Source organism: Diceros bicornis, chromosome 13 (genome assembly GCF_020826845.1).
Source record: "Diceros bicornis minor isolate mBicDic1 chromosome 13, mDicBic1.mat.cur, whole genome shotgun sequence".
Lineage (NCBI taxonomy): Eukaryota > Metazoa > Chordata > Mammalia > Perissodactyla > Rhinocerotidae > Diceros > Diceros bicornis.
In genome coordinates, this window is record NC_080752.1 from 9,601,179 (window position 1) to 9,706,904 (window position 105,726).

General features: G+C 40.9%; 2 pseudogenes; one reads left to right on the forward strand and one right to left on the reverse strand.

Moving 5' to 3' along the window:
* Positions 1–6,015: 6,015 nt before the first annotated feature.
* Positions 6,016–27,176, reverse strand: LOC131413237 (cytochrome P450 4A6-like; annotated as a pseudogene).
* A 6,866-nt stretch (positions 27,177–34,042) lies between these two features.
* Positions 34,043–94,570, forward strand: LOC131413238 (cytochrome P450 4X1-like; annotated as a pseudogene).
* Positions 94,571–105,726: the final 11,156 nt, after the last annotated feature.

Genomic DNA, 105,726 nt, shown 5'->3' on the forward strand with positions numbered 1-105,726 from the left:
TCTCAGAAACTTTTATTTTATAATTAATCTTGATCACTCATAATAATCTGAACTAGTTTTGAATTTTAGGAATTAGTTACAATGAGAACCACCTTTTGGCAGACCAGAAAACAGCATTTCTCAGGGGACAGAGGGGGAATCTTTTGTGTTCTGAGAGCTGAGCTAGACCTGAGGGACAGGTGAAGTCCAACTTTAGGGAGCAAATGTGTCAAGGCAAGAAAAAGCCAAAGGGGAAAGTACTGGGACTCCTAAGGAAGGGACATCAGGGACTTCAATTCCTTTCTTTCCTCAAATGTTAGCTGAGCACAGTTGGTGAGAAATCACAGTCCTGATGGGAGGTGATGTGATGGCAGGACCTGGCTCTGAGATTGTTGACCTGGTCTCCATTTTTTCCTGTAGAGTGGCTCAAATCTATGTAAAAGCCCTGGGCCCCAGGCCAGAGCCCACCTGAGTGACATCCTGGCATGTCCACTCTGGTGCTGAGACTGTCAACTCCCAGGCCAGCCAGGGTCAGTTTGTTCTGCTGTCTAGTGGAAATGACCCTTGTTCTAGTCCACTGTGCTGAAGATGTGGAGGTGGGAGGAGAGCGGACCCTGTACCCACCATGACCCTCCTTTCCCTTGGCAATAACCAAAGTGTGGATTCAAGCTGGCGTGTGGGTACTCTCCTGTCCCATCCACTTTTGGGGAGCTCTGTCTCATAATGTTATTTTGGGTGCCTGTGTCTGATGGATGTCTGAGGGACACATGTGTCTGGAGTGGACTCTGTGAGTTGTGATGTGTGTGAGTGTGTGCAGGTGAGAGGGATGGACTTACCAGCATCACTCGGATAGAGTCGGCCATGAGCCCAACGTAGGGCTTCAGGATGTCATAGTGGAAGGCTGAGGTCAGCATCCGCCGGTGTTGAAAGCATGTCTGCCCATTCAACAGGAGCAAACCATACCCCAGGCCAGAGATGGAGGTGTGTGTAGGATCAAGAGAGGGGATCAGAGGGACGATTGGGGACAACTTGGGGAGAACCAAGGGTGTCAGAGGAAGGCCTATCATGGGCAAAGACAGGAAAGGCCACTACACCTCAGGACTGAGAATTTCCCCAAATGGCTCGTACATAGAAAGTGATTATGATAGCTGTGAGAGAAATGTTGCAAAGGAATAGAGGGTATGTCATAGAAGGATTTCAATAAAAGTCAGGCTGAGATCATGGCAAGGACTGAGAAGTGATGTGCAAGAAGCTGAGCTTTGGCAGGGCTACACACTTACCAATCCAGGGAGCCAGGAATCTGTAAGATCCGTGAGACTTTGGGTCTGAAAGGTAAGGAAGGGCATTACAGGAAGCTGGAGGGGACCAAACAACACCTGTGGCCCCCAGGAGGCAGCTGTGGTCCAGACCATGGGCTGCCATCTCTTCCTGATGATTGTCAGCTAGCTGCCAGTTGGTCTTAAGCCACCTCCCACTTGCCTCGTATCCTGACTGTGTCTGTCCTGATGGTCGCTGTGGACTCAGGAAGGCACACTGAGTGTTCCATCAGCAGGACACCCAGAGGGCTAGGATGGTGAATCTGTAAGAAACACAGGCTCTGTCCTCAGTGCCAAAGAAAAGACAGAAGCTGTGATTTTCCTACAATATGTGGATTAGCCATTCCATGGCTCAGGACAGGCAACAATTAGAGGTGCCAGGAATCTGTAAGATCCGTGAGACTTTGGGTCTGAAAGGTAAGGAAGGGCATTACAGGAAGCTGGAGGGGACCAAACAACACCTGTGGCCCCCAGGAGGCAGCTGTGGTCCAGACCATGGGCTGCCATCTCTTCCTGATGATTGTCAGCTAGCTGCCAGTTGGTCTTAAGCCACCTCCCACTTGCCTCGTATCCTGACTGTGTCTGTCCTGATGGTCGCTGTGGACTCAGGAAGGCACACTGAGTGTTCCATCAGCAGGACACCCAGAGGGCTAGGATGGTGAATCTGTAAGAAACACAGGCTCTGTCCTCAGTGCCAAAGAAAAGACAGAAGCTGTGATTTTCCTACAATATGTGGATTAGCCATTCCATGGCTCAGGACAGGCAACAATTAGAGGTGCCAAACCCAAGTCAGCGTGCAAAGGAAATTGTCTTTCAGATCTGGGGCAATTTATGTAACAGATCATGCTCATTTGCTTAAAAAGGAATGAAAGAGACAAAAGAAAAAAGAAATTCAGCCCCACAGAGTTCTTTAAGCCTTCAGTTTAAGTAAACAGTGTTGGCCTTAGGCAGGCTTGTGTGCTGGGAGGATGGTTGTAAGACTGTCAGGTATTGATGGCTGAACTGCCAGTCCGTTCTGGAATTTCACAGACCCAGGGGCATGTACACAAGAGGGAAGAGCTGTTCCAGCCAGGATGTGGGTTTTGCTCTCACCTGATCTCCCCTGGATCACCTTCATGTAGTCAGGGTCATAGACCAGGAAGAGAATCTCGCTTCCCCATAACCAGTGAGGAGAGGCACACGGGAATTTCTCTACCCATTTCATCATCTGTTGAAGCTCCTCATCCTTTTGGAACTGTCACCAAGGGAAAGATAAATCAATAAAGCCCTTCTAGTTCCAGGGCTGGAGTGGAGGTGAAGGGCAGGATGGGCACAGGGAGAGAGTTCTAGATCTATCAGCAGAACTAAGAGTTTAGAACTGTTTCACATGACCTGGGCTCTGTTCTGGACTTTGCTGGCTGTCCAAGGTTTGTCCTCAGGCCGGATTCCATCTCATTGTTGGTGAAGCTATGGGCCCTCACTCTGAACTGCCCAGAGAAAGTGGGTCAGGGATTGACTCCACGGTGTAAACCTTTTGAAAGTCATTACAACATTTGTGTCAACAATTTGTGTGACAACTTGTATCACTTGGCAATCAGTTTTGCCATACACTTTTGTTTATTTATAGAATAAAATTGATTACATTTTAAAATTTAAATTTGTATATTCATTTCATTTTGCCATATTGGTTGTTATGTATTTTCAACGTTATCCCAGCATACATGTAAATGTTTGTTAATATGAAATAGTGCTGGGATGTATACGGCTAAGTGAAAAAAAATTAAATACAAAATTCTGTGTATAAAATTATTTTATATATTGAATATGCACACAGTGGTAGAACAAAATCTGGATGTAGCCATATGAAAGTGATATTGAATGATGATTTTGATTTTTTTTTATCATTTCGTTTTATTTTTTTCACACAAAAAGAATTTTAACGTGACCCATGTGCCATCATTATTGTTAACCTCTGGACATTTTAACAACATTTTGATGGATCTTAATCAATTAACACTATAAAGGAAAACATCTGTGGCCCTAATACTTTTTGGATTGGCTCTTAATATTGTTGATTTATGTTTTTTGATTTTTGGTTTTTTTAATCTCCTTTACACTTACCAGTAAAAAGAAACTTTTGTGAGCTTCCCACTTTTGTGAGTAGTCTTTTGAAACTCCTCAATGTGGATCACAGAGGCATTTGCTTTCTGGCTTACCTTCTCTGTTCTTGCCTCCTGCCATGCTGGCCACTCCACCAGAACCCATTGCTCCATCCCCAAGGTGCTGCTGCTCCTTACACCACCTAACCCTGCTCGCCCTTCTAGGCCTGGGTACATGCTCTTGTCTCTACCTGGAGTGCCCTCCTCTTTGCCACAGAGCAAGTGTCTCTCCTCAAATTTTAAGACTCGGCTTTGTTTTATAACCTCTGGAATTCTCGTAGACATTTGGTCCTCTAAGTGTTCCATTTAGTCAGCTCTTCTTTATTTCAACTGCTTTGGCGTAACTCTCTGCTACATTGGTATCTAATCATTGCCGGCATCCTTCTGACAACCAAGATTCATGAGCTCTGAGGCAACTTTCCCTACTATGGGACAGGTTCCTTCATTCAGCACGTATTCATGGAGCATTTACTATGTGCCAGGCACTGGTTTTGAGACAGGAACATTGCAGAGGTTCCTGCAAGGCCCCTGGCCTAACAGGGTAAGGCCCCTAACCAATGGGCAAGGTAAGAGAATCAGGATAGAGACTACCAAGATCCACATTCCACAGCCTCTGGAGTTTCTCCGGCTTACACACATGCCTTAGCACCCAGGAGTTGTCTGAAGGTGACCTTAGCCCCATTACCATAGTAAAAATCACACCCAGGGGTGCAGAGCTAGCATGCTAATGATACATGCAACACATGTGGTGGCACGTAGAACAAAAGTGCAAGCGCCAAAAAACCCCGCCCCTACATGCCTTGACAAGGCACTCCTCCTGGGGCTTTGCCTAATAAAAGCCCCACAGTCCAGCTCCCTGACGAGCCAGTTACCTGCCCCTTTCCTTTCTGCACCACACCAGCTCCCTTGTGCCTCCCTTGTGCACAAGCTAATAAACTTTTACTTTTTTACTCCTGTTTGTTCTCTCTCTTGATTTCTATCCTGGGGGACAACAAGAACCCAACACACCAGTAACATTTAAAACACTGAATTAGGGTACAGCCATAGATCCTTACCTATTTGGAGCTGCTGGTCTAGTTGGGGAGACAGAAAGTTTAAGAGGCCATGACATAGAGGATAATTAATGTTGTGATGGAAGGAAGCCCAAGCTTCTGGGGAAGCTTGGGGAAGAACTGGATATTAGAAAGGTCTTCCTCGTGTACTTGCGCATTCATCAAGTTGTCATTTATTGAGATGCTACTGGGTTACAAAGATGAATCAGAGGCAGTCTCTCCCAGAAGGAGCTCACAGCTATGACACTGCAAACAAAAATAGCTGAATCTCGTTAGCACTGTTTTTTGAGGAGGAGAGTCCAGGGGAAAAAGAGTTGTCCTCTCTGCTCCTGGGACACCCAGAAAGACATCTTGGAGGAGGTAGCTTGGGCTGGGCCTTGGTAGATGGACATGTGAGGGGCAAGATCATTCCAGGTAGAGGGCACAATGTGAGCATAGATCCAGGCTGGAATGCACAGGCAGGGAGGGAGGACAATGAGTAACTTAGGGTGAAGCAAGAGATTAGGAAGGGAATGGAGAGAGGTATTGCGGCCAGCCCATGTGGGGCTTTGGCTATTTCTGGTCCCCATCTTTGGCTCCACTCTACTGTGATCATGTTGCCTCTTTCTCTGAATAAAGAGAGGCCTCAGCTCTCTGAAACCTCCCATTTCCTCCCAACACTTGATCACCTCTGTGCCAGGCTCTCTGCAGGGTACTGGGGGAGAGGGGGATTATATGCTCAGTTCCAAGAGTTCACAGCCCAGGCTGTGAGGGAGGAGAGCAGGCAGGCCACCTCATCCTGTTAATGGTGCAACTCAAATGCCAGAACTCCTTACATGACACCATCCTGGAAACCTTCCCGCTCATGGGTGCCAGTGACTGGTCAGAGTTTAAGCACTGAAATCACCAGTCTGGAAAATCCCTCAGTCTCGGGCAAACTGAGCCAGTTTGCCGCCTACACTTGACATCACTTCCCACCCCAGGAAGCCTCTTTTACTATGACCTGTCACTTTCTTAGATTCCCTTTCTATCATCTCCAGACTGAACCCCACAGGGCAGGGATCCACAGACTTCTGTCTGTGTTCCCAGGCAAGCTCAGGGCCAAGCAGAGAGGAGGAGGTTGAGTGACCGGGGAAGGAAGCATCTAGAAGCCTGTTCTGTGACAACAGCTGAGGCTGCTCAGCCTGGAGGGGGGAGACTCAGGAAAGAACAGTCATTGGCCTAAAGTGCAGGGCTTCCAGGACGGCCTGCAGGTCTACCTAAGGAGGGAGTGTCTGACAGACCTGAGAACACCAGCACAGGCTTCCTGTGAGGGAATGAGCTCCCCGGACTGGGATGAGGAGCAGAGACATGAGAGGTAACTGGCTTTTCCCAGGGGCCACATGCTCGTCATACAATAAGGCTTTGTCAGACGTGCTTGTTGACCACACTTTCAGAGCCTTGACCCTCCTCACCCTCCCACTCCTCCATCCCGCTCCTTCCTACCTCCTGACTGTGCCCATAGAACCAGTGGGATGAGGGGCACGGGAACTCCTGGACGGCTTTGAGCAGCTACTGCCTGCACAGGTAGAGCTGGGCTGCCTTGAGCAGCAGCAGAACCAGGCCCAGCAGGCAGGCCACTTGTAGGAGCCCAGAGATACCGCCGGGGGGTCTGATGGGGTTCAGCACAGAGACACTCATAGTGCAGAGGCTTCTGGAGCGCTGACTTCCCTGACTGTTGTGGACCTCCCTTGAGCACCCAGCCCAAGTCAGTCAGGAGAGAATTGTCCCGCCCACCTGTGGGGAGGGCAAAGGTGAGGGCAGAGGTTAGACTTGGGCCACCAGAGTTGATTAACTGTGGAGGATCCACCTTGGCAAACAGTGGGAGAAAAGCTTTCTCAGCTGACAGTGATAATGGCCATGTACATATTAACTTTCCACTCACCAGTTTTCTCAAAAACATTTAATGAGCACCTACGGTGTGCCAGGCAGGATGCTAGGTGCTGGGACACAGCTGCAAGCAAGACAGACATGAATGCCAACTTCGAGGAATCCACATTCTAGCTTACTACATTCCAATAATGTTCATTCAGGAGTAGTTTTTTGTTAAAACATGATCAAACGGAATTCGCAATTTGATATGTACCTTCAGACTTTAATAGCCAAATTTTTCAATATTTACTTTCACATCTTATTATGATACTAATTTTAATTGCCACTAACAACCTCTTTCAAGTACTGGGTGAGAAAGAGAGGAAATTACATCATTTCTGTTAAATGGATGACTGTGTGGATGAACTGATGCTAATCCAGCAGCCCTTCAAGCACTTTTTTATAATCACATTGGAGAGGTTGGCTTTGCAATAGCAATAGCAATAGCATGACTCCTTCTCCATTCAAATGCATGAGAATTTCAACACATTTTTATAACTAATCTTAATTATGATGTTTTCTCATTAATAAGTCTACTTTTAAATGCAACTAGAAAACCTGCTCAATTGGCACTACACTTTCACTTCCATGTAGATAGAAGGTCCAACACCAGTTTAAGTCCTACTTCACTGAAGTAGTATAGTTGTAGCAGGAGTAATTTTACTAATTCCCTTTATCCTAAAATAGAATATAATTATACAATTAAAGCTTTTACACTCTGCTTGGGAGCTGGTATACGTTGTCACCGCAGCCTGTTCTTAAACACAAAATGATGTTTTAAATATTGTTGCTTTCTCTTGAGAAAACTTTATCCAACTCACTAAGAAAAAAAGAGAGGACTCAAATGAACAAAATCAGAAATGAAAAAGGAGATGTCATAACTGATACCACAAAAATACAAAGGATCACAAGAGACTACTATGAACAATTACACACCAACGAATTAGACAACCTAGAAGAAATGGATAAATTCCTAGAAACATCCAATCTACCAACACTGCATCATGAAGAAATAAGAAATCCGAACAGACCAATTACTAGGAAGGAAATTGAATCAGTAATCAAAGACCTCCCAACAAACAAAAGTCCAAGAACAGACGACTTCACTGGTGAATTATACCAAACATTTAAGGAAAAATTATTACCAATCACTCTCAAACTCTTCCACAACATATAGGAGGAAGGAACACTTCCAAACTCATTTTATGAGGCCAGTGTCACCTCGATACCAAAATCAGACAAGGACATCACAAGAAAAGGGTATTATAGGCCAATATACCTGATGAACACAGATGCAAAAATTTCCAATGAAAATATTAGCAAACTGAATTTAACAATACATTATAAAGATCATTCATCATGATCAAGCAGGATTTATTCCAGGGATGCAAGGATGGTTCAACTTCAAATCAACCAATATGATACACCACACTAATAAAATGACAGATAGAAATCATATGATCATCTCAATAGATGCAGAAAAAGCATTTGACAAAATTCAAGATCCATTTACGGAAAAAACTCAACAAGGCTGGTATAGAGGGAACATGCCTCAACATAATAAAGGCCATACGTGACAAGCCGGCAGCTAACATCATACTCAATAGTGAAAAGCTTAAAGCTTTTCTGCCCAGATCAGGAACAAGAAAAAGATGTCCACTCTCACCACTTTTATTCAACATAGTATTGGAAGTCCCAGCTAGAACAATTAGGCAAGAAAAAAAAAGTCATCCAAACTAGAAAGGAAGAAATAAAACTGTCACTATTTGCAGATAACATGATATTATTTATAGACAACCCTAAAGACTCCACCAAACAACTGTTAGAACTAATACACAAATTCAATAAAGTTACAGGATACAAAATCAATATACAAAAATGAGTTGCATTCTATACGCTAATAATGAACTAGTGGAAAGAGAAATGAAGCAAACAATCTCATTTACAATCTCATCAGAAAGAATAAAATACTCAGGAATAAATTTAACCAAGAAAATGAAAGTCTTATACACTGAAAAATATAAGACATGGATGAAAGAAATTGAGAAGACACAAACAAATGAAAAGTTACTCTTTGATCATGGATTGGAAGAATTAATATTGTTAAATGGTCATGTTATCCAAGTAATCTAAAGATTCAATTCAATTTTGATAGGTATTATCAAAATTCCAATGGCATTTTTCACAGAAATAGAGCAAAGAATCCTAGAATTTATATGGAACCACAAAAGACCTCAAAGAGCCAAACCAATCTTGAGTAAGAAGAACAAAGCTGGAAGCATCATGCTCCTTGATTTCAAACTATATCACAAAGCTATAATAATCAAACAATATGTTATTGGCATAAAACAGACCTATAGATCAAGGGAACAGAATAGAGAGCCCAGATATAAAACCAGACATATGTGCCAATTAACTACCACAAAGGAGCCAAGAACATTCAACGGGGAAAGGACAGTTTCTTCAATAATGGTGTTGGGAAAACTGGACAGCCACATGCAAAAAGAATGAAACTGGACCACTATCTTACACCATACAGAAAAATTAACTCAAAATAGATTAAAGACTTGAGCAAAAGACCTGAAACCATAAAACTCCTAGAAGAAAACATGGAGAGTAAGCTCCTTGACATCAGTCGGTGATGATATTTTTGATCTGACATCAATAACAAAGGCAACAGAAGCAAAAATAAACAAGTGGGACTACATAAAACTAAAAAGCATCAACGAAATGAAAAGACAACCTACCAACTTGGAGAAAATATTTGCAAATCATAGATTTGATATGGGGTTAATATTCAAAATATATAAAGAACTCACACAACTCAATAGCAACACAACACAACAAAACAAAACAATCTGATTAAAAAGTGGGCAGAGGATCTGAATTGACATTTTTTCCAAAGAAGACTCAAAATCACTAATTATCAGGGAAAAGCAAATCAAAACCACAATGAGGTATCATCTTGCAACTGTTAGAATGACTATTACCAAAAAGACAAGAAGTAAGTGTTGGCAAGAATGTGGAGAAAAGGGGACTCTTGTGCACTGTTGGTGGGAATGTAAATTGGCGCAACCACTATGGGAAACAGTATGGAGATGCATCAAAAGGTTAAATATAGAACTACAATATGATCCAGCAATTCCACTTATGGGTAATTATCCGAAGAAAATGAAAACACTAACTTGAAAAGATATGTGCAATCTCATGTTCATTGCAGCATTATTTACAATAGCCAAGACATGGAAACAACCTAAGTGTCCATCGACAGATGAATGGATTAAAAAAATGTGGCATATAGGGAGTGACGTCAGCATCATGGTGGAGTGAGCTTCCCCCATTGAACACTCCCCCTCTAAGACACAACTAAAAGGACATTCATATTACAACAGAAGCTATTCACACAACACAGGGGACATCTGAGGCACTCAGGCAGCCGTACATCTGAGGACTGAGGTGCTGGAATCCTCAGAGTAAGTGGAAGGAGTTAAGAGGAGCTCCCTTCCTTCCCCAAGGACTGTGACCCAGAGACTGAGACCACGTGGCTCTCAGAGGAGGGGGAGAGGAAGCTCACCACGTGAAAAACAGCACTCTCCAAGATGCCTCACAGCTGAGGGGATCCCCCTATAGAGGGAGAAGAACTGTTTTGAGGGTAGTTTAAACAAGCTAGCCCCTCAGGAGAACAGAGAGTGACAGAGAGGTGAGAAACTTCTGAGATTGGGGAGATGAAAGTAAGCACCCCTCCCCCACCCTTCCCGCCGGACTGGTGCTTCAGCACAGCCACGCTTCAGCTCAGCCCAGTCCCCAGAGGCAGCAGCCCCTGGGCACCCAGGCCCCACCAGCAGGGGCAGCGTGACCATGCCCCACTCCCACAGGCAGTGGCCCCCAGGTGTCTGGGCCTGACCAGCAGCGGGGTGAGCCTGTGCCCCTGCACCAGAGGCAGCAGCATCTCAGGCCCCACCATGCGACAGTCCCAGCTGCTACAGCTGGATCAAGCCATGGCCCCAGCTTCCCCAGCTCCACTGTGCCACAGCCCCAGCTCCTTTGGCTGGACCGTGCCCCACCCTCAGCTCCTTCAGCTTGACCATCCCCCTGGCTCCAGCTGCTTCCACTTGGCCTGTGCCCAGGCTCCAGCTGACTGGGCACCAGCAACTTGGGCCCACCGCACTCCAGTTCCAGCTTCTTTGGCCCAGTGGAACTCCAGCTCCTCCTTCTTCGGTCCAGCACACTCCAGTTCCAGCTTCTTTGGCCCAGCACACTCCAGTTCCAGCTTCTTTGGCCCAGCACACTCCAATTCCAGCTTCCTTGGCCCAGCACACTCCAGTTCCAGCTTCTTTGGCCCAGCACTCCAGTTCCAGCTTCTTCAGCCCAGCGGTGTTCCAGCTCCTGCTTCTTTGGCCCAGAGGCACTTCAGCTGCAGCTGCTTCAACCCACCTGCACCTGAGCCCCAGCTGCTTCAGCCTAGCAGTGCTCCAGTCCCAGCTGTTTCCATGCTCCAGCTCCACCTGTTCCCATGCTTTCCCCCAGCAGCCTCCACTCAGCCACGCCTCAGATAAGCCAGGGGCTGACGAGAGTGCCTGCGGATTGAGGCAGGCCAGAATACACAGCCCTTGACCCCCACGCAGTGGCAGCAAGAGGAAACTGCAACCACATATTTTCACTATGAGGAAAAGTAAGCCAACACTGACAGGCACCATGCAAAAATACATTAAATCCCTAGACCAAAAGGATAATGACAAGCACCCAGAAGTCAACCCGGAAAGCACAGAAATGTATAACCTTAACAACAGAGAATTCAAAATAGCCATCATAAAAAATCTTAATGAAATACAAGAAAACAAAGACAGACAATTCAACGAAATCAGGAGTTTTTCACAAAAGAGATGGAAACTATAAAAAAAAAAAACCAATCAGAAATCTTAGAGATGAAAAACACAATAGACGAGATAAAGACAAATCTGGAAGACTTAAGCATCAGAGCTGATAATATTGAGGAAAGAATTAGCAATATTGAGGACAGCAATGCATAAATGCTCCAGATGGAGGAGGAACGAGAACTAAGACAAAAAAGAAATGAAGAAACTCTCTGAGAAATATCCGACTCAATTAGGAAATCCAACATAAGGATTATAGGTATTCCAGAGGGAGAAGAGAGGGAAAAAGGAGCAGAGAACTTGTTCAAAGAAATAATAGCAGAGAACTTCCCAAACCTGGGGAAGGAGCTGGAAATACCAGTGAACGAAATAAATAGATCTCCTAAATATATCAACACAAATGGCCCTCTCCAAGGCATATAGTAGTAAAGCTGGCAAAAGTCAATGACAAAGAAAATATATCAAGCGCAGCTAGACAAAAAAACAATAACATACAAAGGATTTCCTGTGAGGCTCTCAGCCGATTTCTTGACAGAATCTTTACAGGCTAGGAGAGAGTGGAACAATATATTCAAAATTCTGAAGGACAAAATCTTTCAGCCAAGAACACTCTATCCAGCAAAAATATCCTTCAGATATGATGGAGAAATAATAACTAACCCAGAAAAACAAAAGCTAAGGGAGTTCATTGCCACAAGACCCCCACTACAAGAAGTGCTCAAGAAGGCCCTCATCCCTGAGGATAAAAAGAGAAAGGAGGTTCAAAGTTTTGAACAAGGAGGAAAACAGGTCAGCAAAACCAGAAAAATCGCAGTCCTCTATCAAAATACATTAGCAAACACTTAATTATAAAACCAAAGATCAAGGGAAGGTAAGCACCAAGCATAAATATAACCTCATCACGTTAAACACGAACTCACAACACAAGAAGGAATAGATGCGACAACAATAACTTAGAAGGGGAAGAGGAAAGGGATCAAATTGACTCAGTTTAAGGGAATAAGAGGCCACCAAAAAATGGACTATCAGATCCATGAGATTTTTTATACAAACCTCATGGTAACCACAACCAAACAATCAGAACAGAATTACACACAATAAAGAAAGAGAAAACTAAGAAAACCCCCATACAGAACTACCAAACTAAGTTGGTAGTCCGAAACACATGGGATGAAGAAACAAAAGAAATGCAAAAGAACCGGAAAAAGAGTGATAAAATAACAACAACAAGCCCCCATATATCAATAATTACCCTAAATGTAAATGGACTGAGCTCTCCAATCAAAAGACACAGAGTGTTGGGATGGATTAAAAAACAAGACCCAGCAATATGCTGCCTCCAGGAAACGCATCTCAGCTCTAAAGACAAACACAGGCTCAGAGTGAAAGGATGGAAGACAATACTCCAAGTTAATGGCAAACAAAAGAAAGCTGGTGTTGCCATACTTATATCAGACAAAGTTGACTTCAAGATAAAACAGGTAATGAGAGACAAAGGGGGCAATATATAATGATAAAAGGGACACTCCACTAAGAAGACGTATCACTTTTAAATATATATGGACCCAATACAGGAGCCCCATATTAACAACAACACAATAATAGTAGAGGATCTTAACACCCCACTCACATCAATGGACAGATCATCCAGACAGAAAATCAATAAGGAAATAATGGACATAAATGAAAAACTAGATGAGATGGACTTAAGAGACATATACAGAGCACTCCATCCAAACACAGCAGATTATACATTCTTCTCAAGCATGCATGGGACATTCTCAAGAATAGACCATATGTTGGGAAACAAGGCATGCTTATGTAAATTTAAGAAGATTGAAATCATAAACAGCATCTTTTCTGACCATAATGCCATGAAGTTAGAAATCAACTACAAGGAAAAAACTGGGAAAGTGACAAAGCTGTGGAGACTCAACAACCTGCTACTAAAAACCAATGGGTCATTGATGAAATTAAAGGAGAAATCAAAGCATATCTGGAGACAAATGAAAATGAAAATATACTGTACCAACTCATATGGGATGCAGCAAAAGCGGTCCTGAGAGGGAAACTCATACCAATACAGGCCCACCATAGCAAACAAGAAAGATCCCAAATGAGAAACCTCAAACTACACCAAACAGAATTAGAAAAAGAAGAACAAACAAAGCCTAAAGTCAGCAGAAGGAGAGAAATAGTGAAAATCAGAGCAAAAATAAATGAAATTGAAATAAAGAAAAACAGTAGAATGGATTATTGAAACAAAGGGCTAGTTCTTTGAGAAGATAAAGAAAATTGACAAACCCTTAGCCAGACTCACCAAGAAAAAAGAAAGAAGGCTCAAATAAATAAAATTAGAAATGAAAAAGGAGAAATTACAACAGATACCACAGAAATACAAAAGATTATAAGAGAATACTATGAAAAACTATATGCCAACAAATTGGACAATCTAGAAGAAATGGATAAATTCCTAGACTCATACAACCTCCCAAAACTGAATCAAGAAGAAATAGAGAACCTGAATAGACCACTCACAAGTAAAGAGATTGAAACAGTGATTAAAAACCTTCCAAAAAAATAGAAGTCCAGGACCAGATGGCTTCTCGTAGGATTTTACCAAACATTCAAGGAAGAATTAATACCTAGCTGTCTCAAACTATTCCAAAAAATAGAGGAAGATGGAACACTTTCCAACACATTCTACGAGGCCAACATCACCCTGACACCAAAGACAGGCAAAGACAATACTAAGAAGGAAAACTACAGCCCAATATCCCTGATGAACAGAGATGCAAAAATCCTCAACAAAATATTGGCAAACTGAATACAGCAATACATTAAAAAGGTCATACACCATGATCAAGGGATTTATATCAGGGACACAGGGATTGTTCAACATCTGCAAATCAATCAATGTGATATATCACATTAACAAAACGAGGGATAAAAACCATGTGATCATCTCAATAGATGCAGAGAAGGCTTTCAACAAGATCCAACATCCATTTATGATAAAAACTCTCAACAAAATGGTGTAGAAGGAACGTGCCTTTACATTATAAAGGCCATATATGACAAACCCACAGCCAACATCCTACTCAATGGGGAAAAACTGAAAGCCATCCCTCTGAAAGCAGGGATAAGACAAGCGTGCCCACTCTCGCCACTCTTACTCAACACAGTACTGGAGGTTCTGGCCCAGCAATTAGCCAAGAAAAAGGAATAAAAGGAATCCAAATAGGCAACGAAGAAGTGAAACTCTCATTGTTTGCAGATGACATGATCTTATATATAGAAAACCCTAAAGAATCCATTGGAAAACTATTAGAAATAATCAACAACTACAGCTAAGTGGCAGGGTACAAAATCAATTTACAGAAATCACTTGCATTTCTATATACCAACAATGAACTAACAGACAGAGAACTCAAGAAGACAATCCCATTTACAATTGCAACAAAAAGAATAAAATATCTAGGAGTAAATTTAACCAAGAAAGTGAAAGACCTATACGATGAAAATGGTAAGATATTATTGAGTGAAATCAATGATGACATAAAGAAATGGAAAAATATTCCACACACTTGGATTGGAAGAATAAACATAGTTAAAATGTCATACTACCTAAAGCAATCCACAGATTCCATGCAATCCCAATCAGAATCCCAAGGACATTCTTCACAGAAATAGAACAAAGAATACTAACACTCCTATGGGGCACAAAAGACCCCATATAGCTAAGCAATCCTGAAAAAGAAGAACAAGGCTGGAGGCATCACAATCTCTGACTTCAAAACATAGTACAAAGCGATAGTAATTAAAACAGCATGGTACTGGTACAAAAACAGGCACACAGATCAATGGAACAGAATTGAAAGCCCAGAAATAAAACCTCATATCTATGGGCAGCTAATCTTTGACAAAGGTGCTAAGGACATACAGTGGAGAAAGGAAAGTCTCTTCGATAAATGGTGCTAGGAAAACTGGGCAGCAACTTGCAAAAGAATGAAGGGAGACCATTTTCTTTCGCCATACACAAAAATTAACTCAAAATGGATCAAAGACCTGAAGGTGAGACCTGAAACTATAAAACTCCCAGAGGAAAATATAGGCAGTACGCTATGTGTCATCAGCCATAAAGAGATCTTTTTGAATTCCGTGTCTACTCAGACAAGGCAAACAAAAGAAAAAATAAACAAGTGGGACTTCATCAGATAAAGAACTTCTACAAGGCAGGTGAAACCAGGATCAAAATGAATAGGGAACCCACCAGGTGGGAAAAAATATTTGCAAACCATATATCTGACAAGGGATTAATCTCCATAATATATAAAGAACTCACACAACTGAATAACAAAATCAAACAACCCAATCAAAAAATGGGCAGAGGAAATGAACAGACACTTCTCCAAAGAACATATACAGATGGCCAACAGGCCCATGCAAAGATGCTCAACATTACTAATCATCAGGGAAATGCAAATCAAAATCACACTAAGATATCACCTTACACTTGTTAGATGGCTATAATCACCAAGACAAAAAGCAACAAATGCTAGAGATGCTGTGGAGAAATAGGAACCCTAATCCACTAGTGGTGGGAATGCAAACTGGTGCAGCCTCCACAGAAAACATTATGGAGAGTCCTCAAAAAATTGAAAATAGAAATACCTTATTATCCAGCTATCCCACTACTGGGTATCTACCCAACGAATCTGAATTCAACAATCCAAAGAGTCTTATGCGCCCCTATGTTCATCGCACTATTATTCACTATAGCCAAGACATGGAAGCAACCCAAGTGTCCCTGGACTGATGATTGGATAAAGAAGATGTGGTATATACATACCATGGAATACTACTTTAGCCATAAAAAATACAAAATCTTCCCATTTGCAACAACATGGATGGACCTGGAGGGTATTATGTTAAGTGAAATAAGTCAGAAAGAGAAAGACAAACAGTCCATGATTTCACTCATATGTGGAAGATAAACCAATACACGGACAGATAGAACTGTTTCGTGGTTACCAGGGGCTAAGGGGGTGGGGGGTGGGCACAAGGGGTGGAGGGATGCACTTATATGGTCACTGACAAACAATAATGTACAACAAAAATTTCACAATAAAAAAAAGCTGCCAATATTACCTCAAAAAAAGTGGTATTTATATATATATACATGTATATATGAATATTATTCAGCCATAAAAGGAAAGAGATCTTGCCATTTGTGACAACATGGATGGACCTTGAAAGCATTATGCTAAGTGAAATAAGTCAGATAGAGGAAGACAAATACCATATAACCTCACTTATATGTAGAATCTAGAATAAACAAAAAGCAACCGAGCTCAGAGATACAGAGAACAAATTCGTGGTTGCCAGAGGCAGGGGGTGGTGGGTGTATGAAATGGGTGAAGGGAGTCAAAATGTACAAACTTCCAGTTATAAAATAAATAAGTCATGAGGATGTAATGTACAGCATGATATCTATAGTTTTTAATACTGTATTGCATACTTGAAAGTTTCAAAGAAAGTAGATCTTAAAAGTACTCATCCTAGGAAAAGAAAATTTTGTAACTATGTGGATGGATGTTAACTAGACTTATGGTGATCATTTTGCAATATATACAAACATTGAGTTATTATGTTGTACATCTGAAAACTATATAATGTTATATATAAATTATACTTCAATAAAAAAGAAAAAAAATTGTTGCTTTCTCAGCCTCACATCAACTAGGCTTAATAAATGGAAATATTGGCATAAATCAACCATACCTAGCATTTACAAATATCTGTACACGAGCATTCTTTAAAGCTATGTTATTCTTATGCTCCAGATCCATTATTCATGATTTAAATGATGAGCAAGATTTTCAAAAAATAAGAGGATTATTTAAAGCTCTGTCTTTTACTACATCTTCACTAAATATTGGAAGCCTAGCACTGACAGGTATACCATTCCTGACAGGCTTCTGTTCTAAAGAAAGGATAGCAGAAGTAAGGTCAACCTTTCAAAAGCACTTTATATTAAATTGATGAAGTAACCTCAATCTAAATAATGAACACCAGCCCTCCCCCAAAACAGGGCTTGTTAAGTTGGCAGAACCTGGTAATTGTGTAAAACTTAAAACTTTATAATCAGAAGTGCAACACTTCTTCTTAACAATATGTTCATTATTAATCACTTATTATTAGTTATTCCTATTTAATTAGCCATAGCATTCTTACTAATAATTGTACAAAAAGTTTTAGGGTATACACAACTTCGAAAAGGAACTAATATTATTGTCCCCTATGGACTACGATAACAAACTGCCAAAGCTGTAAAATTATTTATGAAAGAATCATTATAACCATGAACTTCCTCTATATTAATGTTTATCATTCCATGAATTCTATTGCTTACCTTAATATTAACACTATGAATTCCCTTACCTATACCATATCCACTATTTAAGATAAACCTAGGGATATTATTTATTCTACCAATATCAAGCCTGGTTGTATATTCCATCTTAAGATCAGGATGAGCTTCAAATTCAAAATATGCCTTAAATTGGTACATTAGGAGCAGCTGCGCGAGTTCATATGAAGTAATTTCAACAATTATTTTATTATCAGTTATATTAATAAGTGGGTCATTTACACTATATTTAGCCTTGCAATTACTCAAGAATACTTATGATTAATTATCTCATCATGGCCATTTACCATAATAAGATTTATTTCAACTTTAAAGAAACTAATTGATCTCCCTCTGACTTAACTGAAGAAGAATTGGAACTTGTGTCTGGCTTTCACGTTAAATATGCAGCTGGACCATTTGCCTATTCTCCATGGCTGAGTATGCTAATATTATCATGATAAATACTCCTAGAAAAATTTAGTTTTTAGGAGCATTTCATAACCTCTATATTCCAGATGTTTACATAATTGATTTTATTTTTAAGACTCTACTGCTAACAATTTTATTTCTGTGGGTACAAGTATCATTCCCACTATTTCATTATGGCCAACTCATACATTTCCTATGAAAGAATTTCCTGCCCCTAACCTTAGCCCTATGAATGTGACATGTTCCAATCTCCATTATATTATCACCATCCCACCACAAACATAAAAAAAGAGTTACACTAGTTATAAGCCAATGACATTTAGACGAGATTTTGGACTTGAGTTAATGTAATGGATTGAAGCTTTCGGAATGTTGAAATGGGGTGAATGTATTTCGCATGGGGGATGAACATGAATCTTTGAGGGCCAGAGGGCAGACTGTAGTAGGCTGAATAATGACCTCCAGAGACATCAGGCTCTAAACCTGAGAACCTGTAAATTAACACTATTTGGGAAAAGGGTCTTGGCAGATGTGATAACTTAAGGATATTGAAATGGAGAAATTATCCTGGGTTATCAAGACGGGCCCTAAATGCAGAGAGACATTTGACACACACAGGGGAGAAGACAGTGTGAAGATGGAGCAGAGAGAGATTTGAAGATGCTGGCCTTGAAGATTGGGGAGATGCAGCCATAAGCCAAGGAATGATGGCAGCGGCAGGGAATGGATTCTCCACTAGAGCCTCTGGAGGGAGCACAGCCCTGCTGACACTTTGGTTTTGTTCCAGGATACTGATTTTGGACTTTAGGTTTCCAGAACTGTGAAAGAACTAATTTCTGTTACTTTAAGTGACCATGTTTGTGGTGATTTGTTACAGCAGCCCTAGGATTTTGGTACCAGAGGTGGGAGTGTTGCTGTAACAAATACCTAAAAATGTGGAAGTGGCTTTAGAATTGAATAACAGATAGACGCTGGAAGAATTTTGAAGCACATGATAGAAAAAGTGTAGACTGCCTTAAACAGATTATTGTAGAAAGACAGGCATTAAAGGTGCTTTGGTGAGGAATCAGAAGGAAGTGAGAGGCATAGAAGGAAATGCTTATATTGTCTTAGAGAACATACATGTCATCATAACAGAGTGTTGGTAGAGATAAACATCAAAGGGACCTCTGACGTTGGCTCAGAAGGAAATGAGGAATGTGTTTCTCAGGAAACTGGAGAAAAGGAAACGTTGTTATATAGTGTCAGGAAAGTTAGCTGAATTACGTCCTACAGCTGTGCAGAAAGCAGGACTTGTAAGCACGGATATTTAGCTCATGAGATTTCCAAGCAAAGTTGCCTGGTTTCTTCTTGCTGCTTATAGCGAGAAGTGAAAGTAAAGATAAAAATTGAGAGAAGAACTGTTCAACAAGAAGAAACTAGTTCTTGATGATCTGGGAAATTGTCAGCCTATCCAGATTGCAACAAAAAAATGTTAAAATTAAGAGAATCACTGTTATGAAAGCATGCTGTGCAGAGAAGGCCAAGTGTGTAGTTGGACAACCTTTGCTGGTGCTGAAGAGATTAGATGTGTGACACATAGATTCTCTCAAGGAACTCAGAGGCCAGGAATAGAGATGGGATTATTCGGGAAAGATCTTTGGAGGACCTTCTTGTCTGATGGTGTGAATCCCTGTGATGTACATGGGAGATTCACAAGGTTTATAAGAATGTTATATCAGCAGAGCTAGCTTGTACTGAAAGGGACAGAGAAAGGACAAAATGAAGGAAGGCTGTTGGACTCCAAATTCTCCAGGAAAGAAACAAACTGACAAAACTGTTCAGCTGGAAACATATGCTATCCTTCAAGATCAAGGAAGAATGACTCCAAGGGCAAAACCTCAGTCTCAGAGGGTAGAGTTGTGGGCACAGAGGGTGGAGCCTCAACTACAAGAGATTATTCCCAGGACTTGAAACCTAATGGAGTTTGCCGTACTTGATTTTGAAATTGCTACAGACCAGAGACTCCTTTCTCCCTTCACTTTTCTTCCTTTTGGAATAGGAATGTCTATAACTTTTATACTATGCTTGTCCCCAGTTTATTTGGGGAATGGATAACTTTTTTATTTTCACAGGTCCAGAGATTTAGAGGAATTTTGTTCAAGAATGGTTTATACCCAGAGTCACACCCATACCAAAGTTAGATGTTTTAGGTGATAAGATGGAGACTTTTGAGCGGATGATATTTAGATGAGATTTTGGACTTGAGTTCGTGTTATAATGGATTCAGGTTTGGGGGATTAAAGGATGAAGTGAATGTATTTTGCATGTGGGATGGACATGAATCTTTGGGAGACAGAAGGCAGACTTTGGTAGGCTGAATCACGACCCCCAATGATATCAGATTCTCACTTTAGGACCCTGTAATTGTTACCTTATTAGAAAAAATTGTCTGGGAAGATGTGATCACAATCAGAATTTTGAGATCAGGAGATTATTCTGGATTATCAAAGTGGATCCCAAATGAGATCATTTGTATCCTGATAAGAGAGAGACAGAGGAAGATTTGACACACACATGAGAGAAGGCCACGTGAAGACAGAGTGGAGAGAGATTTGAAGATGTTGACTTTGAAGAATGGAGATATATGCTATAAGCAAGGAATTCCAGGACCCACCAGAAGCTGGAAGGAGCAGGCAATGCATTCACCCTAGATTCCAGAGAGAGTATGGTCCTGCCAATACCTTGATTTTGGCCTAGGGATACTCCTAAGGCCACCAAATTTCTGGTAAGTTGTTAACAGTTGCCCCAGGAAAGTAATATAGGTGGGATAATAATCCTTTCTCTGAACACCTCATAGAATTATTCATTCATTCCGTCAGGGCATTCAGGGCTCTCCTGCATGTGGCCCAGCCCCGATCCCATCCTTAAAGGTCATGCACCTCACCCCAACCCTTGGTTCACACCCTCCCCCTGACCTCTGACAAAGCCTGATTCCCTCTAGGACTAGCTCCTAACTCCTACTTCCACTCTCAGCCGGCCTGGAATCCTGTTAGGTGAGGGTCAGTGCTCTAAGCCACAAGTCATGTCAAGTGAATCACTAAAATGTTATTATTTGCTCACTCTCTCCACAAGCAGTTTCTGGTTTCACAATGTGGAGGCCAGGTCAGGGCACAGTAGGGGGCAGAGTGGGCCACACTCTCAGGCCCTCACCTTCTAGGGTGACAAACAGGGACCCTGATCCTCAGAGAGAGGACAAGATGGAGTTGTGTAAGGAAGTCAGAATGGCAACAGGGAAACTTCCTGGAGGGGCCACAGGTTAGTGACCTTCAGCTTGTTGTACCATCTGCCTCCCAATTAATGGTCCATACTCCTGCCTCTCCCTCATCCTCTCAGTCCACCAGCTTCTGTAGCCTTCCAGTCTAGCCCAGAAATGTCCCTCCTTGCCATCCCTCAGTCACCTCACCTGGACTTTTCTTTTTTTTTTTTAAAGTTACTTAATCTTTTTTTTTAATTTTATTTATTTTCCCCCCAAAGCCCCAGTAGATAGTTGTACGTCATAGTTGCATGTCCTTCTAGTTACTGTATGTGGGACGCGGCCTCTGCATGGCCAGAGAAGTGGCGCGTCGGTGTGCGCCCGGGATCCGAACCCGGGCCGCCAGTAGCGGAGCACGTGCACTTAACTGCTAAGCCACGGGACTGGCCCATGGACTTTTCTGTCTCCCTGCCTCCCCTCCATCTACATTGAAGCCACGGCTCAGCTCAGACGCTCCTATGCCCTCCATCACAGGAAGGACATGTCCAAATGCCTCAGCTGGCACCAAAGCCCTCTATGGGTAGTTACCTCACTCACCTGTTACCTGATCAGCTCCACTTCCTAGCTCAGCGCGTGTTGAGATTGCCAAGAATGCTGCCCTCTGCCTCTACCTGCCACAAGCTCAAGGCTAAGTCCAACGACAGCCCACCTTCACGCTGTCTGCTGACTCTATCTCTTCCTCCACAGATCCCCAAGGCATCATTAATGTTTTACTCAAGGACAGATCCCTGTCCAGTGCCCAGGACAGTTCCAGGAACATAGAATATCCAACAATCTGCTCAATGAGTGAATGAGCAAGTGAAAGAATGAATGAATGAATGACGTGTGTGATGGGTGTGCGGCCAGAACTTAGAGGATCCAGGAGATGCCCCTGGCTGTGGTGTCACGGCCCTTGAACATGTACATGTCCACCTCTGCACTGAGGCCCTTGTCAGACAAGCTGCTCCTATTCTCCATCTGGGGAAGGCATGGCAAGGGTGCAGCGTTTGCTTCTTCCTCTGAGCTTCTGGGCTAAGCCTCCGGCCTCTCCTACACACACTCACTTTGGCAAAGAGGAGGATGTCCAGGAAATCCAAGTGCCTCTTCTTCCTGACTTTCTCCAGCTCTCCCTCCTTCTGCAGGTGAGCCTTTCTCAGCTTTTCCACTCAGTCTGTCCCAGAACGGTGGTTCCCAGGCAGAGCTGAGAGCTCTGGTTGCCCACATACAGCAACCCACGGTAGCCCCACCTGCCCTCCTGCCCCAATCTGGGTACCAGGTGGATTAGGATGAGTGTGGGAGTATAGATGTCTGTCAGGGGTGAGAGCTCTCACACCATCTGATTGCAGGTCAGGCCTCCTCTCAATAGCACAGCTCCTAGAGGCTCTGCTTGAATATTGCTGGGTGGGGGTCTCATTCAACCATCACCAATTGGTGACACTTGTTAATCCTTGCACAACATCTGGCCCCCTCACATATTGTTTCCCACCCCTTGCACCAGGGATGTACCCAGTGTGGGTGTGTCCCAGCTCCTGAAGGGGCAGCAGGGGGCTGCTTGAGGGCTCAAGGGTAGTCCATTTGGGATGTACCTGATGAAGGAAGGGAGGAGCCCTGGAGGTGGAGTTCAACCTGTGTGTTGAGGGGCAAGCTGGCAGGCCTGGTGGCTCAAGTGTCTATCAGGGGTCAGCCTGTAGATGATGTTATTCTGGTATAAGGCATTTGTCTTCCAAGAAAAAAACAGATTGTTTAAGTCCCCAGTGGCCTGGATGTAGGATTGGGAGTTCCTGAAGGGAGAGGATGCAGAAGAAACTGGAGTAAAGGGAGGCTTCTGACCTGGAGGTGGAGTGGGGTTCCTGGTAGAGGTTTCCTCAGTCAGTGAGGACAGGACACTGAGGCATTGATCACTTCTGTCTTACAGCCCTCGAGACCCTCAGCCCTTTTTAAGTGGCTTGGGCATCCAGGATTCTGTCTGTGCCGGGGATCAGGGATCTGTGACTGAGTCAAGTTTTCGTCTAGACTAGAACTGGACCATGGTCCAGGGCTCTCGTGAGAATGTTGCATTTTGTGCTGGTAAGCATCCAAGCTGCCCTAACTGTCTCTCAGTAAGTCCACGCCAGTTGGTAAAAACAAGAATTCTGCAGCTAAGGATTATCACTGACCTGTCTATCTGGACGCTGCCCTGGTGGCTGAAGGCGCACTTCATGTTGGTGTCCAGGGTCATCAAGGAGATGTGTCCAAAGGTCTCCAGATGTGAGTCCTGTCTAGTGAGCTCCTCCCATTTGTCCTGTGGTGCAAGGAGGACATTGACTCTCCTCTGCTCCCCCAGACGTCCCCTGATTACAAGGCCGGAGAACAGATGCATTATAGCAAATTAAGACTGTAAAGCAAATGTTTATAAAGTGAGGCCTATTTTCTCAGAAACTTTTGTTACATAATTAAACATGTTGTCTCGTAAGAGTCTGAATTAGGTTGAATTTTAGGAACCAGTTACAATGAGAACCACCTTTTGGCAGACCAGAAAACATTGTTTTTCAGGAGACAAAGGGGGAAGCTTCTCTGTCCTGGGACTGAGCTAGACCTGAGGGACAGGTGAAGTCTAACTTTAGGGAGCATACGTGTCAAAGCAAGAAAAAGCCTAAGGGGTCAGCACCAGAGCTCCTAAGGAAGGGACATCAGGGACTTCAATTCCCATCATTCATCAAATGTAAGCTGAGCACAGTTGGTGAGGTATCACAGTCCTGATGGGATGTGATGTGATGGCAGGACACGGTTCTGAGAGTATAGACCTGGTCTCCATTTCCCTCCGTGGAGTGGCTCAATTCCATGTGGAAGCCCTGGTCCCCAGGCCAGAGCCCACCTGAGTGACCTCCTGGCTTGTCCACTCTGTCACTGATGCTTCCGTTGCTCAGGTTAGCCAGGGTCAGCTTGTCCTGCTGTCTAGGAGAATGACCCTTGCTCTTGTCCACCATGCTGAAGTCGTGAAGGTGGGAGGAGAGCAGACCCTGTATTCACCATGGCCCTCCTTTCCTTTGGCAATGAGCAGAGTGTTGGTAGAAGCTGGTGTGTAGGTACTCTCCTGTCTCATCCACTTTTGAGGAGCTCTGTCTCACAGTAAGTTCTGAGTACATTATTCTGTGTCTGATGGATGTCTGAGGGATACACGTGTCTGGAGTGGACTCTGTGAGTTTTGCTGTGTGTGAGCATGTGCAAGTGAAAGGGGGATGGACTTACCAGCATCACTTGGACAGAGTCGGCCATGAGCCCCACATAGGGTTTCAGAACGTCATAGGGGAATGGTGGGGTCAGCATCTGCCAGTGCTGGAACCACATATGCCCATTCAACAGGAGCAGACCATACCCTAGACCAGAGATGTGGGTGTGTGGATGTGGGAGATGAGATCAGAGCGATGACTGGAGACAACTTGGGAGGAACTAAGGGTGTCAGAAGAAGGCCCATCATGTGCAAAGGCAGGGAAGGCCAGTACATTTCAGGAATGAGGATTTCCCCAAATGGCTGGTACATAGAAAGTGATTATGATAGCTGTGAGATAAAGGTTGAAAAAGAGTAGGAGGCAGGTCATAGAAGGACTTCAATAAAAGTTAGGGCTATCAGGACAGACACAGTCAGGGATAGAAGGCAAGTGGGAGGTGGCTTAAGACCAACTGGCAGCTAGCTGAGATCATGGCAAGGACTGAGAAGTGATGTGCAAGAAGCTGAGCTTCAGGAGGGCTCTCACTACCATTAGGAAGGGAGACAGTCTTGTTACAAGAAGAGAAATGAGGCTTGATCCAGAGATGAGGGTGACGACTTGGTGGCCAGCCACCTGTTGTTCTCTATGAGCCGAAGAGATAGCTCTTGGCAAACCAAACTAGCAGGGGGACCACAGTCCTAGTTAGACATACTTACCAATCCAAGGAGCCAGGAATCTGTAAGATCCATGAGACTTTGGGTCTGAAAGGTAAGGAAGGGCATTACAGGAAGCTGGAGGGGACAAAACAACGCCTGTGGCCCCCAGGAGGCAGCAGCGGTCCAGACCACGGGCTGCCATCTCTTCCTGATGATTGTCAGCTAGCTGCCAGTTGGTCTTAAGCCACCTCCCACTTGCCTTCTATCCCTGACTGTGTCTGTCCTGATAGCCACTGTGGACTTAGGAAGGCACATTGAGTGTTCCATCAGCAGGACACCCAGAGGGCTAGGATGGTGAATCTGCAAGAAATACAGGCTCTGCCTTCAGTGCCAAAGAAAAGACAGAAGTCTATGATTTTCCTACAATTGGTGGTGGCTTAGCCATCCCATGAGCCAGGACAGGCAACAATTAGAGGTGCCAAACCCAAGTCAGTGTGCAAAGGAAATTGTCTTTCAGATCTGGGGCTATTTACATAACAGATCATCTCAATTTGCTTAAAAGGAGAAGAAGGAAAAGAAATAGAAATTGAGCCCTGCACAGCTCTTTGAGCCTTCAGCTTAAGTAAATAGTGTTGGCCTTAGGCTGGCTTGTGGGCTGGGAAAATGGTTGGAAGAGGGGAGGTATTGATGGCTGAACTGCCAGTCTGTTCTGGAATTTCACAGACCCAGGGGCATGTACCCAAGAGGCAAGAGCTGCTCCAGCCAGGATGTGGGTTTTGCTCTCACCTGATCTCCCCAGGATTACCTCCCTGTAGTCATGGTCATAGCCCAGGAGGGCATCCTTGTTTCCCCATAGCCAGGTGGGAGAGTCATAAGGGAATTTCTCTACCCCTTTAACAAGCTCTTGTAGGTCCTGGCCCTTTTGCAACTGTTACCAAGGGAAAGACAAATCAATAAAACCTTTGTCTTTAGGTCCAGTATTTGGAGTGGTGGTGAAAGACAGGACGGGCACAGGGAGATAGCTCTGGATATATCAGCAGCCATTAGGAGTTTGGAACTGTTTCTGATGAGCTGGACTCTGATCTGGACTCTTGATCTCTTGCCAAGACTTGGGCTAAGGCCCGACTCTGCCTTTTGGTTTGGCCGTATCTGGGCCCTCACTCAGAATACTCCCTTCAGAATCTTACCCATACTAGGTGCTTGATAAATGTGCAGTGAAGGACTCTGTGGTTTACAAAACTTTTTCATAGACTTAATATATCAGAGTTATTGGTTCAATTGTGTCCCCCTCAAATTCATATGTTGAAGTCCAAACCCCCAGTACCTCAGAATGTGATTTTATTTGGAGATATGGTCTTTATAGGGTAATTAAGTTTAAGTGAGGTCATTAGAGGTGGCCCTAATCCAACATGACTGTGTCTTCATAAAAAGGGAGAAATTTGGACATGGAGACAGACACTCATCAAGAGAAGATGATGTGAAGGGATGTATGGAGAAGAGAGTGATTTACTAGCCGAAGAGACAGCCTGCAGCAGATGCTCCCCTCACAGACTGCAGAGGGAACCAACCCCAGTAATTCCTTGATTTTGGACGTCTAGTCTCTAGGACTGTAAGACACTAAATTTCTGCTGTTTTAGCCACCGAGTTTGTGGTACTTTGTTATGGCAACCCTAGGAAACTAGAACAATATGTAATGCTCGAGGCAAACCTGGGTGAGGGATGGATTATTACTCGATCCTGTAGATCACTGAAGAATGAGGAGACCCGTGTTGAAGGATATGCCCAGGTGAGCTGCATTTCAACCCAAGCCTGCTGACCCCGAGGTATCCTTCCCCGAGGTTCCCAGGCTCCCTGGGTGTCTCTATTATCATATTTCAACTCACTGTTCTCATTGCTGGGCATCATGTTGGCAAACTTACCTTCAGTATCTGTGATCTCTGTGTTCTTAGAGCCAGCATAGAGCATGGTTCACAGGAATTATGCCTTATTTTTTAAGGAAGGGATTAGTGCATGAAGGAATGAATGACACGTAGAACAGTGAATGAGTGATTCTTGATTAAAATCAAGTCAATCCCCAAGGCGGCAGCTTGAAGCGAGTACTCCTGTGGGTAGGTCACCCAGGCACTTCCTGTTTTCTGGGTTTGGAAAAGTTGGGTTTGATGCTGATGCAATTTATCACATTGTGTTTACTTTTACTCCTGTACGGGACTGCATCTTCCAGGCAGAAGCCTTTTTTTTTTAAAACAAAACAAATCAAAACAGCCTTATCGGGATATAAATTTTACACCATACAATTCACCCATTTACCATCAATGGTTTTTGGTATATTACATTCTTATTTTGTTTTAATCAGTATAATGTATATAACATAAAATTTACCACTTTAACCATTTTTAAGTATACAATCCAGTGGCGTTAATTACATTCACTTTTGGACAGCCATCAGCACTACTAATTTCCAAAATTTTTGCATCACTACAAACAGAAACTCTATAACCATTAAGCATTGACTTCCCATTCTGCCTTCCCACAGCCCCTGGTAATTTCTAATCTACATTGCGTGTCTATGAATTTGCCTCTTTTAAGTTCCACACAGAAGTGGAATTATGCTATAGTTTTCCTTTTGTGTCTGGCTTCTTTCACTTAGCACAATATTTTCAAGGTTCATCCATGTTGTAGCGTGTATCAGAACTTCATTCCTTTTTAAGACTGAATAATATGTCATTGTACCTATATACCACATTTTGTGTATCCATTCATCTATGGACGGTCACTTGGGTTCTTTCTAACTTTTGTCTATTGTGAGTATGTTGCAATGAACATTGCCTTACAAGTATCTGTTTGAGTCCTTGCTTCAATCCCTTTGAGTATATACCTAGGAGTAGAATTACTGGATCACGTGATAAATCTATATTTTTAAAGAAACTTGGCTTTTTAAGAAACTGCCAAACTATTTTCCATAGTGGCCGCACCATTTCATATTCACTAGAAATGCACAAGAGTCCCAGTTTCTCTACATTCTGTCCAACATTTGTTTTCCATTTGCTTTTTAAAAAGTAATTATAGCCATTCTAAAGGGTGTGAAGTGGTATTTCATTGTGGTTTTAATTTACATTTCCCTAATGAGTAATGACATTGAGCATCTTTTTGGCCATTTGCATATCTTCGTTAGAGAAGTGTCTATTGAAGTCCCTTGCCCATTTCTGAATGGGTTGTTGATTTTTTGTTGTTGAGTTGTAGGAGTTCTTTTTCATTCTGATATGATTTGCGAATATTTTATCCCATTCTGTGGGTTGTCTTTTAACTCTTTGATCCATTTTGTGTTACTTTTTTGTATATGGTGTAAGGTAAGAGTCCAACTTTATTCTTCTGCATGTGAATATCCAGTTTTCCCAGCATCGTTTGTTGAAAAGACTGTCTTTTCTTCATTGAATTGTCTTGGCAGCCTTGTTGAATATCAATTGAGCATGTACGTGAGGGTTTATTTCTGGGTTCTTTTGTCTATATGTCTATCCTTATGGCAGTACCACAGTAGTTTGATTACTATAGCTTTGTAGTAAGTTTTGAAATCAGGAAGCTTTCAGAAAATTGGAAAAAACCCCAACTTTGTTCTTCTGTTTTGAGTTAGTTTTGACTCTTTGGAGTCCCTTGAGATTCCATTTAAATTTGGGAATGGGTTATTTTTATTTCTGTAAAAAGCGTCATTGAAGTTTTGATAGGGATTGTATTGAATCCGTAAGATTGCTTTCAGTAGTATTGTCATCTTAACAATATTAAGTGTTTCAATCTAACATAGAATGTGTTTCCATTTACTTTCATCTTCTTTAATTTCTTTCAGCAGTGTTTTATAGTTTTCAGTGTACAAGTCTTTCACCTCTTTGATTACATTTATTCCTAAGTATTTTCTTGATGCTATTGTAGCTGGATTTTTAAAAACTTTCTTTTCAGATTGGTCATGGTAAGTATACAGAAATAAAACTGATTTTGTGTGTGTTGGTTTTATATCATGCAATTTTGCTGAATTTGTTTACTAGTGAGCTCTTGTTGATTCTTTAGGATTTTCTTCATATAAGATCAGATCATCTGCAAACATGGATAATTTTACTTCTTCCTTTCCAATTTGGAACTTTTAAACTTTTTTTCTCTTGCCTAATTGCTCTGGCTACAACTTCCAGTACTCTCTTGAATAGGAATGGTGAAAGTGACCACCCTTGTTTTTCCTGGTCTTAGTAGAAAAATTTTCAGTCTTTCACCATTGAGTATGTGTTTAGCTGTGGGTTTTTCATAAAAAGCCTTTAGCATTTTGAGGAAGTTCCCTTCTCTTTCTAGTTGATTGAGTATTTTTATCATGAAAGGGTGTTGAATTTTGTAAAATACTTTTTCTGCATCAATTGAGATGATCTTGTGGTTTTTTCCATTTATTCTATTATTGTGGTGTATTACATTTATTGAATTTTGTATCTTGAAAAACACTTGCATTCCAGGAATAAATCCCACTTGGTCAAGATGTATAATCCACTTAATATGCTGCTGAATTTGCTTTGCTAGTATTTTGTTAAGGATTTTTGCGTCTATATTCATAAGGAATATTGACCTGTAGCTGCCTTTCCTTGTGATGTCTTCATCTGGTTTTGGTATCAGGATAATGTTGGCTTCATAGAAAGAGTAAGGAAGTGTTCTTTCCTCTTCCTCTTTTTGGAAGAGTTTAAGAAGAATTGGTGTTAATTCTTCTTTAAACATTTGATACAATTCACCAGTGGAGCCATCTTATCTGGGCTTTTCTTACATGGAAGGGTTTTGGTTGCTGATTCAATCTCCTTACTAGTTACAGCTCTATTCAGATTTTCTATTATTTCTTAAGTCAGTTTGGTAGATTGAGTTTCTAGGAATTTTCCATTTCATCTAGGTTATGTAATTTGTTAGTATACAACTCTTCATAGTATTCTCTTATAATCCCGTTTATTTCCATAAAATCAGTAGTAATGTCCCCACTTTCCTTTCTGATTTTGTAACTTGAGTCATCTCTCTTTTTCAGTCAATCTAGCTAAAGGTTTGTCATCTTTTTGATCTTTTCAAAGAGCCAATTTTCGGTTTTGTTGATTTTTCTCTACTGCCTTTTATTCTCTATTTTATTTATCTCCACTCTAACCTTCATTATTTCTTTCCCTCTGTTTTCTTTGGGTTTGGTTTGCTCTTCTTTTTCTAATTCCTTAAAGTGTCCAGTTAGGTTATTGATTTGAGGTTTTTCTTCTTTTTTAATGTATCTGATTACAGTTATAAATTTCTCTCCTATCACTGCTTTCCCTGCATCCCTAAGTTTTGACATATTGTGTTTTTGTTTTCATTTGTCTCAATGTATTTTCTTATTTCTCTTGTGATTCCTTTTTTGACCCATCAGTTGTTTAACAGTGTGCTGTGTAATTTCCATATATTTTTGAATTTCTTAGTTTTCCTTTGTTATTGATTTCTAGTTTCATTCCATGTGGTCAGAAAGTACACTTTGTGTTATTTCAATCTTTTAAATTAACTAAGACTTGTTTTGTGGCCTAACAAATGGTCTGTCTTTAAGAATGTTCCATGTGAACTTGAAAATAATGTGTTATTGGGTAGAGTGTTCTGTATATGACCCTTAGTTCCAATTGGTTTATAGTTGTTCAAGTCCTCTATTTTCTCCTTAGCCTTCTCTCTGGTTGTTCTATCCATTACTGAAAGTGGGTTATTGAAGTCACCAACTATTATTGTAGAACTGTCTATTTCTCCCTTTAATTATGTCAGCTTTTGATTCATATATTCTGGGGCTCCTTTGTTAGGTGTGTATATGTTTATAATTGTTATATCTTCATGCTGTATTGAACCTTTTATCAATATACAATGTCCTTCTTTGTCTCTTGTAAACTTTTTGTATTCAAAATCCATTTTGTCTGACAATAATGCAGCCACTTAAGCTCTCTTATGGTTTGTTACTATTTTCATTGAATATATTTTTCATTCTTTTACTTTCAACAGTTTTGTGTTCTTATATCTAAGGTGTGTCTCTTCTAGACAGCATATAGTTGGATCAAGTTTTTTTTAATTATTTAATTTCCCAACCTCTGTCTTTTAATAGGAGAGTCTAATTCATTTATATTTAACGTGATTACTTATAAAGAATGATTTACGTCTGCCATTTAGCTCTTGTTTTGTGTGTGTCTTACATGTTTTGTGTTCCCCAGTTCTCCATTCCTGCCCTTTTTTGTATTTAGTTTATTTTTTGTAGTGTGCCTCTTCAAGTCCCTTCATCTTTCCTCTCACGTATATTTTAAATTAAATTTTATCGAGGTTTTCTTGGGGGTTACAATTAACATTTTACACTTATACCAATCTTATTTGAATAATACGAACTTATTTTTAATAGTATATAAATACTGTGCTCCTATCCATCTCTGTTCCATCTCCCTATGTGGATGCCATACAATATATTTATACATTGTATGCCCATTAACATAGATATATAATTTTAATGAACTTTCCTCTTAAATTAAATATGAAAGAGAAGGAAATTACAAACCAACAGACAAGTACAATAATACTGGCTTTTATATTTACCTATGAAGTTACCTTTACCAGCATTCTTTGACATATGTTTTATGTCTTAAAGTTACTGTCTAGTGTCCATTTATTTGAGGCAGAGTGACTTTTTTTGGTATTTCTTGTAGGGCAGGTGAACTGCTAATAAATTCCCTCAGCTTTTGTTTATCTTGGAATGTCTTAATTTCTCATTCATTCTTGAAGGATAATTTTGCCAGAAACAGAATTCTTGGTTGACATTTTCTTTCAAGATTTTAAAATGTCATCCCACTGCCTTCTGGCCTTCATGTTTCTGAAGAGAAATCAACTGTTATTCTCATTGAGGATCCTTTGTATGTGATGAGTCACCTCTTTCTTGCTGCTTTCAAAATTTCTCTCTGTCTTTGGGTTTTTATAATTGACTATAATGTATCTTGGTGTGGATTTCTTTAAGTTTATGCTACCTGGAGTTCATTGAGATTCTTGGATGTGTATATTCCTATCTTTCCTCAGATTTGGGAAGTGTTGGGCCATTATTTCTTCAAATATTGTTTTTCTGCCTTTTTCTCTTTCTCTTCTCCTTCTGCAATTCCTACAATTCATGTGTTGGTAAGCTTGATGGTTTCCCACAGATCTCAGGCTCTGTTTATTTTTTTCATTCTTTTTTTTCTGCTTCTCAGACTGAATAATTTCAAATGTCTTATCTTCAAGTCTTTATTCTTACTTATACCTGCTTAAATCTTCTCTTGAATCCCTTTAGTGAATTTTTCTTTTCAGTTATTGTCATTTTCAGCTCTAGAATTTCTGTTTGGTTCCTTTTTATAATTTCTTTTTATTCTCATTTTGTTCAGACACCATTTTCCTGATTTTCTTAAGTTCTTAGTCCTTGGTTTTCTTTAGCTCTTTGAATATATTTAAGACAGTTGATTAACACCTTTGACTAATAATTCCAATGTCTGTGCTTCCTCATGAATGGTGTCTGTCATATTCTTTGCTGCCTGTGAGTGGGCCATATTTTCCTGTTTCTTTGTATGTTTTGTAATTTTTGGTTGAGAACTGGACATTCTGACTATTATTGTAGTAACTTGGGAGTCTAATTCTCTCACTTCTCAGTGATTACACGCATTTTCCTTTGGAGAGCTGGAGCCATTCTTTTGTCTCTCCCAAAGTATTTTTGCAATGTGTGATTCCTTGTTGTGTGCAGTCAACCAGTTGTTTTCCATTGTCTCTGTGTTCATCCAGGGACCTGACAAAAATTTCTTTAAAGTCTGGCTCACAAGATGTGGGGGAAATGGATCCTGTCACTTTAAATCCTCTCCTAGGTAGGAAGCCACTTCAGCCTGTGGGGGCCAAAACAACTTGTGCTGGTCCCTTAGCATCCAATAGCAGCAATCAGTAACCCAAACACACAACTCCAAATCTGGGAGGACAAGGCCTTATTGCCCACCCTGGCTCCAGCAAGCTGCCATGGGAACATGAGCCACTGTCCCCACAGCTACCTGCCCTGGGGTTGGGGAATGGGTGATGGTAGCTACTCTTGTGGAAAGCTGAAACTGACTGAAATTTACCAGTCTCTTCATCAAGCTCTCCCCTGGATGCTGCACGTGTTCTGCTGGACTCAGAGTTCCAAAACAGTTGCTTCAGACACCTCCTGCCAGTTCAAGTGTTGTTTCAGTGGAGATATGGATTCCTGGAGCTTCCTTTGTTGTCACCTTCCCTAATGTCACTCTGGCAGAGGGTCTTCTAAACCCAAATATTTGGCTGCTTTTCCATCCGGGGGAAAGCACAGAACTGTCAAGTTTCCCTCCAGTTGGGAACCTTGTGTATCACCACTTCCTATCTGAATGAGAGTCAGGGGAAGTTCTGAGAAGGTGAGGTTTCCTCTCCTCAGTGCCTAACACAGTGCTGACACATAGTAGAGCTGCAAAAATAAATGTCTATGCTACATTTGCCCAGTGCTTCACCTTTCCGAAGCACAATCACAGCTACTTCTCAATTTATCAGGTGTATTTAGCCTCATTTTACAGACAAGAAAACTAAGGCTCAGAGACATTAGTTGACTTTCTCAAGGTCACAAAGCAAGTGAGTGTCAGAGGCAGGCCTAACAACTCAGATTTCTAGCTCCAGTTTTGCTACTACCTGCCTATACTTTATTTATCATAATACTATATTCTCAGCATTGTACTAAATTAGCTTCCTTGATGCTTATACTACCCTGTCAGGTGGATACTGGGAACAACACCTGTGGGGAAGCAAGGGCAGCAGGGATTGGGCAGGGGGAGAACATGGACTATGAGGCACTTGAAACAGTTTCCTCAGGCAATGTCATGGTGAGCACGGAAACTGGGCTGTCCTTTAGAGTTGTCCTGAAAGGAGGTGAGGGGAATTCACCATTGTACCTCCACACTGACCAGTCATTGCTTGCAGGCGACCCCTAAAGGAGGAGTGTAAACTTGGGGAAGGCTGGTTCATGTGGCCTAAGGAATTTCCCAGAGAGGAACTCAGATGTGAGCCATCAGCAGCTAATACTCTTGGCAGTGGGGGAATAAGTGCCTCAGTCCTGAAGGGGGAACTCAGTGATGTGCCAGAATATTCTCTATAATCCACCCTGTTCACTGCTGGGATCCACTTGCTTCATACAGTAAATTCCTTGGGAAACTTAGAAGAGGAAGGCTTATGAGATGACCATTTGTGGTTTCAAGGCCACAGGTCAATAAGTAGGTTGTATATTGCCTCCTTGAGGTTGGGGTCCCATTCTCAGAAGGTATTGTCTCCAAGTTGGAGCCTCAGCTGTGCCTTCAAAAGGCCATTACATTACCTTTGCAGGACAGAAATTTTTTGGTGTGCAGTATGTGATGGGCCAGTAGATCCCATGGTTATGTTTTCACTGCCACACCTCCTTTCCTCTAAAGCAGGTCCCGTGGTCCAAGGTGACGTTATGTGAGACTTTGTTTTAGTAGGTCAAACACTATGTAACCCCTTAGACAGTGGTGTTAGCTGAAGCTCTACAGGCAAAAATGGTAAACCCATAAGTGGACCTTGGGCAAATCCACTTAAGATCAGTTCTGGAGATGTTCATGGGGAATCTGGGGACCCAAGATTTTCAAGTGCATTGACTGCGATGTCCCTATCTCATGTATTATGGTCTCATTCTGCCCAACTGGTACCCTGACCTTGGTGTGGCAGTCTTTTTTTTTTTTTTAAAGATTTTATTTATTTATTTTTCCCCCAAAGCCCCAGTAGATAGTTGTATGTCGTAGTTGCACATCCTTCTAGTTGCTGTATGTGGGTCGGGGCCCCAGCATGGCTGGAGAAGCGGTGCGTCGGTGCTCGCCCGGGGTTCCGAACCCGGGCCGCCAGCGGCGGAGCGCGCGCACCTAACCGCTAAGCCACGGGGCCGGCCCCGTGGTGTGGCAGTCTTGATGAGATTGAAAATTCAACCTCCTCTGGAGCTCTGCTCTTCCTGGAATTAAGTCCTGGAGCTGATCTTCAGTCCTTTCTGCTCTCTGGCTACAGCAGGTCAGACCCTGCAGAGAGATGCTGCTTTGAGCCATTAGCAGTCAACACAGAGGGAGCCTGTGGAATGAGAGTCTTGGTCCTGCAGGGGGATCTCAAAGGTGAACCAGGGTTTCTCTTGCAAGCCCTATGAATACGTACTATAAAAATGCCCATTTTATAAGAGAGGAAACTGAGTCTGCAAAGAGGTAAAGCAACTTGCTTAAGGCTACACAGACAGTAAATTGTGCCCATTATTTGAAACCTGTTTGTTATGAATACTGAGCCAGGAATCTTACCTAATATGCTACATTATCTTGGATGTGTTTGCCAAATATGTCAGCTTCAAACACCCACTTAGTTACCTGGACAAAGCCCTCAGTTAACTTTTGGATTCCTTTCTGTGATAGGCAGAATAACTGCCCTCCAAATATGTCCATGTCCTTATCCTCAGAACCTGTGAATATGTAGCCTTAGAGGACAAAAGGCCTTTGCAGATGTAAGTCAAAGACTTTGAGATGAGGAGTCTATTCTGTACTATTTGCGTGGGTCCAATCTAATCACATGGGGTCCTTAAAAGCAGAGAACCTTTGCTGGCTGTGGTCAGAGGGAGATGTGACTACAGAGGAAGGGTCAGAGAGATGCAATATTGCTGGTTTTGGAGATGGAGGAAGGCATCCATGAACCAAAGAATATGGGTGGTCTCTAGAAGCTGGAAAAAGGAAAGATATGGATTCTCCCCTAGATCGCCCAGAAGAATGCAGCCCTGCTGACACCTCGATTCTAGCCAGCGAGACCCATGTCGGACTTCTGGTTTACAGAGCTGTTAGATAATAAACTAGTGTTATTTTAAGCCACTAAGTTTGCAGTAATTTGTTACAGCAGTAATAGAAAACTAACACCTTCCTCTGAGATTATTCCTGCCTCCTCCATTCACGTAGCTATAAGAGCTGCACAGTCTTAACTGAGAAATCTTCAGCTGCTGTCCACAGAATAAGAACAAGATGCCCACCTTGAAGCTGACTCTCTTTGTCCTATGAGAGTCCCTTGAGTTGTGGGAGAACAGATGTCCATTTATCTGGGACACCTCAGGGTGTAATAGGACCGTTTGTTTGTGAGATTTGGCAGAATCTGTCCCTCTTTGAGTCACGGCTCTCTACACAGACAGGTAAGGAAGGGACGAGTACTCCATCCTCAGCTGCATAGTTGGAAGGGAGGGATATTTGGAGGATCAATAACGTGGTCCTGACAGTCTCGGTGGAGGGAAGGGCAGTGATTCTGTTGAAATAAAATTACCGCATGCAAAGGGAAGTTCTAGACTGGGCACTACACTCAACGTGAGGACTTAGGAGTTTTTAGGGGAAGGAATGATTTTTGCCTCTGTTTCTGGCTGGTTCTGGTAGCTTTTTCTGGTGCAGTGCTTTGAGGAACAGTGGCTGAAATGGGGAGAGGGTGTCGACTAAAAAGAACTGTGACCTTGGCAACCCCATAGGTGGGACCGCTGACTGAAGCTTGGGCAGGCTCAGTGGTCCCTCAGCAGCACTCCCAGGTGGCCTGACAGGGAGCAAAACCAGTTTCCAACAGTGCCACCTTGTGGCAGTGAGAACAATGACAGCGGCTGGGGCTGAGTCAGCTGTAGACCTGGAATCCACTACCTCCTTTGGGACTGAGTAAGGCTCTGGGGGCAGGAGTGTGTGGGAGGAGAGGCCTCAAGAGGGGCCTGGCTGAAACTATGCCCAGGGGTATTCCTGGTATGAAAGGAATCCCTGGCATTTTCCTCCACAATCCTCTCCTGGCTGTGAATTTTCTGCTGGGATCTTCAGAGGCCATGCAATTGAGGAGGAGATGAATTCAGAAGGAATCAGATATGCGCAACCCACAGGCAGGATTCTAAAGGAATTCTGCAGCAGAGATCACTATTGGGCCTTTAAGAGACAGTGGAGAAAGTGTGGGGAGGTTTCCCACCAATCCTGAAGGGGGTCCCATGTTCCCCAGCCCCCCGTCTAGTTCAGGCTCTCATGGGCCCTTTTAGGTCAGTGTATCTTAGAGCCCAGGTGACACCACCAGTTCACCAGGGGCTTCCTTGGCCTCTCTATCTTTTGTGTGTTCTGTGTCAGCAACACTCCCCACCCCCAGCCCTTTCTTGAGCAGAAATCGTCAGGGGATTCAGAATTGGCTCTGCCTCTGCAGTTCAGTACCTGAACCTGAGTTCCAGGTCATTAATTTACCAGTCTACCCTCTTGATTGTGGTCCAGATTTTGTTTTGTTTTCTTCCTATTTCTCATCTGTGTTACCTCTTGGGGCACAGGTCATCTGACTCCCCCATCCAACCCTTTTCCAAGGCTTCCATGGTGGATTATCTCATAGCACAAAATTAAAATGTCCAGTTTTCGCTCCATGAACTCTGTAAAACTAAGGTCTGATGTTCTCATCTTTCTTCCCTGTGCCCTTGTCTCCATTCCTCTTAGTAAAACCTAATAAAAGAACAGCCTTTCCTGAAAGTCTCCACGTTTCCCCATCCCCCAGCTGATTCGTCTCAAGCTCAGCTCTTAAAGGCAAAGAGCTGTAAAGCACGTCCAGTGAGAGTTCCCGAGAACCCCAGGAGGCATCAGTACCTCACTCTCTGGTGTCTGCCGCCCCTGCTCTAAGAGTTCATTTGCTTTCCAGAAAGGATATGATATGTTGTCCCAACTCCTTTTCTGGAAACTTGTGCCTCCTGGGCAATCTCTGTGTCTGTTGGAGGACGTGTAAACAAGGGAAGAATCTGGGTTTGTGTACCTGTCTGTCTCATGGGCTTGCTATTCTCTGGTTCCTGAACCAAAACTTGGGGTTTCCCTGGGCCTGCCAACGGCTGCAGGAAGTGAGCCCTGGGCTCCCTTTTGCTCACTGTTTGTGGTTGGTGCAGGCAAATGAAGAGAACCTTCACCAGCCGTGACTGGTAACTTTCCTCTAATGCTGTCTCCTGTTTCCTCTGCTTCACTCTGCAGATCCCAAGTCCAAGAACCTGTACAAGTTCTTGATTCCGTGTCTTGGTATGTATGTGCAGACGAGAGGGGTGCCCCACTCTCTCACTTGAAGTCCCCTTTCCATGGGAGAGCGTTCCAAAGAAACTGAAACCAGAATTCATAAGCGTCAGGAGTATGGTGGGTCTACGCTGCAAGTTATCCAGGGGAAGGTCAAGAGGGACCACTAAGGTCAGCACAGCACAGCTTCCTAGGAGCCCTCCTCGTTCACTTCTCTCCCCAAAGTCTCATTCTCAGGGCAGCTTATGTGAGAATGTGTCCCACCTCTGTCTTTCAAACTGCAGCCTCAGTATCCATATTCTTCATTTAGTCTTCACTCTTGTTTTCTTGGATCTTTTTCTTTCTTTTGGAGTTCCTTGGTTTCCATATGCAAATCAGTAAAATTTTGCTCTGAAGTACAGTTTGGTAGTATTCCGTGAGCAGATGAATTAGGCCTTTTCGTCCTATAATTGGTATTTGTGTTAGACAAGGAATGAATTAAATGAAAGAACATAGGTGCTGGATTCAGAGCTACTTGGATTTGAACTGGCCATCCATTGACCAGTGAGTGTGGTCTTGGGGAAGTCATCTCATCTCTCTAAGCCTCTTTCTCCTCTTCTTTGAAAATGAGAATGAGTTACATCTCTAGGATGTTGTGAGGATTAAATGAAACACAAATTTCAGCACTTAGTGTAATGGCTGCATTGTACCAGCGCTGGACCATGCATCGCAACCCTGGTATGTTGGAAGCACTCAGTGAATGATGGCAATTATATATTAATAAACGTGAAGGTCCTTTTAAAGCCTAATCTTTCATGACTACCCTGGTAACAGAGGATTGTGAGGCATCAGCCTTGATGAGTGTTTCCACTTTGTATCATTCCAGGTGTGAAGCACAGACTACGGCTCAAGGAAGAGATATCTGGGGACAGAGTGGACCCTCTTGTCCAGTTCCTTGTGAATTTTGTGTTCCCAGTGTAGTGCATGGATTGGTTTGGAGTGGAGAGGAGATGAATATTTGTTGTGTTTCTACTTTGAGCTAGAGACCAGGTTGGTGCCTTATGTATACACCTTCATTTAATGTGCACAGCAACACAGTGAAGTAGATATTTATTATCACACTTTCTCATTGAGAAAACCAAGCCTCAGGAAGGTTAAGTGACCTACTCAATTGCAGTCATGTGCCGCATAATGACATTTAAGTCAATGATGGACCACATATACGACAGTGGTCCCATAAGATTAGTACCATATAGCCTAGGTGTGTAGTAGACTGTACCATCTAGGTTTGTGCAAGTACACTCTATGATGTTTGCACAACTACAAAATCACCTAACAACGCATTTTTCAGAACGTATCCCCATCATTAAGTGACACATGACTATACTACAAAGGCAGTAACTGGGCATTTTACGATTAGCACTTTCATCAGGCTTTGAAACTTGGGATCTTTCTCACAATGCTAAATACATCCATCCCAGATGTAAGCATCAAAAGTCACCTCAATCTTAATAGGTGAGCACTACTTTGATATTCCACCATGTCATGACTACCTGTGCATCACGGTCACTCCATGATGTCTGTGTGCCTCACCTCTTCTTCCTCATCTCCTCTAATAAAGAGGCATGAGGTTTTGTGCCTTTTGTTTCTCAAGGGAAAGGACTATTGAGTCTCGATGGACCCAAGTGTTTCCAGCACTGTAGCCTACTAACTCCTGGATTCACTTTAACATCTTGAAATCATATCTTGAGGTGATGATCCATTCTGTGAGCACAATGCTGATAAATGAAGGCACACAAGAGCCCTGGTGTGTTGAAAACTGCGTCCAACAGGGAATAAATTGGACATATGTTTAGTGAGTAGTGAGAGTCAAAGGGGGATGATTTCTAGAAATTAACCAATGTGCAATTACCCACTGAGCAATAAGTGTCTATGTAAAACTTTGCGATGGTTCTTTGTGTGATAAAAAAAGATGAAGATCTGGCAGTCTGTCTTAGATATATTTTGAGATCCTATGGCAGTAAACCAAGGACCAAGTAATAAGATTCAGACAGTAAGTGCTGTAGGTGACAGGTAGGGAAACCGGGAGCAGCTATAACAGCTTCAGATTCAGAGGAGACTCAAATTTACCATGAAATCTGAGCTGGACTTGAATATGTGGATAATATGGACGAAGGAATTCTAGGCAGAATTAGTCAGCATGAACAAAGGTTTGGAGTTTGAAATGGACTCGCCTGAAGGCGGTAAGGGACCTAGCAAAGGATAAGTGTCTACGTTCAAGTCACAGATGAGAGTTTCCCCTTGTAGACAGAGGATGATCATGAGGAGCTGACCTGAGCCCTTCCCAAGGGGCAGGAAGGCGTTTCAGAGGAACATTCCTATGGGCGGGCCCTGATGTACAAATGAGTTCTATTCCAAAACTCCACTGTACGTGATATATTTTTATTTTTTTATTTATTTTTAAAATTTTTTGTTTATTGCAGTAACATTGGTTTATAACATTGTATAAATTTCAGGTGTACATCATTATACTTCTATTTCTGCATAGATTACGTCATGTTCACCACCCAAATACTAATTACAACCCATCACCACACACATGTGCCGAATTATCCCTATCGCCCTCCTCCCTCCCCCCTTCCCCTCTGGTAACCACCAATACAATCTCTGTCTCTATGTGTTTGTTTATTGTTGTTATTATCTACTACTTAATGAGAGAAATCATACGGTATTTGACCTTCTCCCTCTGACTTATTTCACTTTGCATAGTACTCTCAATGTCCATCCATGTTGTCACAAGTGGCTGGATTTCATCGTTTCTTATGGCTGAGTAGTTTTCCATTGTGTATATATACCACATCTTCTTTATCCATTCATCCCTTCATGGGCACTTAGGTTGCTTCCAAGTCTTGGCTATTGTGAATAACGCTGCAATGAACACAGGGGTGCATGTATCTTGACGCATTGGTGTTTTCAAGTTCTTTGGATAAATATCCAGCAGTGGAATAGCTGGATCATATCTATCCTTAATTTTTTGAGGAATCGCCAAACTGTTTTCCATAGTGGCTGCACCAGTTTGCACTCCCACCAGAAGTGTATGCGAGTTCCCTTCTCTTCACATCCTCTCCAACACGTGTTGTTTCCTTTCTTGCTAATTATAGCCATTCTGACGGGCGTGAGGTGATATTTCCTTGTAGTTTTGATTTGCATTTCCCTGATAGTTAATGATGTTGAACATCTTTTCATGTGTCTGTTGGCCATCTGTATATCTTCTTTGGAGAAATGTCTGTTTGGGTCTTTTGCCCATTTTTAAATTGGGTTCTTAGTTTTTTTGTTGTTGATATGCATGAGTTCTTTATATATTTTGGAGATTAATCCCTTATCAGATGTATGGTTTGCAAATATCTTCTTCCAATTGTTAGGTTGTCTTTTCGTTTTGTTGATGGTTTCCTTTGCTGTGCAGAAGCTTTTTAGTTGGATGTAGTCCCATTTGTTTATTTTTTTCTATTGTTTCTTTTGCCTGGTCAGACATGGTTCTTGAAAATATGTTGCTAAGATCGATCTTGAAGAGCGTACTGCCTATGTTTTCTTCTAGAAGTTTCATGGTTTCAGGTCTTACATTCAAGTCTTGAATCCACTTTGAGTTAATTTTTGTGTATGGTGTAAAGTAAGGGTCTACTTTCATTTTTTTGCATGTGGCTGTCCCGTTTTCCCAACACCATTTGTTGAAGAGACTTTCTTTTCTCCATTGTATGTTCTTGGCTCCTTTGTCGAAGATTAGCTGTCCATAGATGTGTGGGTTATTTCTGGGCTTTCGATTCTATTTCATTGATCTGTGTGTCTGTTTTTGTGCCAGTAGCATGCTGTTTTGGTTACTATAGCTTTGTTTTATATTTTGAAATCAGGGAGTGTGATACCTCCAGCTTTGTTCTTTTTTCTCAGGATTCCTTTAGCTATTCGGGGTCTTTTGTTGTTCCATATAAATTTTAGGATTCTTTGTTCTATTTCTGTGAAAAATGTTGTTGGAACTTTGATAGGGATTGCATTGAATCTATAGATTACTTTAGGAAGTATAGACATCTTAACTATGTTAATTCTTACAATCCAAGGGCACAGAATATCTTTCCATTTCTTTGTGTCTTCTTCAATTTCTTTCAGCAATATTTTATAGTTTTCGGTGTACAGATCTTTCACCTCTTTGGTTAAGTTTATTCCTAAGTATTTTATTCTTTTTGTTGCAATTGTAAATGGGATTGTACTCTTAATTTCTCTTTCTGCTACTTCGTTGTTAGTGTATAGAAATGCAACTGATTTTTGTATGTTGATTTTGTATCCTGCAATGTTACTGTATTCGTTTATTACTTCTAAAAGTTTTTTGGTGGATTCTTTAGGGTTTTCTATATATAAAATCATGTCATCTGCAAATAATGAGAGTTTCACTTCTTCCTTTACAATTTGGATCTCTTTTATTTCGTTTTCCTGCCTGATGCTCTGGCTAGGACTTCCAGTACTATGTTAAATAGGAGTGGTGAGAGTGGGCATTCTTGTCTGGTTCCTGTTCTTAGAGGAATAGCTTTCAATTTTTCACCATTGAGGATGATATTAGCTGTGAGTGTCATATATGGCCTTTATTATGTTGAGATACTTTCCTTCTATGCCCATTTTATTCAGAGTTTTTATCATAAATGGATGCTGTATCTTGTCAAATGCTTTCTCTGCATCTATTGAGATGATCATGTGATTTTTATTCTTCATTTTATTAATGCGGTGTATTACATTGATTGATTTGTGAATGTTGAACCATCCCTGCATACCTGGAATAAATCCCACTTAATCATGGTGTATAATCTTTTTAATGTATTGTTGTATGCGATTTGCTAGTATTTTGTTGAGGATTTTTGCGTCGATGTTCATCAGTGATATTGGCCTGTAATTTTCTTTTTTTGTGTTGTCCTTGTCTGGTTTTGGTATCAGGGTAACGTCGGCTTTGTAGAATGAGTTAGGGAGCTTACCACCCTCCTCAATTTTTTGGAAGAGTTTGAGAAGGATAGGCATTACGTCTTCTTTGAATGTTTGGTAGAATTCACCAGGGAAGCCATCTGGTCCTGGACTTTTATTTTTGGGGAGGTTTTTGATTACTGTTTCGATCTCCTTACTGGTGATTGGTCTATTCAAATTCTCTATTTCTTCTTGATCCAGTTTTGGAAGGTTGTATGATTCTAAGAATTTATCCATTTCTTCCAGATTGTCGAATTTGTTGGCATATAGCTTTTCATAGTATTCTCTTATAATCTTTTGTATTTCTGAGGTGTCTGTTGTAATTTCTCCTCTTTCATTTCTGATTTTACTTATTTGTGCCTTCTCTCTTTTTTTCTTGGTGAGTCTAGCTAAAGGTTTGTCAATTTTGTTGATCTTTTCAAAGAACCAGCTCTTGGTTTTATTAATTTTTTCTATCGTTTTCGTCTCTATTTCATTTATTTCTGCTCTGATTTTTATTATTTCCCTTCTTCTACTGATTTTGGGGTTTGTTTGTTCTTCTTTTTCCAGTTCCTTTAGGTGCATTGTTAGATTGTTTATTTGAGATTTTTCTTGTTTGGTGAGATAGGTCTGTATTGCTCTAAACTTCCCTCTTAGAACTACTTTTGCTGTATCCCATAAATTCTGGCATGTTGTTATTTTCATTTTCATTTGTCTCCAGGTATTTTTTGATTTCTCCTTTGATTTCTTCATTGACCCAATCGTTGTTCAGTAGCATTTTGTTTAATCTCCACGTATTTGTGGGTTTTCTTCCTATAGTTGATTTCTAGTTTCATACCATTGTTGTCAGAAAGGATGCTTGGTATTATTTCAATCTTCTTAAATTTATGGAGACTTGTTTTGTGGCCTAATATGTGATCAATCCTGGAGAATGTTCCATGTGCATTTGAAAAGAACGTGTATTCTTTGGTTTTTGGATGAAATGCTCTCCGTATATCTACTAGGCCCATCTGTTCTAGTGTGTCATTTAAGGCCAATGTTTCCTTATTGATCTTCTGTTTGGATGATCTATCCGTTGGTGCAAATGGAGTGTTAAAGTCCCCTACTATTATTGTGTTACTGTCTATTTCTGTTTTTATCTCTGTTAATAATTGCTTTATATATTTAGGTGCTCTTACATTGAGTGTGTAGGTATTTAGAAGTGTTATATCCTCTCATTGGACTGTTCCCTTGATCATTATGTAATGCCCGTCTTCATCTCTCATTACAGTTTTGTTTTAAAGTCTATTTTGTCTGATGTGTGTATTGCTACCCCAGCTTTCTTTTCATTGCCATTTGCGTGGAGTCTCTTTTTCCATCCCTTCACTTTCAGTTTGTGACTGTCTTTAGGTCTGAAGTGTGTCTCTTGTATGCAGCATATATATGGGTCTTGGTGTTTTATCCAATCTGCCACCCTATGCCTTTTAATTGGGACATTTAGTCCATTGACATTTAAAGTAGCTATTGATAAGTATGTACTTACTGCCATTTTTAAACTTTTTTTTCTCAGTGTTTTAGTAGTCCTTCTCTGTTCCTTTCTCCTTCTATACAGAATTTATGGTTTCTTTAGTTTGACCTCTGTCTGAAAGCTCTACTCTTTAACTTCTCTCCTCCCTCATTTTATGTTTTTGATATCATATCTACCCTCTTTTTTGCGCATTTGTATGCATTACCCTCTTATCATGGAAATAGATAATTTTTCCTATTTGTGGTCTTCTTTTTTCCCCTTAAATCAGTCCCTTTAACATTTCTTGTAGCACTGGTTTCTTGGTGACAAACTCCTTTAATTTTTGCTTGTCTGGGAAATTTTTGATCTCTCCTCCCATTTTGAATGATAACCTTGCTGGATAGAGTATTCTTGGCTGTAAGTTTTTTCCTTTTAGCACTTTAAATATATCATGCCACTCTCTTCTAGCCTGTAAGGTTTCTGCTGAGAAGTCAGCTGATAGCCTTATGGGGTTTCCTTTGTATATAACTTGTCTTTCTCTTGCAGCTTTTAGGATTCTCTCTTTATCTGTAATTCTTGACATTTTGATTATTATGTGTGTTGGTGTGGGCCTCTTTGGGTTTATCTTGTTTGGGGCTCTCTGTGCTTCCTGTACCTGGATGTCTGTTTCCTTCCTTAGGTTAGGGAAGTTTTCATCTATTATTTCTTGACATAGATTCTCTGCCCCTTTGTCTCGCTCTTCTCCTTCCGGGACACCTATAATACGGATGTTAGTGTGCTTGATGTTGTCCCAGAGGTGCCTTAGACTGTCCTAACTCTTTTTAATTCTTTTTTCTTTTACCTGTTCAGCTTGGTTGATTTCTTCTAGTCTTTCATCCAGCTCGCAGATCCATTCTTCCGTATCCTCTACTCTGCTTTTGAGTCCCTCTAGTGAATTTTTCATTGCCAGTATTGTATTCTTCATTTCTGATTGGTTCTTTTTTATATCTTCCATTTCTTTGTTGACATTCTCACTGAGCTCATCTATTCTTCTCCCCAGATCAGTGAGCATCCTTAACACTCTTTGTTTGAACTCTCTGTCAGGTAGGTTGCTCATTTCTGTTTCACTTAGTTCCTTTTCTGGGATTTTGTCCTGTTCCCTTACTTGGAATGTATTCCTTTGCCTCCTCATTTTGCCTCTTTCCCTGTGCTTGTGTCTATGTATTAGGTAGGTCAGCTACGTCTCCTGCTCTTGGATAGGTGACCTTATATAAGTGATGCCTCAGGAGGCCTTCAGTGTGCTTCCCTCAGTTCTCAATGTTCCAGGGGTGACCCCTATGTGGGCTACGTGTGTCCTTCTGCTGTGGCCTGTTTGCTCTCCCTATAGGCACCCAGGGAGGCTGAGTTATGCTCCTGGCAAGCTGTTGTAATGCTCAGCTGCTTGTAGTTGTTGTTGGTCCCTTCAGTCTCTTTATCAGGTGTGAGAGCCCCAGCACAGTTGGCTGCAAGTTCTAATATCACATTTGTGTTTCAGTATTTCCTTTAAGTGAGTAGGCCCCCAGCGTGGCAGGTTGTTAGGCTCAGGGGCTTACAATTGCTATAAGCCTCCAACCTTTAGGTATCTTGTCAGCTCTCTGAGGATTGCAGCTGTGTGGGGCTGGCCTCAGGCACAGGAGCACCCAATTGTTTCAGGCTTTTGAAGGTGGGGCAAACCCCCTATGTGGGTCTTTGAGAAGCACAAGTCTTCTGCAGTTGATCAGCCCTGCTGCCCACAGGTCCACACACACAGTCAACACAGTCCTGCCCCGTGTGCATGCCCCGACCTCCTGAAGTGGACCCAGTCTCTCCACGGCAGGAGCCCCACACACTCCACCACTGCCCCACACTCTCCATCGCTCCTTGTGCATGCCTTGCTCCACTGAAGTGGGTTCAGTTGCCAGGCTGCAGAGAATCCAGTCACCAATCTATGCAGGCCCACAAGTTGCCTGAGGGCTTGTTGTTGGGTGGGGCCAGTCTCTAGGGTGGGCTGCCTGCCCTGGCTGAGCTGGATTAAATTGGTGCTCTAGTGTGTGGGGCAGAGTTGGGCTAGCAGGCCCCAGGGAGAACTCCTATGGTGTCTGTGTCAGCACGCCCACACCAGGCCACAACAATGGCTGCCGCCAATGTCCCAGTCCCTGGAGAAGTCTCACCTCTCACTGCCATGCACTCAGAGACTATCAGGTGAGCCTCTTTTCACCAAAGGGCTGTGCACCTTTCTTTGTGGTGATTTTAGTTGCTTTCTGAAGCGGGTGAGTTTGTGCTTGGGCCCTTTAAGAACCAGTTTTAATTTCTTTGTGAACCAGCTTTTCTGGAGGTATTCCCCAATGTTTTAGTAGCAGGCAAAATCGGATTTTATCCCACTCATCTCAGTTGTGCTGGGTCCACAAAATGCCTACAGCAGGGACGCTCCCTGGCTCAGGGCCCCGCTCCTCCAGGGAGGCCTGTGTACCTGTGGGCTGCTCCTGGGCGGCCATGAGGCGCTGTGGCTTGTGAAGGCGGCATTTTTCCTCTCCAGAAGGGTGTTTCTGCCTCTTCCACCTCAATTAGGATTGTCCTTTGTTGCAGAAGCTCCTCTTATCCAGTTTTCAGTTCTGTCTCAGGGGTAATTTTTCCACGAGTAGTTGTAAATTGGCTGTGTCCCCGGCAAGAGGTGAGTTCAGAGTCTGCTTATGCCACCATCTTGACTTCTCTCTCCCATGATATATTTTTAAATTGTACTTATTTAAAAATCAGACAAGTGATTCATTAATGCAGTTTCATCATGCACACTTCAAACACCACAGACAAAGCCAAAGGTTCCCTCCGCCTTCTGCAAACCCATCCCTTTTGCATAGCACCACTGTTACCAGCTGGTTGGCTGGGTTCTCAGCCAACCTCACAAAGCAGGTTTAACCTGATCTTTGCTGGATTGTGGTGAAAACACCCGTGTGAGTTCCTGAGGGAGAGAGCTAGAGGTGCAGGCTAGAGGGGGCATGCTCTTCTGATTCGGGTGCTGTGCAGCTTTATGCACAGTTGCACATCAGCCGGTGGTGGTATTTGGGTTTATCTCCATTTCGATAAACCACTGCCATCTTCCTGGCTTCTCAGTCCCACGTTTCCCTGAGAGTCCTCTCACAGCTCCTCCCTCTGCTGAGTTATTCCAAAGTGCCTCCAGCTTGGAGCCTCCTCTTTGCTCTCATTTCTTCTAAACTCACTTCTTGTGAGTTTAGTAGAAACTTCTGTAATTCAGGATGAAAGCAATTGGCTAAACACTGATGCTCAGGTTAAAGCTTTAAAATAAAATCCTTTTGCCTTTTTTCTGTGTCCTCCAAATACTTAGCACTCAGCCATAGACATAGGTGTTCAACAAATGTAGATTGATCTGAACTTAAACATTTAGATTTTATTTGTATTTTTACACAGTGAATCCTTATTATGACAAATACACGTTTGTCAGGGAACTTTGTGGCACTTTAAGCCACAAAGCATTTCGGGGGGTGTGACTAGGTCATTTTCGGGGGAAGTAAAGTGGACACAGGCAGCACTTGGCTGGGAGCCACCTCCCCACAGCTGCCCTTATTCCCGGCTTCTCTCTGTCTCCTACTTTCGAATTGAGAATGCTTTTTTTTTTTTTAAAGATTTATTTATTTATTTATTTATTTATTTATTTATTTCCCCCCAAAGCCCCAGTAGGTAGTGGTATGTCATAGATCCGAACCCCGGCTGCCAGCAGTGGAGCGCACGCACTTAACCGCTAAGCCACGGAGCCGGCCTGAGAATGCTTTTTTTGTTTTGTTTTCTTTTTTTTTTTTTTGTGAGGAAGATCAGCCCTGAGCTAACAACCATGCCAATCCTCCTCTTTTTTTTCCCACTTTTTCTCCCCAAAGCCCCAGTAGATAGTTGTATGTCATAGTTGCACATCCTGCTAGTTGCTGTATGTGTGACGCCGCCTCAGCATGGCCGGACAAGCGGTGCGTCGGTGTGCACCCGGGATCCGAACCCGGGCCGCCAGTAGCGGATTGCGTGCACTTAACCGCTAAGCCATGGGGCCAGCCCCTTTGTTTTCTTTTTTGATATTCCAAGTTTATTTTAAGTTTGGTTATGGTGGTTGAGAGTAGTGACGGAGTAGGGTGCCTATCAATTGGGAGCTGATGATGGAGGAAACTCTGTAATTATGGGTCTTGTATCAGAGACTGCCTTTTTATTGGGACTCTGATCTGTTTCAAAGCAGAGTTATGGTAATAATAGAAAGGCCAAAGATATTTAACTCAGCCATTTACCAGATACCTGGTTTGCTCCAGGGTCTTTCTCACCCAGCTGGGTGCATTTCCCCTTCCTCATGCCAAGGAAGCACTTGGCTTATTTACTCACATGCCCTTTGGCTCCTGCTTGGTCAGGGTCATCTCCCCTACATCATAAGGGCAGGATTAGGCAGGAGCCTTCAGATACAGGCAGTCTGATGATGGTGATGTTGTTGATTTGACCTCCTGTGCCAGGGAAAGTGGGAGAAGATTCGTGACACTCAGGACACAATTGTGGAGGTCTTTGAGCACATCAACTTGATGACCCTGGACATACTCATGAAATGTGCTTTCAGCCGGGAGACCAACTGCCAGATAAACAGGTCAGTGACAGGAGGGCCAAAAGACACTTTGTCAGTATCTAAGTCATTTATTGACATTACCCCACTTTCTCTTCTAGCACCCGTGATCTTTATGTAAAAGGGACATGCGAGGCCAGCAAAATCATCTTTTACCACTTGTACGGTTTCTTATATCACCACGCCACACTTTTCGAATTCAGCCCTGAGGGCCACCACTTAAGATAAGCAGATAAGCAAAACGCTGCATCAGCACACAGGTAGTTCTTGGGTTTGGGCTGCCCGAGGCCATAGACTGTCATCACTGTACCGTGTCTGTCTAGAGGAATAGGCCTCAGTGTGAAAGGAGAAAGAATTCTTGTCCTAATGTAGCTCTTATGTGCACACTGCTCCAATGAAATACACGTCCTTTAGAGGAGTTTGCTACATCCAGAGTGGTGGTCTTATCAGAAGTTTTCTCTATATTATACAGTTTTTATTAGTACAAATACAACTCTACAATTTCTATTAGTACAAATACAACATAACAAGTGGGCATTTAATATTTCAAAGCACACATGGCCTATGGCTTTTTGCCCAGTGATTGCAGTAATGATGACAAGCTGAAAGCATTCATGCAACATAGGAATGAAGAGGAGAACAGAGTAAACATGGACACACATTCAAAAGAAGAGGGAAATGGGGAGTCATTCAATGGGTGTGAAGTTTCGGTTATGCCAGATGAGTAAGTTCTGGAGCTCTGCTGTACAACACAGTGCCGTTAGTGTTCACAGTGTAGGTCACTACACTGTGTTGTCCACTTACAAATCTATTGAGTGGGTAGATCTCAGGGTAAGTGCTCTTAGTAGAATAAAAAAATAAAAGAAAAGAAGCTCAGTCCAAAAAACAAATAGTTTTAGCTGAACAAACATAAAAGTTGAAATAGATTAAGCTTTTTAAGCAATTCAACATGACTTCTCGTGAACACCATATGGAGAATATTTATCAAGCAGTTAACTAATCCTTCCTCAGCTCCACCACTTAGTAGCAGTGTGATTTTGAGCAAGTTACTTACTGCTTTGTCTCAGTGTCATCTGTAAAATTAGGATAAAAAAGAACCTATGTCATAGGTTTGTGGTGATGATTAAATATGTTAGTATATGTAAAGCACTTAAGACAGTGTCTGGCATGGAATAGATGTGAAATATCAAATATATTTGCCCCCGGAAATTTGCAAGACACACCTACATGTGCGCTCACATGCATATGTGCCCACATGAACATAGATATTGTAAGGGGGACACTCAGATAAGCAGGTTAGAAACAATTAAGACACAAATGGGCATTATTTATAGCAGGAGTTCTCAATCTGTTCTCATCATGGTCCACACAGAAAATGTTAATGCTTGTGTGGCTCATTGGAGGAAACAGGAGTAGATTTGGGGCATCTACATGGGACTTGGTGAAAAAAATCTTTATGTTTTCTTTGTATTACATAATTATGATAAAAAAAGCAAAGTATTAGGGAAAAGATTAAATGTTACATTTCTTCAAAATAAAGCCTTTTCAAAAAATTTTATTTTTCTTTAGTTAGATTTCTCAATATTTTCTTTTATTGCATCTGGATATTGAGTAATAGTCAAAAGCCTTCCCCTAGTCCAGGGTATCTCACCCGTGGCACCAATCACGTTAGCCTGGATATGTCTCTGCTGTGGGGAGCTGTCCTGTGCATTGTAGGGTGTAGCTGCATCCCTGACATCCACCCACTCGATGCCAGTAGGACTCTGACAGTTGTGGCAACTGAGAATGTCTGCAGACATTACCCAATGTCCCCTGGGGTCAAAGTTGTCCCTGGTTGAGAATCACGGCCCTATGCCCAGATTGTAGAGAAATTCATCCATGCTTTCTTCTAGTGGTTGAAGGGTTTTGTTTTTTTTGCATTTAGATCTCTGATCCATTTAGAACATCTTCTTATGTATGATGTGAGGTGTTGATCTAATTTTCCCAAATGGTTGTCCAGCTGTCTCACGACCACTTATTAAAAAGTTCCATATTTTCCAGTGATTTGAGATAACCACCTTTAACATATTTTAAATTGACATATATACTTGGACCTATTTCTGGGCTTTCTTTTCTATTCCATTTGTCTGTCTATCAATTCATGTGCTAGAAGCACACATTTATTTAAAGAGAACCTGTAGTTTTTTTTTTTAAATTGAGAAACTATTTTTTAGAGAGTTATAGGTTTACAGAAAAATTGAGCAGAAAGCACAGAGAGTCCCCATACACTTCCCCCTCCCCCACACAGTTTCCCCTATTATTAACATCTTGCTTTAGTTTGGTACATTTGTTATAATTGATGAGCCAATATTGATACATTATTATTAACTATAGTCCTTAGTTTACTTTAGGGTTCACTCTTTTTGTTGCACACTCTATGGGTTTTGATAAATGTATAATGATATGTATCCACATTACAGTATTGTCGGGGGAAGAGGGAGAATCTCCCTCTGCCCTTTTCCTTAAGGTTCTTATGGCTGGCCAAATAATTAACAAGACAGGTTAGCAGGAGAAAATAATACAAGTTTAATAACATGTATACATGGGAGAAAGCAGGGACACTGCGTTTCTCAACACAATAGCAGAAATTCTCGTCTTAAATACCATGCTCAGCCAACGACAAAGGAAGATGTTGGGAGTGGGGGGAGTCAGTTACAGGGGATTACCACTAAAGCACAGTAAACAATAGTAAGGTTATTATGCAGATTTAAGGCCTCACCTTCCACATTGATAAGCCTCTAGAAATGAAGCCATCCCCCCGTTCCCAAAACAGAGAGGGAGATACCTTTACAAATGGAGATTTCCCTTATAAATGTAAATGTTTGTCTGGGAACTCCTTGCAGGGCCATCCAGAGAATGTGACCAGAGAGACAGAACTTCCAATAATATGGGCTTGTTGGTGCCTTTCCTATTGTAACATTTATCCTACATTATCTTTACAGCCATCATGATAGAAGATCTGTTCCAGGAAGGAGCCACCAGGTCAAATTCTTTAGGCAGTTAGTGGGGGAGGTCAAATGTCCCTCAGAGAAAACAATCAAGGTAAAGAGATATATTTTAAGATGGCCAAATCTTGATCTCCCACAGTCCTACCTTTGAAACTAGAAGTTTCACAGTCCTTTTGAAACTTAAAGAAGTTTCATAGTCCAGAAGCTGAGTTGGTAGGCTGTTTCATCTCACCGAACACATTTTTTAGTCCTGATAATAGATCAGTTTAATTAAGTTTATTTTAGAAGGTGGTGATGCAGGTGGGGGCTCTAAAGGTTATGCCTATATTGTGGAAGCAAGCAATCAAGTATTTTATAGAAGCACTTTTATGTAAACAAAAGAAAAACAAGGTTAATGGTTGGAGCAAACTGGAAATGAGTTTGAGTTAAGAGGACAGCCAGTTAAGAAGATTTTTAGATGTCAGTGTCAAAGTATCTTTTGCAGTTTAAAATGTCTCTGATGGTGTCGTCAGGTCATCTCTTAAGTTTATATCAAGTCCATCAGCTTCAGTTTGCAAGGCTTCAGGAAAAAGGGCAGGTTCAATTTTCAGTGATTCTAAATGAAAATGATGGAAAAAATCAAAAACGTTAGTTTGGACATCTGTAGCCAGATATTTCAGGAGACTAGAAGAAATCAGGATCCAGTCCAGTCAACAGATATAAAACAAAAACCTCAAAAGACAATTAACAAAACTAGGATCTAATATCTGCAAATGTATACTATAGTTTTTATTGAAATATAATTTTTTTCTCTAAAATCACCCTCATTTTTATTAAGATAGCCAAATTAAAACTAACTAGTTTGCAAAATAAGTCTAGTTCCAATAGAGTTGGCCCAATTATTTACATAAGTATAGCAAGAATAGCAATTGATCACATAGGCTCTTTTAAATCTGCTTTGCTGGAACTCTTTATAAGGAATCTCACATTGAACTTTAAAGGCCTCTTGAGGCCAGGAAAGCCAAGCCAAGGATTTTGTCATCAGACTTTGCCTGCAATACCTACAGATTTGGGTGAATTTCTCTCTTCCGTGGTTCCCCCAAAATATTTCGAGGTTCTTTGTACTTGCCAGATAAGTGACATTTTTTACTTATCCTGGTAAGTGTTGTTTGGAACATAAGGTACCAGGCCAATATTTCTATGTGGCTTTATTCCATAAAGTCCAATCTTCATTCCTCAAAAGCTGTATGGTTATATTGCAAATATGATGTTCTAGTCACAACCTTGGTAATATAACCAGTGTTTCTAATTGTGTCCTGTTATAAGGAGAACAGATTTTTATTGAACTTATGTAAATAACTATATTGCCATGAAAACAACAATACTCACTTACTAAGAGTTTCTAAATTCGAGGAATCAGATAGAGAGAAAAAGATAAATATTTTAATTTTACTTATAAAAGTATCATTTACCAAATTGTTATGTCATAGCTAGCTCAGGAGAAAAGAGAAGTTTTTTTTAAATCTGAAAAAACAAAACATTAAAAATTTAACAATACTTTAAATGAAGTCATAAAAATTATAATAATCTTTATCAGTTCATTTAGTCCTGTGTAATCTATTCTCGATCCCAATCTTTTTGTTAGCAGCTTCATGAAGTTATCAGTCTCTTTATCAGATTTCTGTAATTTCTTACCAAGTTTAGTTTTATGATCAGAAAGTTTGTCAGAAACCTGTATTCTAGTGTAAATGTCAGAGTATTTTCTATGAATTTTTCTGAAGTTGAAACATTTCGCAAAAGCATTAGAGCAAAGAAATGTCTGTAAACAACAAGACCTCAAAATGGCAATTGACAGAGAAATTTGGTTAATTTTGTGACATACAACACTTTAAAATAATAATTACCAGAATTATGACTGATAACCAGGACAGATCAGAATTTCGGTAATGTTATACAATTTTAAAACACCTATGTCAATAACATTTGCCCACATAATAACACCTAAGCAGACTTATCATCATTTGTCTGACAATGTTTTCTATGTAATTTAACATACTGAATAAGCCTAATAAGTTAAGTATCTTTCTCCTTATAGGAAGATAGCAAATTTTTTTTGAGAAATTCCAGGGACCTTTGAAAATTTTGAAAGAAGAAAAGTAAAAAAAAAAAGACTTTATTTAAGATATGAATTTTGGGGAGCTTGTCAAAAATATAAAAAGTCAAAGCAAACAGAGCATTAATAGTCTAAAAAGCCTTAATAGAGAGACCTCAGTCTTTTGAACACAGGAAATTATTTTAACAGCTTTTTTTTTTCTGTCTTTTAAGTAAACTTACCCAAAGGTAAAGAAAAATCTTTTATAACCTCTTTATCAAGTTTAAGAGAATTATCTTTTTAAGAGAAATAAGACCAAATTATAATTTTGTATGAGCTTACTTCTGATATTAAAACTCATTTACTTAATTAAATTCATTTCAATCTTAGCCAACTTGACCATGCAAAAACTCTTTTTCCAGAATTCTTCTTCCACAAACCTATAACTTTTTTTTTTACATTTAGAATTTGTCCCATGTCTTTCTTTTCCCGCCTAGTACTTGAGGACAAATTTATCTTTCTTAATCAATCAAACAAAATATTTTCATTCTTTGTATCTTTTTTATATATTTTATTTTCTCTGTACACAGATATATTTTTTAAATTTTTAGTAGCTTCAATCACATATATTAATTAGAAATTTTAACCTCTAGAAACCTTAATTTGTAAGTAAAAACTAAGTAAACAATTATAAACTTTCTTTTACATTAGTATCTTGTGGCTTGGAAAATTTATGAACGTTTCATAACTTCTAGAAATATGTTACTTTATAGTACAATCTTTTAATAAAACACATGTTTACCAATAGACCCAAAACACCTTTTAGTTTTCCTGTAATGAAAAGCTAAAAGTAGACACACGTACATTTAGCAATCAATGTCTAATATCTTATCTTATTTGGAAATGATCTAGATACTCAATTGAATTTTTATCATAAAATTTAGCAAAACTCTAAAGTTTTAAGTCACCAAAAAGAGTTTGGAAGCTCTAACCACCATAACACATAATTATTGTTTAAATTTCATCCAACATTCATCTTTTTCACAACTATTTAGTTATTTATTCCCAATAATTATTTAGATTGCCTATAAGACTTCATAAGACATTAGATAAAATTAGCTATCATTTAAATTATTATTTTTGTTAACCAGTTCTGTAATAGAAATAACATCAGTTTTTTCCTACAAAATTTCATGTAAATTTCATCATCTCTTATACCTTTAAACATAGTTATCATTAAGATTTTTATCAATAGGTCTTGGTCTTATAATTTTGGCCAAGAGAAGCATTCCCAGTCAGAAATTTTAAAACATACTCAGGCAAAGTTGATGTAACCTCTTTATATAAAATTAGCTCAAACATTCCAACCTTTATAATCTTATCAACACTTATACTTTTACATGTTCTCAATTTAATTGTAACCTGAGTCAAGGTCTTAAGGCTATTTAAATTTTTCCCTTCATTTTTCTGGCCTTTTCTTAGGTACCAAATAAATAATATGTGAGAGCTCTCAAAACAATTTTTTTCCCCAATTTAGAAGTTTTTCTAATTTAAAGGATCTGTCGTCTGGCCATTGATGAGTAGGATCTTTATTTGTATATTTATTCCAATAGTGACTCGATCCAATAAGCCTTTTTAAGGAAAGACCCGGAGGTAACTTTCCACACTTACAATAAATCTTTACCATGGACGCAAGAGGCATCCCTGGTGAGGGCAAAGATGATGTTGCCCCCATGATCCACAGAACTCACTCCCAAAGATATTCAGAGAAAGTAAAGACCTTCATTGCACAGGGGGTAAGGATGGTGTGGTGCTCTGGTCTCCCACAATAGTGTGGGACGCCTCCAGTCACAGACCTGCTAATCTGTGACACTGGGCGGGCAATACCGGAATGGGATTTTTCCAGCACTAACAAGCAAAGAAGGTTAAGATGACAAAAGCCCTTACGGACTGGGCCCTTTATGACAAACTCCCCTGAGAGCTTGGCACAGCCAGACAAAGAGACAGTTCGGAACCCCAGTCTACTCGACTGACCACCAAGGGGCACCCCGGTAAATGCACCTTCCGTATGGTGGAGACAAAAGAGAATATTTTCACTGGTCACAAAGCCAAGTTTTCTCAGGACACAGAACAAGACAGAGACTACTCTGGGAGGAAAAAGGATCAAGATCAAAACCAAGAGTACTCTACCAAATTTAAACCAAGAGTCACTAAAAGCACAAGAAACTAGTTTCCCAAATATTTTCTCCTGCCAATCTAAATTTAGAAAGAGAAAAAATTTTCACCTCTTCCTTCCATCGGACTCTGCAGATAGAGATTCTGGGACACTGACGTGGTAAGAAGTCTTACCTTTTGCCGGCTTTCGTCAGGTGTTCCCGTATCTCATCATCTGCAGTAGTCCAGGGAGAAGGCAGGTCTTCCAACCAGAGAAGGCAACTTGCCAGCCAGTGTGGCTCCTGGCGACTATGCCAAAACTGTCGAGGGAAGAGGGAGAATCTCCCTCTGCCCTTTTCCTTAAGGTTCTTATGGCTGGCCAAATAATTAACAAGACAGGTTAGCAGGAGAAAATAATACCAAGTTTAATAACACGCATACACGGGAGAAAGCAGGCACACTGCATTTCTCCACACAATAGCAGAAATTCTCATCTTAAATACCATGTTCAGCCAACGACAAAGGAGGATGTTGGGGGTGGGGGGAGTCAGTTACAGGAGATTACCACTAAAGCACAGTAAACAAAAGTAAGGTTATTATGCAGATTTAAGGCCTCACCTTCCACATTGATAAGCCTCTAGAAATGAGGCCATCCCCCCCTCTTCCCAAAACAGAGAGGGAGATACCTTTACAAATGGAGATTTCCCTTATAAATGTAAATGTTTGTCTGGCAACTCCTTGCAGGGCCATCCAGAGAATGTGGCCAGAGAGACAGAACTTCTGATGAAATGGGCTTGTTGGTGCCTTTCCTATTATAACATTTATCCTACATTATCTTTACAGCCATCATGATAAAAGATCTGTTCCAGGAAGGAGCCACCCTGTCAAATTCTTTAGGCAGTTAGTGGGAGAGGTCAAATGTCCCTCAAAGAAAACAATCAAGGTAAAGTGATATATTTTAAGATGGCCAAATCTTGATCTCCCACAGTATCATACAGAATAGTTTCACTGCCCTGAAAACTCCACTGAGCTCCACCTATTTATCCCTCCTTCCCTCTCCCTGAACCCCAGGCAAACACTGATTTTTTTACTGTCTGAATAGTTTTGCCTTTTCAACGTCATTATTTGGAATCATGGTGTCTGTAGCCTTTTCAGATTGGTTTCTATCACTTAGCAATGTGCATTTAAAGGTTTTCCATGTATTTTCATGGCTTGATAGCTCATTTCCTTTCATTGCTAAATAATGTTCTATTGTATGGATGTACCAGTTTGTTTACCCATTCACCTGTTGAAGGACATCTTGGTTGCTTCCAAGTTCTGGCAATTTTGAATAAAGCTGCTGTAAACATATGTGTGCAGGTTTTTGTGTGGACATAATGTTTGAACTTCTTTGGGTAAATACCAAGGAGCATGATTGCTGGATGGTATGGTAAGAGTATGTTTAGTTTTGTACGGATCTGCTAAGTTGTCTTCCAAAATGGCTATAACATTTTGCATTCTCACTGGCAATAAATGAGTTCCTGTTGCTCCATATTCTCACCAGCTTTTGGTATTACTAGTGCTCTATATTTTGGCAATTCTAATAGATGTGTAGTGGTATCTCATTGTCATAGTTTTAAAAATTATTTTATTAGGTCACATTGGTTTATAACATTGTGTAAATTTCAGGTGTACATTGTTATATTTCAGCTTTTGTATAGACTGCATTGTGTTCACCACCAAAAATCTAGTTTCCATCCATCACTACACATATGTGCCCCTTTAATGCCTTTCACCCTCCATCCACCCCCTTCCCTTCTGGTAACCAACAATCTGTTCTCCTTATCTGCATGTTTCTTTCTTTGTTTATCTTCCACATATGAGTGTAATCACATGGTATTCGTCTTTCTCTGTCTCACTTTTTTTGCTTAGCATAATACCCTCAAGATCCATCGATGTTGTCACAAATGGCATGATTTTTTTTATGGCTGAGTTGTATTCCATTGTATATATATACCACATCTTCTTTATCCATTCATCTGTTGGTGGGCACTTGGTTTGCTTCCAAGTCTTGGCTATTGTGAATAATGCTGCGATGAACATGGGGGTGCACATATCTTTTCAAATTAGTGTTTCCATGTTCTTTGGATAAATACACGGAAGTAGAATAGCTGGATCATGTGGTGTTTGTATTTTTAATTTTTTGAGAAATCTCCATACAGATTTCTGTAGTGGCTGCCCCAGTTTGCATTTTCACAAGCAGTGAATGAGGGTTCCCTTTCCTCCACATGCACTTCAACACTTATTTCTTGCCTTTTTAATAATAGCCATTCTGATGGTGTGAGGTGATAGCTCAGTGTAGTTTTGATTTGCATTTCCCTAATAATTAGTGATGTTGAACATCTTTTCATGTACTTGTTGGCCATCCAAATATCTTCATTGGAAATGTCTGTTCATATCTTCTGACCAGATTTGATTGGGTTGTAAGTTATTTTTGTTGTTGAGTTCTTTATATATTTTTGAAATTAACCTCCTGTTGGATATGTGACTTGCAAATGTTTTCTCCCAGTTGGTGGGTTGTCTTTTTTTTTTTTGTGAGGTAGATCAGCCCTGGGCTAACATCCATGCCAATCCTCCTCTTTTTGCTGAGGAAGACTGGCCCTGGGCTAACATCTCTGCCCATCTTCCTCCACTTTATATGGGACGCTGCCACAGTGTGGCCTGACAAGCGGTGCATTGGTGCGCATCTGGGATCCGAATCTGGGCCGCCAGCAGTGGAACATGCGCCCTTAACTGCTATGCCACGGGCCGGCCCTGTCTTTTTGTTTTGTTGAAGGTTTCCTTTGCCATGCAGAAACTTTTTAATTTGATATAGTCCCATTTGTTTATTTTGTTTGTTTCCCTCACCTGAGGAGATAGGTATTCAAAAAGATACTGCTAAGATGGATGTCTGAGAGCATACTGCCTATGTGTTCTTCCAGGGGTTTTATGGTTTCAGGTCTTACATTCAAGTCTTTAATCCATTTTGATTAATTTTTGTGTATGGTGTAAGACAATGGTCTACTTTCATTCTTTTGCATGTGACTGTCCAGTTTTCCCAGCACTATTCATTGACGAGACTTTCCTTTCTCCACTGCATGTTCTTGGCTCCTTTGTCAAAGATTAGCTGTCTATAGATGTGTGGTTTTGTTTCTGGGCTGTCAATTCTGTTCCATTGATCTGTATGTCTGTTTTTATGCCAGTACCATGCTGTTTTGATTACTATAGCTTTGTAGTATATTTTGATTCAGGGTGCATGATACCTCCAGCTTTGTTCTTTTTTCTCAAGATTGCTTTGGCTATTCAGGGATTTTTCCAAATAAATTCTAGGATTCTTTGTTCAATTTCCATGAAAAACGTCATTGGGATTCTAATTGGCATTGCACTGAATCTGTAGATAGCTTTGGGTAATATGGACATTTTAACTATGTTTATTCTTCCAATCTATGAACATGGAATACATTTCCATTTCTTTATGTTTTATTCAATTTCTTTCAATAATGTCTTATAGTTTCAGTGTATAGGTCTTTCACCTCTTTGGTTAAATTTATTCATAGGTTTTTTGTTCTTTTTCTTGTGAATGTAAACGGGATTGTATTCCTGATTTTTCTTTCTGCTAGTTCGTTATTAGAATATGGAAATGAAACTGATTTTTGTGTGTTTATCTTGTACCATGCAACTTTAGTGTATTTGTGAATTATTTGTAATAGTGTTTGGTGGATTCTTTAGGGTTTTCTATATATATATAAAATCATGTCATCCACAAATATTGACAGTTTTCCTTCTTCCTTTCAATTTGGATCCCTTTTATTTCTTTTTCTTGACTAATTGCTGTGGCTAAAACTTCCAATATTATTGGTCTGGCCCTGTGGCTTAGTGGTTAAGTGTGCACGCTCTGCTACTGGTGGCCGGGGTTTGGGTCCCGGGCGCGCACCGACGCACCACTTCTCAGGCCATGTTGAGGCCGCGTCCCACATACAGCAACTAGAAGGATGGGATGTGCAACTATGACATACAACTATCTACTGGGGCTTTGGGGGGGGGAAAGGAGGAGGATTGGCAATAGATGTTAGCTCAGAGCCGGTCTTCCTCAGCAAAAAGAGGAGGATTAGCATGGATGTTAGCTCAGGGCTGATCTTCCTCACAAAAAAAACTTCCAATATTATATTGAGTAAGAGAGGTGAGAGTGGGCATTGTTGTCTTGTCCTCTTCTTAGAGCTTTCAGTTTTTCATGGTTGAGTATGATGTTGGCTGTGGGCTTGTCATATATCGCGTTTATTATGTTGAGGTACTTTTCTTTTATACTCATTTTATTGATAGTTGTTTTTTTTATCATAAATAGCTGGTGGATCTTGTCAAATGCTTTCTCTCCATCAATTGAGATGATCATGTGAATTTTATTCTTCATTTTGTTAATGTGGTGTATCACGTTGACTGATTTTCGGTTGTTGAGCCACCCCCACATCCTTGGAATAAATCCCACTTGATGGTGGTGTATGATCCTTTTAATGCATTGTTGTATTCAATTTGCTAATATTTTGTTGAGGACTTTTGCGTCTATGTTCATCAGCGATATTGGCCTATAATTTTCCTTTTTTGTGTTGTCCCTGTCTGGTTTTGGTATCAGTGTAATGTTAGCCTTGTTAAATGAATTAGGATGTATCCCATCCTCTTCAGTTTTTGGAAGCATTGGGAAGGATAGGTATTAAATCTTCTTTGAATATTTCTTAGAATTTGCCGTAGAAGCCTTCTGGTCGTGAACTTTCATTTTTTGGGAGGTTTTTGATTACCATTTCAATCTCTTTAATTATCATTGGTCTATTCGGATTCTCTGTTTCTCATTGATTCAGTTTTGAGAGGTTGTATGATTCTAAGAATTTATCCATTTCTTCTAGGTTATCCAAATCTGTTGGCATATAGCTTTTGTTTTGTATTCTGTCATAATACTTTGTATTTCTGTGGTATCCATTGTAATTTCTCCCCTTTCATTTCTGATTTTATTTATTTCAGCCTTATTTCTTTTGTTTTCTTATTAACTCTGGCTAAGGGTTTGTCAGTTTTGTTTCCCTTTTCAGACAACCAGCTCTTAGTTTTATTGATCCTTTCTATTGTTTTTTCAGTCTCTATTTCATTTACTTCTGCTCTGATTTTTATTATTTCCTTCCTTCTACTGACTTTGGGCTTCGTTAGTTGTTCTTTTCCTAGTTCTTTTAGGAATAATTTTAGATTGTTTATTTTAGATTTTTCTTGTGTCTTGAGGTAGGCCTGTATTGCTATAAATTTCCCTCTTAGTACAGGTTTGGCTGTATCTCATAGGTGTTTTCATTTTCATTAGTTTCCAGGTATTTCTTGATTTCTCCTTTGATTTCTTCATTGCTCTAATCATTGTTCTGTAGCATGTTGTTTATTCTTCACATATTTGTGGCTTTTCCAGCTTTCTTCTTGTAGTTGATTTTGTTTCATAGCCTTGTGGTTGGAAAAGATGCTTGATATGATTTCAGTCTTCTTAAATTTATTGAGGCTTTGTGTCTCTGTGTATGGTCTATCTTTGAGAATGTTTAATGTTCACTTGAGAAGAATGTGTATTGCTGCTTTTGGATGGATTGTTCCATATATACCTATTAAGTCCATCTGGTCTAGTGTTTCATGAAAGGGCACAGTTTCCTTGTTGACCTTCTGTCTGGATGATCTACCCATTGATGTTAGTGGAGTATTAAAGTTCTCTACTATTATTGTGTTGCTGTCAATTTCTCCTTTTAGTTCTCTTAATAGTGGCTTTATATACTTTGGTACTCCTATGTTAGGTATTAACTTTAACGTTAATAAGTATTATGTCTTCTTGATGGAATGTCCCTTTTATCATTACATAATGTCCATCTTTGTCTTTTATTATCTTTTTTGGCTTGAAGTATGTTTTGTCTGATATAAGTACAGCTACACTTACTTTCTTTTGGTTATCATTTCCTTGGAGTAACATCTTCCATCCCTCCACTCTGAGCCTACATTTGTCTTTAGAGCTGTGTCTCCTGGAGGCAGTATTGTTGAGTCTTTCTTTTTCATCCATCCAGCCACTCTGTGACTTTTGATTGGTGAATTCAGTCCATTTACATTTAGAGTGATTATTGATATATGAGGGTTTAATTCTGCCATATTATATTTTGTTTTCTGGTTGTTCCATATTTCCAGTGTTACCTTTTCCTTTGTATTTCTGTCTGACCTTTCAATTTTGTGGTTTTCTGTCTTGGTTTTCTCAATTTTATCTTTATTTATAATTTGTGACTCTGCTCTGATTGTTTCGTGGTTACCATGAGGTTTGTATAAAAGATCTCATACATGAGCGTCCTTTCCAAAAAGCTGATAGCATCTTATCTCCATTACCCATGGGGATTCTGTCCTTCTCCTCTTCCCCTTCTATGTTTTTGTTGTCACAAATTATTATTTTTTGTGTTATGAGTTTGTGACCAAATTGAAGTGGGGGTAGTTATTTTTGATGCTTTCTTTCCCTTTAGCTTTTATGTTATAATTAATTGTTTACTAACCAATTCTGATATAGAGTTGCAATTTTCTGATTCTGTCCATCCGTTTATGAGCTTGCTCAAAGCTTGGTAAACGTTTGCCTTTTTATTTCAGGTAGGAGGGCTCCTTTCAACATTTCTTTTTTTTTTTTTTTTTTTTTTTTTTTTTTTTTTTTTTTGTGAGGAGATCAGCCCTGTGCTAACATCCGCCAATCCTCCTCTTTTTTTTTTTTTGCTGAGGAAGACGGCCCTGGGCTAACATCTGTGCCCATCTTCCTCCACTTTATATGGGACGCCGCCACAGCATGGCTTGCCAAGCAGTGCGTCGGTGCGCGCCCGGGATCCGAACCAGCGAACCCCAGGCCGCCGCAGCGGAGCGCGCGCACTTAACCGCTTGCGCCACCGGGCCGGCCCCAACATTTCTTATAAAGGAGTTCTGGTGACAATGAACTCTCTCAGCTTTCTTTGTTTGGGAAAGATTTTCTTTCCCCTTTATATCTGAAAGATAACTTTGCTGGATAGAGTATTCTTGGCTGATTGTTTTTGTCTTTCAATATTTTGAATATTCCACTCTCATAGCCTGTCAGGTTTCTGCTGAGAAATCCACTGATAGCCTGATGGGGGTTCCTTTGTATGTTATTTTCTTCTCTCTGCTGCCCTTACTATTCGTTCTTTGTCATTGACTTTTGACAGTTTTAGTATTAAATGCCTTGGAGAAGGTCTTTTACTATTGAGATAATTAGGAGTTCTATTAGCTTCATGTACTTGTATATCCAGTTCCTTCCCCAGGTTTTGAGAGTTTTCAGCTATTATTTCTTTGAATAAGCTGTCTGATCCTTTGTCCCTTTCTTATCCTTCTGGGATACCTATTATCTTATGTTATTTTTCTTAATTGAGTCAGGTATTTCTCATGGAATTTCTTCATTTTTTTTGAATCTTAGTTCTTTCTCTTCTTCCTCCTAGAAACCAAGAATAATTTCTAGAGTTCTATTTTTGAGCTCACTAATTCTTGATTCTGTATGGTCTGCCTTATTTTTAACACTTTCTAATTTATTTTTCATCTCATTAATTTTGTTCTACATCTCCAGAATTTCTGTCTGCTTTTTAAAAAATATTTTTACTCTCTTTTGTGAAGTACTCCTTCTGTTCATTAATTTTATTCTTGAGCTCATTTAACTGTCTTTCTGAGTTTTCTCACAACTCATTGAGTCTTTTCACAACAGCTATTTTGAATTCTCTGTCAGTTAGATTATAATCTTCTGTGACTTCAAATTTGGTTTCTGAAGTGTTGTCATTTTCTTTCTGTATTATGGTGTTACTGTAGTTCTTCATGGTGTTTGATGAGTTAATCGCCTGCTGGCAGATTTGTGGTGGTAGCCACCTTTCTTATTTGGCTAAGGCTTTGGTTACTTTCATTTTGAGCTGCTTCTGGTTGAACGTGAGAGCCTGCACTTTCCAGTCTCCATTGCCTCAGCTAGAGGTGCTTTCAGTGCCCTCCTCATGCTGTTTGTGATGCTGAGGCTGCTGGTGCCTTGCTGCTTAAAATGTCACTGCAGTCTCTGGTGTCACCACTGGGGTCATCAGGCTATCAGTACTTCTGCTGCTTCTGGGGTCACTTGGATCTCTTGTTCCCCCACTGGATCTCCAGGGGCTGTCCACAGGCTCAGATGCTTCCCTGTGCAGCACCTGTGGGGCTGTTCCTGTGTTGTCTGGGGGTACTGCCTGCACTGCTGTCAGGGGTGCTGGGTTCACAGGTGTCATTGTTGCTGCTGGGGCCCAGGGACCCGGGGACTTGTATGCAGCCCCTGCTGCTGTTAGAGCCAGTGTCAGGGGTGCCACCACTGGGGGCTGTGTCATGGGTTCTATTGTGGTTCCTGAAGCCTCAGGTTGCAGGTTCCACCTGCTACCACAGATGGAGCAGGGGCTAATCAGGGAGTGATTTTCACTGCTGCTTGGTTGTGCAGCCTCTGGTAGCTGGCACGAGCCAGTGTGTCAAAAACTCAGGTCTGAAAACCCTGTCCCAGTCAGGAAAATCCACGTTTTGTATACTATCCCCACTGTTGGAAAGACTGGGGGCAGGGACTAAGCTGGGAGTGCCATGTCTGCCTCTGCAGCCTATGTTTGTATGCATGTGCTCTGTTGTGGGTATCTGCATTTTGGATTGCTACTGCTGGGAGAGGGGAAGGTGGCTGTTCCTCTAGTTCTACTGCTTCCCAGAGGTCCAGTCCACCGACCTTCAGATGTGTAGGTGCATGAATCTCTTAGATGTTCTGTTGTGCAATGTAGGGAGTCCTCCATTGGTCAATGGATGTCCCATTGGTTGTAACTTAGAGGGGAGAGACAAAAAGAATAACACTCCACCGTGATGCTGACTTCAAAATCATCATTGTTGTTTTTAATTTGCATTACCCTCATGGCATATGATGTGGAGCATCTTTTCATATGCTTATTATCTCTCTGCATATCTTCATTGGTGAGGTCTCTGTTTCAGTCTTTGGTCTAGTTTTCAATCAGGTGTTTTTTTCCCTTATTGTTGAGTTTTAAGAGTTCTTTGTATATTTTGGATAACAGTCCTTTATCAGAAGTGTCTTTACAAACATTTTCTCCTAATATGGAGCTTGCCTTTTTATTCTCTTCACTGTGTATTTTGATGAGAAGTTTTTAATTTTAACGAAGTTCATCTTATCATTTTTTGTCTCTCATAGATTATGCTTTTGGTGTTGTATCTAAAAAGTTATTGGCAGAGAGAAGTCAAGATGGTGGCATAGGTGGACTCTGAACTCACCTCCTCCTGCAGACACAGCCAATTTACAACTACTCTTGGAAAAATTACCCCTGAGAGAGAACTGAAAACTGAATAAGAGGAACCCCCGGAACAAATGGCAATCCTAATTGAGGTGGAAGAGGCAGACATTCCCTTCTGGAGAGAAAAAATGCCACCTTTGTGAGCTGCAGCACTTCACAGCTGCCCGGGAGCAGCCCAAAGGTATGCAGCCCTCCCTGGAGGAGTGGAGCCTGAGCCTGGGAGTGCCCACACTGTAGGCATTTTTTGGACCCAGCACAATTGAGATGAGCAGCATAATATCTGACTTTGCCTACTACTAGAACACTGGGGAGTACTCCCAGAAAAGCTGGTTCACAAAAAAATTAAAGCCTGCTCTTAAAGGGCCCAAGCACAAACTCACGCATTTCAGAAAGCAACTTAAAATCACCAGAAAAAAAAGTGCACAGCCCTTTGGTGAAAAGCGGCTCACCTGATAGGATCTGAGTGCATCTCGGTGAGAGGTGAGACCTCTCCAGGGACTGGGACATTGGTGGCGGCCATTGTTGTGACCTGGTGTGGGCGTGCTGACACAGACGCTGGCAGGTGCCATTGGATTTCTCCCTGGGGCCTGCTAGCCCAAGGTCTGCCCCATCCACTAGAGCACTGATTTAATCCCGCTCAGCCAGGGCAGGCAGCCCAGGCTAAGGACTGGCCCCACCCAGCCACAAGCCCTCAGGCAACTTGTGGGCCTGCTAAGGGAGCTGCCTGGGTTCTCCACAGACTTGTGACTGGGTCCACCTCTGTGTGCAGGGTGTGCACAAGGAGTGAGGTGGAGAGTGGGAGGCAGTGGTGGAGTGTGTGGAGCTCCTGCCTTGGAGAGACTGGGTCCACTTCAGGAGGTCAGGGTGTGCACACGGGTCAGGACTATGTTGACTGTGTGTGTGAACCTGTGGGTGGTGGGGCTTGTCAGCTGCAGAAGACTTGTGCTTCTCAAAGAACCACATGGAGAGTGGCCCCCCCTTCCAAAGCCTGAAACAATTGGATGCTCTCATGACCGAGGCAAGCCCCACATGGCTGCAATCCTGAGAGAGCTGACAAGAGACCTAAAGGCTGGAGGCTTATAGCAATTGTAAACCCCGAGCCTAACAACCTGCCACACTGGGGGCCTACTCACTTAATAGAAATATGGCAATAGGAATGTGCTATTAGACCATGCAGCTAACTGTGCTGGGGCTCCCCACACCCGATAAAGAGACTGAAGGACTAACAACTACTACAAGCAGCTGAGCATTACAACAGATGGCCAGGGGCATAGCTCAACCTCCCTGGGCACCTACAGGAAGAACAACCCCACCACAACAGAAGAACACACATAGCCCACATAGGGGTCACTCCTGGAACATCTGGAGCAGAGGAAAGCACACTGCAAGGCCTCATAAAGCATCACTTACATAAGGTCACCTCTCTGAGAGCAGGAGACATAGCTGACCTATGTAATACATAGACACGAGCACAGGGAAAGAGGCAAAATGAGGAGGCAAAGGAATATGTTCCAAGTAAGGGAACAGGACAAAACCCCAGAAAAGGAACTAAGTGAAACAGAAATGAGCAACATACCCGACAGAGAGTTCAAACAAACAGTGTTTAGGATGCTGACTGATCTTGGGAGAAGAATGGATGAACTCAGTGAGAACATCAACAAAACAATGGAAGATACAAAAAAGAACCAATAAGAAATGAAGAATACAATACTGGAAATGAAAAATTCACTAGAGGGACTCAAAAGCAGAGTAGAGGATACAGAAGAATGGATCTGCGTGCTGGACGAAAGACTAGAAGAAATCACCCAAGCTGAACAGGTAAAAGAAAAAAGAATTAAAAAGAGTGAGGACAGCCTATGGGACCTCTGGGACAACATCAAGTGCACTAACATCCATGTTATAGGTGTCCCAGAAGGAGAATAGTGAGACAAAGGGGCAGAGAGTCTATTTGAAGAAATAATTGCTGAAAACTTCCCTAACCTAAGGAAGGAAACGGACATCCAGGTACAGGAAGTACAGAGTGCACCAAACAAGATAAACCCAAAGAGGCCCACACCAAGACAAATCATAATTAAAATGTCCAGAATTAAAGATAAAGAGAGAATCCTAAAAGCTGCAAGAGAAAGACAAGTTACATACAAAGGAAATCCCATAAGGCTATCAGCTGACTTCTCAGCAGAAACCTTATGGGCTAGAAGAGAGTGGTGTGGGAGATCAAGATTTGGCCACTCTGAAATATATCTCTTTACCTTGATTGTTTTCTCTGACAGACATTTGACCTCCCCCACTAACTGCCTAAAGAATTTGACATAGTAACTCCTTCCTGGAACAGATCTTCCATTTGATGGCTGTAATATAATGTAAAATAGATGTTACAGTAGAAAAGGCACCAACAAGCCCATCTTATCGGAAGTTCTGTCTCTCTGGCCACATTCTCTGGATGGCCCTGCAAGGAGTTGCCAGACAAACATTTACATTTATAAGGGAAATCTCCATTTGTAAAGGTATCGCCCATCTGTATTGGGAAGAGGGGGGATGACCTCATTTCTAGAAACTTATCAATGTGGAAAGTGAGGCCTTAAATCTACATAATAACCTTACTCTTGTTTACTGTGCTTTAGTGGTAATCTCCTGTAACTGACTCCCCCCATCCCCAACATCCTCCTTTGTCTTTAGTTGAAGATGGTATTTAAGACGAGAATTTCTGCTATTGCATGGAGAAACGCAGTGTCCCTGGTTTCTCCCATGTACACATGTTATTAAACTTGGTATTATTTTCTCCTGCTAACCTGTCTTGTTAATTATTTGGCCAGCCATAAGAACCTTAAGGGAAAGGGCAGAGGGGGTTTCTCCCTCTTCACACAGTGGCATGATATGTGTAAAGTGCTAAAAGGAAAAAACGTATAGCCAGAATACTCTACCAGGCAAGGTTATCATTCAAAATGGAAGGAGAGATAAAAAGTTTCCCAGACAAGCAAAAATTAAAGGAGTTCGTCACCATGAAACCAGTACCACAAGAAATGCAAATGGGACTTATTTAAGGGGAAAAGACAAGACCACAAATAGGAAAAATTATCTGTTTTCATGATAAGAGGGTAATGGATACAAATGCACAAAAAAGAGGTTAAATATGATATCAAAAACATAAAATGTGGGAGGAAGGGAGTTAAAGAGTAGAGCTTTCAGAGAGAGGTCAAACTAAAAGACTATGAACTTAATATAGACTGCTATATAAGTAGGCTATTGTATATGGACCCCATGGTAATCACAAACCAGAAACCTATAATAAATACACAAAATCTAAGAGAAAGGAACCCAAACATAATACTAAAGAAAGCCATCCAACCAAAAGGGAAGAGAGCAAGCAAAGAAGAAAGAAACAGAGAAGAACTACTAAAACACTGAGGAAAAAAAGTTAGAAAATGGCAGTAAGTACATACTTATCCACAGCTACTTTAAACGTCAATGGACTAAATGCTCCAATTAAAAGGCATAGGGTGGGGGCCGGCCCCGTGGCTTAGCGGTTAAGTGCGGGCACTCCACTACTGGTGGCCTGGGTTCGGATCCCAGGTGTGCACCGATGCACCGCTTCCCTGGCCATGCTGAGGCCGCGTTCCCCATACAGCAACTAGAAGGATGTGCAACTATGACATACAACTATCTACTGGGGCTTTGGGGGGAAAAAAAAAGGAGGAGGATTGGCAACAGATGTTAGCTCAGAGCCAGTCTTCCTCAGCAAAAAAAGAGGAGGATTAGCATGGATGTTAGCTCAGGGCTGATCTTCCTCACACACACACACAAAAAAGGCATAGGGTGGCTCATTAGATAAAAAAACAAGACCCATATATGTGCCGCATACAAGAGACACACTTTGGAACTAGAGACACTCACAAACTGAAAGTAAAGGGATGGAAAAAGATACTCCATGCAAATGGCAATGAAAAGAAAGCTGGGGTAGCAATACTCATATCAGACAAAATAGACTTTAAAACAAAAACTGTAATGAGAGATGAAGAAGGGCACTACATAATGATCAAGGGAACAATCCAACAAGAGGGCATAACACTTCTAAATATCTATGCACCCAACGTAGGAGTACCTATATATATAAAGAAATTATTAACAGACATTAAAAGAGAAATAGTAACACATAATAGTAGGGGAGTTGAACACTCCATTTACACCAACGGAAAGATCATCCAAACAGAAGATCAATAAGGAAACATTGGCCTTAAATGACACACTAAAACAGATGGACCTAGTAGATATATACAGAAAGTTCCATCCAAATACAGAAGAATACACATTCTTTTCAAATGGACATGGGACATTCTCCAGGATAGATCACATATTAGGCCACAAAACAAGTCTCCATAAATTTGAGAAGATTGAAACAATACCAAGCATCTTTTCTGAACACAACAGTATGAAACTAGAAATCAACTATAGGAAGAAAATCAGAAAAGCCACAAATATGTGGAGATTAAACAAAATGCTACTGAACAACGATTGGGTCAATGAAGAAATCAAAGGAGAAATAAAAAAATACTTGGAGACAAATGAAAGTGAAAATACGACATGCCAGAATTTATGGGACACAGCAAAAGCTGTTCTAAGAGGGAAGTTTATAGCAATACAGGCCTATCTCAACAAACAAGAAAAATCTCAAATAAACAATCTAACAGTGCACCTAAAGGAACTGGAAAAAGAAGGACAAACAAACCCCAAAATCAGTAGAAGAAACGAAATAATAAAAATCAGAGCAGAAATAAATGAAATAAAGACTAAAAAAAAATAGAAAAAATTAATAAAACCATGAGCTGGTTCTTTGAAAAGATAAACAAAGTTGACAAAATTTTAGCTAGACTCACCAAGAAAAAAAGAGAGAAGGCTCAAATCAGTAAAATCAGAAATGAAAGAGGAGAAATTACAAGGCACACCTCAGAAATACAAAAGATTATAAGAAAATACTATGAAAAGCTATATGCCAACCAATTTGACAATGTGGAAGAAATGGAGAAATTCTTAGAATCATACAACCTTCCAAAACTGGATCAAGAAGAAATAGAGAAGTTGAATAGACCAATCACCAGTAAGGAAATCGAAACAGTAATCAAAAACCTCCCCAAAAATAAAAATCCAGGACCAGACAGCTTCCCTGGTGAATTCTACCAAACATTCAAAGAAGACTTAATACCCATCCTTCTCAAACTCTTCCAAAAAATTGAGGGGCGGGGGAAGCTCCCTAACTCGTTCTACGAAGCTCACATTATCCTGATACCAAAATCAGACAAGGACAACACAAAAAAGAAGAAAATTACAGGCCAACATCTCTGATGAACATCGATGCAAAAATCCTCAACAAAATACCAGAAATCGAATATAACAATACATTAAAAAGATTATACACCACGATCAGTTGGGATTTATTCTAGGTATGCAGGGATGGTTCAACATTCACAAATCAATCAATGTAATACACCACATTAATAAAATGAAGAATAAAAATCACATGATCATCTCAATAGATGCAGAGAAAGCATTTGACAAGATACAGCATCCATTTATGATAAAAACTCTGAATAAAATGCGTATAGAAGGAAAGTACCTCAACATAATAAAGGCTATATATAACAAACCCACAGCTAATATGACCCTCAATGGTGAAAAACTGAAAGCTATCCCTTTAAGAACAGGAACCAGACAAGGATGCCCACTGTCACCACTCCTGTTTAACATAGTACTGGAAGTCCTAGCCAGACCAATCTGGCAAGAAAAAGAAACAAAAGGGATACAAATTGTAAAGGAAGAAGTGAAACTCTCACTATTTGCAGATGACATGATTTTATATATAGAAAGCCCTAAAGAACCCACCAAAAAACTTTTAGAGGTAATAAACAAATACGGTAAAGTTACAGGATACAAAATCAACATAGAAAACTCAGTTGCATTTCTATACACTAACAACAAAGTAGCAGAAAGAGAAATTAAGAGTGCAATCCCATTTACATTTGCTACAAAAGAATAATATACCTAGGAATAAACTTCACCAAAGAGATGAAAGATCTGTACACTGAAAACTATAAAATATTGCTGAAAGAAATTGAAGAAGACACAAAGAAATGGAAAGATATTCTGTGCACTTAGATTGGAAGAATTAACATAGTTAAGAAGTCCATACTTCCTAAAACAATCTATAGATTCAATGCTATCCCTATCAAAGTTCCAACAACAATTTTCACAGAAATATAACAAAGAATCCTAAAATTTATATGGAACAACAAAAGACCCCAAATAGCTAAAGGAATCCTGAGAAAAAAGAACAAAGCTGGAGGTATCACACTCCCTGATTTCAAAATATACAACAAAGCTATAGTAACCAAAACAGCATGGTACTGGCACAAAAACAGACACACAGATCAATGGAATAGAATTGAAAGCCCAGAAATAAACCCACACATCTATGGACAGCTAATCTTCGACAAAGGAGCCAAGAACATGCAATGGAGAAAGGAAAGTCTCTTCAACAAATGGTGTTGGGAAAACTGAACAGCCACATGCAAAAAAATGAAAGTAGACCATTACTTTACATCATACACAAAAATTAACTCAAAATGGATTCAAGACTTGAATGTAAAACCTGAAACCATGAAACTTCTAGAAGAAAACATAGGCAGTACACTCTTTGACATCTGTCTTCCAACATTTTTTCAAGCAAGAGAAACAATAGAAAAAATAAACAAATGGGACTACATCAAACTAAAAAGCTTCTGCACAGCAAAGGAAACCATCAACAAAAGAAAAAGACAACATAACAGTTGGGAGAAGATATTTGCAAACCATACATCTGATAAGAGGTTAATCTCCAAAATATATAAAGAACACATGCATCTCAACAACAAAAAATCTAAGAACCCAACTTAAAAATGGGCAAAAGACCCAAACAGACATTTCTCCAAAGAAGATATACAGATGGCCAACAGACACAGGAAAAGATGTTCAACATCATCACCTATCAGGGAAATGCAAATCAAAACTACAATTAGATATCACCTCATGCCTGTCAGAATGGCTATAATTAACAAGACAGGAAACAACACGTGTTGGAGAGGATGTGGAGAGAAGGGAACACTCATACACTGCTGGTGGGAGTGCAAGCTGGTGCAGCCACTATGGAAAATGGTATGGAGATTCCTCAAAAAATTAAGGCTAGAACTACCATATGATCCAGCTATTCCACTGCTGGATATTTATCCAAAGAACGTGAAAACACCAATGCGTCAAGATACATGCACCCCTGTGTTCATTGCAGCGTTATTGACAATAGCCAAGACTTGGAAGCAACCTAAGTGCCCATCAAGCGAGGAACGGATAAAGAAGATGTAGTATATATACACAACGGAATACTACTCAGCCATAAGAAACGATGAAATCCAGCCATTTGTGACAACATGGATGGACATTGAGAGTATTATGCAAAGTGAAATAAGTCAGAGGGAGAAGGTCAAATATCGTATGATCTCATTCATTAAGTAGTAGATAATAACAACAACAAACAAATACATAGAGACAGAGATTGGGTTGGTGGTTACCAGAGGGGAAGGGAGGAGGGAGGAGGGCGAAAGGGATAATTCAGCACATGTGTGTGGTGATGGATTGTAATTAGTATTTGGGTGGTGAACATGAGAACATGATGTAATCCATGCAGAAAGAGAAGTATAATGATGTATACCTAAAATTTATACAATGTTCTAAAGCCATGTTACCAAAATAAACAACAACAACAACAACAAAAAACAAAGAAAGAAGTTCTAATGTGGGTGGGAGAGAGGGTCAGTCTCTTTGATCTGGAGCAGTGGTTCTCAACTGAGGGTGGTACCGTGTACTTAGGGACCATTTGGAAAGGTGAGAATTTTTTTAAATTGAAATATATTTGACATATAACATTGTATAAATTTCAGATGTACAACATGTTAACTTGATGCATTTATACATTGTAATATGAATGTCATTGTAGCAATAATTAGCACCTCTATCATGTTACATAATTATTGTTTATTTTTGGTGGTTGGGATAATTAAGTTCCAGTCTCTTAGCAAGTTTGGTGAGTATAATACAATATTGTTGGGGCCGGCCCAGTGGCACAAGCAGTTAAGTGCACGCGCTCTGCTGCCGCGGCCTTGGGTTCGCCAGTTCGGATCCTGGGTGCGCACCAATGCATCGCTTGGCACGCCAGCATGGTGGCGTCCCATATAAAGTGGAGGAAGATGGGCATGGATGTTAGCCCAGGGCCAGTCTTCTTCAGCAAAAAAAAAAAAAAAAAAAGAGGAGGATTGGCAGATGTTAGCACACGGTTGATCATCCTCACACACACACACAAAATACAATATTGTTGTCTAAAAAAAAAAAGTCATTGCCAATCCCATGGTCACATAGATTTCCTGCTATGTTATTTTCTAGGTGTTTTACAGTTTTACATTTACAGGTCTATGATCCGTTTTATGTTAATATTTGTGAAAGTTATAAGATCTGTGTCTAGATTCTCTTTTTTGCTCGTGAATGTCCAGTTGTTCCAGCACCATTTGTTGAAAAGACTATCCTTTCTTCATTGAATTGCCTTTGTTCCTCTTTCAGAGATCAGAGGCTATATTTGTGTTGTCTATTTTGGGGTTTTCTATTCTGTTCCACTGATCTATTTGTCTCTTTTTCATCAATATCAGACTGTCTCGATGACTGTGTTGTAGAGTAAATCTTGAAGCTGGGTAGTCAGTCTTCTGACTTTGTTCCTCTCCTTAAATACTGTGTTGGCTATTCTGAGTCTTTTGCCTTTCCATTTAAACTTTAGGATCTGTCTGTTGAGAGCCATCAATGACTTGTTGGACCTTTTATTGTGATTGTGTTGAATCTATAAATTGAGTTAGGAAGAACACAATATTGAACCTGCCTATCCATGTACATGGAATATCTCTCAATTTATTTAGATCTTTTTTTGATGTCTTTCATCAGTTTTGTAGTTTTCCTTATATAAGGCTTGTACTTATTTTGTTAGATTTACACCTTAGTACTTCAGTTTTTTGGTGCTAATGTAAATTGTATTGTGTTTTTAATTTCAAATTCTAATTATGCATTGGCAGTATATAAGAAAGCTATTGAGTTTTGCATATTAATCTTGTATCCTATAACTTTGCTATATTTGCTTATTACTTCCAGGAGGTTTTTTAAGATTTTGGGATTTTCTACACAGACAATTATGTCATCTATGATCAAAGACAGTTTTATTTCTTCCTTCTCAATCTATATAACTTTTATTTCCTTTTCTTGCATTGGCTAGAACTTCTAGTACAATGTTGAATAGGAATGATGAGAGGGGATATCCTTACCTTGTATCTGATATTAGCAGGAAAGCATCTAGTTTCTCACCATTAAGTATGATGTAAGTGGTAGGGTTTTTGTAGATTTTCTTTATCAACTTGAGGAAGTTCCCCCAGTATTCCTAGTTTGCTGAGAGGTTTTTTTTTGTTTTGTTTTTTTAAATCATGAATGGGTGTTGGATTTTTTCAGATGCTTTTTCTGCATCTTTTGATATGGTCATATGATTTTTTGCTATAGCTTCTAGATGTGATTGATTATATTAGTTGATTTTTGAATGTTGACCCAGGCTTGCATACCTGGCATAATTCCCACTTGGACATGGTGTACAATTCCTTTTATGAATTGTTGGATTTGATTTGCTAATATTTTGTTGAGGATTTTTACATCCTTTCTTGTAATGTCTTTGTGTGGTTTTGGTATTAGGATAATGGTTGGCCTCATAAAATGATCTAGGAAGTATTCTCTCTGCTTCTATTTTCTGGAAGTGATGGTAGAAAATTGGTAAAATGTATTCCTTAAATGTTTGGTAGAATTCACCAGTGAAATCATCTAGGCTCAGTACTTTCTGTTTTGGTAGGTTATTAAATCAATTTCTTTAATAGATATAGGCTTATTTAGATTATCTATTTTGCTTTTTGAGTTTGCTTTGTTGTCTTTCAAGAAATTGGTCCATTTCATCTAGGTTATCAAATTTGTGGCATAGAGTTGATCATAATATTTCCTTATTATCTTTTTAATGTTCATAGGATCAGTAGTGATGGCCCCTTTTTATTTCTTATATTAGTAATTTGTGTCTCTGTCTTTTTTTTCTTAGTTAACCTGGCTAGAGATTTATCAATTTTATTGATCTTTTCAAAGAAGGAATTTTTGGTTTCATTGACTTTTATCTCTTGATTTGCTATTTTTCAATTTCATTGCTTTCTGCTCTAATTTTTATTTTTTCTTTTCTTCTACTTACTTAGGATTTAATTTGTTTTTCTTTTTCTAGTTTCCTAATATTGAAGCTTATATTATTGGTTTTAGATCTTTCTTCTTTTTTAGTCTGTTCATTCAATGCTAAAGTTTCCCCCTAAACACTGCTTTCACTGCATTCCACAATTTTGATCAGTTGTATTTTAACTTTTGTATAGTTTGAAATATTTAAAAAATTTTCTTGAGACTTCTTCTTTAACTCATGTGTTATTTAGAAGTGTGTGGTTTATTCTCCAAGTATTTCAAGGTTTTCCAACTATCTTTCTGTTGTTAACTTCTATTCCATTGTGATCTGAGAGCATACCTTGTGTGATTTCTGTTCTTTTAAAGTTTAGGGTGTGTTTTATGGTCTAGAATGTGGTCTATCTTGGTGAATGTTCTGCGTGAGCTTTAGAAGGAGATGTATCCTGCTATTTTTGCGTGAAGTATTCTATAGATGTCAATTAGATCCAGTGGATTGATGATGTTGTTCAGCTCAACTATGTCCTTGCTGGTTTTCTGCCTGCTGGATCTCTCCTGTTGATGGAGGGTTGTTGAAGTCTCTGACCCATAAAAGTAGATTCATCTATGTCTCCTTATAGTTAGTTTTTGCCTCATGTATTTTGACACTCTGTTGTTAAGCACACTCACATTAAAGTTTATTGTCTTCTTGGAGAATTGACCCCTTTATCACTATGTAATGCCCTTCTTTATCTCTAATAAGTTTTCTTGCTCCGTAATCTGCTCGGTCTGAAATTAATATAGTTACACCAGCTTTCTTTTGGTTAGTTAGCATGGTATATCTTTCTCTATCCCTTTACACTTAATCAATATGTATCTTTATATTTAAAGTGGGTTTCTTGTAGACAATATGTAGTTGAGTCTTGTTTTTTAATCCACTCTGACAGTCTCTGTCTTTTAATTGGTGTAGTAAACTGTTGATGTTAAAAGTGATTGTTAATGCAGCTGGATTAGCGGCTACCATATTTGTTACTGCTTGCTATTTGTTGCTTTTTTTAAAAAAAATCTTCCACTCTTTTTCTGCCTTCTCTGGTTTTAAGGGAGCATTTTTTATGATTCTATTTTTCTCCTCTCTTGGCATATAAATTACACTTCTTTTTAGCCCATGAGTTTGCAATATATATTTACAATTAATCCAAGTTCACTTTCAAATAATGTTTGCAAGTACCTGATAGCAGAGTAGTCCCATTTTTTTTCCTATCCTTTATAAAATTGTTATCATTTATTTCACTTATCCCTAACCTGTAATCACTGGATACATTGTTGTTATTATTATTCTGAACAAAATGGTATCTGTCGATCGATTATACATAGGAAAATGAAAAGATTTTATCTCTGTTTATTCCTTCTTTAATGCTCTTTTCTTTATGTGGATCTGAGCTTTTGACCTGTATTGTTTTTCTTCTTTCTAAAGAACTTCTTTTACTATTTTACAAAGCCAGTCTACTAGTGACAAATTCCCTATTTTTGTTTGTCTGAGAAAGTCTTTATTTCTCCTTTACCTTCAAGGGTAATTTTACAGAATTCTAGGTTGGTGGGTTTTTTTTTTGGAACACTTTAAATGTTTTACTGCACTCTCTTCTTGTTTGCCTGGTTTCTGAAGAGATGGTCAATGTAAATCTTATTCTTTCTCCTTTATAGGTAAGGTGTTTTCTTCCTGTAACCATGACATTCCTTTAACTTTCCAGAGTTTTTGTCTTTGATTTTTCTGCAGTTTGAATATGATGTGTACAGGTGTAGATTTTTTGATATTTTCCTGCTTGGTGTTCCTTGAGGTTCCTGGTTCTGTGGTTTGGTTTCTGTCATTAATATCGAAAAGTTCTCAGTCATTTATTGTTTCAAATATTTTTGTATTCCTTTTTTCTCTTTCTTCTCCTTGGTCCTTTATTTTTAGTTTCCTGGTGGAAGTAGTTCCTTGATGACTTTATTTCTTCTGTGGAAATTAGTCTAAATTTTCTATCTCTACTGGGGTCAATTTTGGTACATTGAATTTTCCAGTTCAACTAGGTTTTAAAATTAATTTGAATAGAATTTGGTAGGCTCATGATTTTTAAAAAATTTCTCAATATCAATAGTTATTTCCCCCTTGTCATTTCTTACTTTGTATATTTGTGATTTCTGCCCGTTTTTTTCTGATTAAGTTAGCTGTAATATACCTGGTATGAATTTTTTTTTATTGATGTTTTAATGGTTTCTAACATTGTGAAATTTTGGGTTGTACATTTTTGTTTGTCCATCACCCCATATATGACTCCCTTCACCCCTTGTGCCCACCCCCCACCCCCACTGCCCTGGTAACCACAGTCCAGTTTTCTCTGTCCATGTGTTGGTTTATATTCCACATATGAGTGAGATCATACAGTGTTTGTCTTTCTCTTTCTGGCTTATTTCACTTAACATAATACGCTCCAGGCCCATCCATGTTGTTGCAAATGGGACGATTTTGTCTTTTTTTATGGCTGAGTAGTATTCCATTGTATATATATACCACATTTTCTTAATCCAATCATCAGTCGAGGGACACTTAGGTTGCTTCCACTTCTTGGCTATGGTGAATAATGCTGCAATGAACATAGGGGTGCATAAGCCTCTTTGGATTGTTGATTTCAGGTGCGTTGGATAGATTCCCAGTAGTGGGATGGCTGGATCATAGGGCATCTCTATTTTTAATTCTTTGAGGAATCTCCATACCGTTTTCCATAGAGGCTGCACCAATTTGCATTCCCACCAGCTGTGTATGAGGGTTCCTGTTTCTCCACATCCTCTCCAACATTTGTTGTTTTTTGTCTTGGTGATTATAGCCATTCTAACGGGCGTGAGGTGGTATCTTAGTGTTGTTTTGATTTGCATTTCCCTGATGATTAGTGATGTTGAGCATCTTTTCATGTGCCTATTGGCCATCTGTATGTCTTCCTTGGAGAAGTGTCTGTTCATTTCCTCTGCCCATTTTTTGATCGGGTTGTTTGTTTTTTTGTTGTTCAATTGTGTGAGTTCTTTATATATTATGGAGATCAACCCCTTGTCAGATGTATGTTTTGCAAATATTCTCTCCCAGCTGGTTGGTTGTTTGTTCATCTTGATTCTGGTTTCATTTGTCTTATAAAAGCTCTTTAGTCTGATAAAGTCCCACTTGTTTATTTTTTCTTTAGTTTCCCTAGTCTGGGTAGGCATGTCATCCGAAAAGATTCCTTTAAAACCAATGTCAAATAGTGTGTTGCCTATATTTTCTTCTATGAGTTTTATAGTTTCAGGTCTCACCTTCAGGTCTTTGATCCATTTTGAGTTAATTTTTGTGAATGGCGATAGCACATGGTCCACTTTCATTCTTTTGCATGTGGCTGTCCAGTTTTCCCAACACCATTTATTGAAGAGACTTTCCTTTCTCCATTGCATGTTCTTAGCACCTTTGTTGAAAATTAGCTGTCCGTATATGTGTGGTTTTATTTCTGGGCTTTCAATTCTGTTCCATTGATCTGTGTGTCTGTTTTTGTACCAGTACCATGCTGTTTTGATTACTATTGCTTTGTAGTATGTTTTGAAGTCAGGAATTGTGATGCCTCCTGCTTTGTTCTTTTTCTTTAGGATTTCTTTAGCTATTCGGGGTCTTTTGTTGCCCCATATAAATTTTAGTATTCTTTTTTCTATTTCTGTGAAGAATGTCATTGGGATTCTGATTGGGATTGCATTGAATCTGTAGATTGCTTTAGGTAATATAGACATTTTAACTATGTTTATTCTTCCAATCCACGTGCATGGGATATCTTTCCATTTCTTTATGTCATCGTGGATTTCCCTCAATAGTGTCTTGTAGTTCTCATTGTATAGGTCCTTCACCTCCTTGGTAAGATTTATTCCTAGGTATTTTATTCTTTTTGATGCAATTGTAAATGGTATTATCTTTTTGAGCTCTCTTTCTGTTAGTTCATTATTAGCATATAGAAATGCAACTGATTTTTGTAGATTGATTTTGTACCCTGCAACTTTGCTGTAGTTGTTGATTGTTTCTAACAGTTTTCCAACAGATTCTTTAGGGTTTTCTATATATACAATCATGTCATCTGCAAATAGTGAGAGTTTCACTTCTTCGTTACCTATTTGGATTCCTTTTATTCCTTTTTCTTGCCTAATTGCTCTGGCCAAAACCTCCAGTACTATGTTGAACAGGAGTGGTGAGAGTGGGCAGCCCTGCCTCGTTCCTGTTCTCAGAGGAATGGCTTTCAGTCTTTCCCCGTTGAGTATGATGTTAGCTGTGGGTTTGTCATATATGGCCTTTATTATGTTGAGGTACTTTCCTTCTATTCCCATTTTATTGAGAGTTTTTATCATAAATGGATGTTGTATCTTGTCAAATGCCTTCTCTGCGTCTATTGAGACGATCATGTGGTTTTTATTCTTTGTTTTGTTGATGTGATGTATCACGTTGATTGATTTGCGGATGTTGAACCATCCCTGCGTCTCTGGTATAAATCCCACTTGATCATGGTGTATGATCTTTTTAATATATTGTTGTATTCGGTTTGCCAATATTTTGTTGAGGATTTTTGCATCAATGTTCATCAGCGATATTGGCCTGTAATTTTCTTTCTTTGTATTGTCTTTGTCTGGTTTTGGTATCAGGGTGATGTTGGCCTCATAGAATGATTCAGGAAGTGTTCCATCTTCCTCTATTTTTTGGAATAGTTTGAGGAGGATGGGTATTAAATCTTCTTTGAATGTTTGGTAAAATTCACTGGAGAAGCCATCTGGTCCTGGACTTTTATTTTTTGGGAGGTTTTTGATTACTATTTCAATCTCTTTACTTGTGATTGGTCTATTCAGATTCTCCATTTCTTCTTGGTTCAATTTTGGGAGGTTGTATAAGTCTAAGAATTTATCCATTTCTTCTAGATTGTCCAATTTGTTGGCATATAATTTCTCATAGTATTCTCTTATAATCCTCTGTATTTCCATGGTATCCGTTGTAATTTCTCCTCTTTCATTTCTAATTTTATTTACTTGAGCCTTTTCTCTTTTTTTCTTAGTTAGCCTGGCTAAGGGTTTGTCTATTTTGTTTATCTTCTCGAAGAACCAACTCTTTGTTTCATTAATCCTTTCTACTGTTTTTTTGGTCTCAATATCATTTATTTCTGCTCTGATTTTTATTATTTCTCTCCTTCTGCTGGCTTTGGGCTTTGTTTGTTCTTCTTTTTCTAGTTCTGTTAGGTGTAATTTAAGGTTGCCTATTAGGGCTTTTTCTTGTTTGTTAAGGTGGGCTTGTATCGCTATGAGTTTCCCTCTCAGGACCGCTTTTGCTGCATCCCATATGGTTTGATATGGCATGTTATCATTTTCGTTTGTTTCCAGATAGTTTTTGATTTCTCCTTTAATTTCATCAATGATCCATTGGTTGTTCAGTAGCATGTTGTTTAATCTCCACATTTTTGTCACTTTCCCAGTTTTTTTTTCCTGGTTCATTTCCAGTTTCATAGCCTTATGGTCTGAAAAGATGCTTGTTATGATTTCAATCTTCTTAAATTTATTGAGGCTTGCTTTGTTTCCCAACATATGGTCTATCCTAGAGAATGTTCCATGCGCGCTTGAGAAGAATGTGTAGTCAGCTGTTTTTGGGTGGAGTGCTCTGTATATGTCTACTAGGTCCATCTCGTCCAGTTTTTCATTTAAGTCTAATATTTCTTTATTAACTTTTTGTCTGGATGATCTATCCATTGCTGTAAGTGGGGTGTTAAGATCCCCTACTATTATTGTGTTGTTGTTGATTTCTCCTTTTAGGTTTGTTAATAGTTGTTTTATGTACATTGGTGCTCCTATGTTGGGTGCATATATATTTATAAGTGATATGTGTTCTTGATGGAGTGTCCCTTTTATCATTATATATTTCCCTTCTTTGTCTTTCTTAACCTATTTTATCTTGAAGTCTACTTTGTCTGATATGAGTATGGCAACACCTGCTTTCTTTTGTTTGCCATTAGCTTGGAGTATTGTCTTCCATCCTTTCACTCTGAGCCTGTGCTTGTCTTTAGTGCTAAGATGTGTTTCCTGAAGGCAGCATATTGTTGGGTCTTGCTTTTTAATCCATCCTGCCACTCTGTATCTTTTGATTGGAGAGTTCAATCCATTTACATTTAGGGTAATTATTGAAATATGAGGGCTGAATTTTGCTGTTTTGTCACTTATTTTCTGGTTCTTTTGCATTTCCTTTGTTTCTTGTCCCATTTGTTTTGGACTGCCAATTCAGTTTGGTTGTTCTGTCTTATGATTCTTCTAGTTTTCTCTTTGTTTATCATATGTGGTTTTAATTTGATTATTTGTTTAGTGGTTACCTTGAGGTTTGGGCAAAAAATCTTGTGTATGAGATAGTCCATTATCTGATAGCCTCCTATTTCCTTATACTAAGTCAATTCAGTCACTTTCCTCTTCCCCTTCTAAGTTGCTCTTGTTATACCTTATTCTATCTTGTGTTGTGGCTGTGTGTTTACAGTGATGAGGTTAAATTTATTTTTGGTGAATTTCTTCCTTTGATCTTTGAGTTTAGTATTTAAGTGGTTGCTAACCTATTCCGGTAAAGATCTACTATTTCTCTGATTTTGTCTACCTACTTTTCTCCTTACTCCAAGCTTTGTGTTCCCTTTCTCTTCTTGTTTTCAGGCCTGAGGGCCTTCTTGAGTATTTCTTGTAGCGGGGGTCTCGTGGCCATGAACTCCCTTAGCTTTTGTTTATCTGGGAGAGTTACTATTTCTCCATCATATTTGAAGGATATTTTTGCTGGATAGAGTATTCTTGGCTGAAAGTTTTTGTCTTTTAGTATTTTGAATATATCATTCCAGTCTCTTCTAGCCTGAAAAGTTTCTGTTGAGAAATCCGCTGAGAGCCTGATGGGAGTTCCTTTGTACGTTATTTTTTGTTTTTGTCTAGCTGCCCTTAATATTGTTTCTTTGTCGTTGACCCTGGCTAGCCTTACCACTAGGTGTCGTGGTGAAGGCCTTTGTCTGTTAATATATATCGGCGTCCTGTTGGCTTCGCTTACTGGTATTTCCTGCTCCTTCCCCAGATTTGGGAAATTTTCAGCTATTATTTCCTTGAATAGGCTCTCTGTTCCTCTTTCCCTCTCCTCTCCCTCAGGAATACCTATAATTCTTATGTTACATTTTCTAATAGAGTCCGATATTTCTCGGAGTCTTTCTTCATTTCTTTTTAGTCTTAGTTCTCTCTCTTCTTCCATCTGGAGTATATCTGTATTCCTATCCTCTAAAGTACTAATTCTTTCCTCCATATTGTCAGCTCTGTTCTTTAAAGATTCCAGATTCTCCTTTATCTCCTCCATTGTGTTCTTCATCTCCATCAGCATTGATAGGTTTTTCTTTATGATTTCAATCTCTTTTGTGAAGAAACTCCTAATCTCATTGAATTGTTTGTCTGTGTTGTCTCGTATTTCGTTGAGTGTTTTTATGATAGCTATTTTGAAATCTCTGTCATTTAGTTTATGGATTTCTGTGTCTTCGGGGTTGATTTCTGGGTGCTTGTCATTTTGTTTCTGGTCTGGTGATTTCATATATTTTTGCATTGTGGTTCCTGTGTTGGTTTTGATTTTCCTCATCCTGGAAGTCTCTGGTTGCAATTTCCACCTGCCGCCACTGTCTGGTGGTAAAGGGCTGTGTAGTCTAAGCCCCCTGCGCTCTGCCCTAGTTTTTCTGCTGCGATCCGCAGTTTTGTTTTGTTTTGTTTTGTTTTGTTTTGTTTTCCCCACTGCGATCCACGGGTCCAGTCCAGTTTGTTCAGGTCTGCCTCGGATCGCTAGATCTGGTCGAGCTGCAGACTCCGGGTTGCGGGGAGGGGGGAGCTCTCTCTTTTGCCCTCTGGGTCCCTGATGTGGGAGGCTTCTCGTTTGCCCCTCTTTATCCGCTCTCTGGGGTGCTCAGAGGTTGATGGTAGCCCTGTGGCTCCTCTGAGCCCTCTGTGCGGGAGTTTCCCACTGGCTGAGAGAGCCCGAAGAGCTACAGTTTCCCGCCGAGGACCGCCCCTCCCCCCTCTCTGGGAGCCGCGCTGACCGGATCGCTGATCTGATGGGGAGGGAGCGGAGTTCTCCTTACCTCTCCCCACTTCCTCCGGGGGCCAAGCACCTTCCGCTCTCAGATGTGCGGCAGTGTGGATCCCTCTGCTCTAGCTTTTCACTGTCTGGGATTCCATTGTTTGTCTGTGGCTGTTGCTTTTATTGTATCTTGTGGGGGAAGAATTCACGGGAAAGCTCACTCCGCCATGATGCTGACGTCACTCCTGAATTTTTTTTTAAAGAGCCAGGATTTTGATTTATTAATTTGGTCTACTGTTTTTCTGTTCTTTACATTGTTAATTTTTACTATTTTCTTCCTTGTACTATCTTTTGGTTTATTTTATTGTTCTTTTTCTAGTTTTTTAGTTAGGATTTAATGTATTTATTTTCAGTTCTATTGCTTTTTCTTTTGCTTTGTTAATCTATTTGTATTTGTGTGTGAGTGTGTGTCTGTGTGTGTCTTTGTAGGTTTTTTCTTTTTAGTTGTGGTAAAATACACATAACATAAAATTTACCATCTTAACTATTTTTAAATGTACAGTTCAGTGGTATTAAATACATTCACATGGTTGTGCCTCCATCACCACCTTCCATCCCCGTAATTCCTTTCATCTTGTAGAACTGCAATTCTATACCTATTAAACAATAACTTCCCATTCTCTCCTTCCCTCAGGCCCTAGCAACTACCATTATACTTCTGTCTTAAGATTTTGACTCTTCTAAGTACTTCATATAAATGGAAACACATGGTATTTCTCTTTTTGTGACTGACTTTTTCACTTAGCATGTCCTCATGGTTCATCCATGTTGTAGGATATATCAGAATTTCCTTTCTTTTTAAGGCTGAAAATATTCCGTTGTATGTATGTACCACATTTTGTTTATCCATTAATCCATCGATGAATACTTGAGTTGCTTCCATATTTAGCTATTGTGAATAATGCTGATATGAACATGGATGTACAGTTATGTTTTTGAGACCCTGCTTTCCATTGTTTTGCATATATACTTAGAAGTAGAATTGCTGGATCATATGATAATTCTACTTGTAATTTTTTGAGTACCTACCATACTGTTTTTCACAGTGGCTGTACCAGTTTATTTTTTCACCAACAGTGCACAACAGTTCCAATTTCTCTACATCCTTGTCAACACATTTTTTGTTTTTGTTTTTGTGTTTATAGTAGCCTTTCTAATGGGTGTGAGGTGGTATCTCATTGTAGTTTTGATTTGCATTATCCTAACGATCAGTGATGTTGAGCATCTTTTCACGTGGTTATTGGCTGTTTGTATTATCTTCTTTGGAGAAATGTCTATTCAAGCCTTGGCTCATTTGTGAATACGGTTGCTTGTTTTTTGTTGTTGAGTTTTAGAAGTTTGCTATATATTCTGGATATTAAGCCATTATCAGAAATATGGTTTGCATATATTTTCTCTCATTCTGTGCATTTCCTTTTTACTCTGTTGATATTGTCTTTTCATGCAGAAAAATTTTTAACTTTTGTGGAATCCAATTTTTCTATTTTTTCTTTTGTTACCTGTGCCTTAGGTGTTATATCCAGGAAATTCTTGCCAAATCCAATGTCATGAAGCTTTTGTTGTATGTTTTCTTCTAAGAGTTTTATTGTTTTAGGCCTTACATTTAGATCTTTGATCCATTTTGAGTTAATTTTGTCTGTGGTATTAGACAAGAGTCCAACATTATTCCTTCGCATGTGGATGTTCAGTTTTCCCAGCACCATTTGTTGAAAAGATTGTCTTTTCTCCATTGAATAGTCTTGGCATCCTTTGGTAAAGGTGTATTATTATTCTACCCAGTAAAGGTAATCCAGGATGGAAAGAAATCCCTCAAGGATGAGAAGAGGCAGGATAACACTCATAAGAGGAGGTACCAGGATTTTCAGGATGTTGTCCTTTCTGCCCAAGTAAATCTTTCAAATTTCTGAGCCTGCTCATATATCTAGTTAATTGTGTGAGTAGGTGGATGAGCGGGGAGGAGGGGAGACACAAGCAAAATTGATCACCCAATTTTGGCAATACTTCTGAACTGATGGATTGGTTCCGTAGAGTTTGAGGTAAAGATAGAATTCTGCAACTCTGTCACTAGAGGGAGTCAGAGAAGACTAAATTTTCTACTGCTTTGACGAGATTATCATAAAGACGCAAAGTAGTGCAGGGAAGCACAGGAGAAAGGGTCACTGAGTAAGCTGGCAAAATGCTGAGGAGGAGGTGCTGGGAAATCTGGATAAATCGGGCAGGATGAGTGGAGGAACTCTTTGCAAGGACTGATTTCCTAATCTAACTTTGTTCTCAATTATTCTCTGGACAAAGTGTGGCTCACAGTATATATTTCTTGAACTGAATTAAAATTGAAAATCTCATTTGAAACTCTAATTTTTTCCGTAAATCGTTATTTTGATTGGGGCTCCAAACATCTATAAACTGACATTGCGTAAAATGATCTCTACTGTACTTTCTAGGCTGAAAACTCCTCAGACACTGACCTGCGATCTGAAGTGAACACATTCATGTTGGCAGGGCTGGACACCATGGCAGGGGGCATTTCCTGGCTCCTCTACCACCTGCCTCTGAGCCCTGAGCATCAGGAGAGATGCCGGGAGGGGATCAGGGGCATCCTGGGAGACGGGTCTTCCATCACCTGGTAAGTAAGATCTGCATCCCTAACTTTTCATCCTAGTTCTCCTCCTGAGATTTTGCTTTATTCTTTCCTCTTGCACCTTGGTGACCATAGTGCTTCAAGATATGTGTATGTGGAACCAGAAGAGGCAGGCTACCATTCTGCTCTTTTCTAGAGGGCTCTCAATTATCCCTTTGTCTTTTGCCAAAGAAGTTCACTCATCCATAAGCTATCTATTTCATTTATTTTCCTAATCGGTGATGTGTAAAATATCGTATTTCTGTCTTTCACCCAGGCTCTGGCACATTGGAAATGGGGATTTGATCCCAAGACTTACGTTTAGAGCTTAAGTGATTGGGCTCAAGTGGGCTCCTCTTCTGAGGGACCTGAGTGAGCATCTGCATCATTTAAGCCTCACTGTGGATATTCTGTCCCATTTTATTCTCTCCCATAAAATAGTTTTATTCCACAATATGGCCTTATGCATACATTTAATGACATTTGTATATAGCAATCTGAGAACTTATAATTCTTTTAGACAGATAATAAAACCACACTGCAAAGAGCAATTTCTGGAAAAGCTGGAAAGTTATTTAACGTCTCCATTTGGCTCCTTGTCAGCCCACTTCTGCTTTGGGTCAAAATTCCTCTCTTCTTTTTGCACCAGGGCTAAGATGGACAACATTGTTTTTTCTTAAACGTGGAAAGTGACAGGCTAAGCAGAATTATTCTTTTTATTCTGGCATTGAGGAGGAGGGAGTTCAAAATTAAAATTTCACGTTAACTAATGGCTAAAGCCTGCATTCAAAGTAAGTAATCAGAAAAGCAAATAGAAACACAATAAAGCAAATAGACTGAATACATGCAGTCATTTTATTGAACCAACCTGACCAGGTAGGATGCAAATAAAAACTTTATTCTTCTCCCACTGGCACTTCACACTTCCAGTGTGGGGCAAGTTCTTTTCATCTCAGGGGTGTAATGTGAGTGAATCTCATAGAATTTCCCTTCATTTAAATTATTTTAAATTTTTAAATCAATTCCCTTATTTAAATCTCAAGAATAGCCTCATTTCAGTAATGAAGGTGTCTGGTCCAGTGTCATAATAAAAACTTCAAGTTCTGATCCACTGGGAACGTCTTCCCCCATCCAGCTCAGTACTTCTTTGGGTATGGAAGCCAGCCGTGGGTGAGGGGTTGTGGTATCTTCTTCTTACTGACCAGCTCCTCCCTTACCCTGTAGCTGCTTCTTCTGACCTTTCTAGCAAAGCACCAGGAGGGAGAGGGGATAAGGAGAAAGGAGCTGGTACTGTTGTGATCTTGCCCTCTGAACTTGGTGGATAGTCAATGCTTCCTTTTACTCTTGATGGGAGCATCTGTGGGTTTCTTGGAGAGTCCCTCAGTGGGACTTTGCAATGGTGATCAAGGGACAAGAGAATTCTTGTCCTAGGTCATTGGCCCACAGGACACACTGGAACATTCCTGCCTTGCCATGCTGCTCTCCCCTGCCTCTCTGTTCTGAGTCACAGCCTTTCCTATCAGTCCTATGCTTCCCAAACTCCGGGGAGCATATGTCAGATCATATAAGTGACCCTTCTGAAGCCCCCCTTTGCTTCACATGGAGGGGTGGAGCACCCTCCTCCATTTTCCCCGGCACTCTGGCATTCCAACAATTCTTTTCAAAGGATGTTTTCTTTTTCCCTCTGAAAACTCTTAAGCCTCCTCTCTTCAATCCTTATACATTCTTGATTTATATGATGAGCTAAGGGTTGCAAAACTGGTTTTCAGAAATCTCCTTAGCAAATCCTTTACTGTTAGTTTAGCACCCTCCTTACTTTGTAATGAGGTTCTTCATTTTGTAATGTTTCGTTCCTCTTGCTCTCAGATATCAGCTGATCCTGAGGCAGAAAGAGTCCCATTTTAACTTTCTGTTACATAAACCAATTGCATAATAGCTTTAATCTGAGAATGATATATACCAGGAACAAACATCAAATACAAAAATAATATCAGTATTTACAAACTGGCTATGGTGTCTGGGTTCCCTTCCCTCCCTCCTTTGTCCTCACAGGGACCAGCTGGGTGAGATGTCATAAACCACAATGTGGATCAAGGAGTCACTCTGATTGGCCCCTCCAATCCCATCCATTTCCAGAGAACTCAGCGAGCCCATTACCTTCCCAGATGGACGCTCTGTGCCTGCAGCTCTTTGCATTACTTTCCTAAGCAGTTCCTAGAGACTGTGGGATCCTGGGACCACATAGATGAAGACCAGCAGGTTTCTCAACTCTTGGAGTAGTCAAAACACAATCCTAAGGACAGGTGGCTTAGGGTTGGGCATCTATTAAGAGCTTAGTGGGTAATGCCTTGATCGGATGTGGGTTTCAGAGACTTCCCCCAAGGCACATAACCATTTGCAGCAAAGATCTGTCCAGAACCAGTGTTGCCAGAATCCCAACCCGGGGTTTCTTCCATTGTGGGACACTGTTTCTCAGATAATTCTTGTTTGGCTGAGTTTGAGACCCAGATGAGACTGGGAGATGAGCACTATTATCTTTATCTAGAAGACCCAAGGATGGTCTTTGTCTTCATCATTATAATATCACCCTTGTAAGTGTGCACCGTTTAATAGTTTACAGAGAGCCTTCAAAAAAATTCTCTCATTTTTTTTTCTCTTCGAACATGATCTTAGCAGACACTATACAGTGCTTGGCAGTTTAGAAAGCACTTTCAAATATTTTTGGTGTAGCCAAAAACCCACTGGGGAGCCCCAATGTGCAGATGAGCAGAGCTAGAACTTGCACAGAGCTCCTACGCCCTGAGACCAGTTCTCTTCAGAACAACACAGGTCTCTGAGCAGGGCCAGTGGGAGGCAGAGGGATCACATGAGACAGCCTTCACTCATCTGCATCTATTCTATTGACTCTTGCCCTTGGAAACAAGGTGACAACTTGGAAACAAGTTGCATTGCTTGTAGCAAATACCAACAGCCTGTCACTTACTGTGACTTTGTTGACAGATCCAGAATTAATTTACCAGAGGTATTTCTGGTAACCAAATAATCTTCAAATTATCTTTTCTCTGTGTTTTAAAAAAAAATCTCCAAACCATATGGATATTTGCCCAAATTCCCCAGCTTCCTTATATGAACAGCACCATCAGAAATTTGTCATTGGATCTGCACAATGGCATTATGATTCTGTTCTTATGCACCCAGACTGTCTCCAGTGGATACTTTTTAGTCCATTAATAGATATATAAATAATACCCAGAGGTAGTAGAAAACGTAAGTATGGGTTACCATTTTGACATGATACCAGTAGCTCCTTAAGATAGAATCATGTATTAAATAGATCATTGCTTTGAATACTAAGGTGCCACCCAGCCTCATCTTCCCATGGGTCCTTCACTGCTGGTATCAGCTACAACACTCAGAGCTCTGCCTTGGAGGGAGATCGCTCTTTCCCTTCAAGAAGAAAATTCTTACCCAAGAGCAGTATAGCTGTAGCCCACAACTTGCTCTTTCTCTTGTGACCTCTTTATTTCCTTTCTTTTTCAGGAATAACTGTGGTTCACAGTATTTGGGGTCTTCACCACAGCTATGCCATCTGGGAAAATGTAAAGGATGACTGTCTTACATGTAAGCACTTTAAAGAACTAATGCTGTGCAAGTCACTTTTTGTACCTATGCATGGAAGTGGCCAATGACACAAAGCAAGCAAAAATAAACATAAAAACCAACAATGTAAAACTTTTCCCCCAAAGGAAAACTCCTCTTCCCCTATTCCTACCTTCTCTTTGCTTTGAATAACCAGATTGGCACAATGCCACACAATCTACTCTAAATTGCCACAGTCTACACAGGAGTCATTTACTTAACAAGCTCTACCAAACACTTACCTAGATATCTGCAAGAGTGTAGACTCCCAATAGTAATTCAGGCAATGCAAAATCCCTTTGCTGGATGTAACAATCAGGGTTCTGGCAGGAAACTGATGACACTCAAGCTGGGCAATTTGAGGAGAGTTTCATAAAGGAACTATTTACAAAGGTATGGGTAGGGTTTAGGAAAAGGAAAATGGAGCAAACAACTACTGAAGTGTGTGGAAATTAATAAAAGAAACCTTAGCTAAATTGCAGTCAGGAAGGCCTTAGGAGGAGCTCTCATGCCCTATCACACATCATCTATTACACCAAAGGGGAAGATAAGGATGCTTGCATCTTGGACAGGAAGTAAAACTACTTTACTACTGAAGGAAGATTTCTCTCTCCACGTGGCAACATCCCAGCCAACGAGAAAAGCCTCAGCTCAGCCAAAGAGAAGCCATTGCCACCCTGAACTGTTACTTTCTCCCAATAGACTTTCCTTTAGAACAACCCTTCCCTACTCCCCCTTTTTCTCTATAAAGACAGCTCCTATTCGTTGTTGAATTTGCCTATGGTTTGCCATAGCATGCACATCCCAAATTGCAATTCTTTCAGCTATTCCTGAATAAACTCATGTCGAGGCTTTTCATGTTAACAAGTGCTTACTGCTTCTAGGCCTGATGGGACATGGGAGAGAGGGTTACAAACCTGGAGAGAGACTGCTGCTAGGAAAGGCCATCAGACAGGAGTTGTGGCTCCAGTAGAGTCTGCAGCCAACCTGATGCAGCCTGGGAGGGAGGGGCCCAGGGAATAAATAACCCAAACGCTCTCTCCTCCCACTCTCCAGATGGCCTATTAGTGTCTTTTATTGGCCAAACACAACAGGAAACCATGTGCGTCAGCTTCTTGGTGCCCAGAGCAGGGTAGGGAAGGGAGGAGAGAGGATCTGGAGAGGCTAAAAGAAGATGTGTAACATACCTCAGTTCCTCGATTCAGTGTTCTTGAAACTCTAAACCCTCACAACATGTACAGCCATATCCTTTTACATAATCTGCTAGAGTTTAAGATCTATTACATGTAATGGGAAGTTGGACCGCATGTCTCAGTAACAACTGCTCATATATTTTGGCTTGACTTCTAAGTAGGTCCTCCCTTACCTCCAAAGTGAAAAAACACCACTGGCCATAGTGTTTCTGCTTTCCCCTTACTTAGTCTGGGTAGCAGACTAGTCCACTGGGAGGCCAGACAAGCTCTGCAGGTCTAGAGTTGCTCTGTTCACTGTGGTAGCCATCAGCCACATGTGACTATTGAGCACTTGAAACGTGGCTAGTCGGAACTGAGATGTGTTCGAAATGTAAAATACACACTGGATTTTGAAGATGTAGTGGAAAAAAGGTGAAATATTTTCTTAATAATTATTTACATCGAGTACATGTTGGAATTGTTATTGCATAAAATTGGGGTTCTCTTGCCTGATGCACATAAACAGCCAATTAATTATGGCATCAGCCTTTGGGAGAAGGATGAGCTTTGTTCTGTGAGATCAAACTGCAGGGATGCAGGGGGCATGTGCCCTCAGATCTGTCTCCCTGATTCAGGATTTGGGGTGAAATTTAAGAGGATACAGAGAACAGGCTGGCCTGCAGAAATGCTGGCAGGACAGGTTTTGATTGGTGGGTTTGTATGGTAAGGTTTTAAACATTTATGACAGGGTTCTAATCACTTATGATGAGGTTCTAAACATTTTTGATGAGGTGGGGAAGGCATTTTAGGACCAGATCTTCCTGAATGAGGGACCCTTCGCTTCTGATGAGTCAGACTTTCAAGTTCTGGCCACGTCCTTGTCCTTGGTTTCCATGGGAAGGAGGATCTTTGGTCCCATGGTCATTTCAGGTCAAGATTTCCTCTTCCATGCATGCTCTGGCTTTGTGACTTTGCAGATTTTCTGAAAGACAATTCTTAGTCACTCTGTTGATAAGTTGGTGTCAATTGAACTGGTCCTGGAGGGCCCGCGGTTACAGAATGATAATATTTTCTGTAAAATAAATTCTATTATTATAATTAATTTTGCCCTTTTAAAATGTGGCTACTAGAACATTTGAAATTACATTTATGGCTCACAGTATATTTCTGTTCATCAGTGCTAAGTAATAGCTTAAAGAAATATGTTAATGGTGTTCTGGATATGGTGGTGGGGTTGCGCTTGCATTTTGGGTCTTTGACCTCTTGAGGTTCTCTTGGAAGAATTCTGATCAGAGACACTCCCACTCCTTCTTTCCATTTCCAGCTGGACCAAGGTGAGAACAATTTGAAATTGTTGAAAGTACACAAAAATGTTTACTTAAGAACAGCTTTCTCTCTTTATCCCCTCAGCTCTATAAATTCTTCCATGGAACCCCATCTTTTCACCTGACCGTGAGGTAAATATTGGTGCCTATTTGAGCCCCTGAAAGGTGCCATTAATTTCGAAAAGAACAACACTCTTCTCTATCACATCCTATACAGGCATGCCTCAGAAAGCTCTTCCCTGTGGGGGAGGGGAAAATTCTCCCCCTTCCCCTCTTGGTTCTTATGGCTGGTCAAATAAGTAAAATGACATAAGGCAAGTTAACAGGAGAAAATCAAACAGTTTAATATGTGGGCACAGGGAATTCACATGAGCATGAAAAATTGCAAAGACAGGCAAAATAAGACACATATGTCATTCTGGACTAAGGAAAAGGGGCAGGGGTCTGGACTTTCAATCACCTCCTTTCTGGAGGTTATTTACAGAAAGATAGAAAAAGATAATATTTGGTAAACAAATGTTTGTTTGGCCATCTAGAGACAATGGGACACAGAGAGGACTTTGATCGAATGGGCCTTGCTAGGTTCCTCCCTGCCTACCACACCTAGTTCATATTATACTATAATTATCTACAGTGATAGCTCCTTCCTGGGACAGGCCTTCTGTCTTAAATTCTTTTAGGCAGTTAGAGGGAAGTTCCAAGTTGATTCCTGAGTCTTTTGTTCTTAACATAATCAACCCAAAATAATCCTCAAGCCAAAGAGACAAACTTTGGGGTGGCAAATCCCCTGCACCTACGATGCAAGCAGTTGCTCATAGGCTCAATGAAGGCCCACCCCAAATGCAGGAGAAACAATTCTTTTTCTTTTTTAATTTCAGCTTTATTGGGGTATAATTGACATAAAAATTGTAAGATATTTAAAGTGTGCATCACGGTGATTTGATGTACATATAAGTTGTGAAAGAATCTCCCCACCTAGTTAATTCCTTCAACTCACATATTTATCTTTTGGTGTGTGTGTGAGAACATTTAAGTTCTACTTTCTTAGCAAATTTCAATTATACAATACAGTGTCATCAACTATAGTCATCATGTTTTACATTAGATCCTCACAGGAGACACATTCTATGAGCAACTCCAAGTGTCACCTTGTTTAGAGAGGGTGTCACATTGGAACCTCCCAGCTCACATTCTTACAGGGACAATGAGTCCAAAGTCCAGAAGTTTCTGTGGCGTTTACTGTGAAAATGTTGCTTTTCTGTGAACATCAGACTTGTTATTCTAGTATCTTATTAAAGAGTCAGAAGAAACAGCATTTCTTCAAGTATCTCTTTCTTTCCCTGGGTGTCTGCAGGAACTGCATCTGGCAGCACTTTGCCATGGCTGAGTTAAAGGTGGCCATTGCTCTGATTCTGCTCCGCTTCAAGGTGATTCCAGACCCCACCAGGCCTCTTGTCTTCTTGCCCCAGGTTATCCTCAAACCCAAGAGTGGGGTCCACTTGCACCTGAAGAAGCTCCCTTAATGCTACAGCCCAGGGTACGATGATTATATATATTTTGTTTTAAAGTTAAATTACAGCTAATGGTCCAAGGAAATGAAGAGGCATCAAAGTGTGGTGGGAGGACTAGGGGTTGGTGGGATGGGGGTCTCTGTGGAGCTGCACAATATCCAAAAACATAGTGTGAAAGTTGAAATAAAATGGAGTCACTTAACGCAACAGTGTTTTAAAATGGAGCTGGGAGGCCATTAAGATAGTACTGAGTGGAATCATGAACTGTTGAACTGGGCCAAACCACAAATATTCCAAGGACTCTGTAAGAACACTTGTAAATTTCTACAGTAATGAACTTTTGCTCAGTCAACCTTAGCAACCAATTCTGTTTAGCCAAGTTGAGTTTTCTGCTGCCAACACCGATCAAAATTATGCAAGCATTCCCTTTTTCTCTTTAAAATGACACTCCATGCTTGGTTTTTGCTCCACAGTGGGACACTATTTGGGCTGCTACCCAAATCTGTGTACCTGGAATTGCAATTCTTTGATCCCAAATAAACTATTATCTCTTGAATCAGTTTCTTCTTTTTAGGTTGACAACGGGGTAACATGAGGTGTCCCCTAGATCTGTTTCTGTATGACTTTGGGAGATTTTCAGATCTTTTCTGTTTGATTCTGGCTACTGTTAGTGCTAGATACAAAGAGTTTTGCTAGGTGACTTCCATACATTTTCTGTTGTTTTTAAAAATAATTTTCAGAATTACAGAAGTAATAGGTGAATGTATGCTCATAGTAAAAGATTTCCAAGACTAGAAAACTATGTAGAGTAAAAAGTAAAAGTCCCACTTCACATAGCTCACATCTCCCTGCCCTGACTAATCCTACTGCTTTTCCTAAAACAGAATAGTTTGCTGTGCATTTTTTCAGACTTTTTGCTGTACATTTCATATGTACACATGTATGTATGTATTCTTATAGATGGAATCATATCCATATTGTTTTTGCTTTTTTCATGTAATAAAAATATATCTCATTCCTAATCATGGCTTCATGATATTCTGTAATATGGATGTATTATAATTTAACTGTTTTCATAATATTGGATAGTTGAGCTATTTGTAGTTTTAAAAACATGCTTATTGGCCATCTGTGTTTATCGTTGTTTTGTTCTCTGTGATTGTACATTATTTATTTTTCTATGTAGTTGTTTGTCTTTTTATTATTGATTCATATGAGTTCTCTATATATTGTGGATGATAATCTTTTAACTTTTCTTTGTAATTTTTTACCATCATTTTACTTTTTAAAAACTGTATTTATGGTGTCTGTTACCATACGGAACTTCTAAATTTTCAAGAAGCAAGATATATAAACATTTCTTTATGTTGTCTGGGTTTTGAGTCTTGGCTAAGAAAGCCTCATTTGGAATATTATCAAGCTATTCTACATATTTTCCTGGTGCTAACAACTCTTGTGAAGTCTGAACAGGAATTTGTTAACGATTTCCAGATTTATCACTCATTTGAAATTTAAGTTGCTACTCCCTGTCAGATACTGTGACAAGCACTAGGAATTCAGTGGATTAGTAGACATGGTCCCTGTCCTCCTGGGGCTTGTGTTCTAAAGTGGAAGATGGATGAGAAATAGACGTTTATTTTACCGGCTCAACACGAGGTTGACATAAGGGAAGCCATACTGTAGAAAAGAAACACTATTGTAACGTTGAATGACCTCTGATTAACTAGCACAGACACACTCTGTGGATTTTCTGGCCCCTCTCAGCTGCTATAAGTTGATAACTCTGTTCTCTTGAGTTCCTTAGGAATGTGATGATCCCTGGGCAGAGAGTCTATGCTGATAGCCATCATCAAGAACAACTAAAAGATCAGGGTATAAGGCATTGCTCCGGTCTCTGATGCATATCCAGTAAAACCAAAGACTATCAGGATCTAAGAACAGATGTCTGCCCCCACCTGGAGGTCAGATGGATGCCCCCACCCAGAGACAAGATGCCTCCTCCACCCAGAGACCAGCCCCCTATATAACAGGCCCATAATCTTGTTCTAAAAGATGTTTTTTGGACATTAGTTAGCCATCTTCCCCTTTGCTAGCAAGCTGTAATAAAAAGTCCTTTCTCTCCTACCTCTTTGCCTCTTGACTATTGGCATGTCTTGCAGCGAGCAGAAGACTGCCCTTGGGTAGTAACATTTACGCGTTGTCCTAAGTGCCACGAAGGAAATGAATGGGCTGAGCTAGAGTGTAGTCCAAGAGAACTTACCTTAAATTGACTTGACTAGAAAATCCTGTTTAAGAATCTGACATATAAGTTGAGACCTGAAAGGTCATGATGGAAGTTACCCCTGCTTTTTCTCATGTGCTTCCTGGCAGCAAAATTATGGCAAATAGGTGGACAATTTAAATCACCCTGAAACAAACATTAGAAGTATATTGTCCCTGCCAAGTAAAAGCAAACTGATCTTGACTATCTGGATGGATAGTGTAGGGGAAGAGGGAGAATCCCCCTCTGCCCTTTTCCTTAAGGTTCTTATGGCTGGCCAAATAATCAACAAAACAGGTTAGCAGTAGAAAATAATACCAAGTTTAATAACATGTATATATGGGAGAAACTCAGAAATGAGCAGCTCGTTCTTCTGTCTAAGCTGCTTGCTTAAGTATTGTAGCTAAAGGCGAGGAAGGTGTTGGGGGTGGGTAGTGGTCTGGGATTTCAGAGGGGAAGAAGCCAATTCACATGGAGATAGAAATGCAAATGTTTGTCTGACAACTCTTTTCAGGGCCACCTATAGAGAATGTGGCCAGGGAGAGACAGAGTTTTTGATAAGAGGGGCTTGGTGCCTTTCTTATTGTAACATCTATTTTACATTGTTATTACAGCCATCATGATAATAACTCCTTCCTGAAACAGATATTTTGTTTTAAATTCTTTAGGCAGTTTGGGAGGGGAAACTCAAATGTTCTTCCTGAGTTTTCTGAGTCTTTATTGTCTTCAGCTTGAAATAATCCACATACCAGAGTGGTGCTTCCTGGGGTAACCTGCCCTGAGCACCATCAATAGGAAATGAGTATAAAGCACTGGTCACATCAATAGCAGTCTACTGTAACAAAAAAGATCCCCCAATAGAGGAGCTAACACAAGATAATGTAGGGGAAGAGGGAGAATTCCCCTCCCCCCTGCTTTTCCCTTAAGGTTCTTATGGCTGGCCAAATAATTAAAAAGGAAGATTAGCAGGAGAAAAATCAAAGTTTAATAACATGTATACATGGGAGAAACTCAAAAAACAAAAACAAAAAACAAAAAACTGAGCAACTGGGCCACTCTGACTAAGCTGATCTCTTTATTCAGCTAAAGAGAAGGAGGATGTTGTGGGTAGTGGTTTGGGATTTCAGAGGGGAGGAAGACAATTTACATGGAGATGGAAATGCAAATGTTTGTCAGATGACTCTTTAATGGGCCACCTATAGAGAATGTGGCCTGAGACATGGAATTTTGATAAGATGGGCTTGTTGGTGCCTTTCTTACCACAACTATTTTACATTATACTATAGCTATCCTGGAACAGGCCTTCCATGTTAAATTCTTTTAGGCAGTTTGGGGGAAGGTCAAATGTTCTTCCTGAGTCTTCTGAGCCTTTATTGTCTTCAGCTGGAAATAATCCACATACCAGAGAGGTGCATCTTGGGGAAGCCTGCCCTGATCTCCGTCAGTAACAATGTCTTTCTCTCTCACATGAAAGTCTTGAGGAGGTAGGTGGTCCAGAGCTAGTAGGGTAGTTTGCTCTACAATGTCATCAGACATCCAGGCTCCTTCTAGCTTGTTCTCCATCTTCGACACATGGCTTTCAGTTAATGATCTAAGATAGCTGCTATCTCCTGCCACCACATCTGCCTTCGAGCAAGTGGGAGGAGATAAAAGGGAATGGGAACTCATGCACCTTTCCTTTTGAGATATGAGCTGGAGGATGTACACATCATTTCTGCTCACAGCTCAGCCAAAAACATAGACACATAAACCTAGCCCCTCCTTTAGCTGAAAGGGAGACTGGAAGAGGTGGTATTTGCTGGCAACCATGTGTTCAGCTAAAGGTTCTATTTCTCCAGGGGCAGAATCCTGGTTGCTTTACTGGGTAGTGCCTGAATGGAACATAGCCAGCTTCCAGACCTCCTGGTCCTGCCCTGCTCTGCCTACATTCCACATCCCGAGCCATCTCCCTGCACTTTGTATATACCCAGGCCTAGGCACCAGCCATGAGCAGTGGGAATTACTCTGAAGCAAGTTTATCTTGTGGGACGATCTGTCCAGAAGAAAAAGGCTACGAGTCCACATATCAGAGCCCACCCTCATGGGGAAACATGCCCTCTTACCTGGGTTCCTCCAGGGGAGAACAGAAGGCCTGTTTGCCTGAGGTCACACTGCCAACTGGTCTAGCTCTCCCCCAGGGGAGCCAGTCAGGAAAAGTTCTGAGACATCATCCCTGCTAGAAGAGAGAAGGACAAAGAGGAAAGAAGGGAAGGGGAGGGAGAGGAAACAGGTCCTCTTGGACTGTCAGATGGAGTTTTCTCTGATGTGCCAAACACATCCCCTCCCCCTATGGGTTCTGAAGCAATTGAGAAATACCCATATCTCTTTCCTTGGTATCTGGGAAACTGAGTATTCATGTGGGAGTTCCGAAGCTTCATGGTTCCCCAGGACCAGGCTGTTGGAACTGCCCATTGACTCAGGGTCCATTGCACTAATCAGTGCAGTAAAATGGGATTAGCACATACATTTAGCATCAGCATGTAAACCCTTGCCTTCTGACCCTTGTCATCCCAGCAATCCCCATCCACACAGAGTCACGTAACCAGGAGTCACATAGCCATATGTCTTAGCTTGGGCTCCTCCAAAATGCAGAGCTTGAGGGAAAGGCTCATTAGCAGGTAGTTGATCTCAGATAATGGGAGGGGGTTGGTGCCTGGGAAGGGTGAAGAGGGAGGAGGCAAAGACAACCCAAGGTGTGTTACTGAGCTGGCTACCACTGGAGGCAACCAGGTTCAGTCCTGCTAGGCGACTCTCTGAAGGACTGTGTAAAATGCACCTCAGAATTGCTTGCCCAGGGCATGGGAGAGGAGAGTGTTTGTTTATTTAGTAGCTCCTGTTCTTCCCTGGTCAAAGGTTGCCTCAGGTCTGTCAACTCTCTGGCCCTAGCAGGTATGTATACTTGTGTTGGAATGTCCAAACAGCCTCCTATAGGAGTCCTGGTTGCCAGCAGCGGGGAAGTCCTAGGGCAGAAAACAAGAAGTATGAAGTGAGGTGAGGTGCCAACAGGCTACACCTGCATGCAACTGGCTACTTCTGAAACGGTCAGAGCAAAAAGACAGGTAGAGAGGATGTGAGACGGGGCATAAATGCTGCCAGAGCAGCCGTAGCACACTTTGCGCACAGGAGAGAATAGAGCATTGCCACGCTCTTAGGATCCTCACCACAGCTCTTGAACCCCTGGACACCACCTGATTCACTGACATGGGGCAACTGAGGCACTGAGAGCAGCAGAGTTTCATCTGAGGTCACCAGTGAGCCACAGAGAGACTTGAAACCAGAACCTGAATTTCCTGACTCCCACCCAAAGGTCTTCATTTTACTGGGCTTATATAGAAGTGGTCTTCCCAGGAACAATGTCACCTGGCAAGCAAGAGAATGCCTGAGTTCTGGATCCAGGCTCCTGGGAAGACAGGGACAAGTCTGTTTTTTGGCAGAACAATGTTAGAATGTTAGCTCCTTGTCTGTCTTTTTATCATTTTATTTCAAGTACCCAACATACTATCTGGCACACGGTAGGTACTCAATACATGTGTGTTGATGCGCGCGAATGAATCCATTTGATGACTGATAGGAGACAAGTGGCACCACTCCTGGCTTCTTCTCTTGTGTGCAGATGAAGACGGTCCTCCTCTTTGATGTTGATCTTCACAGCACTGACAGGTCTTTGTTCGCTTACTGTAACTCAGGTCTGCTGGGTTTTGCCTCTTCTGTTCCCTCACCTCCCTTTATCCTTCCATTTGCCAAGTCTGTACCCATCCTTCCCAGGGACATGTCTCTTACTCGTTTTCCTCAAAGTGTTACATGGCTCAACAGTTTTACCTAGAACCTAAAGTATCACACCATTCCAGGTGGTGTCCTTGGAAGAGCAGGGATTCTGAGACCTGCCCTCTCCCATCATGCTGCATCCTTAGTAACCTGTCCTCATGGCAAAGCCTTCCTTGGGGTGGATCAGAGCACATTGAAAGAAGGCCCCGACACTCTCTGGAGCCTCACCTCAGGACAGAGCCTGCAGAATAACCAACTTGTGCCCAGCCCAGCCACTTCACATTCCTCACTGCTCTCCTGCCCTTCCCATCTACACCCTCCACACCTCCCTCCTCTACATCTCACACTTTCAGGACTAAGGTCCTCACTCACTTTGGTTGGGATTGTTCATTGGCAAATACAGCCTAGGTGGAAGGAGCTGGGCAGACTGCAAAGATCAGAAGTTCCAGATGCCAGGGTGGAGAGCCATCTCCCCTGCCTCCCCCCACTCATTTTGGGCAGTGACCGTAGCAATGAAAACCACCCCTCACCTGTGCACCGCCCTTACAACATGCACAGAGCATTGCCATGCTCTCAGGATCCTCACCACATCCCATGAAGAAGGCCATGTGAGCAGGAGAGACGGGTGCGGGCAAGCACAGAGGACAGGGAGGCAGTGAGGGCATCAGGTGTTTCTAAAGCTCCCAGGTGATTCCAATGTGCAGCCAAGATCTAGAATATTGTTTTAGATACAAATTTTATTCTGAGTGTAATCTGGTCCCTGTTTTCCCCTATCAAGAATTCACACTCACTACTCCCTCAGTTTGCCTGACATCCCTGGGAAATTGAGGTAGGGGTCAGGTTGATGACGGTGGTGAGCTTTGGGCTCCCCACCAGGCAGTGGCTACTGGGACCCAGCCACAAGAGGTGACACATCTGCTGTCCAGAAGGGCACCAGTATGGCATTTCCAATATGTTTTGCATTGGGCAGTCAACCTTTCCTCACCTCTACACATCCCCTGATATAATACCAAATCCCTTCAACATCCATTCAACAAACAATTGTTTAGTAAATGCCTACTGTGTGCTGAGTGTTAGGGAAGCAGAGAGGACCCTGACAAGGAGCCCCCCTGAAGGTTTATGGAGCTGTGGGTAGGAGAGGGGTGGTGTGGTGGGTGCACATTGCCAACATTCTCTCAACTCCCACGAAACTCAGTGCCTGCACAACACTCAAGCGTGGTCCATTCTTTCATGTATGCACCTAGTCATGGATTCACTGAGTGCTTGTAACTTGTCTGTCCCAGCTCAGCCATGCAAAGTGAGGGAAAGACAAGCTCAGTCGCTGGCTTGCAGCAGAATGGAAAGATTTCAGGATAAGACAAACTCAGATAACTGCTGTCAATGCAAATAATCCATAATCAATCTATAAATCAAAATTTTTGGTGAGTTTATTATGAAACAAGTCTGAGGATTATAGCCCAGGGGGCTTCCTTCCAAACAAAGGAAGCACACCAAAGAAGTAGGGTGTACAGAGTGGTTATATACTGTCTTGGAACAAAGAGCATACGTCACATATGATAGGAATATCTCTTTCACTACTGTCATGAGATGCTTAGCTGGCACAGCAGGTCAGTGGTCACAGGTGAGCACAGTGGGTCAGTAATTAATCCTTAGTTTCTAGGAAGAGATACCCATCCTTAAGGAAATGCTGATATGGGGGGAAGCTACATCCCTATCTTTAAGGGCATCATTCTTGTCTTTGGGACATTGTAAATGTTTAAAGCAGATGTACAATGCGTGCTCAACAGGCCATGTCAGGCCTTTTTGGAAAAACAAAGTTAGGCTGAATTGGTTTTAAACCAAATGGCTTCCTTATACACTCCAATATATCTTATTGCTTTTCACTTATTTATCACTGCTATGAGGGAGAAAGCCAACAAATCCGAGAAGAGTTGCAGATGAAGTTGGCAGAGTTAGAAGACTGGCTCTAACTGGTGTTTCTGAAGTGGAGTGGGTGGTGTGTGTGTGGAGGAAGGATTTCTGGATGAGGAGAATTGGAAAGCATTTGGATAAAGGCAGAATTTCATTGTCTCCATCTTCCCAACGCACACACTACTGGACTGGGGGTTATCTCCAAGCTTTTCTTTACAGTTGAAGTTTTCTACTAGGTCCTTAAGGGCAGAACTAAGACCACTGGGTGAAAGCTTCAGCAAGGCACATCTTGGCTTCCAAGAATCACACCACCAAGGTAGCTAGAGGTGTAGCTGGTAGGATCAGGACCTGGGAGTTGGCTACCGTCCAGTCTCTGATTCTGGCCACATGGTGACCTGTCCTCAGCTCTATAAGTGCGGACGACTGCCAGATTTCAGCCAGGGAGTGGAGATCAGGGTGTGTGACGAAGAGGCCATGAGTTCTGGGCCATGTTTGTGGCAGGAGAAGGTATGCAGGTCCTCTCAAGCCATAAGCAACATCCACCCTACTGGTCCTCCCTTGACTTCCTTTTCCTGATTGCCAACCCAGGCTCCAGGCCCCTTCCACACCAGGCCAGCTCAGAGCCACTGCACACACACAGGGGGAGATCTTCCTGGAACACACCTCTGACCACCCTTGTTCCTCTGTTGAACACCTCCTCCATGGCTCCCTACAGCATGGAAGACAAAGTCAAGTCTCCTCACCCTTCTGTTCTGTTTGAGGCTCCATGTTAACTCTGCTCCTGACTCTCCAATTTCCTGACCTGCTCCTCCCCATGTGGTTTCTGCTTCATAATACCTCAGATATTTGCTTCTCCTTTAAGCCATACCCTTTACTTTCCAGATTGTTTCTTGCTCCTTCTTATGGGAGCTTTTCCCAGGCTAATCTCACTAAGAATTCCTCTATGAGCCCTCTCAGTACTTCCCAGGCTAGCTCCACTGCTCAAAGTACACCACGTTATTCCCACTTGTCCCTTCCCAGGTTAATTCCATTCAGTTTGTCGAGGCTAGCCCTTAAATATATTTCAGCCCAAATTAACCAAGCCCTTCCCACTTTCTTGGGCTTTCCCCAGTATACCTCTTAGGAATCCTCTGGCTTCGGGTAACAAAAAACCCAACTCAAACTGAACTTAAAGAACAAAGAGGATTTACTGGCTCACATAATTAAAAGATTTGGAGGCACTCTTAGCACCAGGTGAAGCTTGATCCAGGAGTTCAAACGATGTGATGAATATTCAGTTTCTCTCCACCTAGTTCTCAGTTCGGATCCTTTGACCTAGAGTACCTTCTTCTCTGGCTTTCCCCACCCTGATGACTCATGAGAGCACATGCTTTCAGGTTCAAATCCAATATTAGAGAGTCTGTTTCCAGAGAGCTTAAATTAAAGACAGAAATCGAGTTTTGCTAGCCCTGATTGACTACTTTGGTCGTGTGCCCACCCTTGAAACAATCACTGTGGGCAAGGTCAATGCAGACTGTCCTAAATAAATACAGGCCCATGCTGGAGTTGGTGAGCCCAGTCCCACTGCACCCCTAAGCCAAGAAATTTGTGGCACTGGTTGGACAGGGGAAGCAGGGAATGAATGCTGGGAGTCATTCAACCAATGTCCACTCTTCCCACTTACCACCTTCTAGGCTAGCCCTATTCACTTCCCAGGGGAATATTAAATGATCCTTGCCAGGAGCCATGGCTCCTTCATCAGGTAGGAGCTCCTTGAGGCTCTCCCCTAAACACTCCCTTCATTACACTGCCAGGCTGCGACCACACTGTAAAGCGTGGAAGTCTGCTGATAGCACTGCCTGCTCCATTACTCTCTGAACTGGATGACTTGCATTTTACTGAGGCACTCAAGTCTTGATCTAAGGACATGAAGCACAAATGTGGAATTTCAGGAACTCCTTGGAGTTCCTTTTATTGTGCTTTCATCTTGCCTTCTCTGCCTATGAGTGGGACCAGATAATGTTGTCTTTTCAGCAGAGGAGGAGGAGGCCATGTTGATACTTTACCATTCTCTGGGTCACACCTGTGATCTGAGTTCTGAGATCAAGTCACAAGTCCACCTGTTTGCTGGTTTGCCCCCTGCCACCTCCACACCAGGCCCAGCCTTTGCTCTTCTCTGCCCTGCTGGGAGGCTGACTTCCCCATACTGACTCCCTAGGCTCCCTTGCCCTCTCACTTCTGGCTGGTTTTGGCTGATAGGAGATACCAATAAGAGATTGGGAGGTGGGAGAGGAAAGAGGCTGGGATATTTCTTCTCTGCTTCTTCCCTGCTCTGGCATCACTTCTCTGGCAATACCTGCCTCACCTGGCTCCAGCAACGCTGTCTCCTCCCCTTGTTCCTTCAGCCCAGGGATGTCGATGGGCTTCCCCTGTTGCTAGTCTCTGAATGCCACATCATACCTTGTTTGATCCCTCTGAAAGGAGCCCTGCATCCAAGTCTCTTCATCTGAAACATCAGCAGTGAATTCTGTTTCCTGTGGAACACTGAATGTTACCACCCAAGACTGGAGGGAGAAATCGCAGACTCTCCTCAGGCAAGTCTGGGGCCTGGGCCAAACTTGTTCTTCAACAGAACCCTGGGATGGGGAGTTGAGAGCTGCCACTGCCTTGTTGTAAGTCTTTGGACAATTCCCTGCCCTCTCTGGGCCCAGGTGTCTCTCTCCATCAGTCCAGGAGGGATTGAATGTGTTGATCTCTCCTCATTACCCTGAAAGTAATATGCTATGTTCCTAAGTGTCAAGTCTGTACTGTTGTCTTGGGGGTGGAGTTAGCTTTTTTCTGACCCAGGATCTCCCTTCTGGGGCTAGAAATTTGTCCCTGAAGGTGCCTCCTGTAAAAGGACTCAAAATGTCATGAGCCTGGCAGAAGAGCAAGCCCTCCCAGTGGTTCATGTAGCAGGGGACAGCGGAAGCTTTCTTTTAAGAAACCACAGGCAAGCTGAGCCTCAGTTTCATTATCTGAAAAATGAGTATAAAGATTGAGTACCTAAGACCTACTTGTTTGGGTTAAATGAGATAGCGTGTAGAAAGTGCCTGAAACATACAAGGTGCTCCTACCAAAAGCCAGTCATCATTATGTGATGATCACACCAAGAATTGCCTTCTGCGTGCTCCTCCGCGGAGCCAAGACCAGATATCCAATGCCTGGTTTCTTT